Source organism: Andrena cerasifolii, chromosome 8, assembly GCF_050908995.1.
Source record: "Andrena cerasifolii isolate SP2316 chromosome 8, iyAndCera1_principal, whole genome shotgun sequence".
In the NCBI taxonomy this organism is placed as follows: Eukaryota; Metazoa; Arthropoda; class Insecta; order Hymenoptera; family Andrenidae; genus Andrena; species Andrena cerasifolii.
In genome coordinates, this window is record NC_135125.1 from 4,183 (window position 1) to 148,361 (window position 144,179).

A 144,179-nucleotide genomic window follows, 5' to 3' on the forward strand; every position below is an offset into this window, starting at 1 on the left:
ATATTTACCTATTTTCTCTCAATTTATTTACCAATTATTTCTCTATTTACTTACCTATTTTCCCTCTATATATACCTATTTTTTCTGCATTTATTTACATATTTTTTCTCTATTTATTTACGTATTTTTTTCCTATTTATTTACTTTCTTCTCTATTCATTTACCTATTTTTCTCAATTTATTTACCTATTCTTTTCTCTAATTTATGTACACTTTCTTCTGTATTTATTTGCCCCTTATTTGCCCCCTTTCTTCTGTATTTATTTACCTCCTTTCCTCTCTATTTATTTACCTATTTTTCTCCATTTATTTACCTATTTTTTCTCTATTTATTTACCTATTTTTTTCTCTAATTTATGTACATTTTTTCTGTATTTATTTACCTATTTTTCACTATTTATTTACCTATTTTTTCTCTATTTATTTAGCTATTTTGTCTCTATTTATTTACCTATTCTTTTCTCTAATTTATGTACATTTCTTTCTGTATTTATTTACCTCCTTTCTTTTGTATTTATTTACCGCCTTTCTTCTGTATTTATTTACCTCCTTTCTTCTCTATTTATATACCTATTTTTCTCTAATTATTTACCTGCTTTTTCTTTATTTATTTACCTATTTTTTTTCTATTTATTTACCTATTTTTTCTCTAATTTATGTACATTTTTTTCTGTATATATTTACCCCCTTTTTTCTCCATTTATTTACCAATTTTCCCCTTTATATATACCTATTTTTTCTCTATTTATTTACCTATTTTTCTCTATTTATTTACCTATTTTTTCTCTATTTACCACTTTTATTCTCTAATCTATTTACATATTTTTTCTCTATTAACCACTTTTTGCTCAAATTTATTTACCTATTTTTTCTCTATTTATTTACCAATTTTTTCTCTATTTATTTACCTATTTTCCCCTCTATATATACCTATTTTTTCTCCATTTATTTACCTATTTTTTCTCTATTAATTTACCTATTTTTTTCTCTAATTTATGTACATTTTTTCTGTATTTATTTACCTATTTTTCCCTATTTATTTACTTTTTTCTCTAATCTATTTACCTATTTTTTCTCTATTCACCACTTTTTGCTCAAATTTACTTACCTATTTTTCTCTATTTATTTACCTATTTTTTTCTCTACTTATTTACATTTTTTCCCTCTCTAATTAATTTCCCTTTTTTCCCCTCTATATACACCTATTTTTCTCTATATATTTACCTATTTTCTCTCAATTTATTTACCAATTATTTCTCTATTTACTTACCTATTTTCCCCTCTATATATACCTATTTTTTCTGCATTTATTTACATATTTTTTCTCTATTTATTTACCTTTTTCTCTAATTTATGTACATTTCTTTCTGTATTTATTTACCGCCTTTCTTCTGTATTTATTTGCCTCCTTTCTTCAGTATTTATTTACCTCCTTTCCTCTGTATTTATTTACCTATTTTTCTCCATTTATTTACCTATTTTTTCTCTATTAATTTACCTATTTTTTTCTCTAATTTATGTACATTTTTTCTGTATTTATTTACCTATTTTTCACTATTTATTTACCTATTTTTCTCTATATATTTACCTATTTTTTCTCAATTTATTTACCAATTATTTCTCTATTTACTTACCTATTTTCCCCTCTATATATACCTATTTTTTCTCCATTTATTTACCTATTTTTTCTCTATTAATTTACCTATTTTTTTCTCTAATTTATGTACATTTTTTCTGTATTTATTTACCTATTTTTCCCTATTTATTTACTTTTTTCTCTAATCTATTTACCTATTTTTTCTCTATTCACCACTTTTTGCTCAAATTTACTTACCTATTTTTCTCTATTTATTTACCTATTTTTTTCTCTACTTATTTACATTTTTTCCCTCTCTAATTAATTTCCCTTTTTCCCCCTCTATATACACCTATTTTTCTCTATATATTTACCTATTTTCTCTCAATTTATTTACCAATTATTTCTCTATTTACCTACCTATTTTCCCCTCTATATATACCTATTTTTCTGCATTGATTTACATATTTTTTCTCTATTTATTTACGTATTTTTTCCTATTTATTTACTTTCTTCTCTATTCATTTACCTATTTTTCTCAATTTATTTACCTATTCTTTTCTCTAATTTATGTACACTTTCTTCTGTATTTATTTGCCTCCTTTCTTCTGTATTTATTTACCTCCTTTCCTCTCTATTTATTTACCTATTTTTCTCCATTTATTTACCTATTTTTTCTCTATTTATTTACCTATTTTTTTTCTCTAATTTATGTACATTTTTTCTGTATTTATTTACCTATTTTTCACTATTTATTTACCTATTTTTTCTCTATTTATATACCTATTTTCCCTATTTATTTACTTTTTTCTCTAATCTATTTACCTATTTTTTCTCTATTCACCACTTTTTGCTCAAATTTACTTACCTATTTTTCTCAATTTATTTACCTATTCTTTTCTCTAATTTATGTACACTTTCTTCTGTATTTATTTGCCTCCTTTCTTCTGTATTTATTTACCTCCTTTCCTCTCTATTTATTTACCTATTTTTCTCCATTTATTTACCTATTTTTTCTCTATTTATTTACCTATTTTTTTTCTCTAATTTATGTACATTTTTTCTGTATTTATTTACCTATTTTTCACTATTTATTTACCTATTTTTTCTCTATTTATTTAGCTATTTTGTCTCTATTTATTTACCTATTCTTTTCTCTAATTTATGTACATTTCTTTCTGTATTTATTTACCTCCTTTCTTTTGTATTTATTTACCGCCTTTCTTCTGTATTTATTTACCTCCTTTCTTCTCTATTTATATACCTATTTTTCTCTATTTATTTACCTGCTTTTTCTTTATTTATTTACCTATTTTTTCTCTATTTATTTACCTATTTTTTCTCTATTTATATACCTATTTTCTCTATTTATTTACCTATTTTTCCCTATTTATTTACTTTTTTCTCTAATCTATTTACCTATTTTTTCTGTATTTATTTACCTCCTTTCTTCTCTATTTATTTAGCTATTTTGTCTCTATTTATTTACCTATTCTTTTCTCTAATTTATGTACATTTCTTTCTGTATTTATTTACCTCCTTTCTTTTGTATTTATTTACCTCCTTTCTTCTGTATTTATTTACCTCCTTTTTTCTCTATTTATATACCTATTTTCTCTATTTATTTACCTATTTTTCCCTATTTATTTAGTTTTTTCTCTAATCTATTTACCTATTTTTTCTCTATTTACCACTTTTTGCTCAAATTTACTTAACTATTTTTCTCTATTTATTTACCTATTTTTTTCTCTATTTATTTACATTTTTTCTCTCTCTAATTAATTTCCCTTTTTCCCCCTCTATATATACCTATTTTTCTGTATATATTTACCTATTTTTTCTCAATTTATTTACCAATTATTTCTCTATTTACTTACCTATTTTCCCCTCTATATATACCTATTTTTTCTCCATTTATTTACATATTTTTTCTCTATTTATTTACCTTTTTCTCTAATTTATGTACATTTCTTTCTGTATTTATTTACCGCCTTTCTTCTGTATTTATTTACCTCCTTTCTTCTCTATTTATATACCTATTTTTCTCTATTTATTTACCTGCTTTTTCTTTATTTATTTACCTATTTTTTCTCTATTTATTTACCTATTTTTTCTCTAATTTATGTACATTTTTTTCTGTATATATTTACCCCCTTTTTTCTCCATTTATTTACCTATTTTCCCCTTTATATATACCTATTTTTTCTCTATTTATTTACCTATTTTTCTCTACTTATTTACCTATTTTTTCTCTATTTACCACTTTTATTCTCTAATCTATTTACATATTTTTTCTCTATTAACCACTTTTTGCTCAAATTTATTTACCTATTTTTTCTCTATTTATTTACCAATTTTTTCTCTATTTATTTACCTATTTTCCCCTCTATATATTCCTATTTTTCTCCATTTATTTACATATTTTTTCTCTAATCACCCTAATATTTCTAATCTTTGATATCGAAATTATTCTAATCATCCCAATTCTCCCATTAATTAAATACAAAATTATAATATCAACAAAATCAACATTCTACTTATTATTATTAATACTAATCGTTAGTTTATGAATTGAATGAATATTCTCTTATCTAGAGTGAATCAATTAGCATATTAGTTAATTCATAACAATTAAATTGCATTTAATAATTACTTAAACCAGTATATCTTATAAATAATTATATATACACAACAATAGTCCAATTTTTAAGTCGAAATTAAAAGTAAATAATTACTTTATACAGGGTGTCCCACTAAGGAGTGGACAGCGCGATATCTCTTAAAGTATTGTCGATAAAAATATAAAAAAAAAATAGGGAATTGCATGGTTCGAGGGGGCCCATTTATTAGCGCGAACGAATTTTGTTTTCGATTATTATTTTAAAAGATACGATGGTCAAGTTCGGTTTTTCAAATGGAACTATTTTTTTTGATGATAGTTGAGTTGATAGTGCGTTCCAAGACAAATTCAATAAGCTTTAATGTATACACTTTATTTCCAGTGGTTTTTAAGATATTGCGCTTGCAAATTTACTGATTTTCACTGCAAGAAACCCCTCTGGAATGGCAAAAACCGGGGGCGGTCTTAGTGGCGCCACGGGTGGCACTGCCTGTTGAAATGGATACTTACCTGCCAAAGGTCTACGCCAGAAATGGCAGGCCCAAAGGCTGGACAATTCTTTTCCGTCAGAAATGCTACTTAGGTAGGTACATCTGCGGTATCGAGAAGCGCATCGTTACTTTTATTTCGCACTTGCTTCTACGCTCGGATGGCTGGTTCTTTTGGGAGGGATGCAAGTTGGATTGGTTAGGTTAGGAGGAGTGAAAGTTGCTAGACTAAATTTCAACCATAGGGAGCAGATTGTATCAGAACCAATCGGATTTGCATCCCTCACAAAAGAACCGGCCATCCGAGCGTAGAAGCAAGTGCGAAATAAAAGTAACGATGCGCTTCTCGACACCGCAGATGTACCTACCTAAGTAGCATTTCTGACGGAAAAGAATTGTCCAGCCTTTGGGCCTGCCATTTCTGGCGTAGACCTTTGGCAGGTAAGTATCCATTTCAACAGGCAGTGCCACCCGTGGCGCCAGTAAGACGCCCCCGGTTTTTGCCATTCCAGAGGGGTTTCTTGCAGTGAAAATCAGTAAATTTGCAAGCGCAATATCTTAAAAACCAGTGGAAATAAAGTGTATACATTAAAGCTTATTGAATTTGTCTTGGAACGCACTATCAACTCAGGTCTTCAAAAAAAATAGTTCCATTTGAAAAACCGAACTTGACCATCGTATCTTTTAAAATAATAATCGAAAACAAAATTCGTTCGCGCTAATAAATGGGCCCCCTCGAACCATGCAATTCCCTATTTTTTTTATATTTTTATCGACAATACTTTAAGAGATATCGTGCTGTCCACTCCTTAGTGGGACACCCTGTATATAAATAATAAAATTAACTTAAATAAAATTTTTATTTATAAGGTCTATACACTTCCTTTAAGAATACTTTCAACAATTACAATTGTAAATCTTCTATATTGTTTACTCTTAACAATTAAAATATGTTCTTCTAAATATTGCCCTCTTCGAAAGATTAATTAATTATGAAAAAATCTAAATTTATTAGAATAATAAAAAATAATCCAATACTAAAAATTTCAAATAATTCTCTAATTAACATCTAATTACCATCACCTATAAACATCAATTCATGATGAAATTTTGGATCAATTTTAGGAGTATATTTATTAGTACAAATTATTTCTGGAATTTTTCTATCACTACACTACTGCCCAAACATTAATCTAGCCTTCGAAAGAGTCATTCATATTATAAAAGATGTAAATCTAGGCTGATTAATTCGTTTAATTCATATAAATGGAGCATCATTATACTTTATCACTATATATTTACATGTTGGTCGAGGAATTTACTATCATTCATTTAAATCAACTCCAGTATGAATTATAGGAGTAATTATTATATTAATATCAATAGCAACAGCATTCTTAGGTGATGTTTTACCATGAGGACAAATATCTTTTTGAGGAGGACAAATATTAGTAGAATGAATTTGAGGAGGATTCTCAATTGACAATGCCACTTTAAACCGATTTTATTCGTTCCATTTTATTCTTCCATTAATTATTTTAATCTTAGTCGTTATTCATTTATTTTTTTTACACTTAAAAGGTTCAAATAATCCTCTAGGTACAAGAAGAAATAAATACAAAATTCCATTTCATTTATATTCTACAATTAAAGATATATAGGATTTACATTAATTTTTTTTATTCACTTTTTAATTATTATACAATATCCATATATTTTAGGAGACCCTGATAATTTCATTTACGCTAATTCAATATCTACCCCTGTTCACATTAAACCTGAATGATATTTTCTATTTGCATATTCAATTTTACGAGCCATCCCAAATAAATTAGGAGGTGTAATCGGACTAATTATATCAATTTTAATCTTAATAATCTTACCATTTACTAAAATATATAATGTAATATCAAGAAAATGTTATCCTACAAATCAATTTTTATTCTGAAGATTTGTGTCACTTTTTATTTTATTAACATGATCAGGAGGTAAACAAATTGAATATCCTTACAAAGAACTAAGTCAAATTTTTACAACATTATATTTCTCTTACTTTATTATTAATCCTAATTTAAATAATTATTAAGATTCACTAATCTACCAAATTTAAGTTAATGAGTCTGATTAGACATATATTTTGAAAATATAGAATAGAAATAATATTTTCTATTAACTTTAAATAAAGATCTGAATAAACAACTTAATTCCAAATACGAAAAATAAATAAATTAATACACAAGAAAGAAACTTCTTTCAACATATATATATTAATTTATCATACCGTATACGTGGTATAACTCCACGAATTCAAATAATAAAAAAAATATGAAACATTCAAACTAATATAAATCTTAGTCTAAGTAAACTAAACCCTATAAATATTAATGAAATCAAAAATCTTATAAAAATAATTTTTAAATATTCAGCTATAAAAATTAAAGTAAATCTTCCTCTAAAATATTCAGTATTAAATCCAGACACTAATTCAGATTCGCCCTCAACTAAGTCAAAAGGAGTTCGATTTAATTCAATCAATAATCTAACCAAAAATATTAAATAAATAGGAAATAAAATAAATACAAACTTTACATAAAATTGAAATTTATACAAATCTTCAAATGAATAACTTTCAATTAACAAAATTACAGTAAATATTATAAGAAATAATCTAACTTCATAAGATACAGATTGCGCAATAGATCGAATTGCACCCAACATTGAATAATTAGAATTAGAAGCTCATCCACCAATTATTACAGGATATATACCTATTCTTAACACTCTTATTAAATATAAGCTACTAAATTTTATACCATAAGTATTTAAAAAAAAGGATAAATTAATCAAGCTGCTAAAGACAATAATAAAATTAAAATCACTCTAAAATAATACAAATATAAATTAATCTTATCAATATAAAAAAACTCCTTATTTAATAACTTAATTACATCACTAAAAGGCTGTAATAATCCACAAAATTCTACTTCATTAGGTCCCTTACGATCTTGAATATAACCTAAAAATTTTCGTTCAAATAAAGTTAAAAAAGCTATACCAATTATTATTAACAAAAGTAAAACAATTAAATATAAAAAATTCATCAACAAATAAATAACTAATAAATAAATTACTACCTATAATTATTTATATATATTTTAAATTCTAAATTTAACGCACTATTCTGCCAAGGAAGTTATTTATTTTAATCTTAATATTTATAAAAAAATAATCCATAAATTAAGTCGTTTCGTACAAAAATTTATCAAATAAATATAGATAGAAACCAATCTGGCTCACGCCGATTTGAACTCAAATCATGTAAGATTTTAAAAGTCGAACAGACTTAAAATTTAAACTTCTGCATTCAAATTATATCTTAATTCAACATCGAGGTCGCAATCATCTTTATTAATATGATCTCTCCAAAGATATTACGCTGTTATCCCTAAGGTAATTTAATCTAATAATTTTTAATAAACTATCTTCTTAATAAAAAATAATTGGTTAAAATTTTTAAAGTTTCATAAATTTAAACATCCTCCCAACAAAATAATTTATATTTATATAAATATTATAATTAAACATAAATTATAAAATTCTATAGGGTCTTCTCGTCCCATACAAAAATCTTAGCATTTTTACTTAGAATTTAAATTAACAATTTAAATTAGAGACAGTAAATATTTCATCAACTCGTTCATACAAGCCTTCAATAAAAAGACAAATTATTATGCTACCTTTGTACAGTCAAAATACTGCAGCTATTTAAATAATTCATTGAGCAGAGCAGACTTTAAATCATTAAAACAAAAAGACATGTTAAAAACATCAAAAGATAAACAGGTGAATATTTTAAAATTGCCGAGTTCCTTTAATTTATTATTCAACTCAAAATAAATTTACTAGAATTACTACTAATTACATCATTATATCTTCATATTAATCATTGATACAAATTTTATTTTAAAAAATTATATTAAATTAAAATTTTTTATTAATTACAATGAATTATTAAATTATCTATAATGAAATTAAATTTTAAAACCACATCACTTAATCAAATCAAATAAATAATAACATAAATTTATAGCTTATCCCATAATTTTTTTATATTTAACAAAAATAAAAACTAATTTTATTAATAAATTAAATGTATGAATTAAATTCATTTAAAAAAAACTAGATATCATTAAAAACGAATAACATTTAATTCCTAATTACAAATTTATATTCATTATTCAACATAAAAAATAATTTATAATTAGCTCCTTTAATTTCGAGATCCATAACAATTTATACAAAATATTTAATGAACCCTGATACAAAAGGTAAAAAATTATTCTTCTTCTTTACACTTAAAATTAAACTTTTACAATACAAACTTTATATATTTAAAAATTAATTCAAACTAATTACTTAAACAAACTTAAATTAAATAACTTTTATTAAAATAATTTAATCAACAAACATAAAAACATAAATATTAAATTAAAATTTTAAAAGATAATTTTAATTATTTCAGTGTAAAAGAAAGGTTTTTACTTAAACTAAAATTTTCTACTAAATACACTTTCCAGTACATTTACTATGTTACGACTTTCCTCACTTATAATGAGAATGACGGGCAATTTGTACACTAAATAAAATTATCTTCAATTAATTTAATTTAATAAATTTACTTTTAAATCCAGTTTCAAAATTATAATTAAAATAATTTATCCAAAAATTTAATTCAATGTAATTCATAAAACCTATAATAATCTACATTTTGACTTGAATTATTATTTCAATAGAATATTGTAAAAATAATATATTAATAAATTCTTCAAACAGCAATACATAAAATTTAAAATAGTTACTCCTAGCGTGGACCATCGATTAATTCACAAATTCCTCTAAACAAATTATAAAGCCGCCACATTTGTTAATTTTAATGATCAACATTTATTAGTCAATTCAATTTAAATTATTTTTATAATAGCGTATCTAATCCTAGTTTTTAACAAAATTTAATAAACATTAGTTAAATAAAAATTAATATAATAATTAAAAATATTTCACCATACTTTAATCAAATTAATTAAAAATATTTATTATAAATTCACCAATTCAAAAATTAAACAGATTAATTTACAAATTTAGTTTAACCGCTGTTGCTGGCACTAAAATTACCTTTATTAAAATTAATAACTAATTCAAACTTTCATTCATTATTAAATCTAATCTCTACACACCAAAATAATAATTGCTATTTAAGCAACTCAAATTTAAAATCTACATTTATAGATCAATTAATTCAACTAATCAATTAACTGAAATTAAATTACTAAATTTGACCACCCCCACTTTAGAGAATAAACTAAATTTTAGAAAGTCTAGGAATTCAATACCCTCCAGAAATCGGATTCCAGATTTTCAAATTTCAGTTAAACCAAAGCTTCAAATACAAAAAACTAAACTAAATCAATTAAATTACTAAATTTGACCACCCCCACTTTAGAGAATAAACTAAATTTTAGAAAGTCTAGGAATTCAATACCCTCCTGAAATCGGATTAATGATTTTCAAATTTCAGATAAACCAAAGCTTCAAATACAAAAAAATAAACTAAATCAATTAAATTACTAAATTTGACCACCCCCACTTTAGAGAATAAACTAAATTTTAGAAAGTCTAGGAATCCAATACCCTCCAGAAATCGGATTCCAGATTTTCAAATTTCAGATAAACCAAAGCTTCAAATACAAAAAAATAAACTAAATCAATTAAATTACTAAATTTGACCACCCCCACTTTAGAGAATAAACTAAATTTTAGAAAGTCTAGGAATCCAATACCCTCCAGAAATCGGATTCCAGATTTTCAAATTTCAGTTAAACCAAAGCTTCAAATACAAAAAACTAAACTAAATCAATTAAATTACTAAATTTGACCACCCCCACTTTAGAGAATAAACTAAATTTTAGAAAGTCTAGGAATTCAATACCCTCCAGAAATCGGATTCCAGATTTTCAATTTTCAGTTAAACCAAAGCTTCAAATACAAAAAACTAAACTAAATCAATTAAATTACTAAATTTGACCACCCCCACTTTAGAGAATAAACTAAATTTTAGAAAGTCTAGGAATCCAATACCCTCCAGAAATCAGATTCCAGATTTTCAAATTTCAGTTAAACCAAAGCTTCAAATACAAAAAACTAAACTAAATCAATTAAATTACTAAATTTGACCACCCCCACTTTAGAGAATAAACTAAATTTTAGAAAGTCTAGGAATCCAATACCCTCCAGAAATCAGATTCCAGATTTTCAAATTTCAGTTAAACCAAAGCTTCAAATACAAAAAACTAAACTAAATCAATTAAATTACTAAATTTGACCACCCCCACTTTAGAGAATAAACTAAATTTTAGAAAGTCTAGGAATCCAATACCCTCCAGAAATCAGATTCCAGATTTTCAAATTTCAGTTAAACCAAAGCTTCAAATACAAAAAACTAAACTAAATCAATTAAATTACTAAATTTGACCACCCCCACTTTAGAGAATAAACTAAATTTTAGAAAGTCTAGGAATCCAATACCCTCCAGAAATCGGATTCCAGATTTTAAATTTTTTAAATTTTATTATTAATTTTTAATGCATGCTTATAATTAGAGTACATTTTATATTGTATCAAAACACTAAGAAAACCTATTCATTTGTATTAAATCTATTTAACATTATTTTTATATATTAATGAAGGTTTTTTTTTATTGTAATAATAATTAGAATTATGTAACTAATATAATTAATTACTATAATAAATTAGTTATATTCATATATTCATATATATATATATATATATATATATATATATATATATATATATATGTATAATACTATATAGATAATCTATAGGTATATAAATAATTTATATACCTATATATATTTGTATCACACTATATAGATAATCTATATGAACATAAATTATTTATATATCTATACTATATATATTATACTGTATAGATAATTTACATTAATACAAATAATTTATATACCTATATATATTGAACTATTTAAATTATATATATATATATATATATATAACATTTAACTAAGATCAACCCATACAATTATAATTCATTTGAATGAACTATAATTGTACTCTAATTATAAGAAAATTTAATAAAAATATAGAAAAATGTAAAAAATTCATTAATTACAATCTAGATCCTCCACCTAGATTTTAGTAAATTAAGAAGTACCTAAATCTAGAACCTCCACCTAGATTTTAGTAAATTAAGAAGTACCTAAATCTGAACCCCCACTAGATTTTAGTACAGATTAAGAAGTACCTAAATCTAGAACCTCCACCTAGATTTTAGTACAGATTAGAAATACATAAATCTAGAACCTCCACTAGATTTTAGTACAGATTAAGAAGTACATAAATCTAGAACCTCCACTAGATTTTAGTACAGATTAGAAATACCTAAATCTAGAACCTCCACTAGATTTTAGTACAGATTAGAAATACCTAAATCTAGAACCTTCAATTAATACACCATCAAAGTAATATGCCTGATAAAAGGAATATTTTGATGAAATACTAATGTAATATATTTTACTATTACTATTTTTTTTAAAATCTTTAATTATATAGGTAAGCTAATTTAAGCTTTTAGGCTCATACCCTAACTATAAAAATTCAACTTTTTTCTATATAATTAATAGAATCTAAAATATTATTAAAAAATATTCATATTAAAATCACAATTATTAATGATATTATATTTATTAATATTCTTAATACTCTAAAATTCAAAATTTTATATGCCTTTACATTAAAATATATAAATATAATTTAATAAATTTAACTAATAAAATCACCCTACAAATCATTATTATTATTATCATAGTAACTATAAATTGTATTCTAACTAATAAAATCCTCATATGAATATCCCTAGAAATCACAACAATATCATTTATTAGAATAACAATTTTATCAAAAAACTACAACGCCAGAATCGTCTACTTCATCATCTCATTTATTAGAAGAACAATTATATTTCTAGGAATCATTATATATCCATCAATTAACCCAAACATAATAATCATTTTAAGAGTCATAATTAAAATTGCTATATTTCCATTTAATCTATGATTTAACTCAATAAGAAAATCACTAAGATATATAAATTTAGGAATACTAATAACACTTATAAAATTTATCCCATTAAACATTATACATTTAACAATTGAAATAAATCAATTTATTATACCATTTATTTTAGCAAGAATAATTATTTCACCAATTACAGCAATCAATAAATATTCACTAAAATTAATCTTGTCATATTCATCTATTCATCAAACTAGATTAATAATAATAATTATATACATAAATTTTTATATATTCATAGGATACTTCATACTATACTCAATCATTACATTAAATTTATTATCATTATTAAATAGAATAAGAAGTAAACTAAAATACGAATTCATTATAAACAAAAAACAAAAATTATATTTTTTCTATTTATAATTTCATACTCTTACTTCCCACCAATAATAACATTCATTATAAAATGATCATTAATTGAAAATTTATTAATAATAAATAATCAATTAAAACTAGTATCAATTATCGTAATAATTTCCAGATGCCTCATAATCTGAAGATACATAAATTTTATAAATAACAATATTTATAAATACAGCAATTTTAATAAAATATTTACATACAAAATGAATCAAAATCCACAAAAAAACCTGATCCTAGTCTACATATTAATACTAACAGCATTTATATACACATACATCAATTTCTAAATCATTAATCTTATCTTTAAACTTGCAATTTAATATTTTTTTTAAACTATAGAAATTCATAGTTCCAGAAAAATTAATTTCATAAATAAATTTACAATTTACTCCTTTTATCAGGCATAGAACTAAACAAGATTTTAAGTTAAAAGTAAACTCTTAATCTTCAAAATTAACAATATATTAAATATTAATATAAATTTTAATATATTACAAAACATGACTATACTCAACCAACCATAAAAACATCGGAATACTATATTTTATTTTCGCAATATGAGCAGGTATAATTGGCGCATCACTAAGATTTATTATCCGTATAGAATTAAGAAATCCAGGTAGATGAATCAATAATGATCAAATTTATAATACTATTGTAACTTCTCATGCCGTTATTATAATCTTCTTCATAGTAATGCCATTCATAATCGGAGGTTTCGGAAACTGACTCACACCGTTATTATTAGGAGCGCCCGACATGGCTTTTCCGCGAATAAATAATATAAGATTCTGATTGTTACCTCCATCGATTCTAGTTATCTTAATAAGAATAATTTTAAATTCAGGATCAGGAACAGGATGAACAGTGTATCCACCATTATCATCATATTCATATCATCCATCATCATCCGTAGATTTAACAATTTTTTCACTTCACATTGCAGGAATTTCCTCAATCATAGGAGCAATTAACTTCATTGTAACAATTCTAAACATAAAAAATATTTCATTAAACTACGATCAATTACCATTATTCCCATGATCAGTATTCATTACTACAATTCTTCTTCTAATCTCACTTCCAGTCCTAGCTGGAGCCATTACAATACTACTTTCAGATCGAAACTTAAACTCATCATTTTTTGACCCAATAGGAGGTGGTGACCCAATTCTTTACCAACATCTATTCTGATTTTTTGGTCATCCCGAAGTGTATATTTTAATTCTTCCTGGATTTGGTTTAATTGCACATATTATTTATAATGAAAGAGGAAAAAAAGAAACATTCGGAAATATTGGAATAATTTACGCAATACTAGGTATTGGATTTCTTGGATTTATTGTATGAGCCCATCATATATTCACTGTTGGGTTAGACGTAGATACACGAGCATACTTTACCTCAGCTACAATAATTATTGCAATTCCTACGGGAATTAAAGTATTTAGATGATTAGCAACATATCATGGTGCAAAGATAAATATAAATCCACAAATCTTATGATCACTAGGATTCATTTTCCTATTTACCATAGGAGGATTAACCGGAATTATATTATCAAACTCATCAATTGATATTATTTTACATGATACATACTATGTAGTTGGCCACTTCCATTATGTGTTATCAATAGGAGCAGTATTCTCAATTATTGCCAGAATTGTACATTGATTTCCAGCAGTGACTGGATTTTCAATAAACAATAAATGATTAAAAATTCAATTCTTTATAATATTTATTGGTGTAAACTTAACATTTTTCCCACAACATTTTTTAGGATTAATAGGAATACCACGACGATATTCAGAATATCCAGATGTATATTACTGTTGAAATTTATTATCCTCTATAGGAGCAATTATTTCACTAAACAGAACAATTTTATTTATTTTCATTATACTTGAAACATTTATATCAAAACGAATTATTATATTTAAATTTAATCAAAGATCACTAGAATGATCACAAAATTATCCACCATTCAATCATTCATTCAACGAAATTCTAATTGTTACAAAATTTTAATATGGCAGAATAGTGCAATGGATTTAAGCCCCATACATAAAATAAAATTTTTTATTAAAAATAGCTACATGAAACATAATATCATTTCAAGATCCAAATTCACCATTCGCTGATAATTTAAATGCATTTCACAATCTAACCATAATCATATTAATCATAATTATTTCATCCACAATAATTACTATAATTAACATAATTAAAAACAAATTTACTAACCGATTCCTTTTAAATAACCACTCAATTGAAATTATCTGAACAATTACACCAATAATTATATTAATAACAATTGCAGTACCATCTATAAAAACTCTATATTTTATTGATGAATTATGAAATCCATTCTTTACAATTAAATCAATTGGTCATCAATGATATTGAAGTTATGAATATCCAGATTTTAACAATATTGAATTCAACTCATATATAATTAATGAAATTGAAAACTTAAACACATTTCGTCTTCTAGATGTAGATAATCGTATAATTGTTCCTTACAAAATCCCTATTCGATTAATTACTACATCTACAGATGTAATTCACTCATGAACAATTCCTTCTATAGGTATAAAAATAGATGCAACTCCCGGACGAATCAATCAAATAACTCTATACTCTAATCGAGCAGGATTATTCTATGGACAATGTTCAGAAATCTGTGGTTCAAATCATAGATTTATGCCAATTGTAATAGAAAGAACATCAATTAAAAACTTTAAAAACTGACTAAATTCATTTTAAAACAATTAAAGAATTAGTTAAAAAATAACATTAAATTGTCAATTTAAAATTATTAATAAATAATATTTTTTCATTAGATGTCTGAAATGCAAGAATTGGTCTCTTAAACCATATTATAGTACAAGCGAATACTTCTAATGAATATTAATAATCTTTTATTACTCAAATAAAACCTATAATTTGATTAATAATAATATCCATAACCTTAATAATAATTATAACAACAATCATTATAAATTTCTTTACAAATACAACATTATCAACTCAACAAAAAAAAAATAAAAAAGTTAACTCAATTAAATGAAAATGATAACAAATCTATTCTCAATCTTTGATCCATCAAACAGAACAATATTATCCCTAAATTGAATCAGATTAGCAATCCCATTATTAATTTTATCCAATAACTACTGATTTTTACCATCACGAATTAATATAATATGAATACTACTAAATAATTTCATATTTAAAGAATTCAAATTATTAACAAATAAAAAAATATTTATTAACTTAATTATCTTCATTAGTTTAATAAAAATAATTCTACTATTTAACTTATTTGGACTATTCCCCTACATTTTCACACCCACAAGTCATCTAAATATTAATTTAGCCTTATCACTAAGACTATGAATAAGATTTATAATTTATGGATGATGAAAAAATACAAACAAAATATTTATTCACCTAGTTCCAATAAATACACCAACAGTTCTAATAAATTTTATAGTTATCATCGAATCAATTAGAAACATCATTCGACCATGAACATTAGCAATTCGATTAACTGCTAATATACTAGCAGGTCATCTATTACTATCACTTTTAGGTAATTCACTAAATAATTTCCTAATAATTATACCAATTATAATTATTGTACAAAATATACTATTTATTCTAGAAATCTCAGTTGCAATAATTCAATCTTATGTATTCTCAATTCTAAGAACCTTATACTTCAATGAATCAAACTATGACAATATCTAATCACCCATTTCATATAGTTACAGTAAGACCATGACCTATATTAACATCAATTAATATTATAAACACTTTTATAAGAATAATTTTACTATTTCATCTAAAAATAAAATTATTAATATTTTTAAGAATAATCACTCTAATTATATGTATAATTCAATGATGACGAGATGTTATTCGAGAAAGAACATTTCAAGGATTTCATTCACTAACAGTAACTAAATTAATCAAAATAAGAATAATCATATTCATTATTTCAGAACTTCTATTTTTTGTAGCATTCTTCTGAGCATACTTTCATAGATCAATTACACCAAGAATTGAAATTGGTATAAACTGACCACCAACTTCAATTGAACAATTCAACCCATACAATATTCCTTTATTAAATTCAATTATTTTAATTTCATCAGGAATTACAATTACATGAAGACACTACGCTATACTAAATAATAACTTTAAAGAAACAAAAATTAGATTATTATTAACAATTATTTTAGGAATATACTTCACTACATTACAAATTTATGAATATACGGAAGCACCTTTCTGTTTCAACGATAGAATTTATGGTTCAATTTTCTTCATAACAACTGGATTCCACGGTTCACACATAAATATTGGATTAATTTTCCTATCAACTTGTTTTATCCGATTAAATATAAATCATTTTTCAAAAATACATCACCTAAATTTCGAAACCGCATCATGATATTGACATTTTGTAGACATCATCTGATTATTTCTATATATTACAATCTATTGATGAAACTTCTAATATATTTATATATATAGCATAATAAATTACAGTTAACTTCCAATTAAAAGATTTTAATAAAATATATATAATCATCTCTATAATAATAATTCTTATTGTATTCTCTATTATCCCAATATTAATAATTATTCTAAACATAGTATTTACAAAAGTAATCAACAAAAACCGGAAAAAAATAACCCCATTTGAATGTGGATTCAACCCAATAACAAGACCACGATTACCATTTTCAATCCAATTTTTCCTAATCACCCTAATATTTCTAATCTTTGATATCGAAATTATTCTAATCATCCCAATTCTCCCATTAATTAAATACAAAATTATAATATCAACAAAATCAACATTCTACTTATTATTATTAATACTAATCGTTAGTTTATGAATTGAATGAATATTCTCTTATCTAGAGTGAATCAATTAGGATATTAGTTAATTCATAACAATTAAATTGCATTTAATAATTACTTAAACCAGTATATCTTATAAATAATTATATATACACAACAATAGTCAAATTTTTAAGTCGAAATTAAAAGTAAATAATTACTTTATATATTAATTGAAACCAAAATAGAGGTAAATTATTGTTAATAATTTAAATGATCGTAAATCCAATTAAACAGAAATAAAATATAGAACTTCTAATTCTAATCAAAATGTTTAATCATTTATATTTCTAATTTATATAGTTAAAAAAAAACATTATATTTTCAATATAAAATTAATTTAAAATTTATAAATTATACTTAAAAATAAAAATTATTACCTTAATATTTTCAATATTATGCTCTCTTTAAGCTATTTAAATTAATAGATAATTATAATTAGTAGATACATATAAATATAAATTTTTACGATTAGAATTAGATCAAATCGTTTCACATCTAGCAAGTTAATCAAATATATCATTTTGTAAATTCTCAATCCTCTAAGAGACTCGTATCAGCCCTTCTCAAATCAACTCTCATATCTATAAAAATTAAAAATAAGTCACTTATAAGAGAATTTAAAGAAAATATTTAAAAAATATATAGAAGCAAAAAAGTAAATAATACTCAAGAAACTAGTTATTCCACTTAAATAAAATAGATAACCCAAAAATATACCATATATATATATATATATATATATATATATATATATATATATATATATATATATATATGTATATATATATATATATTTAAAATCAGAATCTTATCAAAATTCATCAATATAAAAAAAATTTCCTGTAAATTAACTTCATAAAAACCCTTCCACAAAAAATAGACATAATCATTAAAAATATCATTCTAACTCTAATCAACTTTCTTTCTCTAAGATTTGAAAAAGGGAAAAAATTATAGCAATCCAAAAATAATCAAATCACTAATCGAACAGAATAACTAACAGTAAAAATTATAGATAAATAAAATATTAATATTAATAATAAATTTATTGATCTAACCAAAAAATACTCAAAAATTAAATCCTTTGAATAAAAACCAGATAAAAAAGGAATTCCACATAAACAAAACAAAGAAATAATTATAACTACACTCTTCAAAGGATAAATATAAAACATACCACCATAATTACGAATATCTTGATTATCATTTATTGAATGAATAAATCCACCCACACATAAAAATATTAAAGATTTAAACATTGCATGAATTACCAAATGAAAAAAAGCTAAATCACTCAAACCAAAAAACATAATACTCATCATAAATCCCAACTGACTCAAAGTAGACAATGCAATAATCTTTTTTAAATCAAACTTAAAATTAGCAATTAAACCTGACATCATCATCGTAAAAACAGACACAAAAATTAAAATTCCCAAATCAAAACAAAATAAAACCTCATTATAACGAATTATTAAATAAACACCAGCCGTAACTAAAGTAGAAGAATGAACCAAAGAAGATACAGGTGTAGGAGCAGTTATAGCTGCAGGTAACCAAGAAGAAAAAGGTATTTGAGCTCTTTTAATAAATATAGCAATAAAAATAAAAACCATTATATATCTATCAAAAGGGTACAACATCAAATTTCACGAACCAATAAAAGAACCAAATCTAATTAGTATTAACAAACCAATGTCACCTAACCGATTACATAAAATAGTCAATATACCAGATCTATATGCAATATCTCTCTGATAATATACAACAAAACAATAAGAAATTAGGCCCAACCCATCCCAGCCTAATAAAATACTCAAAATATTAGGTCTTAAAATCATTAAACATATAGACAAAACAAATAAAAAAATAAGATAATTCAACCGATCAATAGTCTTATCACCAGATATATAATCCATTCTATACAAAAGAACCAATGAAGAAATAATTAAAACTACACCTAAAAAAATTATACCAACATAAATAGTTATACTAAAAGTTATAGAACCAACCTCATAAATAGTTCAGTCAAATACGCATAAAAATAAATTCATATACATATAGACTCCAAATACAATATAAGCAATTCCACAGAAAAATATAAATACAACAAAAATAATAATTCTGAAGATTATTTAAAGCAAAAACTACATCTTTGACACCACAAATCAAAAATTTTAATTAAACTATTTAAATAATAAAATATAACTAAATTCAAAAACAAAAAATTTAAAGGAATTCAATGAATAAGCAAAACAAAATAATTTACTACAATACCTCTACTTATTTTAAGTCACAAATTAGAATTTCCATGACAAATATATCTATATATATACAATGAATAAACGAACCTAAAAAATGAATATAAAACCAGACCCAAAAAAATAAACTTTATTCATACAATAAGACTAATTATTAATATAATCTCACCAACCAAATTTAAAGAAACAGGTGAAGCCATATTAGAAGAACATAACATAAATCAAAATATTGCCATTGATGGTATACAAATTAATAAACCCTTATTAATAATTATTAAACGACTATTTGTCTCTCTATAAAATACATTAACTAAATAAAATAAACCAGATGAACATAAACCATGAGAAATTATTAAGACATATGAATCAACTATTCCCAACTTAAGTAAAGTAAATATACCCCCCAATAATAAACTCATATGAACAACTGATGAATAAGCAACCAAAACCTTTAAATCAACCTGACGCAAACAGACACATCTAAGAAAAACACCACCTATAATTCTAAAAATTAACATATATTTAGATAAGTAAACTGAGTTTAAATAAAAAATTATCAAAAATCGAAGTATTCCATAAGTACCCAATTTCAATAAAATTGATGCCAAAACCATAGAACCAAAAACAGGAGCCTCCACATGAGCCTTTAAAAGCCACCCATGAAATATATATATAGGAATCTTCAACAAAAATCCTATACATATATATATATATATATATATATATATATATATATATATATAAATATATTTATTAATAATTATATTAGAAAGCTCTAAAGTAACTATTATTGATCTATTATAAATATATATAGAATAAAGAATAAAAATAAGCAATGGTAAAGAAAAAAATAATGTATAAAATATAAAATAATAACCCGAAACCAAACGTATTAAACCTATCCCCCACTTTAAAATAATAACATAAACCACAATTAAACTAATCTCAACAAAAAAAAGTAAAACATTAAAAATCTTATTGAACTAAAAGCTAAAAACAAAATAACAGCCAAAAACAAATTTAAACCAACACAAAGAATATCAGATTCATCAATAGAATATAAAGTAACACCTATTATAAAAAAACCAATATAATAAGATAATAAGAATATATACTCAAACTAAGATTATAACCAATAAAAAATCAATCCAATAAAAATCCACAATGAACCATAGTATACAGGGGGGCCAAGCTTCCCTCTTACGAAAGTTGAAGCAGAGTTTGTAGTGCCTCCTACCAATGAGGTGCGTACTAAACTGTGAATGTGTGAATTGGGACGTATGTGTATGTGTATACGTGTAATGCACCGTTTACTTTAAAACCTGTCCACGGATCGTCGCGCCAGCGACACGTATGCAGCAGATAGAAGGATAAACATTGAAATTGAATATTTCTTCTTTTCTTAGGAAAAGAAAATATATTCAATTTCTTTGTATATCCTTCTATCTGCTGCATACGCGTCACTGACGCGACAATCCATGGTCAGGCGGCATTAGAAAGGGTAAACCAGGGAAAGTGAGGACACTTCCTCGTGTCTGCGCCAAACATTTCTAAATGACGACGGTCGTCATGGTAACATTTCACCAACGTCGAAAGGTTGTGTGTCGTGCTCACTGATACACGTAGGTATGTGTGTGTGATATACCTAGCGCCTCCTACCAATAAGGTGCTAACTAAACGGGAAAACTTCAGCCAAACAAAGACGGCTTGGCCCCCCTGATAGTATATAAAACCAAACAAAAAAAAAATTTCTTAAAAAAACACTTATAAAAAAAATTCTTCAAAAAAAAGATCAATCCAACTAAACCTATAAACATTACTATCATATCAACCTAACTATCCTAACACTTTGATTATTTATTTAAAAAATTATATTAATCATAATAGATAAACCTAAAACTCCATCACAAACAGAAAAAATCAAATAATATAAAAAAAACCCATTCATTAAAATTGTTAACCTCAAAAAAAAAACCAGCCTGAGAACTGTTAAAACTATAAAGTCTATACTAATTAAAATCATTAAAACTCTATCCTTACATGCATAAATCAAAATAAAAATTAATAAAATCAGTAATCTAAAAAAATTAAATATATCTAAATAAATAAAATTACCAATAATAATCTGTATAGTTTAAATTAAAAACTTTAATCTTGTAAATTAAATATAGATACAAAATTCTTACAGGCAAAATTCAAAAAAATCTTATAAAGATATCATTAATACCCAAAATTAAAGTTTTAGTTTAAACTACTTTTTGTTTATGACAACATCTATCAGCCTAAAAATATTATGTCTCATCATAGCTCTTTCAATAATAATAATTATTATTATATCAATTTTAATAAATTTTATTCACCCATTAATAATAATCCTACTTCTAGTTTTATACTCAGTTATAAATATAACATTCTTATTTATTACTACAGGATTATCAATCTATTTATATATAATTTTTATCTCTATTATTGGAGGAATAATAATTATATTTCTCTATTTCACTAGAATAATTAATAATCATCCATCAAAAATTAAAATAAATGAACTTATAATAGTTATATACTTACTCATTGGAATATCAATAGCTATATTAATTACATATCTTTATTATCCAGAACAGGCAAATTTCTATATAAATAATAAAATTAACTTAAATAAAATTTTTATTTATAAGGTCTATACATTTCCTTTAAGAATACTTTCAACAATTACAATTGTAAATCTTCTATATTGTTTACTCTTAACAATTAAAATATGTTCTTCTAAATATTGCCCTCTTCGAAAGATTAATTAATTATGAAAAAATCTAAATTTATTAGAATAATAAAAAATAATCCAATACTAAAAATTTCAAATAATTCTCTAATCAACATCTAATTACCATCACCTATAAACATCAATTCATGATGAAATTTTTTATCAATTTTAGGAGTATATTTATTAGTACAAATTATTTCTGGAATTTTTCTATCGCTACACTACTGCCCAAACATTAATCTAGCCTTCGAAAGAGTCATTCATATTATAAAAGATGTAAATCTAGGCTGATTAATTCGTTTAATTCATATAAATGGAGCATCATTATACTTTATCACTATATATTTACATGTTGGTCGAGGAATTTACTATCATTCATTTAAATCAACTCCAGTATGAATTATAGGAGTAATTATTATATTAATATCAATAGCAACAGCATTCTTAGTTTATGTTTTACCATGAGGACAAGTATCTTTTTGAGGAGCAACAGTAATTACAAATTTATTATCAGCAATCCCTTATATTGGACAAATATTAGTAGAATGAATTTGAGGAGGATTCTCAATTGACAATGCCACTTTAAACCGATTTTATTCGTTCCATTTTATTCTTCCATTAATTATTTTAATCTTAGTTGTTATTCATTTATTTTTTTTACACTTAAAAGATTCAAATAATCCTCTAGGTACAAGAAGAAATAAATACAAAATTCCATTTCATTTATATTTTACAATTAAAGATATATTAGGATTAACATTAATTTTTTTTATTCACTTTTTAATTATTATACAATATCCATATATTTTAGGAGACTCTGATAATTTCATTTACGCTAATTCAATATCTACCCCTGTTCACATTAAACCTGAATGATATTTTCTATTTGCATATTCAATTTTACGGGCCATCCCAAATAAATTAGGAGGTGTAATCGGACTAATTATATCAATTTTAATCTTAATAATCTTACCATTTACTAAAATATATAATGTAATATCAAGAAAATTTTATCCTACAAATCAATTTTTATTCTGAAGATTTGTGTCACTTTTTATTTTATTAACATGATCGGGAGGTAAACAAATTGAATATCCTTACAAAGAACTAAGTCAAATTTTTACAACATTATATTTCTCTTACTTTATTATTAATCCTAATTTAAATAATTATTAAGATTCACTAATCTACAAAATTTAAGTTAATGAGTCTGATTAGACATATATTTTGAAAATATAGAATAGAAATAATATTTTCTATTAACTTTAAATAAAGATCTGAATAAACAACTTAATTCCAAATACGAAAAATAAATAAATTAATACACAAGAAAGAAACTTCTTTCAACATATATATATTAATTTATCATACCCTGATAGCCATCTGCCTGCAGTCTGCCGGCAGATTGACAGCAGGGTCTGCCAGGAGAGCGCAGGATCTGCCGGCAGCTGCGATGCAGCCTACGTCCGCATTCAGCTACGGTTCTGCCGGCAGGGTTTGCTTGTCAGGGTCTGCCGGCAGATCGACGGCAGATCGACGGCAGGTCCTGCTGCTCGCCTGACACATCCAACAGCGCCATCTGAAGGCCACAATTGCCAAAGAATTTCCTACGCGTGACGTCACATGGACCAACGTGCATCCCTACCCCACATGACCAACAAGCAGATTCTACAGTTTATTAAATAATTAATTCTACTTATTTCAAAAAGTATTTATTCTTTCTTTAATAATATACAGGATCAGTGATTACAATTGTTACAAAATAATATAAGCGCATATAAATCCAAAGAGGGACTTTCAACATTTACATTTACAAATCCACGTCCCGTAATCACTGGTACCTAGTAGGGGCGATATCAGGAAATTTCATTCAGTATTTTCGACTTCTTTTTTGTGTAGAATCATCATGTTCCGCGTTGTGTTAGCGCTGAAAACAAATACAATATTAGCATAAAATTAAACGTAACGTATGAATAAACAGAATACATGCGATACTTACTTCAGCTCCATCTCCACACAGTACACAGTCTAGGCGATCATACATGCTCCTGCGAACATTAAAATTTATAAGAAAATATGTCTTAAATTATTATCTACTAAACAAGACGCTGAACATTCGCACTTCGCGCATAACCCTACTTTTCTGTCTTCTAGATAATGCGAATCTCGATGTCCGCGACGTAGATAATTAAAAATTATTCAATTCCATAATTACGTTTGCCTTCTGGATACGCCGAGATGATTTGTTTGAATATTGATGGATGAGATTACTTAGAATATTCTTTGAGCGTACGTCTTCAAGCACAACGGGCAACGGGTGCCGCTTCCAGTTTTCGAGGTCTGAGGTGGCAGTCACTGGCGGTGGCAGTCAGTGCCGGCAAAATCGAAGAATATTCCAAGTAATTTCATCCATCAATATCCAGACAAAGCATCTCGTCGTATCCAGAAGGTAAACGTAATTATGGAATTGAATAATTTCTAATTATCTACGTCGCGGACATCGAGATTCGCATTATCTAGAAGACAGAAAAGTAGGGTTATGCGCGAAGTGCGAATGTTCAGCGTCTTGTTTAGTAGATAATAATTTAAGACATATTTTCTTATAAATTTTAATGTTCGCAGGAGCATGTATGATCGCCTAGACTGTGTACTGTGTGGAGATGGAGCTGAAGTAAGTATCGCATGTATTCTGTTTATTCATACGTTACGTTTAATTTTATGCTAATATTGTATTTGTTTTCAGCGCTAACACAACGCGGAACATGATGATTCTACACAAAGAAGAAGTCGAAAATACTGAATGAAATTTCCTGATATCGCCCCTACTAGGTACCAGTGGTTACGGGACGTGGATTTGTAAATGTAAATGTTGAAAGTCCCTCTTTGGATTTATATGCGCTTGTATTATTTTGTAACAATTGTAATCACTGATCCTGTATATTATTAAAGAAAGAATAAATACTTTTTGAAATAAGTAGAATTAATTATTTAATAAACTGTAGAATCTGCTTGTTGGTCATGTGGGGTAGGGATGCACGTTGGTCCATGTGACGTCACGCGTAGGAAATTCTTTGGCAATTGTGGCCTTCAGATGGCGCTGTTGGATGTGTCAGGCGAGCAGCAGGACCTGCCGTCGATCTGCCGTCGATCTGCCGGCAGACCCTGACAAGCAGACCCTGCCGGCAGAACCGTAGCTGAATGCGGACGTAGGCTGCATCGCAGCTGCCGGCAGATTCTGCTGCCCAGATCTGGCTATCAGGGTATATATATATATGGTATATTTTTGGGTTATCTATTTTATTTAAGTGGAATAACTAGTTTCTTGAGTATTATTTACTTTTTTGCTTCTATATATTTTTTAAATATTTTCTTTAAATTCTCTTATAAGTGACTTATTTTTAATTTTTATAGATATGAGAGTTGATTTGAGAAGGGCTGATACGAGTCTCTTAGAGGATTGAGAATTTACAAAATGATATATTTGATTAACTTGCTAGATGTGAAACGATTTGATCTAATTCTAATCGTAAAAATTTATATTTATATGTATCTACTAATTATAATTATCTATTAATTTAAATAGCTTAAAGAGAGCATAATATTGAAAATATTAAGGTAATAATTTTTATTTTTAAGTATAATTTATAAATTTTAAATTAATTTTATATTGAAAATATAATGTTTTTTTTTAACTATATAAATTAGAAATATAAATGATTAAACATTTTGATTAGAATTAGAAGTTCTATATTTTATTTCTGTTTAATTGGATTTACGATCATTTAAATTATTAACAATAATTTACCTCTATTTTGGTTTCAATTAATATATAAAGTAATTATTTACTTTTAATTTCGACTTAAAAATTTGACTATTGTTGTGTATATATAATTATTTATAAGATATACTGGTTTAAGTAATTATTAAATGCAATTTAATTGTTATGAATTAACTAATATCCTAATTGATTCACTCTAGATAAGAGAATATTCATTCAATTCATAAACTAACGATTAGTATTAATAATAATAAGTAGAATGTTGATTTTGTTGATATTATAATTTTGTATTTAATTAATGGGAGAATTGGGATGATTAGAATAATTTCGATATCAAAGATTAGAAATATTAGGGTGATTAGGAAAAATTGGATTGAAAATGGTAATCGTGGTCTTGTTATTGGGTTGAATCCACATTCAAATGGGGTTATTTTTTTCCGGTTTTTGTTGATTACTTTTGTAAATACTATGTTTAGAATAATTATTAATATTGGGATAATAGAGAATACAATAAGAATTATTATTATAGAGATGATTATATATATTTTATTAAAATCTTTTAATTGGAAGTTAACTGTAATTTATTATGCTATATATATAAATATATTAGAAGTTTCATCAATAGATTGTAATATATAGAAATAATCAGATGATGTCTACAAAATGTCAATATCATGATGCGGTTTCGAAATTTAGGTGATGTATTTTTGAAAAATGATTTATATTTAATCGGATAAAACAAGTTGATAGGAAAATTAATCCAATATTTATGTGTGAACCGTGGAATCCAGTTGTTATGAAGAAAATTGAACCATAAATTCTATCGTTGAAACAGAAAGGTGCTTCCGTATATTCATAAATTTGTAATGTAGTGAAGTATATTCCTAAAATAATTGTTAATAATAATCTAATTTTTGTTTCTTTTAAGTTGTTGTTTAGTATAGCGTAGTGTCTTCATGTAATTGTAATTCCTGATGAAATTAAAATAATTGAGTTTAGTAAAGGAATATTATATGGATTGAATTGATCAATTGACGTTGGTGGTCAGTTTATACCAATTTCAATTCTTGGTGTAATTGATCTATGAAAGTAAGCTCAGAAGAATGCTACGAAGAATAGAAGTTCTGAAATGATAAATATAATTATTCTTATTTTGATTAATTTAGTTACTGTTAGTGAGTGAAATCCTTGAAATGTTCTTTCTCGAATAACATCTCGTCATCATTGAATTATACATATGATTAGAGTAATTATTCTTAAAAATAGTAATAATTTTATTTTCAGATGAAACAGTAAAATTATTCTTATAAAAGTGTTTATAATATTAATTGATGTTAATATAGGTCATGGTCTTACTGTAACTATATGAAATGGGTGATTAGATATTGTCATAGTTTGATTCATTGAAGTATAAGGTTCTTAGAATTGAGAATACATAAGATTGAATTATTGCAACTGAGATTTCTAGAATAAATAGTATATTTTGTACAATAATTATAATTGGTATAATTATTAGGAAATTATTTAGTGAATTACCTAAAAGTGATAGTAATAGATGACCTGCTAGTATATTAGCAGTTAATCGAATTGCTAATGTTCATGGTCGAATGATGTTTCTAATTGATTCGATGATAACTATAAAATTTATTAGAACTGTTGGTGTATTTATTGGAACTAGGTGAATAAATATTTTGTTTGTATTTTTTCATCATCCATAAATTATAAATCTTATTCATAGTCTTAGTGATAAGGCTAAATTAATATTTAGATGACTTGTGGGTGTGAAAATGTAGGGGAATAGTCCAAATAAGTTAAATAGTAGAATTATTTTTATTAAACTAATGAAGATAATTAAATTAATAAATATTTTTTTATTTGTTAATAATTTGAATTCTTTAAATATGAAATTATTTAGTAGTATTCATATTATATTAATTCGTGATGGTAAAAATCAGTAGTTATTGGATAAAATTAATAATGGGATTGCTAATCTGATTCAATTTAGGGATAATATTGTTCTGTTTGATGGATCAAAGATTGAGAATAGATTTGTTATCATTTTCATTTAATTGAGTTAACTTTTTTATTTTTTTTTTGTTGAGTTGATAATGTTGTATTTGTAAAGAAATTTATAATGATTGTTGTTATAATTATTATTAAGGTTATGGATATTATTATTAATCAAATTATAGGTTTTATTTGAGGAATAAAAGATTATTAATATTCATTAGAAGTATTCGCTTGTACTATAATATGGTTTAAGAGACCAATTCTTGCATTTCAGACATCTAATGAAAAAATATTATTTATTAATAATTTTAAATTGACAATTTAATGTTATTTTTTAACTAATTCTTTAATTGTTTTAAAATGAATTTAGTCAGTTTTTAAAGTTTTTAATTGATGTTCTTTCTATTACAATTGGCATAAATCTATGATTTGAACCACAGATTTCTGAACATTGTCCATAGAATAATCCTGCTCGATTAGAGTATAGAGTTATTTGATTGATTCGTCGGGGAGTTGCATCTATTTTTATACCTATAGAAGGAATTGTTCATGAGTGAATTACATCTGTAGATGTAGTAATTAATCGAATAGGGATTTTGTAAGGAACAATTATACGATTATCTACATCTAGAAGACGAAATGTGTTTAAGTTTTCAATTTCATTAATTATATATGAGTTGAATTCAATATTGTTAAAATCTGGATATTCATAACTTCAATATCATTGATGACCAATTGATTTAATTGTAAAGAATGGATTTCATAATTCATCAATAAAATATAGAGTTTTTATAGATGGTACTGCAATTGTTATTAATATAATTATTGGTGTAATTGTTCAGATAATTTCAATTGAGTGGTTATTTAAAAGGAATCGGTTAGTAAATTTGTTTTTAATTATGTTAATTATAGTAATTATTGTGGATGAAATAATTATGATTAATATGATTATGGTTAGATTGTGAAATGCATTTAAATTATCAGCGAATGGTGAATTTGGATCTTGAAATGATATTATGTTTCATGTAGCTATTTTTAATAAAAAATTTTATTTTATGTATGGGGCTTAAATCCATTGCACTATTCTGCCATATTAAAATTTTGTAACAATTAGAATTTCGTTGAATGAATGATTGAATGGTGGATAATTTTGTGATCATTCTAGTGATCTTTGATTAAATTTAAATATAATAATTCGTTTTGATATAAATGTTTCAAGTATAATGAAAATAAATAAAATTGTTCTGTTTAGTGAAATAATTGCTCCTATAGAGGATAATAAATTTCAACAGTAATATACATCTGGATATTCTGAATATCGTCGTGGTATTCCTATTAATCCTAAAAAATGTTGTGGGAAAAATGTTAAGTTTACACCAATAAATATTATAAAGAATTGAATTTTTAATCATTTATTGTTTATTGAAAATCCAGTCACTGCTGGAAATCAATGTACAATTCTGGCAATAATTGAGAATACTGCTCCTATTGATAACACATAATGGAAGTGGCCAACTACATAGTATGTATCATGTAAAATAATATCAATTGATGAGTTTGATAATATAATTCCGGTTAATCCTCCTATGGTAAATAGGAAAATGAATCCTAGTGATCATAAGATTTGTGGATTTATATTTATCTTTGCACCATGATATGTTGCTAATCATCTAAATACTTTAATTCCCGTAGGAATTGCAATAATTATTGTAGCTGAGGTAAAGTATGCTCGTGTATCTACGTCTAACCCAACAGTGAATATATGATGGGCTCATACAATAAATCCAAGAAATCCAATACCTAGTATTGCGTAAATTATTCCAATATTTCCGAATGTTTCTTTTTTTCCTCTTTCATTATAAATAATATGTGAAATTAAACCAAATCCAGGAAGAATTAAAATATACACTTCGGGATGACCAAAAAATCAGAATAGATGTTGGTAAAGAATTGGGTCACCACCTCCTATTGGGTCAAAAAATGATGAGTTTAAGTTTCGATCTGAAAGTAGTATTGTAATGGCTCCAGCTAGGACTGGAAGTGAGATTAGAAGAAGAATTGTAGTAATGAATACTGATCATGGGAATAATGGTAATTGATCGTAGTTTAATGAAATATTTTTTATGTTTAGAATTGTTACAATGAAGTTAATTGCTCCTATGATTGAGGAAATTCCTGCAATGTGAAGTGAAAAAATTGTTAAATCTACGGATGATGATGGATGATATGAATATGATGATAATGGTGGATACACTGTTCATCCTGTTCCTGATCCTGAATTTAAAATTATTCTTATTAAGATAACTAGAATCGATGGAGGTAACAATCAGAATCTTATATTATTTATTCGCGGAAAAGCCATGTCGGGCGCTCCTAATAATAACGGTGTGAGTCAGTTTCCGAAACCTCCGATTATGAATGGCATTACTATGAAGAAGATTATAATAACGGCATGAGAAGTTACAATAGTATTATAAATTTGATCATTATTGATTCATCTACCTAGATTTTTTAATTCTATACGGATAATAAATCTTAGTGATGCGCCAATTATACCTGCTCATATTGCGAAAATAAAATATAGTATTCCGATGTTTTTATGGTTGGTTGAGTATAGTCATGTTTTGTAATATATTAAAATTTATATTAATATTTAATATATTGTTAATTTTGAAGATTAAGAGTTTACTTTTAACTTAAAATTTTGTTTAGTTCTATGCCTGATAAAAGGAGTAAATTGTAAATTTATTTATGAAATTAATTTTTCTGGAACTATGAATTTCTATAGTTTAAAAAAAATATTAAATTGCAAGTTTAAAGATAAGATTAATGATTTAGAAATTGATGTATGTGTATATAAATGCTGTTAGTATTAATATGTAGACTAGGATCAGGTTTTTTTGTGGATTTTGATTCATTTTGTATGTAAATATTTTATTAAAATTGCTGTATTTATAAATATTGTTATTTATAAAATTTATGTATCTTCAGATTATGAGGCATCTGGAAATTATTACGATAATTGATACTAGTTTTAATTGATTATTTATTATTAATAAATTTTCAATTAATGATCATTTTATAATGAATGTTATTATTGGTGGGAAGTAAGAGTATGAAATTATAAATAGAAAAAATATAATTTTTGTTTTTTGTTTATAATGAATTCGTATTTTAGTTTACTTCTTATTCTATTTAATAATGATAATAAATTTAATGTAATGATTGAGTATAGTATGAAGTATCCTATGAATATATAAAAATTTATGTATATAATTATTATTATTAATCTAGTTTGATGAATAGATGAATATGACAAGATTAATTTTAGTGAATATTTATTGATTGCTGTAATTGGTGAAATAATTATTCTTGCTAAAATAAATGGTATAATAAATTGATTTATTTCAATTGTTAAATGTATAATGTTTAATGGGATAAATTTTATAAGTGTTATTAGTATTCCTAAATTTATATATCTTAGTGATTTTCTTATTGAGTTAAATCATAGATTAAATGGAAATATAGCAATTTTAATTATGACTCTTAAAATGATTATTATGTTTGGGTTAATTGATGGATATATAATGATTCCTAGAAATATAATTGTTCTTCTAATAAATGAGATGATGAAGTAGACGATTCTGGCGTTGTAGTTTTTTGATAAAATTGTTATTCTAATAAATGATATTGTTGTGATTTCTAGGGATATTCATATGAGGATTTTATTAGTTAGAATACAATTTATAGTTACTATGATAATAATAATAATGATTTGTAGGGTGATTTTATTAGTTAAATTTATTAAATTATATTTATATATTTTAATGTAAAGGCATATAAAATTTTGAATTTTAGAGTATTAAGAATATTAATAAATATAATATCATTAATAATTGTGATTTTAATATGAATATTTTTTAATAATATTTTAGATTCTATTAATTATATAGAAAAAAGTTGAATTTTTATAGTTAGGGTATGAGCCTAAAAGCTTAAATTAGCTTACCTATATAATTAAAGATTTTAAAAAAAATAGTAATAGTAAAATATATTACATTAGTATTTCATCAAAATATTCCTTTTATCAGGCATATTACTTTGATGGTGTATTAATTGAAGGTTCTAGATTTAGGTATTTCTAATCTGTACTAAAATCTAGTGGAGGTTCTAGATTTAGGTATTTCTAATCTGTACTAAAATCTAGTGGAGGTTCTAGATTTATGTACTTCTTAATCTGTACTAAAATCTAGTGGAGGTTCTAGATTTATGTATTTCTAATCTGTACTAAAATCTAGGTGGAGGTTCTAGATTTAGGTACTTCTTAATCTGTACTAAAATCTAGTGGGGGTTCAGATTTAGGTACTTCTTAATTTACTAAAATCTAGGTGGAGGTTCTAGATTTAGGTACTTCTTAATTTACTAAAATCTAGGTGGAGGATCTAGATTGTAATTAATGAATTTTTTACATTTTTCTATATTTTTATTAAATTTTCTTATAATTAGAGTACAATTATAGTTCATTCAAATGAATTATAATTGTATGGGTTGATCTTAGTTAAATGTTATATATATATATATATATATATAATTTAAATAGTTCAATATATATAGGTATATAAATTATTTGTATTAATGTAAATTATCTATACAGTATAATATATATAGTATAGATATATAAATAATTTATGTTCATATAGATTATCTATATAGTGTGATACAAATATATATAGGTATATAAATTATTTATATACCTATAGATTATCTATATAGTATTATACATATATATATATATATATATATATATATATATATATATATATGAATATATGAATATAACTAATTTATTATAGTAATTAATTATATTAGTTACATAATTCTAATTATTATTACAATAAAAAAAAACCTTCATTAATATATAAAAATAATGTTAAATAGATTTAATACAAATGAATAGGTTTTCTTAGTGTTTTGATACAATATAAAATGTACTCTAATTATAAGCATGCATTAAAAATTAATAATAAAATTTAAAAAATTTAAAATCTGGAATCCGATTTCTGGAGGGTATTGGATTCCTAGACTTTCTAAAATTTAGTTTATTCTCTAAAGTGGGGGTGGTCAAATTTAGTAATTTAATTGATTTAGTTTAGTTTTTTGTATTTGAAGCTTTGGTTTAACTGAAATTTGAAAATCTGGAATCTGATTTCTGGAGGGTATTGGATTCCTAGACTTTCTAAAATTTAGTTTATTCTCTAAAGTGGGGGTGGTCAAATTTAGTAATTTAATTGATTTAGTTTAGTTTTTTGTATTTGAAGCTTTGGTTTAACTGAAATTTGAAAATCTGGAATCTGATTTCTGGAGGGTATTGGATTCCTAGACTTTCTAAAATTTAGTTTATTCTCTAAAGTGGGGGTGGTCAAATTTAGTAATTTAATTGATTTAGTTTAGTTTTTTGTATTTGAAGCTTTGGTTTAACTGAAATTTGAAAATCTGGAATCTGATTTCTGGAGGGTATTGGATTCCTAGACTTTCTAAAATTTAGTTTATTCTCTAAAGTGGGGGTGGTCAAATTTAGTAATTTAATTGATTTAGTTTAGTTTTTTGTATTTGAAGCTTTGGTTTAACTGAAAATTGAAAATCTGGAATCCGATTTCTGGAGGGTATTGAATTCCTAGACTTTCTAAAATTTAGTTTATTCTCTAAAGTGGGGGTGGTCAAATTTAGTAATTTAATTGATTTAGTTTAGTTTTTTGTATTTGAAGCTTTGGTTTAACTGAAATTTGAAAATCTGGAATCCGATTTCTGGAGGGTATTGGATTCCTAGACTTTCTAAAATTTAGTTTATTCTCTAAAGTGGGGGTGGTCAAATTTAGTAATTTAATTGATTTAGTTTATTTTTTTGTATTTGAAGCTTTGGTTTATCTGAAATTTGAAAATCTGGAATCCGATTTCTGGAGGGTATTGGATTCCTAGACTTTCTAAAATTTAGTTTATTCTCTAAAGTGGGGGTGGTCAAATTTAGTAATTTAATTGATTTAGTTTATTTTTTTGTATTTGAAGCTTTGGTTTATCTGAAATTTGAAAATCATTAATCCGATTTCAGGAGGGTATTGAATTCCTAGACTTTCTAAAATTTAGTTTATTCTCTAAAGTGGGGGTGGTCAAATTTAGTAATTTAATTGATTTAGTTTAGTTTTTTGTATTTGAAGCTTTGGTTTAACTGAAATTTGAAAATCTGGAATCCGATTTCTGGAGGGTATTGAATTCCTAGACTTTCTAAAATTTAGTTTATTCTCTAAAGTGGGGGTGGTCAAATTTAGTAATTTAATTTCAGTTAATTGATTAGTTGAATTAATTGATCTATAAATGTAGATTTTAAATTTGAGTTGCTTAAATAGCAATTATTATTTTGGTGTGTAGAGATTAGATTTAATAATGAATGAAAGTTTGAATTAGTTATTAATTTTAATAAAGGTAATTTTAGTGCCAGCAACAGCGGTTAAACTAAATTTGTAAATTAATCTGTTTAATTTTTGAATTGGTGAATTTATAATAAATATTTTTAATTAATTTGATTAAAGTATGGTGAAATATTTTTAATTATTATATTAATTTTTATTTAACTAATGTTTATTAAATTTTGTTAAAAACTAGGATTAGATACGCTATTATAAAAATGATTTAAATTGAATTGACTAATAAATGTTGATCATTAAAATTAACAAATGTGGCGGCTTTATAATTTGTTTAGAGGAATTTGTGAATTAATCGATGGTCCACGCTAGGAGTAACTATTTTAAATTTTATGTATTGCTGTTTGAAGAATTTATTAATATATTATTTTTACAATATTCTATTGAAATAATAATTCAAGTCAAAATGTAGATTATTATAGGTTTTATGAATTACATTGAATTAAATTTTTGGATAAATTATTTTAATTATAATTTTGAAACTGGATTTAAAAGTAAATTTATTAAATTAAATTAATTGAAGATAATTTTATTTAGTGTAAAAATTGCCCGTCATTCTCATTATAAGTGAGGAAAGTCGTAACATAGTAAATGTACTGGAAAGTGTATTTAGTAGAAAATTTTAGTTTAAGTAAAAACCTTTCTTTTACACTGAAATAATTAAAATTATCTTTTAAAATTTTAATTTAATATTTATGTTTTTATGTTTGTTGATTAAATTATTTTAATAAAAGTTATTTAATTTAAGTTTGTTTAAGTAATTAGTTTGAATTAATTTTTAAATATATAAAGTTTGTATTGTAAAAGTTTAATTTTAAGTGTAAAGAAGAAGAATAATTTTTTACCTTTGGTATCAGGGTTCATTAAATATTTTGTATAAATTGTTATACATCTCGAAATTAAAGGAGCTAATTATAAATTATTTTGTCTGTTGAATAATGAATATAAATTTGTAATTAGGAATGAAATGTTATTCGTTTTTAATGATATCTAGTTTTTTTTAAATGAATTTAATTCATATATTTAATTTATTAATAAAATTAGTTTTTATTTTTGTTAAATATAAAAAATGTACATATGTCACTCCCGTTCCCATGATCGTGATCCAGATGGTCGAGAGCATGGCCCCCCGTTAGTGGTGTATGATAAATTAAAAGATTTTAGGGCGTTTTCCCTTCGCAGACGCGAGCTCGAAAAACGGTTGAGAGCGGCGTATGGAAAAATTTTACATACGTAACAAGGCAAAGGCGTCAGTGTTCAAAATTATGAACGACTGCGAATACCTAGTGGCACACAACACCTCTGCCTCTAGTAGTGGGAAATAATAATATTCCCAAAGTCCACGCAAATCACGCCGAGGATTGGTCACCGCCAGGGCTAGTATGGAATTCCTTATGTGAATCCTACTCGTAGTGGAGGTGGAACGCATAATGACCGCTACTACTGTAGGTGTTCCCGCTCCACTACGAGTAGGAATCACTTTAGGAATTCCATACCAGCCGTGGACACCGTGGGGTTTTTGTCGGTAAATATTCGACACTACCTCGATCTCCCACCCCAGGAGGCCGAGGTGTCTATGAAGATTTCTCCACGCTAAAAAAAAAATCAGCGTGTCTGTGCAGAAAAGCAACGAGTGAAACAGAGTGCGAGGGAGGGAGCGGGAAAGGAAGAGAACCGGTAGCAAACGAGAACGCGTGCGAGTGTGACAACGTAAACAAGGACCGAGTGCGGTAGGGTAATTGGCAAAAGGAGAAAGAGAGAGCAGGTCAAAAAGAGCGGCAGAGGGAGGATCGAATGTATCATAGCGAAGAGAGGAATGTACGGGAGATTATGCAGCAAGCGATGCGATAGCGTACAACGCCTGTGTAAAATTGGTAGTCGGGGCGTGATTATTAAGGAACCAGGTGTACTTTGTATTAATTACTACAGTAAAAATATACAACAGCTGTAATAAAATTAGTTCACAAAAAAATAAAATATGTGTGTGGCTATAGACTGATTTCCGATAGCTGACACCTTCTGAGGCGGGTTCCTCGGCCGCATGCAATCCGTAGCGTACCATTGGTTCCTCCATAACCACGCTCCGTCCGAGGGACCCGCCTCAGGTCTCAACTCTCGATAATCAGACTATACTTGCCTTAATGTCAGGGGCAACATTTCTCCTGGTGAAATTGGATATTTCAGTCTCTTACACCAGTGTTTTTTTTTTAAATCTTTCCCAACAAGATTTAAAACCAAATGAACCTGTTCTATACTTAACCTAAAGAATTGTCTATACATTTCGTCGTTATCCAATAAATGATTTCTTATTAATATAATATAATACCCCTCGGTGATTCGATTCTTATACATCATGTTTCCACACATACATACATATACATACATACGTGTATATTATTTCCTCTGATTAATTCGCATTTCTGAAATGGAAAAGCAAGTACTTATGGACTGCTGTACGTACTCCAAGCCTCGATATACCAAAATAGCTTATATACCTAGAGCAGTGGTGAGCAAAATTCGTTCCAATATCTTTTACAGTTAAAAAAATATATGCAAATGCTCAGGCGGGCCAAATGCGGCCCGCGGGGCGCGGGTTGCTCATTACTGACCTAGAGGATGTCATAAATGCAGTTACTTTATTGCCTTTGGGTTAGGACCTCTCCCAACCTTTGCTAGAACGACACTCGTTACTGTGACTTCGAGGTGGAAACATCGCGAGAGAACAAAATCGTAGCGTGCTGATAATTTGTGCTGTGAAATGAACCGAAAATTACGAGGAAAAGGAAGAGGAAAAGGAAGGAAGTGAAGACTATGTACAAGGCTCGCCACACCGAGGGCTATTCCAGCATATTAATAGGGAAGCATCTATTGGAAGATGACCAAGCCTTTAGGCAATTCTTTAGGCTAAACAAAGTGCAGGTCTAGTACTAAATATGGTTGGGAACGATCTAACGAAACAACCGTGTAGGAGAGCGACATCTCCAATTTCCCCCCAGGAAAAATTGATCCTCACATTAAGGTAATTTAATTTTTCCAAAAAGTATTTTATTGTTTCGAAGCGTAATTTTATTATAGTACCTGTTGTATATTTTAACTGTAGTTTTTCACGTGTACGCTCTCGCTTCGCCATCTGCATACTCCACATTTGGTGGGGCCCCGGGGACATCACAGTCATAGATCATTAATCAATTTAAGCAAAGAAGCGTTTGCTTTCACTTTTAAAAAAAAATCGAAGTAGAGTCACAATCTTCTTCCATTGATTTGCTTATACTGCCCATTAGTTTTTATCTTTGAACAGCTCTTGTTTCCAAAACATCTAGTCCAGTGCTGGAATTATTTCTGTGCCTTTTGGACACTGAACTGCTTGATCTTCTTCCCCTTGAAACAGGAATATTGTTCTCTGACTGTGTTTTTATAACACTTCCACACCTTGCAGGAGTTTTTAGAATATCCATTGATGCTTCTGGAATGTCGCTCTCCGTACTGCTTCTAATCTGTTGAACTTCTTCGCTTTCTTCTATATTACTGTGGGTACTATAATAAAATAAATAAATTAAATTTTTTAAATTTATTATACTTTATAACACATAGTGTGTTTAAAACAAACTTGCCTCCTCCCAAACAAGAGGCATTCTCCAAAAAATTAGCTGCTCCAACAACGGGCATCTTGTTTCTGTTATTGGGGCCGACCCTGTATCGTATTTGTTGCCCCCCTTCATTTTCATGAATGAATCATGTATATTTCTTATTTTTTTCCAATCACCCGCCGAAATAATTAGCTAACAATATATTTTTTACAGGTTCCTCGCTACTGGGGAATCATTCCAATCCCTGTCATTCTCATTCAGAATTTCACCAGGGTATATCGGCAGAATTGTAAAAGATGCTCTTAAACATCTAAGCCGCAGATTAGTACCAACATTTCTGCCGCAGCCCAGTGCTTCGGATTTCAGAAAAATTGCATAGCAATTCTCTGCAAAATGGAATTTTCCAAATTGCATCGGAGCAATCGATGGGAAACACGTTAGGGTAGTGTGTCCCAAAAATAGCGGATCGTTGTATTTCAGCTATAAAAATTATTTCTCGATCGTGCTATTAGCATTAGTCGATGCCGACTATAAATTTATTGTAATTGACGTCGGGTCCTATGGAAAAGAAGGGGACAGTGGGATATTAGAAAAATTGGTGTTTTGTCGACAGATTTGAACGGGAACATTCAATTTTCCCACTGAGAAGGCAATGCCAGGATCTACCATAGTGTTGCCACATGTCATCGTGGGTGACGAAGCCTTAGACTGACAAAGCACATGATGAAGTCATATCCGAAGAATCAAGCTGCAAGATGAGATAAAAAAGATTTTTAATTATCGTTTGTGCAGAGCACGAAAGGTCTCGGAAAATGCATTCGGACTGTTGTCACAGTGTTTCCGCATATTCCATTCTCCCATCGCGGTAATGCCGGACACGACGGATTCCATCGTCACAGTAACTTGCTGCCTGCACAATATGTTGCGTGACGAATACATCCAGAATAATAGTGCAAATCACCAAAATTCCGAAGCGCAGTTTCCAACGGGCAATATGTTGCCGTTGGGTAGAGCAGGAGGCTTTGGAAATTTGGAAGGCTTCGACATACGGACCAAATTTCGACAATATTTCAACGCACCAGAAGGATCTGTAGCGTGGCAACAAAACTGTCTCTAAAGGGGCGTAACATTATAAATAAACCCATAGCTATATGCTTTATTTAGAGAACGTTTAGCAGTAACGTTTAGGTAATTTTTCATTTTTAAATTAAAACTACATACCCATCGTTTGCGTAAATTAATTCATTTAATTGTGTATACAGGGTCTCCAAAAAATGCTAGAGTCCCTTAAGAGATGTGACTCGTGGGGTGATTTGAAACAACTTTTTCCTTAGCGAAAATGTTCTTTGAGGTTTTATTAACGAGATATTAACACAAAAACCCAATCAATCAGAGTGCGATCCTGCCAGCCGATCGGCCGCGGTAGTGGTCTACGCGCTGGGCGTGTACTACGAACAAGGGAGTCGATATGCATCAAAGGAAATTGCGAAAAATAGCAAATGAAAAAGACGTAGAAATTCACCTGCAGGAGCTTGAAAATTGTGTCACTAGATCACTGTACCGAGCCTAGACATTATCGGACGCGCGTAGTGCACAGCTAGTCCCAAGTATATGACCTAGCCCAAGCGTAGCAGGTATATTAACGTCACAACCAAATTCTATATTGAGGATTAATATTGGAATTTGCATTCGTAATTATTCAATTGCTAAGTTACTATTCGTTTTTATTTTTAATTAGTTTCTCCTTAATAATTTTTTAGATTTTTGGCCACTGTAATGTCTTTTCGAGAATTGGACACTACAAAATTTTGTGCTTTGTGAAGATAGCAGCAACAACAATGGCATATATACGCAAAATATTTCAACATGTGTGAGTCGATGCTTATTTCCCGACTAATTGTAAGAATCAAGATGGGGTCTTAAGCAAGTGCTTAAGATGAACTTAAGAATAAGTAACGACTGAAAATACCGCCCTTAGACGTCTTAAGATCATCTTATTGCATCGTATACGGCCATTACCCGCCATTACTTACGTAAAGGAAGCAAGTAGTGAGCGAAATCAAAGTGCAAATAGTGAAAAATGGATTTATTGAATATAGACATTGACATTGACATTGGCATTGACATTGAAAATATCGATATTAGCAATATTGATGATGGCGATGATGATAGTATAGCGGACAATAGGCTAAATAAAAAATTTATTCGTGGCGGGCAAAATCATTTTGAGTTGAACAAGAGGAATTCAAAAGGCGATTTCGTTTTTTCAAGGACTCGGACTTATAAAATATAACCATGGCTTGCCCATTTCAACGCAATTGTAACTACTGATGTGTTTACGGTATTATGCAACTGCAAGTTTTCAGGTACTTTACAAATATAATAATAATTCTATTGTTAACATCTGAAATATTGATAATTAAAAAGTGTGCATGAGGAAAATTATTTAAAATATATTTGTACCAACTGTTCGGTGATACGATGCACATCTCCCAACCGACAGTATCGAGAATTGTTTTCCATATAAGTTACCTACTTGCGAGTTTAATTTTCAGATTTTATAAAAATGCCAAGAGATTTCGATGCACGCATGGAGAATGGACGATTATTCATTGACCTTGGGAAAAGAAATGGAGCAATCGGTCTACCGGGGTATCGATGGAGCTATTGACTGCATACATATCAGGCTATCGTCTACAAGATTCTACAATATTGCTGAGATTTTCCAGAACCGCAAAGGATATTTCTCACTCAACGCACAAGTAGGTTTTATTATTATTATGGTTCATCAATTATGTGATTGAATATCACTCCATTTTTTAGTCCCAAAGTTTTTCTCTTTATTTTTATTAATTATCATCTTTGTTGCAGGCTGTCCAAGGATGGAATTTTTAGACATTGTACCAGAATAGCTGGGTAGCACACACAACAGCTGTATATTCCAAAAAACCGACATCTCCTTTTAATTTCATCTTCATCTTAATATGCAAAAGGATCTCGCACGTCACGAATATATCCTCCAATAACAACTATTCTCGCGACATCATTAGCATCATCAATGTCGCTAATATTAATATTAATATCAATGTATATCAAGTGTATCTAATTATGTACAAAATAAATTATAATTAAATGAAGTCTCTACTACCTGAGGTGTTTTTATTTTTACATTACATGAGTTTAGTGGTTGTGGAAAAAAATTTTTTTTACAAGTCATTGATAAATAACCTCAACGCACACACGCGTTATTCACACATGTTCGAACTTCCTATTCCGTCGCCCATCGAGGAACGAACAGAATATCCTTCTATCATTGGTTGTTCTAACAGAATTATTCCGAAAGTTTCCGAAAATAGATATAAGATATAAGCAATCGCTTATACTAAGCAAATGCTTAAGATCATCTTAAGCAACGTCTATGAATTCCTGATGTCTTACATGAAATAAGATCGTCTTCCAAATGATGATCTTAAGCATTTGCTTAAGGAACGTTTATGAATACCGCCCTTATATTGCCCAACGAGCGATATATCACTATAGCCTTTATTCTCCCCCCTTCCATCCTCTCTTATAATATCTTAAACTGTATCTCATTCTCACCCCATACTCTATTCTGCTCTCTCTTTGGACTTTGCTTAAGCTCAATACATATGATCTACGCTTCGAGCACTGCTTTACAGTGCGACCAATCAGGTACTGTTACAGCATCACAGCCATCTATGACTGAGGTCTCCGTCTTACCTCCACCCCCGTCCTCATCATCGATTTTCAGGTTTTTACGCTTTTTAATATTGATATGTTGCGATGCTCGCTGATGTAAATATGTGTGATTGGGTGAAATTAGCTATAAGACATAGAGATATCGACGTTAGATGTAGAGCGTAATTCGATATCCTTTGTAAACGGAAAGATTTATTGTAGGCATGCGGGTTTGAAACGAACAACACATCTGGAAGATTTTAAGCGAGATTGGAACGGAGACGAGGAAGGGTTTATTGCCAGGACTCGTAAACACGTAGAGCGCGTTGTGCTTCTCAAGGGTTTTTCCATACCAGTTTTTCGAACGTGCTCATACAATATTAGTAGCTGATACCTGAACTCAGAAGGCGTACGAGAACCTGGGATAACATTCAGTAATTTTCAAAACTACAGTTAGGCCAAGCGAGGATAATAAATAGCTTAACTTTTCCTTCCACATCTGCGTGCCAATTTTCGACGAGCGGACAGCTGCTCGTCTCGTAAAATGACTTAAAATTCTGTTCTCGGTTTCAATAATTGCCGATGTCCTGTTAGGATAAAAACTCAGTTCGGGAAAGGCTGAAAGTTACAAAGTCATAAACTTTGCGCCGGCGACGTCGTCTTGACCCTGAGGGTTGCGCTTACCTACCTGTTAAAAATGTATGTACTGTACGCAGTCTATGTAAACTATATGTAATCAGAAAGCGTGCCTCGACCACCAGCTGAGAGTCGAGGGAAGCGCGAAGGAAGGGCCAAGGACGGAGAGATGGTTAGAGGACAACCCACTGACGAAACTTAAGGGATTTCACCGCCTTGATTGGACGAAGGAATTCGAAGAGGGAGTCGGAGGAACACGCCGAAATTGGAGGAGTAGGGCACTCGGAGCTACTTATTAAAAATTCAAACATAGAATTTATTCAAAAGAGTTTCACTTTATTTCCATTCCATCGTTGAAATTCCCGCGCAACTCGTGAGCTGAGTGTTTCAGCGCTCCACGGGCACGGACCCGCCATCTATTTAGAAATCTCCACGGAACACGGAACCGCGCAACAGATAACAATCTCGAATGATAGTGAGAATCAGCCTTAATGTGCCTAGAATGATTTAGTTTCTAGAGAGTTCAGATTGAGTTTAAAACTGAAGTGATTTTCGTGAGCAATTTCAAGAGACTATTTGAGTTTACTGAAAACTTCATATATGGGCAACAGAGTTTTGGAATTTTGTCATTTTTTTCGTCAGGTACAGTCATGTTATTAACGAGGTACTACATGATTATTCTTATTAATATTATAATAAGTACTTTTTCGAAACGATTTAATTCTGTTCTTTTATTTTTATATATTTATCTTTATTAATTAAATTTATTGCATAACCTTGACGCTCGATATTCTTAAACATTATTTCAACACAAAAATACATATATTTATATATTTTTACAGAATGTACATGCAATATTTATTTCGACCTGTTTGAACATGTATTATATTCAATTGTATGCACTGCTACACTTGCAGACTTAATAACATTTGCCAATTATCCAATAAATCATGGCTTTGCGTCGTGTAAAAGGAAATTTGAAGCTACGTGTTTCTGAAGAGACACCTATGTCTGTGTATGTCCTATATTGTACTAAAGTATTAAGAATATACTTTTTTCTATTATTTATAAATTATTAATGATTAAAATAACATATATATTTATTATATTTATGTGAGTTTAAATATGCACAAACACCATTCTGTGCATAAATGTAAACTATAGGTAGTACATAATTAAGTATTTTTAATTTTTAATACATGTATGTTTTATGAAATTAATGCCAATGTTTTATAGTACTCCACCAAGAAATTTGGATAAAAGAACTACAATAACAATTGGAGAGAAAACATTTGTAGTAGAAGCGGATGATCTGGAAACTATCTGTATCCTTGGTCGGGGAGCATACGGAATTGTAGACAAAGTACGACACAAACAAAGTGGTACAATTATGGCAGTTAAGGTATTATATTTACTTATACGTCAATAACAAGTGTTCATGCACTTTTAACATATATATTATATGAACTTTTATTCATTTCATAGAGAATAACTGCAACAGTCAATACACAAGAACAGAAACGATTAGTTATGGATTTAGATATTTCTATGCGTAGTTCAGCATGTCAGTATACAGTACAGTTTTATGGAGCATTGTTTAGAGAAGGAGATGTTTGGATATGTATGGAAGTCATGGATATGAGTTTGGATAAATTTTATACAAAGATATACAAACATGAACGTGCCATTCCTGAAGATATTTTAGGAAAAATTGCTTTTGCAGTAAGGAAAAATTAAATAGTTATGACAAACTCTAACATTCTCTATTATAACTTTATCATTTATGTTTTAACTAATGTTTACAGGTCGTAAGCGCATTACATTATTTGCATTCACAGTTGCATGTGATTCACAGGGACGTAAAACCTAGTAATATCTTAATTAATCGAAAAGGAGAAGTAAAAATCTGTGACTTTGGCATATCAGGTTATCTCGTTGATTCTGTTGCCAAAACAATTGATGCTGGTTGTAAACCATATATGGCTGTACGTAACTTCTTAATGTGTGTGACAGGAACTATCCAGTCTTATTTATTCAATAAATTCTCCATCATAACCTTTTTTTCAGCCAGAGAGGATAGACCCATCAGGTAACCCTTCGCAGTATGACATAAGATCTGATATTTGGTCATTAGGCATATCTCTCGTTGAATTAGCAACGGGAAAATTTCCTTATGAATCCTGGGGTACACCATTTGAGCAATTAAAGCAAGTTGTGAAAGATGATGCACCAAAGCTACCAGCTGGTAAATTTTCCGCTAACTTTGAAGAGTTTATCACTAAATGGTAAGCAAATTTTGTTTTAATGGAATCTCCTGTATCATATACAATTCATATATTTATTCTATTTCCAGTTTGATGAAAGATTACACAGCCCGTCCAAATTACAATCAATTGTTGGAGCATAATTTTATCACAGAACATGCCAACGAAGATACAAATGTCGCTGAATTCGTGGAAAAAATTTTAGATCTTGTGGAAGTTGATCAGTCAACGTAGTATACAAACATCTTTGAAATATTACATAATTGTTAATGTAACTTACTATTACCTATCACAGTTATTTAATCGATTATCTATATCCACTTTTGCCAATCTTGAGCATAATATGAACGAATTCAAGTTTAGTGTAAAAGAAAATACGTAGAATAATTGCTTAAGAAATAATTTCATCCGAAGTTCATCTTTTTTTCATTTGTTCACTGTGAAATGTCTGTATAATTGCCTTTAATATTCTTTTTGAACTAATAGATACTCTTCAAAAGAGTAAAACCATGTAAATAATATATAAATATTTTCTATGCGATATAATGGTTTATCATTGTAGTAATATGATAAATAAAATCCAAATTATAAAAAGTTTATTTGATCAGTGCTTATTTTCATATAACTCTCTCTCTATATAGAGGGTGCCCCAGAATTGAGGGACAATCCGAAACATGCAATATCCTGATGCAAGAAGACATCGAAAAGTCCTTTACGGTTTTGGGATCCGAGGCTTCGTTTTCGAGATATTGACACTTGAATATTAGCGATGGAACTTCCGGGACTCGAGGTTTTAAGCCGAGTCAGTTAACCATCTATATAGTTCAAATTGTGAAAATCGGTTAGCGCTGCTAACCTATTTCTAGCTGTTCTACTGTGTGTGGGTCTGTATATACGCGTACCCCTACGTCTGCGTGTTAGGGAATCACTGGCAGTGACTCACTGCCAGGGATGCCCGATACAGTCAAAAGTATCGATTTCTTTAGTACCCTGATAGCCAGATCTGGGCAGCAGAATCTGACATCAGAACCGTAGTCGTCTGTCTCCGCAGATGGCTGCGTTCTGAGGTGCAGAGCCTGATGTCAGATCGGCAGCAGATCCACAGCAGATTCTGCCGTAGATTCTGCCGTCTGCTACGGTTCTGACGTCCGACTCTGCACTCTCATGCCAGAGCCAGACCCTGCTACCAATCTGATGTCAGACTGGAGACAGATGGTTATCAGGGCATTGATACATTCAATATACCGGACAGAAAGTACGAATGTTAATGCGTATCGATACGGTATTGATAATAAAAACAAAAAAATCAGTCAGAAAATCACTGTTTTTTAATTATGTAAAATCAGGTAGAACATACGTTGATGCATTATATTTTTTTATACACTACGGTTGTGTTTGTGTGTGTGTGTGTGTGTGTGGGGGGGGGGGGGGGGGTAAAACACGTAATGAACGACACATTATTTTGAAATATAATAATTTATTTTAAGTACAAAATATCTTTTGTTCAAAATACTAGAATTATGCTGCATGTTCAATTTTTAAAAAATGACAAATTATTTAATATTAATTATTAAAGAGCCAATCTTCTTTTGGCAAAGAAGATAAAAATAAAAGTTGCTGTAAGTGTGTCCTTTTAAGGCGACTTCTGCCTCTGGTAAGAATTCTTCCAGCTTTGGAGTCTACATATCTTTTATGGATTATCGAAAATGTTAAAGTGCAATCTCACCTTGTTTATAAAGTACAACTGAAGCAGTTTCTGAAATTAATATTTTTTATGAGGTTTTGAAAATTATTTTGCGAGATTTGTTTGGTCTCACCCCCAGAATTGTGGCACTTGTTGGGAAAATGATCTGGAATAAATTTCAAGTCGATTCGACCACGGGAAAACGAAGCGCATCGAATTTGAAATTTTTTAATTTTTTAAAACTTGGCATAAATATATTTGGAGGTCGTTGGGTGTAGTAGGTAAGGTAGAGGATCGGAAAAGAGAGACTCCTCAGTAAGACTACTGTAGGGAAATAGAGGGATGCTGCCAAGCAAGGTCCCTTCTTACCGGCCCCACTACCGGAATCTCCAAGGTGGAAATGACTTCCTTAGACAATATTCGGATCAAGGTTTTTATTGCAAATATGCCAGCCACACAATCCCGGACTGCTGACATCCAAACGTTAATTGCTAGCGACTAGACTCGACATAGATAGGTCTCTTAATCTTGCGATACAGAACCAATCGCCTGAGTCACGCACTGACTAGATTGCGTAGTCGCAACACGATCCGTAATTTACTGTTCAATATAACCAAAGAAATGTAATGGCGACGCTCAACTCACTCCGTCGATCCCCACTCCCGAGCAGATCTCGGAGAGGGGAATACCGCAATCGCCACACTACTGTGGGGAGCGGTTGTTCTCCCACTCCGCGCACCGTGCGGTAGTGCGGATACTGCGCGAGCCGGCGTGCGTTGCCATGCAATGTGCAAGGCACTTCTCTCGATGACTCTTTAGAGTCAAGTCATATAGAGTCTTCTCGACTTCTATCGAACCTCGTGTCCAAATCTGGTACCTCGTGGTCTATTATATTCGCGTATGTGAATATCACGTTCTGCGCTTGTGCGCTCTCATTAACGTATTTCAACGTTTCGTTACGTATGCCTTGATTTCGCCTCCGGCGATCCAGGTGTTCTCTGTAAATATATACATACTCAGTCAATTGTATACAAGTAATTATGCAGCACCTTCCCATCACCTGCCACAGTAGGGACGCAAGAGGGAAGGAAACAATACGTCATTTATATACTAACCCCTACACTACTGTAGGGATCCCGTAGCGGTTACCGACACTCCAACAGAGGGCTACGCGGCGCGAGATCTTCTCGCTAGTATTCGCTAACCCTCCCGTTAGTGTATATAAGAGTAGTGTTACGTATTTTAGCGGTAAATTTGGGATCAGAACGCGGGTTTGTGCCCGTGGAGCGCTGAACCGCTCTGCTCGTCGGAGTGCGGGAGGTTTTTAAAATAAAACAACGTACACAGAAGCTATTTTAAAAAGTACTTCAAAGTATATTTCGAAGTGCAAAGAAAGCTAGTTAGCGACAGAATGAAACAAGCGTCCAAGAAGCAGCACCGAGCTCGTCGACGAAGTCGACGATAAGATCCTCCTGGTCCTCCCGTAGATCCTTGTTGTCCAATCAGAACGATGACATCCCTCAAGCTTCGTCAGAGGGTTGTCGTCTAGCCACCTCTCCGTCCTTGGCCCTTCCTTCGCGCTTCCCTCCACTCTCGGCTGGTGGTCGAGGCACGCTTTCCGATTACATAGTTTACATAGGCTGCGTACAGTACATACATATCTAACAAGTAGGTAAGCGCAACCCTCAGGGTCAAGAAGATGCCGCCCGGACAAAGTTTATAACTTTATGACTTATGGTCTTTCCCGAACTGAGTTTTTACCTTTACAGGACATAGGTAATTATTAAAAGCGAGAACAGAATTTTAAGTTGTTTTATGAGACAAGCCGCTGCCCGCTCGACGACACTTGGCACGCAGATGTGCAAGGAAAAGTTAAGCTATTTACTATTCTCGCCTAACCTAACTGTGATTTAAAAGCTATTGAATACAATCCCAGGCTTTCGTACGCCTTCCGAGTTCAAGCATCAGCTGCTAGCATTGTGAGGGCACGTTTAAAACTACCGAGGAAAAACCCTCGGGAAACACGACGCGCTCTACGTGTTTTATGCGTCTTGGTAATAAACTCATCTTCGTCCTCCGTTTCAAATCTCGCTCCTATGTACTCATACGTACTTTGCATATCGATTACATACGATTTCTTAGCCACGTTCAAGCGGTAGCGTAACAGTAGTAAGACTATGGGGATTCTAACGCAGGTTTTCTGAGAGGAGCGTTGGGAGCGGGGGAAAGCGTTGGTGCGCGAGGGAGTGCGGTGGTAGGAACTCTAGGCGCGAGGGCAGCAGGGTGTGAGAGATTGGCTGCGCGCGCTCGAGCTGTGGAGTGGGGGAAGCTGTAATCGTGGAGGAGATCAGTCCTGGTCGAGCCACCGCGGAGACCTCTCCAGGCCTAATCTGCCGTCTGAAATTTTTTCAGAGAGAGGGAATGATCCATCCCCGAAAATGTTTCGGATCCAATCCGTCACCAGAAAATTTTCCAAACCAATATGTAACATCAGCAGACATTTTCCCCTCTCCCCCACATCGATCTGACGAAACATGTGCTAAGTAATTTTATTTCCATACCAATATGCGAAGGAAATTTTTTCCAAACCAATATCACGCGTAATTTAAGCCCCCTGAGACAGCCGCGCGAGACGATATCATTTTCACGACGCGAAGAACACACAAACGAAATATGCATTTTATACGGCGCAAACGGTGTTGCCATTCGAGAACTGCAGAAAATTTTCTTTCGAGTCATTGTTTTGATAATTTGCACATGTGTATCGATGCAATGTCCTGTTGAAACACCCAATTCCTGAATTTTATTTAAATTAAAAGAGTATATAAAAAATAGAATAATATAAGAATAATAATATATAAGAATATATAAAATAGAATATAAATATAAAATAGAAAATAATAATAAAATAGAAAATGATAATAAAATAGAAAATAATAATAAAGTAGAAAATAATAATAAAATAGAAAATAATAATAAAATAGAAAATAATAATAAAAATAGAAAAAAGAAAAAAGAAAAAATAAAATATGTTATTGAGGCGATAGGGACGATGGGGGCGGTGACGGCGTCGACGGCGGCGTTAACAACCCCGCGAGGCACTCGGGTGGCGGCGATGTCAGCATCCCCATGGACCACTCGAGGGGCGGCGGTGGCGGTGACGGCGGCGACAGCGGCGACGACTGCGACGGCTGCGGTCTACTCACATCTATTCACGGCGACGCCTGTGGAGAGGCGGCCGCGGCCGTCGCAGGGGCCCCAATCGCCTATACGGCACCCATGGGCGCCGCAACCGCGCGGCAATCACGGGGCCGATAACTGGCCCCGACCGCCGCGTACGCACCTCAAGGGGTGCAGCCTGGGGCGCGTTCTCCGCCAGGAGCAGCGCCAACAGGGCCATTATGATTATTGGCATCATCGGCTCCTAGAATATATACACAAACGGCGATATAATATTAGCGCATCAAATGCAATGCAATGAAAAGTATTACATACCTGTGGAGGTGGCGGCGAACGCGGCGGCGACGCCCAATTGGGTGGCGAGGGGGGCGACGGTGGTGGCGAGTCCTAGAACATAGAGACCTACAGTATTGCACTATGAACATTTAAACAACGATCAAAGGAAAAAGAACAAAGAAGAAAAATGTCTAAAGAAAAAAGTTCAGTGGCTAGCACGGTTGCCTGATTTGAGCTCACTCCATTTCAATGGTTAAACACGATAAATGCCACAATATTGTAAGTACATGCCTCAGGGTTGCCCCGACATTTCTCGGGATCTTGAATGGGGGCGATTCTCCACTGCCCCATTTTTGCGCACTTCAAAGTTTTCGTTTCAAAAAGTTAAGAGTGACAGCGACAGTTGTCTGCCTGTCAGGATTTGAAGACAACTGGTCTCGCTGCATCTCCAGGCTCTTGGATGTAAACCCTTATGTTGAAACCGAGAAGTGCGTAGCTTTGCAAAGTACAATGCTGTTGTTCTTCACCTTCATTTTCGCTGACCATTCTCTCCTTCTTTGCACGCATCTTCTTCCCCTTCTTCTTTGGACACATCATTCGACTAGACCATGTCACTTGAATGTGTATCGAACGCCTACCGAACCACTTTGAGCATGCATCGAATGTGTATTGAACCACTTCCACATAATTGTAACCATCGTCTTAATCTAGCATACATCACATGTAGGAGGATGGGTTGGGGAGAGTGAAGAAAAAAACATTTGTATATGCATTAAAAAATTGATTATATTTATTTACGTATTTCTCTCCGGCGCTTAGACCACCAGTTGAATATTTTAAATACATTTCGTAAAGCACAGTGCATTGCATGTCTGTCACATCGCAGAGTATTAACTACATTTAGCTTATTTAGAGATTTGATATCCTCGTAGTCAATGTCCAGTGTCTGAATGATCACATCAGCTCTCGTATTTTCATCGAGGAAATCCACAAGCCAATCGCGTTTCTGCAGCCCTTTAACGTATACGATATGGGGTGCGTCATCTTCTTCATCGGTCGCACCGGCAACAGCTTTCGTAATTAGCTGTTTAGCCATACTGTACGGAACGTCTCCATCTTCCCACCGTAGTCCATGGTGTTTTGCCATCAACCATCGCATGCTTGGTTTGTTGGATTTCGTAAAAAGATATTGCGGCATCGAACTCCCAAAAATATAGTGCAAAAGAATTGTTCCCTTTCGCAGAACTGCCACTTCCATCACGATAAATCTTCCATCAACGATGAATGCTTGCAGGTCAACAAATGTTGGTATGCACATTATCTGTACAATTTAGAGATCTGCTCGCTTCCAAGACAGACAGAAGAATGCGATCTTTCTCTTAAAACATCTCGATTTTCACGATGAAATTTTGTATGAATTTGGCACATGAGAGGGCGGGCAAGTAGCGTGGCAATTTAATTGATTTTGCGTACCACGTTTGTCAGCGGATCGTATTCAACCACCCGATCGTGCAGAATGAGACAGTAGGCTGTAGTATTTGCAGGCACATTCTCTTTACAATCGAATTCTATGCGCACGTCCACGGTGCTATTCTTGATCGATTCATTTTGTCGCGAACAATTAATCACCACGAGGGGGCCAAATTGTAAAAATTGGGCCACGGTGAATAATACCTCGATGTAACTATGCCCATAATACGATTTACGAAAATGCGTATACATGTTAAAAATGATGGCGTGCCTATTCTTGCCAAAGTCCAAGTTCATGTCATCGTACGGGTAAAATTCCGAGTTAAGAAAAAGTTTTACATTGCTCAATTTACAGTGGTCGAACCGAGTAATATTTTCGGTCATCACATTCTTTCGAGCAGTCTGTAGAGCAAAGATAATGTATCGCGGATTCTCCAGGTGCGCAGCTCTTTTGACCGCCCACGAATGCTTGGTCGTGGTGTGTAAGAGAGGATACTCATACAGATCTCACGAACGAAAACTAATGATCAGGTTTTGCCCACTTTCCAAGGCATGTAGCAGCGATAGCTTATTAACATCGTTCAGCGTCACATGAGACACCCGCCATTGCACTTAAAGTAGTTAAATTTCTGGTTCCAACGTCGGCGATCCTATTAGAGAATTGTTATCGTTGCGCGATCGTATTAAAATCAATTCGTGACGCGCATTAATAACCATGCGTTTGTAGTCCTCGCATAATCCAAGCAAATATTTGAGCGGGATGCACAAATTTAAATGATTTTTCACTATTAGCTCATTGTGTCGGTTCAAGCCCCATTCAGCATTCTCCATATTTTTGTCTTCGTTAGAAGATGTCAGCGATACATAGTTTTTAAGCGTGTTAGTTATTCCAACGTTTCTGTTGTGATCAATCTACACGCCATTCCGCTCATATCGAATCTCATCAAATATGAACGCCATGCAATTATTTCCCAACATCACCGCCGATGCATCGTTTGGCTTATTTATCGTCAATTTCCCCTCCACGTAGAGGAAACTTTCACACGGCAATGTGTATAAATCCTGCTGCTGTATAGGTATTCTTATCTCGTCGCTGTGTCCAAACATCGTGTTGACGTATGGGTTGTATGTATGAATCTCAAACTTGACGATGCGATCATCAAACGTTGGCTTCTCTCCAATGCTTAGAATGCCAGCCATTTTTTAACTTAATTGTGCACAGTCAATCCCAATGATTTAAAAAATGCAATGTTCATAACACCGAGTCTCTTTTTTTTAGCGTAATCAGAGCTGTTGTTGTTGCAGACAATTTCGTTTGGAAGAAACGTGTTTTTGGAGTCATTCAACACAAGCATCTCTTTCGTTCACACCACACATATTATCGTCGTCGTACGTGCAATTTGATCGTAATCTCTTCACCTCGAAAATCGAGCAACCGTCTGTCTTAATCCACAACACATATCGTTAGATCCGTAATGACTCATGCAGTGATTGAAAGGTAAATGATCTGCGCGGGCGTTCCCGATATTTTATATCCTGGTCGGACTCTCTGAGAAAATTCATGTATCGTATGTACACACCTCCCATTGTTGTATGCGCCAGCTGTCACACTACATTCTACGCGAATAATGTTTACGTTCATGATATTAATTTGATCAGCCGATTCGTGCCACCGTCTAGGTTCTAATACTCGATTCGTCGAGAATCCCAGTAGCGAACCAATGTTATTTGATTTTGTAAAGTCTATGACAAACGAGAAGTACAGCTCGCTCTTCATGGCGTTGTTTTTGGCACGCAACATTATAGGATATAAATCATTGTCACCGTTGTCAATGCCGTCGAGATTTTGAAGATACCGTTCGGGTAATCGCTGCTTCAGGTACTTGGCGATGGCGTCTAGTTCGTAGGAGCCGTGGGGAATCGTAATGTATTCATGCCCGGTGTAACGTTCTAGAACGGGTTGTGCCGTTTGTCACAGGAGATTCCACGAATAGAGCGGTTACTCGTGGAATTGTGGGATTGGTTCGGGTGGCGTGAGATAAAGAAATGAATTTCAAGAAACGAGAGTCCTTCTTTACCATAAAATAACAAAAGTAATTTATTCAAAATAAAGGGTTCGACGCTTGGTCGGAACTGAACATATATTACGACACGGTGTCGTGGGAATTTGATTATAAATTGATCGAGCAATTGAGAATTGCGTAATGACGTATCGGTCAGTATTAAAGTAACGAAAAATTACGCTTGGTCGATAAGAAATAGATTTAGACGCTTCGGTTGGTATTAAAGTAACAAAAATTACGCTTGATCGATAAGAAATAGATTTACACGCTTCGGTCGGTATTAAAGTAACGAAAATTACGCTTGGTCGATAAGAAATAGAATTTGGCCCTTTGGTCGGTAGGGCTGAACGCAGATTCGTTTTTAGACGATTTCGGTATATAATGGTTAATTAGTTAAATAGTACGATGCTAGATCACTAATTGAACAAGAGTCTCGACGCTAAGTCGGTAATATAAATGTAATACAAGGAATGACGCTAGGTCGTTTGAATAGGGTATTCGAGAAGATTCCTTCTCCCGATTTCGTACTGGCTTCCTGTTGCCTATCAGCTTGCCCACGCTTTGGAGTATGGAAGCTGAGGGGGCTAATTAAAGCGACCTCGGATTTGAAGGATGTATTGGGACGTCGATTTAAGATAAACTGAGCGGCTACTGTTTGGTTCGTTGGCAAAACCAAGTCTGATTTTAGGCTGCTGGCGCGCCTGTATTTATACGGTTTGGCGAGACTTTGATCTCGCCAATCACTTGCTTCGCGAACTCGCGCACCAATTAGAATTAGCATCCGGTTTCTGCCGGTCGCGCACTACACTTGAGTTATTTGGCGTCCGGTTGAACGCGCGGTCTACGCAAGCGCGTTTGGATCGTTCGCGGCACTGAGTTCGTCGTTTGAAATGGGGCGGTAATGCGCGTGCGTTGCGCGTTCGGTAGTACCCTGTTTCTTGTTGCGCTAGCAAATCCTTAGTACTAATATTACAAAACAATGATTAATATGAAATATTAATGAAAAAAATTATGGCGGTAGGTGGCGCACAGTGGTCTGGAATTAAGAATTTGGTGACATTTGTCTATAGCTTTTGACCTATATAAGTTATCGAAACGAAATTTGCGTCAAAAAATAGGAAAAAATCGTCCCGTTCTAATGATGTATAACTTAATAATTTTTACATTTATTTATTTATTCTTTTTTCAATTTTTTTAAGTTAACTGTTATAAAAAAAAATTAATAGCTATTTAATTAGTACTTTATTTAATACTCTTTTCAGTGGTTTAAGTCGCATGTTGAAAAAACTTTTCGTTTCCAAGTTATAAGGAATGTCGAATAGTAGAGGAAAGTAGTGAAAATTGCTTGCTTTTAAATTAAAGAGCAGTCTTGTGCGATAAAATGGCATCTTTTATTAGTAATTAATGTAAATAATCCATTAAAAACATAATGCTGAATGCAGTATGGTAAATTTTCGAGATTCTTTACTTTAAGGGAGGATATCATTAAAGTCCCAAAAAGTCCCACATTCTACCAAATTGAAATATTTTCAGCATATCTTCCTCTATGTAATCACGTAAGAATCATTTCCAACTTCGTCCAACTTTTCAAATTATTACAGTTTAAAGCCGTCAGTGTTACGTCGCGTCGTGTCGCGTTTTACGTATCACGTCCGCATCGTCCCAAATTCGTAAGGAGGTATGGCGTTTCTCCGAAGAAACTTTTTAGACCATAGATACTTGATGTATTTATGCTATGGTGTAGATAAGCCTTCGAATAAGATTTCGACTTTCTGTCTGCATTCAGTTGCACAGAACCATTCGAGCCTGCATCCGCATAGTAAGACGTTCCAAGCATTTCGTACGTATTTAAAAGTTACTGTTTAGTTTTTGTTTTGTTTTGTTCGTGTTAAGTTTTGTTTTGTTAAATTTTTGTTAATTAAGTGTAAGTTATATTTGTGTTTTACGTGTACATCATATTTCATTATACTTCTATTTGGTAAGTACAAAGTCAATTAAAGATTACAAATTACACATTACGCATCACATGAGTTATTTTGCACATTCAACATTTTCTTCTTTGCTATCCAGATATTATTTATTTAGTGAAAATGGAAACTTTTAGAAAAAATAAAGATTTATACCTTGCTTTAAAAAGTTCCACAAGAGATATGGGTGATTACTTATTTTTGCACACAAAAATATGTGAACATATTTTTACCTCTTCTAAAAACTTGGAAGCATTAAAAATATGTTGCAAAAAATTTTGTTTTAAGTTGAAACAAAAGTGGGTTAAATCCCATTACACCGAAAAACACTTTGTTAAAACAAACAATGCATGGTTACAACAAGATTTTTCGTATCCAAATGCAATTTTAGAGGATATGCCATCAACAAGTACTGCAGCAAATCCGTCAGCCCTTGTATCGGTTCACAAAGGAAGGAAATTATTTTCGCAATGCAGTGCGAGGGAAAAAATTCGAAGAGCTCGGTCTTTGAACAACAATTTTTCGTTAAAGGAGTTATTAAATGCAACGAAAATGAGCTTTAAAAGATGTGGTATGCATCAAAAGGCACGATTACTGAAATATTTGGAGACGACCGAATAAAACAAGAGCGTGCAACGTATTTTTAAAGAAGGATGCATACCAAAACAGAAAGTATTTTCTACGGAAAAAGCTTTATCTATATTTGTTATGGCAGAACTGTCAAAATTCCAGTACATAACCATAAGTAACGAAGCATTAAAATGCAGGAATAAACAATGGCCTTCTTACTTCAAATTATTGACAGAGAAAAAGAATTGTTATCCGCCAAAAGATAAAACAGAAATTACGGAAATATATGCGAAAGTGGATTTACAGGGTTTATTGGACCACACAATTTCCAGAATTCTGAAAGGTTTAAATAAATTAATAGAAAACACAAAATTGGTACTTATATGCAAATGGAGTTGGGATGGAGCATTAGGACAACCGCGTTACAAACAAATAAGACATACAAATTGTGATGCAGATGATAATGCGGTGTTTGTGTCGAGTTTAGTTCCCTTAAGATTAGAAAATAAATTAAATTCTGAAATAGTATGGGAAAATCCAACGCCCTCATCGCCTTGGTTTTGTCGACCAATCAAATTTCAGTTTATAAAGGAAAGTGACGACCATAATGAAGAAATCAACCGCATCAACGAAGAGATTAAATGTTTAGAACCACTAAAGATAAGAAATGTTCAAATAGAATATGCCATGCAATTAACCATGGTTGATAATAAAGTATGTAACGTCATTACGGGCACTTCTTCGGCTATGAGGTGTTACATTTGTAATGCAACACCAATTCAAATGAACAATTTAGAACTAATAAATTCCAAACTATGCACTAGTGCAAAATATTCCTTTGGAATGTCATCACTACACGCCTGGATTAGGTGTCTGGAGTGTATATTACATGTAGCATATAATTTGCCCTTCAAAAAATGGACAGCGAATACAGATGAGATGAAAGAAATGAAAAATAAAAGGAAAGCAGAAATACGGAAACAATTTAAAGAAAAATCGGGCTTATATGTTGATTATGTAAAACAAGGATGGGGATCAAGCAATGACGGAAACACGGCACGGCGATTTTTTGGAAAGGCAGAACTTGCTTCGGAAATTACTGGAATTGATGTAATGTTAATTAAGAAATTCCATACAATATTACAGGTAATGTTTTCTCCACATTGAATACACGTTATAAAATTTTAGCAGTATATATGCAAAATATAAAAAAATATTTTGAATTGTCATTATGATTATATGCCATCTTCTATAATGAATATTGCTCCCTGTACCAAATAAATTTTGAAAAATTGTAATTAATTCAACAATTTCGTACTATATTACAGGTAATTTCCTCTACACATCGAATAGATGTTGAAAAATTTCGGGTATATACGCAAGATACCGCAAAGCATTTTGTGGCACACTATGGCTGGTATTACATGCCAGCTTCTGTTCACAAAATATTAATGCATGGTGCAGAAATTATAGAACACGGATTACTTCCAATTGGCCAACTCTCTGAAGAGGCACTGGAAACACGTCACAAAGATTTTAAAAAATTTAGAAATAGGAATACGAGAAAAATGTCAAGAAAATCAACGAATGAAGATATATTTCACAAACTTCTGTTAACATCCGACCCATATATATCAGCAATCCGAATAAAATCATGTAATAAAAAGAAAAAAATCTAGATCCTGTAGCTGAAGAATTAATATGTAAATAACAGGAAAGATAAATGGTATTCTACAAATGCATGAATTGTCACTAAATTTTTCGACCTGGACCACTTTGTTTTCCCGACTACTTTCCTTATACCTTGGAAACGAAAAGTTTTCTCAACATGCGACTTAAACCACTGAAAAGAGTATTAAATAAAGTACTAATTAAACAGCTATTCATTTTTTTTATAACAGTTAACTTAAAAAAATTGAAAAAAGAATAAATAAATAAATGTAAAAATTATTAAGTTATACATCAAATTTCGTTTCGATAACTTATATAGGTCAAAAGCTATAGATAAATGTCACCAAATTCATAATTCCAGACCACTGTGTGGCGGTACGTTACACCGGTCTCAACGCCGTTGTTGTTGATGTCATAGTTTGTGGTGAAGTAGTATTTATCATTGCTCGAGTCGATGTTCGGTATTGTATGATACGTTTCAAAAGTTGTTAGACCAAGCTCATAATCATCATCGCTCAAATCTACAGGGTGTCCCACCTAAGACTGGACAGCGCGATATCTCCTAAAGTATTGGAGATAAAACATTTTAAAAAATATGTAATTGAATGGTTCGAGAGGGTCAATTTATTAGTCGAGATGATTTTTTTTATTATTATTTTAAAAGATACGATGGTCAAGTTCGGTTTTTCAAGTGGCACTATTTTTTTTAACACCTGAGTTGATAGTGCGTTCCAAGACAAATTGAATAAGCTTTAATGTATACACTTTATTTCCACTGGTTTTTAAGATATTGCGCTTACAAAATTACTGATTTTCACTGGAAGAAAACCGTCTGGAATAGCAAGGACCGGGTCTTACTGGCGCCACGGGTGGCATTGCCTGTTGAAGCTGATACCTACCTACCAAAGGTCTACGACAGGGTTCGCAGGCCCAAAAGTAAGATGTAAGTTGGATTGGTTAGGTTAGGAGGAGTGAAAGTTGCTAGACTAAATTTCAACCATAGGGAGCAGATTGTATCAGAACCAATCGGGTTTGCATCCCTCACAAACGGCTGCTCTCTTGAAGAGGCCCGCTTCACAACAATACCTCCTCCCCAATGCCCACCTTCTCTCGCACGGAATATGTCAACGCATGCTTTTGTTTTGATATCGAAGCTCGTGTTTATATCCCTCTTCTTCCTGTGTCTCTCCACGTGGAGTATTGCCGGTGGATTGTAAGAGTTGTTGAATTCAGGAGACGATAGAAACACTTTATTACAAAACACACATGTACTGTAATTAAAGTGAATCGTATTCCTCTCGGGCAGGAGTTGCCCGACGCTCGTCAAGGAGATGCGGCTTGGTACCCCGTGTCGAGGGCTGCCCTTTGCAGTGCCTCACTCGATTTTTATGGTTTTCGACCCGCGAAGGGTTTCGAGTGCCTATTAAGAACTGAGCAATCTTCGACACGCGCATTTCTTATCAGATCTTTGCGAAAACGACACACATCGATTCCTTATGTTTCGCCGATGGAACTGACACCAAGAACGACGTAATTCGGATGATAATGAAGGAAATTACATGAAAAATTGATTTGCATAATTTCAAACTGACTTCGTTAAAAATAGTCCGATTTACATGAAATTTGGTATGATTTTCATCGGAAAAACATAAGGAATCCTTCGGTATCACTTTCATACCCACACGATAAAGAATAAAGAATTTCTTAATACGCTGAAATGAATATTTCACATTTTCACCCTCAACGGCGGGGGGTCCCACGATTTGCCGGGGTTGGCTGAAGATTCATATCTTTTCCAGAAATAAATTAATTCTTTATTCTTTATCGTATCGATATGGAAGTGACACCGATGGATTCCTTATGTTTTTCTGATGAAAATCATACCAAATGTCATACAAATCAGACTATTTTTAACGAAGTCAGCTTGATATGATATAAATCGATTTTCTTTCATTATGGTCCGAATTACGTCGTTCTTGGTGTTAGTTTCATCGCCGAAACATAAGGAATCGATTGGTGTCGTTTGCACAAAGATCTGATGAGAAATACGGAAATCCTGGACATTTCTAATTCGGACCATAATGAAGGAACTTCCATGAAAAATCGATTGATATCATTTCAAGCTGACTAGACTTGATTAAAAATACTGTCCCCATCGACACGATGAAGAAAATAATTTCTTAATACGCTGTGATGGATATTTCACCCTCGACTGCGAGGGCCCGACACCAATTCGTTACGTTCGGCCCAGGATTCTTACCTTTTTCCGGAATAAGCCATAAAAATCGGGTGAGACACTGCGAAGGGAAGCCCTCGCCACGGGGTACCAAGCCGCATCTCCTTGACGAGCGTCGGGCAACTCCTGCCCGAGAGGAATACGATTTACTTTAATTACAGTACATGTGTGTTTTGAAATAAAATGTTTCTATCGTCTCCTGAATTCAACAACTGGCATCCAGACATCTACGCTCCTACTATCCACCGGCAATACTCCTCGTAGAGAGACACAGGAAGAAAGGGGGTATAAACACGAGCTTCGATATCAAAACAAAAGCATGCGTTGACGTATACCGTGCGAGAGAAAGTGGGCATTGGGGAGGAGGTATTGTTGTGAAGCGGGCCTCTTCAAGAGAGCAGCCGTTTGTGAGGGATGCAAACCCGATTGGTTCTGATACAATCTGCTCCCTATGGTTGAAATTTAGTCTAGCAACTTTCACTCCTTCTAACCTAACCAATCCAACTTACATCTTACTTTTGGGCCTGCGAACCCTGTCGTAGACCTTTGGCAGGTAGGTATCAGCTTCAACAGGCAATGCCACCCGTGGCGCCAGTAAGACCCGGTCCTTGCTATTCCAGACAGTTTTCTTCCAGTGAAAATCAATAATTTTGTAAGCGCAATATCTTAAAAACCAGTGGAAATAAAGTGTATACATTAAAGCTTATTCAATTTGTCTTGGAACGCACTATCAACTCAGGTGTTAAAAAAATAGTGCCACTTGAAAAACCGAACTTGACCATCGTATCTTTTAAAATAATAATAAAAAAAATCATCTCGGCTAATAAATTGACCCTCTCGAACCATTCAATTACATATTTTTTAAAATTTTTTATCTCCAATAGTTTAGGAGACATCGCGCTGTCCAATCTTAGGTGGGACACCCTGTATGGGTGGAAAGTAGCTTAGCGCGAGGGTGCTACTCTTTCCGGTTAGAGTGAATCTTATCGGCATATTCCGAGAAACTACTCGACTAGTACTGAATCAGAGTGATGGGAAGTCAATCCTTAAATTTGGTGCCGATCGTTTGTAGAAAGCGTAAACATAGTTGTCTACAGTTGCTTCGATCGTACTCCTGAAAAGACGTTCAATTATAATCAATTTTCACGATATCTTTATCCAGATATTGTACCAATTCGTTAGGCAGTCGAAGATTGCTAAAGCTGTCGAAATATACAGCTCGACGACCTTTCTCCGCACACGCCACCCATTGAGTCCCCGGTACTTCGACATTGTCCAAATTTACGATATCGCTCTCGTTTCGACGTACTCCTCCGAACGGTAGCGCGTTACGCATAAAAACACCTCTAAAGAATGGAATACGCATATGTTTTGCGAAATCCATCAATTCTGCATCAGTAGTTACGCCCACAGGCATTTTTATTGTCTTTTCGGCATTTTTTCTTTCGTTTCGATATTCCCTGTCCGCGTTTGTATGGTGTGGGATAAAGTCAGCGACCTTCCATGGTGCGATTATGACGCTGCATTTCCTGCAGCTGATGTTGCGCCGCCTTATTATCGTTTACCGCCTTGGCGATCCCTGCCGCTCCGCCAGCTAATGAGCTGAGAACATCTAGTAGCGGGGGAAGTGGTAATATACCACCCCGTTTTATCACCGGAAGAATCCGCTTTTGCGGTGCTTTCTTTGCAGTTCTCTTGCTGGGTTTTGTTTTCATCCCCATTCCGATTTTCATCTTGACCTTCATATCTGTCCAAACAGCTGTAGCAGCGCCTCTTTCACCCAGAGTCGAGTCTCGCGCAACGATATGTTTTCGCGCTTTGTCAGCGAGTATGTTATCTGCCACATGCCTTTCACCAAGATCGTTACTGCGCGAATACGCAATATCGTGTGCGCGACACGCTGCGTCCAACGGATTGATGCCTTGATCACCTCTAGCCAATCGTTTTGCCAGACGAGTTCCTGGACCACAAAACTGGTATCCCGGGATATATAATTCGATAAGTAGCGCGTTTATCGCCCGATTTAATCCGCCGGCAGTCGCGCCTAAAAGTTTTACACGAGCGGGCGCGTCGTGTACTCCGTACACGGAGGTTTGATTTGGCTGAAAAACTGTTTTACCGTAATTTATTCTACCCAGCATCCCTATGAATTCTTTCAGTGGACATGTTTGCATCATGCTACGTACTTGTCAGGTTCAAATTCAGATTGGAAGTGTCTCTGGTTGAAAGAAAACGAAAGTATACCGCATATCTTGCTGGTGACCGCGCCCGTCTACTTCACAATTTTTCATTGTTCGCCTCCGATTGTTCTGGTTTTTTTATATGTTTTAGAGGACCGAAATATAAGAAACTGGTGAGTAGTATAGCTAGGCGGGTTCTAATTCAAATTTGAGTTTCAAGATCATGATAAGGATTTCCCACGACCTCGAAATCCAAATTTGAGTTTGAAAATTTTCAAAATTTGTTTTTTGCCGGCGGCGGCGGATGACGTCATAGAGATGGCGGAGTGGTGGGGGGTATAGCGTGAGAACTGATATCGAATCAATCGATACTGAATCGCTATCGAACCGATACCGAAGTGCGTGGAGGGGGAAACCCGCGGGTGAAGTCGGTAAGGAGGGAAATATCAATTTTAAGATATTAATATATAACGAAAAACAGAAACTCGGGGCGACGGGGCTCGAACCCAAGACCTCCGGCATTACTGGTCAGCCGCCTAACCAACTCCCCCAAACGCCGGCTCTCTGGCATTAGTCTTTCCCGAATGGTACATATACCGAAACCAACGGAGCGTCACATATGTGACATACGCACGAACACCATGAGCCGTTGCCAAACGTCAACGCGTACGCATGAATCGTGGAAAGAATTATGATGCCGGGAAGAGAAAGAGGAAGACGGGTAAATAAATAGAGAAATAATATGTTGTACGAAATTATTATTATTATTATTAAATTAACGGGAGAACAATTTAGATACAAAGTATACAGGGTGTCCCAAAAATGTCGGAGTTCCTTGAAAGGGGTGACTCAGGGGGTGATTTGAAACAACTTTTTCCTTAGCGAAAATATTGTCCGAAGCTTCGTTAACGAGATATTAACAAAAACCCCCGACCAATCAGAGCGCGCGCCTTCCGCCCGAGTTCCCGTTGTAGCGTTGGCTACGCGGTAGGCGGCTGCGCTTGTACTAGGCAGGTACGAACAAGCAAGTCGGCATGCATCGAAGGAAACCGCGTTATACAGTTTTTTTTTTTTAAGCAAAATCTTAAATAATAATTGTTTGAAGTGAGAGAACAAGAAATACGTAAATTTCGTTTTCAAATAAGGCATAAACGAAAAGGTAATGTAACAGAAAATGTACGACAAGTGATCGTAATTCGTTATTGAGGTAAAAATCCGTAGTTTAATTACGGCCAACATAACTAAATTTAAAAAATAATATTAGGTGTATGAATAAATTCTTTCAGATTGGATTTACATAATCGGTATAAAGCAACCGAATTTCTATCGCAGTGATATTCGTAAGCTACCAGAAAAATGGCAAAAGGTAATTAACAATAATGGAAATTATTTCGATGATTGAGTTGTTTTCATATTTTTTAAATCAAACTGTTATTGTACCCTAAAATCGAACAGAATTTATTTCTACACCTAATAATCACTAATAAATTAAATTACACTCACCCCTACGGGCATTCCTTTCCTTCCTTTCCTTCTTTTTCGGAAACCTGTGTCACTAAGTAGGTCACTGTGCCGATCCTGGTCATCGGTGGACGAAAAGAGTTATGGTACGGTTGCGCCCAGTGCACAGCTGATCTCAGGTACACGACACCATCCAAAGTTAAGGGTCGCAACATCAAGTGCGTCCGGGTTAATGTACCGAATATTCACTTCACTGCACTCCTACTAACACTGATCACTTAATTTATTTTTCATGGAACGTGTTGTTCCTACGTTATAAAAATTTGTGGAAATGAATGAGAACTTGGCGTTCGGAGCCGTGGGTATTCCTGCGCAAATTCTCACACTGCAGCACTTGCGTCCCCGTTGTTCGGGGGGTACACTCAGAACCTCGAGTAATACTCTTGAGCAGAGAACATTTCTGGGACGAGATTGCTAGCTGATTGACAGGATTTTTTCCAAGCAACTTCCTCTACCCCCAAGTAGTTTCTCTCGTTCCATTATGAGTTAACTCCCACCAGAACAAGAGGCTTTAGGTAAAAAGAAGCCAGCACATTTTCGAAACACACGTGCTTTGCAGAAGTGCAACGAACGACCCATCCTACACTTTCACATAAGTCCGCGCTCCGTCCTTTTACTGCCAATGTACCCGTCGCTTCGAGATAGACAGCAGACACCACGTGTTTCGGTTGGACAGGGCCCGAAAAGAATAGAAACAGAAAGTCTTCGAGTTGCTATACAGAAGAAAAGGCATACCAATCCTGTTTCCGTTTTCCAATACCCTGAGTTGACGTCAGCTACAAGGCGGAACGAACTAAGCCATAAATTACCCAAAACTGTAGGAAACCGTTGTCCACCGCCGACTCGCAGGACAATACGGTAATAAACCGCGACCCTGGCGAAATGCTTTGGGCGACCAGCCTGATTAATTTTTGGGAACTATCAATTAAAAAGTAATATCCAACATCAATACGCCTCGCGGAGAGATACGGGAAGAAAGGGGGTAACTCGTTTACTGCGCGTAGTCCCGCCTGCTTCGTGTTTCCTTCAAATTAAAGACAGATCCCTTATCTCTCGAGTATAAGCACGCGCTAGAATTGCCAAACAAAAGCACGCGTTGACGTATTCCGTGCGAGAAAAGGTGGGCTTCGGGGAGGAGATATTGCTGTGAAGAGGGCCTCTTCAAGACAGTGGCCGCTTCAGAGAGATGCAGGGCAGATTGGTTAGGTTCCGACCAATCGGACTTCATGCCCACCTTTTCTCGCACGGAATACGTCAATGCGTGCTTTTGTTTTGAAATTCGAGCGCGTCCTTATACTTGAGAGATAAGGGACCTGCCTTTAATTGGAAGGAAGGACGAAGCAGGTGGGACTACGCGCAGTCAGCGAGTTAACCCCTTTCTTCCTGTGTCTCTCCGCGAGACGTATTTAAAATTAATCAGGCTGATGGGCCTGCATTAAGCATATCGCCAGGGTCGCGGTTTATGACCGTAGTGTCCTGCGAGTCGGCGGTAGAGAACGATTTGTTTTGTGTAATTTATGGCTTAGCTGGTTCCGTCTCGTAGCAGACGTGAACTCAGGGTATCGGAAAACGGAAACAGGAACGGTATGCCTTTTCTTCTTTATAGCAACTCGAAGACTTTCTGTTTCTATTCTTTTCGGGCCCTGTCGAACCGAAACACGTGGTGTCTGCTGTCTATCTCGAAGCGACGGGTGCATTGGCAGTAAAAGGACGGAGCGCGGACTTATGTGAAAGTGTAGGATGGGTCCTTCGTTGCACTTCTGCAAAGCACGTGTGTTTCGAAAATGTGCTGGCTTCTTTTTACCTAAAGCCTCTTGTCCTGGTGGGAGTTAACTCATAATGGAACGAGAGAAACTACTTGGGGGTAGAGGAAGTTGCTTGGAAAAAATCCTGTCAGTCAGCTAGCAATCTCGTCCCAGAAATGTTCACCGCTCAAGAATATTACGCGATGTTCTGGGTATACGCCGGGAACAACGGGAACGCAAGTGCTACTGTGCTAGCGTTTGCACGGGAATACCCGCACATCCAAACCCCCAGCAAGGGTACGATTCGACGTTTGGCGTCAAGATTATTCTCAACGGAGTCAATGATGCCGCAAGGCGTGCATAAACGCTGAGGGTGGTCACATCGAGCAACTGCTCAACTAACAGTAATCGGCCCCTTTCGGGATCACCAATTTTATAACGTAGGAACAACACGTTCCATGAAAAGTAAATTAAGTGATGAGTGTTAGTGGCCGTGCAGTGAAGTGAATATTCGGTACATTAACCCGAACGCACTTGACGTTGCGATCCTTACCTTTGGGTGGTGTCGTATACCTGCGATCAGCTGAGCAGTGGGCGCAACCCTACCATAAATCTTTTCGTCCACCGATAACCAGGATCGGCACAGTGACCTACTTACTTAGTGACACAGGATTCCGAAAAGGAAGGAAAGGAAGGAAAGGAATGCTCGTAGGCGTGAGTGTTATTTAATTTATTAGTGATTATTAGGTGTAGAAATAAATTCTGTTCGATTTTAGGGTTCAATAACAGTTTGATTTAAAAAATATGAAAACAACTCAATCATCGAAATAATTTCCATTATTGTTAATTACCTTTTGCCATTTTTCTGGTAGCTTACGAATATCACTGCGATAGAAATTTGGTTGCTTTATACTGATTATGTAAATCCAAACGGAAAGACTTTATTCATACACCTAATATTATTTTTTAAATTTAGTTATGTTGGCCGTAATTAAACTACGGATTTTTACCTCAATAACGAATTACGATCACTTGTCGTACATTTTCTGTTACAATACCTTTTCGTTTATGCCTTATTTGAAAACGAAATTTACGTATTTCTTGTTCTCTCACTTCAAACAATTATTATTTAAGATTTTGCTTAAAAAAAAAAACTGTATAACGCGGTTTCCTTCGATGCATGCCGACTTGCTTGTTCGTACCTGCCTAGTACAAGCGCAGCCGCCTACCGCGTAGCCAACGCTACAACGGGAACTCGGGCGGAAGGCGCGCGCTCTGATTGGTCGGGGGTTTTTGTTAATATCTCGTTAACGAAGCTTCGGTCAATATTTTCGCTAAGGAAAAAGTTGTTTCAAATCACCCCCTGAGTCACTCCTTTCAAGGAACTCCGACATTTTTGGGACACCCTGTAGAGCACATTAGTACAAAGATAAAGTAAATATAACAAAAACATAAAATAACATAAAATAAAATGTAAAACAATAAATAAAAACAAACAAACCAGTCTGAGCCCTAAGACCTACTCACAGCACCAAAGGTGCTTAAATTAATTTAAATTAAATTAAATTAAATTACAGAGGTAACAGTCTCCTAAGCAATTGGTTCCTGAACGAAGCGAAGCAGACAGCGAACAAGTCTATGTCAGCGGGGCACTGGTTCATCTCATCCATAGCACGATTTAAGGGATCGACTGTATAGTGATAATATTCAGGGACAACCGATACATAAAGAGGTCTCGGACGCAATGACCGTTGTGGGGCTCGCAGACGAATCAGTGCGACTAAATCCTGGCAGTTAATCTGGCCATGGATTACTTTGTACAAAAATAATAGGTCAGAACAGATACGGCGGTCACTGAGTTTAGAAAGCCTCATCATTCGCAAAGCTGGACTGTAATCATGGTCATCAAACCGCATAGGGCTACCAGTAGCTCTCATAGCAAATCTAAGAAACTTATGCTGGACCCTTTCAATTAAACAGACATAATGCTTATGTTTTGGGCTTCAGATAACCTTACCAAAGCAACGTACAACAATTTCAGCGTCCTGATCTGTCTGAAGTGTTTGGCAAACCTGGCGATAAACCCGAGGGTTTTCATCGCCCTACACGTGATGCTGCGATAATGGTTGCGGAAGTCCAAACCAGAAGTAAATGTAACCCCAAGGTCAGAGACTTCCGTCACCACAGCCAACGGAGTGTCACCAAGCTTATACGACGATGGAATGCAAATAGTAGTCCTAGGGGTCCTTAATAACATACATTTTCCGGTATTTAGATGCATCTTGTTGGCGATACACCACTGCTCAAACCTAAAAAGATCGGTCTGCAACAAGTCAACGTCAAAAGCCCCACTAATAGTTGGGAAAATTTTTAGATCGTCAGCGTACATAAGGAACTTACTGTGCAGGAAAACTTCGTTGATATCATTAACAAAAATAAGGAACAGGAGGGGACCAAGGTGCGATCTCTGGGGGACCCCCGACGTCACCCTAACTTGATCAGAAAACTGTTCCTGCAACCTTATAACTTGCACACGGCCTTCGAGATAGCTGACGATCCAAGCAAGGAGAGGCCCGTTGATACCAATTGAGATTAATTTATTATACAGGATATAATGATCAACAGAGTCGAATGCCTTCCTGAAGTCTGTGTATACGGTGTCGACTTGCAGCCCCGCATCCAATGCAGCAGAAACAGAGCTGTGGTATACCGCCAGATTGCTTGTCGTTGACCTACTAGGAACAAATCCGTGTTGTTCCTCGGAGATGACACTTGCGAGACAGGGCGTTAAGTACTCCGTTACAATTTCCTCGAAGATCTTAGGTATGACAGATGATTTGCAAATCGGTCGATAGTTTCTTACATCTGCGCGGTCGCCTGCCTTAAATACCGGGGTAACCAAAGTAGTCTTCCAAACTGCTGGGAAAGTGCCCCTTGAAAGTGAGGAGTTAAAAATATGCCAGAGAGGCCTTGCAAGAATGAAGCGACACTCCTTTAAAAACAAAGGCGGAATTCCATCATATCCCGGACCTTTAGCAGTATTTAGTAATTCAAGCTTGGAATATATTTGACCAATAGAAATAGATATAGAGTGAATATTTATTTCATTGCCAGATGAAGGCCCGGGATTCAAGGCAGGCGTTGCTCCGGATTGAGGATTATAAACAAAGCCAAAAAACTCAGCAAATAGGTTAGCAACTGCCAAGTGCGTAGAAGCAGAAGTACGGTCAAGATGCACCTTATCAGGAATTCCTTGCCCACATCGCTTAGAATTTACAAATTTCCAAAAACTAGATACATTACCTAAAACCTCGCTCTCAACACCATCAATGTAAATACGGTGATCACGCAAAAGGGCAACTTTGCATTTATATCTAAGGCTGGAAAAGTTCAGATAATCAGAAAGAGCACCCGTTAGCTTAAAGTTTCTATGCGCTATTTTGTTATGTCGGATTAGGGACCTCAAACCAGGGGAAAACCAGTGTGGAAACGTGGATCGTACTACAGACCGAATTGGAATAAAGGCATCAATTGCTCGATTAATATGACCATATAGACGATCCAGGGCAACGTCTGGCTCAATGTCACCGATCTCCTTATCCCAATCCACTGAATTAAAATAATCTAATACACCAGGGAAATCCCCATGTTTGAAGTCCCTGAAATCGATATTTCCAGCCCCAAGGTTCTGACTTGTGACCAAGTCACCGAAAAGCACATACAGAGGCGGGTGGTAGGCGCCAGGTCCAATAAGGGCATCAATGACTCGGTCAACCGTGACCTTAGGACAGTTAACAAAGATAAGGTCTAACATGGCATCGTATTCATTGAAAACTGTATTCACTTGGGTAAGGTTACGGTAACCTGCACAACCCAGAAGGAGATCGATTGCAGCAGACTCGTTCGACGATACACCCAACTTCCTAAAGCACGTCTGACCCGAGTCAATGTACCACAACGCATGAGGGAGATTGTAGTCACCGAACAAGGAGAAGGAATCCTCACTATAATTATGGAATAATTCTGTGACGGTGTCAACATGACTCGTATAAAGTGAAGCTCAGGAGATGAGATCGCAGAAGTGAGCCAGGTCTCAACTAAAATAATAATATCGTAAGACACTGCAGAAGAAACTACCTTCGGAACACCTTGAATATAGCGAATGGTCATATGGGTCTCGCCAAGCTCATGAAGGTTACGCAGCTTCGTCCTGAGCTGTTAGAGAGTCTCGCGTTGTTGCCTGGTCTTATGATCCGAGATTTTTGCTGGGCCTTTGTAGCGGTGCTTGTTTTGCAAAATCGATTTAATCGTAGCTGCAGAGTCGAGCCAAACACACAGAGGTCTGCAAGGTGTTGTGCCTAGTTTTCCAAGACGATAAGTGGTCTGAGTCTGGGTAACCAGAGGACAGATCTTCCTCAGAATAGAACGTGCTCCTTCAGCATCCGCAGATCTAGCGAGCTCCAAAGAGGTTTCCTTCGGTTCCGGCATATTAAAGATTAGGACGTTTCTGGATCTCTGCTCCCTGTCGTTTAATTCCTCGATGACGTCATCCGCGGAAGATGAAGGCTGTTGCTCAGAGGGGATGGAAGATTTGTCTTCCAGTGCCTTAACACGATCAGACAGCAACTTAATCTCCGACTTCATGTCCGATAATTCCGTTTTTAAGACAGATAACATTTCTGATCGAAAGGCCGCAAGCTGTGTCTTAAGCTGCTCCTTAATAGTGTCCTTGATAGCATCAATTGTGGGCAATGAAGAATGCGACTGGAGCGTGGCCGTTGGTATGGTAGAGAGTGTTTGTGTTTGTGTTTGTACCAGTGATGCGATGGACTGGTTAACGGCGGTTATTGGCCTTGGGGATCCAGAACGACAATTTAAAAGACTGCCGTCGTACCATGGATGCCCCGAACGGCTTAAACAGGTAGATCCGGGGTGACAAAACATTCTACAGCCAGGACAAGTGACCGGATTAGCCACTTGGACACCGCAGCCCTTACATTTCTTTGGTCCCACCGGCATTTCAGATGACAAGAAACAATACTAACAGTAACTCAGACACTCAGAGGCCACAGAACACAAACAGCACCAATGATATTACACGGCTTTAGACATAAGAGCTAAGATCCATTATAAAATAATGTCCAGAAAATATGTACGGACGAAAAAGCCACAAGAATCACGAAACAGTACGATCTTGTTTGTTTATTAAGAGAACAGTGTTCGATATCCTTAACTTGGCCCCATTAACACGGAGATTGATTTTTCCCACTTGCGTCGGCACACAGAAAATGAGGATAATTTAATTATCAGCGATACACCAGGATGCCATCGAGGATATTGCGGCGTTCTGTGGATCGACGATTATCTAGATCCGGGCGCGCCGAGTGTCTGATCTCAACTCTATATATTATATATTGTTACATTAATAAGAATATAATAATAATATATAATAATAACAATATATATATAATATATAAAAGGAAAAAAAGGAAAAAGGAAAAAATTAAGAATAGAAGAAAAATAATGATAATATAAAAACTAATAATAATAATATATAATATATATATGAAAAAAAGAAAAAAATAACAATAAAAGAAAAATAATGAAAATATAAAAACTAATAGCGTGGGGGTGATGGGGGTGATGGTGGTGACAGTTGTGGTGATGCGAATATCTGCACCATCGGCCGCCGTGGTCGCTGTAGGATCCACAACACTACATATGGCCGCTGTCACAGGGGCCGCAACACCCGCTGCAGCGGCGCGGGGTGCAGCAAGTCCTAGAACACACAATCAACCATATAATATTGACACATTAAACATATTAAACATCAAACACACAAAGCATTGCAAAGTATTACGTATCTGCGGAGGCGGTGGCGATGGAAATCGCGACGGCGACCGCGACGGCGGCGAAGAAGGCGAAGGTGACGGCGGCGGCGAGTCCCAATCGCTTTGACCAGGCGGGTGACGGCGGTAGCGAGTTCTACAACATAATCGGTAATATAATACTGATGAATACTGCGATATAAGTTATTATTATTATAAGCATTTAAATATGTTTAAACAACGATCAAAGGAAAATGTTTAAAGAAAAAGTTCAGTGGCTAACATAGTCACTTGATTCGATCTCACTCGGTTTTCGAAGGTTAAATGTAATAAATGTCAAAATATTGCGAAGTACATACCTCGGGATTCTCCCGGCTCTGCGCGGGATCGCACTAGGGGGCTATTCTCCATAATCTCATTTTCGCAAGAAATTATTGCACAAAAAATCCGATTGTACGTCTTCAACGTTTGATGGACAACTGGTCTCGCTGCATCTCCTGGCTCTTGCATGTCAAAACCACCTCCTATGATGAAATCGAGAAATGTGTAGCTTTGCAAAGTAGGATGCCTTTGTTCTTCACCATCTTCATCACAGGCCACCTGCATTTTCGCTGACCATCCTCCTCCATGTACTTATCTTCTTCTTCTTCTTCTTCACTGATCGTCCTCTCCTTATTCACACACATCTTCTTTCCCTTCTTCTTTGGACACATCATTCGACTAGACCATACCACTCTGATCACGTATTGAACATGTATCGAACTCTGATCGCATATTGAACACCTATCATACCACTCTGAACGTGCATCGAACGTGTATTGAACATGTATCAAACGTGAATAGCACCACTTTGATCGCATATCAACCGTGTATCGAACATGTATTGAACTACTTTGAACATGTATCGAACGTGAATCGTACCACTCTGAACGTGTATCGAACGTCTATCGAACCACTTTGAACATGTATGGAACATCTATCGAACGTCTATCGTACCACTTTGAACATCTATCGAACGTCTATCGTACCACTCTGAACATCTATCGAACGTCTATCGGACCACTTTGAACATCTAACGAACGTCTATCATACCACTTTGATCATGAATCGTACTACTTCTACATAATAATTACAATTATCGATTAAGATCTAGCGTACATGCAGGAGGTTGGTGGTTGAGGAGGGTGAAGAAAAACAGTTATTGCATTAAAAATTGATTATATTTTATTTGTGTATTTCCCTCTGGCGTTTAGACCACCAGTTGAATATTTTAAATACATTTTGCATAGCACAGTGCTTTGCGTGTCTGCCACATCGCAGAGTATTAACTACATTTAGCTTATTTAGGGATTTGATATTCTCGTAGTTAATGTCCAGCGTCTCGATGATCACATCCGCTCTCGTATTTTCGTCGAGGAAATCCACGAGCCAATCGCGTTTCTGCAGCCCTTTAACGGATACGACATGGGATGTTTCATCTTCCTCGTCGATCGCATCGGCTACAGCTTTCATAATTAGCTGTTTAGCCATACTGTACGGAACTTCTCCATCTTCCCAACGTAGTCCATGATGTTTTGCCACCAACCACCGGATGCTCGATTTGTCGGATTTTGTAAGAAGATATTGGGGCATCGAACTCCCAAAAATATAGTGCGAGAGAATTGTTCCCTTTCGTAGGATAGCCAGTTCCTTCGCGACAAATCTTCCATCGACGATGAACCCTTGCAGGTCAACGAATGTTGGTACGGCCATTATCGATACAATTTAGAGGTCCGTTCGCTTCCAAGACAGACTGGAGAATGCGGTCTTTCTTGTAAAGCATCTCGATTTTCACGATGAAATTATGTATGAATTTGGTACAGGAGAGGGCGGACAAGTAGCGCAGTAATTTAATTGATTTTGCGCACCACATTTGTCAGCGGATTGTATTCAACCACCCGATCGTGCAGAATGAGACAGTAGGCTGTAGCATTTGCAGGCACATTCTCTTTACAATCGAATTCTATGCGCACGTCCACGGTGCTATTCTTGATCGATTCATTTTGTCGCGAACAATTAATCACCACGAGGGGGCCAAATTGCAAAAATTGGGACACGGTGAATAATGCCTCGTTGCAACTATGCCCATAATACGATTTACGAAAATGCGTATACATGTTAAAAATGATGGCGTGCCTATTCTTGCCAAAGTCGAAGTTCATGTCATCGTACGGGTAAAATTCCGAGTTAAGAAAAAGTTTTACATTGCTCAATTTACAGTGGTCGAACCGAGTAATATTTTCGGTCATCACATTCTTTCGAGCAGTCTGTAGAGCAAAGATAATGTATCGCGGCTTCTCCAACTGTGCAGCTGCCTTCACGGCCCACGAATGCTTGGTCGTGCTCTGTAAGAGAGGATACTCGTACAGATCCCACGAGCGAAAACTAATGCTCAGGTTTTGTCCACTTTCCAAAGCATGTAGCAACGACAGCTTATTAACGTCGTGCAGTGTCACATGGGGCATCCGCCATTGCACTTTAAGTAATTCAATTTCTGATTCCACCGTCGGCGATCCTATTAGAGAATTGTTATCGTTGCGCGATCGTATTAAAATCAATTCGTGACGCGCATTAATAACCATGCGTTTGTAGTCCTCGCAAAATCCCAACAAATATTTGAGCGGGATGCACAAATTTAAATGATTTTTCACTATTAGCTCATCGTGCCGTTCCAAGCCCCATCCCGCATTCTCCATATTTTTGTCTTCGACAGGTGTCAGCGATACATAGTTTTTAAGCGTGCTAGTTATTCCAACGTTTCTGTTGCGATCAATCTCCACGCCATTCAGCTCGTATCGAATCTCATCGAATATGAATGCTATGCAATTATTTCCCAACGTAACCGTTAATGCATCATTCGGCTTATTTATCGTCAATTTCCCCTTCAGGTAGAGGAAACTCTCACACGGCAATGTGTATAAATCCTGCTGCTGTATAGGTATTCTTATCTCATCGCTGTGTCCAAACGTTGTGTTGAGATATGGGTTGTATGTGTGAGTCTCGAGCTTGACGATGCGATCATCAAACGTCGGCTTCCCTCCAATGCTTAGAATGTCGGTCAGTTTTCAACTTAAATGCGTACAATGAATCCCAGCGATTTAAAAAATGCAATCTTCGCAGCACTGAGCCTCTTCTTATTAGAGTTATCAAAGCTGTTGCAGTTGTTGTTGTGGTAAACAATTTCACTCGGAAGAAACGGATTTCTGGAGTCGTTCAATACAAGCATCTCTTTCGTTCGCACCACGCGTATTATCGTCGTCGTCGTCGTCGTACGTGCAGTCTGATGGTAATCTCTTCACCTCGAAAATCAAGCAACAGTCCGTCTTGATACACAACACGTATCGTTAGATCCGAAATGACCTGTGCTGTGATTGGAAGGTAAATGATCTGCGCGGGCGTTCCCGATATCTTATATCCTGGTGGGACTCCCGGAGAAAATTCATGTATCGTGTGTACACGTGTCCCATTGTTGTACGCACCAGCGGTCACGCTACATTCCACGCGAATAATGTTCACGTTCATGATATTGTTATAGTTTCGGTTCGGCATAGTAGACATTTAATACAAAGGTACAATAGAAGTAATAGAATATTAACAGAAACAGGGTAACAGATAAACCGAATGTAATCACAAATACGCAAGAAATATGTATATGTCGATGCGTCTGCTTGTAATGGCGTCTGGCTATCGAATGACAGCTTGACAGGCGATCGATCCGATCGCCTTCTTCTCGCTGTCCTCTTGTTCTTGTCACGAGCACCAGCAGGCCTTGGATTCCAACCAAAGGGTGCTCGCAACACTGCCTCCCCCTCTGAAAGAGTGGTCGTCCCGACCGCTGCAGCCTCTTCGTTGCTGGCAGCCGTACCCTGGTCCGAAAGAGTGGAAAAACGCTGCGTGGCCTCTTCCGTCCGGCGCCTCGGCATTCGCCATCACGCCCAAGGGGAAAACCACCCAAAAACCCTGGGCAAGGCGTGGGTACGGCGGATTCCCCCGAAGAACTTTCCCGTCCTTACCCTCCACTTGCGTATTCTTTCTTGGGCGCTTCTCTCTTGAAAAAGGCTTCTCTTCTTCGGCGACGCGTCCTCTTCTTGGGCACAAACGGGTGGGGGAGTCCTGTCGTCCGGCGGTCGGTACTGTCATTCTTTTTCCTTGTCTCTTCTCTCTTCCGTTTTTTTCTTTCGTCTCCTGCTCCTGGGTCCCTTGTGTGTGAAAGTTTGTAAACCGTCCCCTCTCCAGCGCATGGTTGCTGGAACTGCTCCAGCTCGCAGTCGTGCCTCCGACTGACGCGTTGTCCTGTGCTCCCTCGGATGACGTTACTCTAAATTCCTTCCGGTATTACTCCAGGTGGCTATCTGCAGGGTTGCCTAATAAATGAGCGACAACACTTTAGCCGATCCATTTTGATATTGAAAGACGTTGGAGTCGAGAGAACCTGGAGACGGAAAGGCGAACCGAGCACGAAAGCAGAGGCTCACACCTAAACAATGAGCTTGCTATCGGCCCGTTCCCCGATCAATCCGCCCGGTACTCCCAGCTCGTGGAGTCTTCTCTCTTCTTTCTTCAATACTCCTCCAGTACTCCATTCCTTGGCATCCTGATGGCCCCATTCCTCTTCTAGGCCTCTGGTGCTGTCCCAGGGGACCGTCCTGTGCGTCCGGTTAGCGCTCCCGTCTCCGCGACATCCCCTCCAGCCGGTCCAAGCACCGCTTGTCCGCCTGGTGATTGGGGATGCCATTTCCCGTCTGCTGTCCACCCTTCTCCTACTTTTCCTGGGTACCTCACGAGATCCTCCATCCCGGCCGTCCCGGGGGCTCGTGAGGTCTCCTCCAGGGGGCTAGCGGGGCGCTTTCACGTATGTCCGCGCCCCCGCTGCGGACCGCCACGCTATTATGGCACATTCGGGGAATTCGGGAGCGCATATCCCAGCCGCGGTGGCAGTCCCCCGACACCTTGTCCCTCGTCGTGGGGTATCGAGAACCTGTAACAAAATAAGAGAGCGGGGGGCTGGACTGCGTACGCAGCCCAGTCCACCAGATTAGGTTCAAATCTTCTCTCTTGATTCTTTTTCTATCTTGAGTCCTTTTGTTCGGCAGATTCTTCAATAGGCTGCGAAACGTCCTTCGTATTTCGCAAGGCGGCGCACGTGGACCACCTGGCATTTCTTCCTAGGCGAACGTTGTATCCTATAGACGAGGTCGTTGATCCGATCCACTACTTCGTATGGGCCTTCCCAGTCAGCTTGTAGTTTCGGGCATTTCCCTTTCGTTCTTCTTGGTTGAAACAACCACACTCGTTCTCCTGGCTGGAACTCCACTGCGTGTACGTGCCTGTCGTACCACGTCTTCATCTTGGAGCTGTAGATATCCAAACGGCGGCGAACAAATTCGTGGATCTTCTTCATTTTCCCTCGGATCCATTCGGAATATCCCTGTTCAATGTCCTCGTCTTCCTCTATTTCTGGAGGTAATCCTCTCCATAACTGTAGGGGTAAACGAAGTTCCTGGCCATACAGGATCATCGCTGGGGTCAGTTGCGTAGCCTCGTGACGTGCTGATCTATAAGCGAGGAGGAACATGGGGATCCACTCGTCCCAATCCCGCTGGTGTTCTGAAACAAACGTTGCGAGGTATTGAAGCAAGGTCCTGTTCAAACGTTCTACCAGCCCGTCGGATTGAGGATGCAGGGGAGTTGTTCGTGTCTTTCTGATTCCAAGCAGCTTCAGCAGTTCCCTGAAGACGGAGGATTCGAAGTTCCTTCCTTGGTCCGTGTGTATCTCTAACGGTACACCATGACGACAAACTACGTTATGCAAAAGAGCTCTTGCCACTGTGACAGCTCGCTGGTCTGGCATCGCGATGACCTCCGGCCATCTGGTGAAATAGTCTGCCACAACTAGCATAAACCTGTTCCCGGCTTGGGACCTCGGGAGCGGACCCACAACGTCCAGGGCAAGTCTCTCGAACGGAGCTCCCACGTTGTACACTTTCAGGTTCCCTGCTCCCCTCTGGCGTGGTCCCTTCTTCGCCGCACAGGTGTCATACCGCCGGCACCACTCTTCAACGTCCTGTCGAAACGTGGGCCAGAAGAACTGTTGGCGAATCCTCGCCAAGGTCTTGTTTACTCCGAAGTGTCCAGCTGCTGGAGCATCATGAAACTCCTGCAGTACCTCTGCAACCCTTTCGTGTGGCACCACCAAAAGCCACGATGTCGTTGCACCATCGTGGGACTCCCATTTCCTGCAAAGTAAACCTTCGTGAACTTCCAGCGAGTCCCAGATTGTCCAGTAATACTTCAGCTGCGGGGAGAAACGAGCGACGTCTTGCCAGACGGGCTTCTCCCCTTCCCCTTTCTTTTTAAGGATGAACCCTATTTCTTCATCCTTTTCTTGACTTCTTTTCCACTTAGTCCTCTCATCTTCGTAGAATATCCCGTGAATCTTCGTCGTAAAACCTCTTTCCGCTTCCGCTTCCTTTTTCTCTAGTCGATCACAGTTCTTACAGTCTTCTTTGGAGCAAGGTCTTCTGGATAGTCCATCGGCGTTCCTATGGGCTTTCCCTTCCCGGTGACGAATCTCGAAGTCGTACTCCTGTAGTCGTTCAATCCAACGTGCGACTTGTCCTTCGGGGGTCTTGAAGGTCAGTAGCCAACGTAGCGCTGCATGGTCCGTCCTTACGATAAATCTTCGTCCGTAAAGGTAGTGATGGAAGTGTTCGATGGATTTCACCACTGCCAGAAGCTCTCTCCGGGTGACGTAGTAGTTCTTCTCAGCTTTCCCCAAAGTCTTGGAGAAATAGGCGACAACCTTTTCTTGTCCTTCATGTTCCTGTGAGAGGACGCCGCCTATGGCGAAACCGGAGGCGTCCGTGTCCAAAATGAAGTCCTTTCCTGCCACTGGGTATGCTAGTGTAGCGGACTGTAGGCCGGGAGAAAGTTTTATTTATTTCTTAGGCCTAAAACGGTCGGTTGCTCGAGTGCCTACTGCGGGTGGTCGAGCTCGAGGGCTAGGGCAATAAAATGATGGTTGCCAGAGCCCTGGCGAAGTGTTAAGGACAGCGTGTCCTCTTCCACAACCTTGGGGCGCGTGGGAAATTTGTTTTCCCCGTCCGGGAATTTTCGGGCGTTCGTTAAAACGCCAAGGAGAAGACACAGAACCTCACGGGACTCCGTACCGAACGCTTCGTGTCCGTTAAACTTCTTATTCTGTATTCACTTTGGTTAATTGTTGAATATACGTTGTTATTGTTATGTATATATGTTGACTCGTTTTTTACATTCACACCCCGGTATCCAAAGTGGTGACCCCGACGTGATTGGTGTTAAACGCGATACCGCGGGTTGTGCGTGATAAGTACAGTGGGTGAAAATGGTGAACGAAACTGATAGTGCGACTGTCCCGACTGCTACGGAACATCAAGATTCCGAGCATGTCAAGGTTGTTACGGCTGCTCCCATTCGGGTTCCTACCTTTTGGCCCCAGAAAGTGTCGCTATGGTTTCGTCAATTGGAGGCGCAATTCGTCATTGCGCGGATAACCAAGGACGAGACGAAATTTGGGTACGTGGTGGCACAACTCGACGGGAAGTATGCCGAAGAAGTCGAGGACATAATTTGTAATCCACCCGACACTAAGAAATACGAAGCCATCAAAACCGAACTGATAAAACGCTTGTCAGATTCGGATACAACACGCGTCAGGAAATTATTGGAGACGGAGGAGATCGGCGATCGGACGCCCACTCAATTTTGGCGTCACCTGAAGGAGTTAGCAGGCTCGGCAGTAAAGGAAGACTTTTTGACCGAGATGTGGAAGAGTCGTCTCCCAAGTAAGACTCAGCTCGTTTTGGCGGCGACGTCCGATAAGGACGGGGCGAAATTAGCCGAAATAGCTGACCGGATTCATGAGATACCGGGTGAAAGAGGAAAGATCGCTTCCACCTCGCATACCTCGGAGATGGACCTGCTTCGTGAAGAACTGCGGCAAATGCGGTTGCAGTTAAATGCAGTTGTAAATGGGCAAAGGAGACCGCGAGGGCGATTGCAGTCCAAGAACCGACGGGGGAAGAGATCTCCTAGCAATAATCGCCAACAACAGGACAACATGCCGCGGGATTTATGTTGGTACCACTACAATTTCGCCGACAAAGCGGCGAAGTGCGTTTCCCCTTGCAAGTGGACCGGACCCAAGCCGGAAAACCAATAGGACCGTCGTACGTTAACGCGGCTGAGTTTGACGGTCCCAAAATCGGTCGCATTTTCCTTACGGATCATTATTCCAAGACACAGTTTCTTGTGGATACAGGTGCCGATCTGTGTGTGTTCCCCCGATCGCGAGTGCGTGGTCGCTTGTACAAAGACGATTACGTGCTTTACGCGGCGAACGGCACTCATATTGCAACTTACGGCACCATAAATTTAAGACTAAATCTTTTATTGCGTCGAGAGTTTGTGTGGAGTTTTGTTGTGGCCGACGTAGGAGGACCAATCATTGGCGTGGATTTTTTAAGCCATTATAACTTATTGGTGGATTCGCGGAATAAACGTTTAATCGACGCGACGACGAACTTATTCGCGGTTGGACAGTCCGCCGGCGGTACCATCGCGTCTATAAAAACAGTTGTGGGTGATTCAGTGTATCACAGTCTTCTCGCCGAGTATCCTGACCTTACGAGACCAGCCGTTTTTAACAGAGAGACGGTGAAGCACAACATTGAGCATCACATTGTGACGACACCGGGACCACCTGTTTTTAATAAGCCACGACGTCTTGCCCCGGATCGACTGCAAGCAGCGAAGGCCGAAATCGACTTGATGCTGCGACAAGGGATCATGCGACCATCCAAGAGTTCCTGGTCTTCACCGTTACACCTGGTGGTGAAGAAGAAGCCGAAGAATGGGGTGAAGGAAGAAAGAGCCATACGACCATGCGGTGATTTTCGTGGAGTCAATGCTCGCACTGTTCCCGATAGGTATTCGCCCCCGCACATAGAGGATTGCGCGCAAGGTTTGCATGGAAAGAACATTTTTTCAAAGATAGATTTAGTCCGCGCATATAATCAAATTCCGGTTGCGCCGGAAGATTGTGAGAAAACGGCTATTACAACTCCGTTCGGATTATTTGAATCAGTTTTTATGCCGTTTGGTCTGCGAAACGCTGCACAGACATGTCAACGTTTTGTAGACCAGGTAATTCGCGGACTAGACTTTGTATACGCTTATATTGATGATTTCCTTATTGCGTCGGAAAATGAAACCGAACATAAGGAACATCTTAGAATCCTTTTCGAGCGTTTGAAAGAGTATGGTATTGTAATAAACCCTGCAAAATGCATTTTCGGCGTTAAAGAAATTAACTTCTTGGGGTATACCATTAACCGGGACGGTATGAAACCTTCGGCGGAACGCGTCGAAGTGATAGTAAATTTCACGAAGCCCACGACAATAAAATTGCTTCGAAAATTTTTAGGTATGGTTAATTTTTATCGACGGTTCATACCTGGCGCCGCAAATTTGATGCAGCCCTTGAATGACCTGCTCAAGGGATCTAAAAAGGGTAATACACTCGTGCCGTGGTCAGAAGCAGCAGAGAAAGCTTTCGAAGATGTAAAGGAGGGTCTTGCCAATTCTACGATACTGGTGCATCCGGTACCTGGCGCATCAATTAATATTACGGTAGATGCATCAGATTATGCCATTGGAGCTGTTTTACAGCAGTTCGTGAATAACATGTGGCAACCCCTCTCCTTTTATACGAAGGCTCTTTCTTCTGCCCAGCGGAAATATAGCGCCTATGATCGCGAACTACTAGCGATTTATAAAGCAGTTAAGCGATTTAGACATTCGATCGAAGGCCGCGATTTTTCGATTTATACGGACCATAAACCGCTGGTATTCGCTTTTAAGCAAAAGCTCGACAAATGCTCGCCGCGCCAGTTCCGTTATTTAGATTTCATTGGTCAATTTACAACGGATATTAGGCATATTAAAGGCGTCGAGAACACCGTAGCAGATGTATTGTCGCGAGTGGAGGCTATAACACCAGCCCCAGATTATAAGGCACTCGAGCAGGTACAAGAGCAAGATTTAGAGCTTAAGGAAATTTTAAAATCTGAGTCGTCGGCACTTCGGCTTAGGAAAGTCCATTTTCCTGCGTTTGGGGTTTCTTTATATTGCGATACGGCTAACGAAACAATTAGACCCTTTGTCCCAAAATCATTACGCCGGGCGTTTTTTGATTCCCTTCACGGGCTTTCGCATCCAGGCATACGGGCGTCACAAAGGTTAATAACAGAACGCTTTGTATGGCCTGCAATAAATAAAGATTGCCGGGAATGGGCAAAACATTGTATTCCTTGCCAGCGAGCGAAGATTACACGACATATTACAACTCCTGTAGTAGACTTTAAAGATTCTGGCAGGTTCGAACACGTGCATATTGACATTGTAGGGCCGTTGCCAATGTCTAAGGGTTGTAGATATTGTTTAACGTGTGTAGATCGTTTCTCTCGCTGGCCAGAAGTTATACCAATCGCAGAAATTGACGCGGAAACCGTTGCAAAAGCGTTTCTTAATATCTGGATTGCTCGTTTTGGCGTGCCGTTGAGGATTACAACAGATCAAGGACGCCAGTTCGAATCTCATTTATTTAAAGAGCTATCACAGTTAATTGGCGCGACACATTTAAGGACTACCGCGTACCATCCACAAGCAAATGGTATGGTGGAAAGGTTTCACCGTCAGCTCAAGGCGGCTATAAAATGTCACGCGACCGAAAATTGGGTAGAAATTTTACCTGTAGTCCTGTTAGGTATTCGGTCGGCATTTAAGGAGGATTTGAAGGCTACAGCGGCAGAAATGATTTATGGTGCAGGCATGCGATTGCCTGGCGAGTTTTTCATGTCAAATGGTGTTGAGGGATCTTCCGATTTTGTTACTCAGTTACGGAACCGCATGAAACAACTTAGACCCTCACCCGTTAGGCGACATGGCACAAGAAAAACTTTTATTTTTAAAGAGCTCGCCACGTCATCGCACGTATTTGTGCGTCATGATGCTGTCAAAGGCCCTTTACAATCCCCTTATGACGGACCATTTGAGGTGTTACAGCGCGGTGATAAGAATTGCGTTATTGATATTAGAGGGAAACGGATTAGGGTTTCCAACGATAGGTTGAAACCAGCTTTCATTTTCGCTGACGATGATAATTATCAACCGTCAAATACACCCCAAACTGACAACAACGACTTACACGACGACGTACAAACGACACGACCGGACAAAAACGATTTACGAATACCAGATGACGGTTCTAAAACACGATCTGGTAGACGTGTACGATTTCCCGAGCGGTTACAAGTTGGGATCTGATTGAATCGTGTCGTATCGCATTATATTGTAGTGTAAGTGTATTATATTTTGTATTGTAAGAATATGCTATAGTAAGTATTATAAGGATATTATATTAGTGTAATGTAGGCTATTCATCCACATTATTTAGTATTATGATTTTACTTTGCTTTACGACTGACTTCTATGTATGATGTAGTGTGAATCTTATGAACGATTCGTACGTATACAATTATAAGTCAATGTTGTTTCTTACCCCTGTAGCGTTATCACTGGTAAGGGGGTAGTGTAGCGGACTGTAGGCCGGGAGAAAGTTTTATTTATTTCTTAGGCCTAAAACGGTCGGTTGCTCGAGTGCCTACTGCGGGTGGTCGAGCTCGAGGGCTAGGGCAATAAAATGATGGTTGCCAGAGCCCTGGCGAAGTGTTAAGGACAGCGTGTCCTCTTCCACAACCTTGGGGCGCGTGGGAAATTTGTTTTCCCCGTCCGGGAATTTTCGGGCGTTCGTTAAAACGCCAAGGAGAAGACACAGAACCTCACGGAACTCCGTACCGAACGCTTCGTGTCCGTTAAACTTCTTATTCTGTATTCACTTTGGTTAATTGTTGAATATACGTTGTTATTGTTATGTATATATGTTGACTCGTTTTTTACATTCACACCCCGGTATCCAAACTAGTACCGGGGCTCCGGTGAGTCTCTTCTTCAGCTCCTGGAAAACATCTTGGCATTCTTCGGTCCAACGGTAATCCTGCTTGGTCTCAGTGAGGCGATGCAGGGGCTTGGCGATCCTGGAGAAATACTTCACAAATTTTCGGTAAAACGTACACAATCCGAGGAAACTTCTTAATTCCGTGATATTCTTCGGTTGTGGCCAATCCGATATTGCTCTGATCTTCTCTGGATCCGTCTTGACTCCGCTCTCGGTGACGATGTGGCCCAGATACTTCACTTCTCGGCAGAAGAAGGAGCATTTCTTGGGGCTCATCAATAGTCCGGCTCGACGTAGGCGCGAAAACACTGCTCGAAGGCGTTCGAGCTCCTGCTCGAAGTCACTCCCGTAGATAATGATGTCGTCTAAGTAAACTAAGCAGATCTTCCAGGTCAGATCTTGTAGTACGTCTTCCATCAGGCGTTCGAACGTTGCGGGGGCATTGCACAATCCGAAGGGCATCACCTTGAACTGCCACAATCCTGTTCCTACAGAAAAAGCAGTTTTCTCTCGATCCTTTTTGTCCATAGAGATCTGCCAGTATCCGCTCTGCAAGTCCACAGTCGAGAACCACGAAGATCCGGCGAGTGCGTCCAGGGTATCCTCGATCCGGGGAAGAGGATACGAGTCCTTCTTCGTAATTTCGTTCAGGCGTCGGAAATCTACGCAGAATCTTAAGGTCCCGTCCTTCTTCTTTACGAGGACGATCGGAGAGGACCAGGGACTCCGTGACTCTTCGATCACGCCCTTGGCCTTCATCTTCCGGAGCAGTTCTTCCACCTCTGCTCGACGATGTAGAGGCAGCCTCCGCGGCGCCTGTTTTATGGGTGGGTAGTCTCCAGTGTTAACGGTGTGTTTCACCCGATCACAGTTCCCGATCTGGTTCGAATCCGTGGCGAAAACATCCTGAAATTCATAGAGCAGGTCAGCAAACAGCTTCTTCTGGCTTTCTGACAAACCTGACGAGCAACGTGTGTACAGCTCCTCCAAATGCTGTGGGACGACCGTTTCCTTCTCTTCTTCCTGCCGCTTCTTCTCGGCGGTCGGCTCGCCCAGGCGTATCTCCGGTTTGCCGGGAAGGCACATCACACTCCGGGACAGGTCGATGCTGCAACCGTGTTTTTTTAGGAACGCTGCTCCCAGGATGCACTTCTCCACCATGTCTACGATGTAGAAGTCTTCTACGCTCGAAAGTCCTCCGATGTTGACTTCCAAGCTCTTCTTACCGAAGACTTTAATTTTCTCACCCGTAGTGGAACAAATGTCGAGTCTCGTCCGGACGATGCCCTTCGACGGACACAACTCCTTGTCCAGAAGGTTAACGGGGGAACCCGTGTCTAAGATAATTCTACAGGGTTTCCCCGCAATTTTTCCACATACGCATGTTTCCTCGTACGGAATTTCTGGATCTCCAGTCGCCTCCCGCATCGCTACACTCTTGACGATCGGGGGACTGCTCCTCAAGGTCCGGCGTCTCCCCCTTACACCGTCCGCTTCCCGTTTCCCGAGTTGGGTCTCCTGGGGGCGCCGTTGGTCCGGCCGTTCTTGGCCTTGAAGCAATCCCTTTGAACGTGGCCCGTTTTGCCACAGAGCCAGCAGGTAATCCTTGATGTGTCGTCGTTCTGGTGCTCGGGCTTGTCGGTCCTCCTCCTCTTTTCCGGGAACCTTGTAAATTCGGAGGGTTTAGCCTTCCGTTTCTCCGAGTATCTTTCTCGTGACTCGACTGAGGGGCCGCGAGACATCGCTTCCACGACCTCAATTTCTAGTGCTCTAGTCACCGCGGCTCTTAGGGACGTGAACCCGCCGAGCCGCAGCTCCCGTTGCATGGCAGAGCTTGACAATGCCGTCACAAATTGAGACGCGGCGAGCTTGTCACGGGTTTCCACCGGGCAGTCGGCGAACGCGGACTACGCTAAACGTTCGATTTTGGTGGCGAGCGAGGAGATGCTTTCATCTCTCCGCTGCCTATGGCTCTGGAAGAGTACGTAGTTCAAATTGGACAGATTTTTCGCCCCGTAGCGGAATTCGAGTGCCGAAACCAATTCTGCGAAACTTTCACATTGGGCAGCGGAGAGCGTCGTGAGGACGCTCCTCGCAGAGCCCTCGAGAGAAGCGATCAAGGCTGTAGCCTTCTTTTGGTCATTCCAACCATTCGCGCGCGCGATCGTCTCAAATTGCACCTTATACTCCTCCCACGAATTTTTCCCATCAAATATTGTCGGTTTCACAGAGTATCCCAAACTGAGAACGTGCGGTTCCGACAAAGAAGCAGCGGCGGGCACACTGACGGGTGCGGGGACATGCGCCGGTGGAACACAATTTACAACACTATTTACAACAGGCACATTCTCCCCACCCTGAGGGTTCGCGCCGCTACCAACCGAACTACAGCTGTTTTGTAACGAAGCGGTTACGACCTGAATTCGCTCCTCCATATTCGCCATGCGTGCCTCGAAAGCCGCTTGTGTCTGTCGGTCAGCGGCTTCCCTCTCTTCTCTGCGACGGTCTTCTCTCTGCCAGCGGGCCTCGTCATCCCTCCGCTGTTCCCGCATCTGTCCCACGATGCTTAACTGGAGGGAGGTGAGAAGTTCCTGTATGGAGGGATCCCCCGTCGCTGAAGGAGAAATGTTTGAAGAGGCCGCGGATGCGCGAGTGGACATCCCACTCCGAGTGGGCATCCCACTTCTGACACCATTGTTATAGTTTCGGTTCGGCATAGTAGACATTTAATACAAAGGTACAATAGAAGTAATAGAATATTAACAGAAACAGGGTAACAGATAAACCGAATGTAATCACAAATACGCAAGAAATATGTATATGTCGATGCGTCTGCTTGTAATGGCGTCTGGCTATCGAATGACAGCTTGACAGGCGATCGATCCGATCGTCTTCTTCTCGCTGTCCTCTTGTTCTTGTCACGAGCACCAGCAGGCCTTGGATTCCAACCAAAGGGTGCTCGCAACAATATTAATCGGACCGTCCGATTCGTGCCACTGTCCCGGTTCTAATATGCGATTCTTCGAGAATCCCAGTAACGATCCAATGTTATTGGGTTTTGTAAAGTCTACGGCGAACCGACAGTACAGCTCGCTTTTCATGGTGTTGTTGTTAGTGCGCAACACTATAGGATACATATCGTTGTCACCGTCGTCATTGTTGTCCTCGGTGCCACCGAGATTTTGAGGATACAGTTCGAGTAATCGAATAATCAACGCTGCTGTTGACATCATAGTTTACGGCGATGTAAAATTTATCGTTGCTCGAGTCCATGTTCGGTATTGTATGATAAGTTTCAAAGGTTGTTAGACCAAGCTCGTAATCATCGTCGCTAAAATCTATGGGCGGAAAGTAGCTCACCGCGAGGGTGCTACTCTTGCCGGTTAGAGTGAATGTTAACGACATATTCCGGGAAACTGCTCGACTAGTACTAAATCAAAGTGGTGAGAAGTCAATCCTTAAATTTGCGGCCAATCGTTTGTAGAAAGCGTAGACATAGTTGGCCACAATTGCTCTGATTGTACTCCTGATAAAGCGCGTGATTGTATTCGATTTTCACGACATCTTTATCCAGATATTGTACCAATTCCTTAGGCGGTCGAAGATTGCCAAAGCTGTCGAAGTATACAGCTCGACGCCCCCTCTTCGCATACGCCACCCAATGAGTCCCCGGTTCCTCGACATTGTCCAAATTTACGATACCGCTCTCGTTTCGACGCACTCCTTCAGCAGGTAGTGCATTGCGCATAAAAACACCTCTAAAGAATGGAATACGCATACGTTTTGCCAACTCCTCCAATTGTGCATCAGTAGTTACACCCACAGGCATTTTTATTGTCTTTTCTGCGTTTTTTTTTCGTTTCGATATTCCCTGTCCCCGCTTGTATGGTGCGAGATAAAGTCAGCGACCTTCCATTGAGCGATTATGATGTTGCAGTTCCTGCAGCTGATGTTGCGCCGCCTGATTATCGTTTACCGCCTTGGCGATTCCCGCCGCTCCGCCGGCGAACGGTCCTGGAACCCCTAGCAGCGGGAGAAGTGGTAATATGCCACCTCGTTTTGCCACCGAAAGAATCCTCTTTTTCGATGCTTTCTTTGGAGTCCTTTTGCGGGTTTTTGTTTTCATCCCCATTCCGATTTTCGTCTTAGCCTTCATAGCTGCCCAAACAGCTGTAGCAGCACCTCTTTCACCCAGTGTCGAGTCTCGCGCAACGATGCGTTTTCGCGCTTTCTCAGCGAGAACCTTATCTGCGGCGTGCCTTTTACCGAGGTCGTTGCTACGCGAATATGCAATATCGTGTTCGCAACACGCTGCATCCAACGGATTGATGCCTTGATCACCTCTAGCCAATCGTTTTGCCAGATGAGTTCCTGGACCGCAAAACTGATATCCCGGAATATGTAATTCGATAGGTACCGCGTTTATCGCCCGATTTAACAGACCACAACCTTTCTTTACTCTCTTCGGCGACATTCACTGCAGTTTTTAATCAATGGTGCTGGACCGTCGATATGCGTTCGCTGCCAAGGGCGATTATAATGTTCCAGACACCGACGATACTGCTGAACCTCGGAATCGGCTTTTATATGCCCGGGGTCTGTCCCACAACTGACCGATGTGTCTGCCAAACTCTCGCAGTAGAATAATCTTTGGTATATATTTCAACTGCTCAGCAGTTAGGTCTCGAATATCACAATTATCCGACAGGATCAGAAGCATTTTGAATAATGAGCTGCTTTGCTTCGGCGCGAGCCTATAAATAGAGCGGATCGCCGCTTCGACGTATCAAAATCATTTTTCACTGTTCACAGCGAGGATGCGTTTCGTGCGACAACCTGTGACGATACGCGTGACTAATTTGGACGATAAATCGCAAATGATGTCTCCGAAAAAAACGAGATGCAGACACGGTAGCATGCTGCCAAACACTATCCGCTGTATTATTTGTGGTCCATCAAATTGTGTAAAGACCAACGAGCTGGTCAGCTTGTTGGAAAGTCCACTCGGCATCCGCTTCGAGAACGTGTACGTGTATTCCAAGTCGATGCAACAGCCGAAATATAAGTATTTGGAGAATTTATTGACTCCGATAGATGAAATTGGCTACTTTACATTTTCGAATAACAGTGATGTCATCCCGCCGAGCGATTCGCTTCCGAATTCCATTTTTATCTTTGATGGCGTGGCATGCGACAAGCAAGATACGATAAGGGAATACTTTGCAATGGAGCGCCACTCGAACGTTGACTGCTTCTATCTCTGTCAGACGTATGCAAAGATTCCCAAACATCTTATACGCGATGTTAGATACCTAGCTTCGCGACTTTCTCTTTTAAGCACATCTGGTCATTGTCACTCTCTTAAGACCCTTAGTCCGTTTCGAGCGTCCGTAACTTAACGGTAAACAGGCGGAATAGGCCGTAGGCCCCAAGGCCCTTCTTTTTCAAACCGTTACAACCGAACTTTCTCCAGACTACCACTTCTACCCTTTCCAGTTCCATTTCCCACACCCTCGCAATAGAACAACCAATAGGATTCTCCAACTTGTCGACGTTCATCCCTGAGTACGTCTCTAGATTGAGAAAGCTTTGACTCTTGGTACTGTGAAGTCATACTCCAACATACTGTATAATAAAGACGTGTTTCGTTTTATGCAAGTATTCGAATTTGTTCTACCCCGGGTTCATGACACAAATTTGGCGCAGTCGGTAGGACCTGTCGACGGTGAACGAGTAGTAAAACTTTATTTAAAGTGTTCTTCGCCTGTGGATTTTTTATCCTTTGTGACGGGAGATAATCGTGTCAACAACGGATCCAGATACCCAATACAGCAGAGGAAGTCAACTATTGGCACGCCCAAGGACTCCTTCACTGATAGAGGTTTGTGCAGTACATTTTCGAATTTTGTTGTGTGGTAATTGCTTGAAGTCCTCAATATCCCATCATCATGGCTCTCACAAATACACCCGATCAATCAACTATTCTCAATAATCCTACATCTATAGAGTCCGAGACTCTCACTAATTCAACTCCCTTAGAATTTGACATGAAATTCTTATGTGATCTAATTCCTAAAGAATTTACTGGCAATAGATATGAGCTTGGTCAATTCATCGCAAATTGCAATAATGCTGATGAACTCGCATCATTGAGACAAAAAATTCCTTTACTATATTTTATATTATCAAAAATATCGGGTCATGCAAAAGAACAATTAGCATTTTCACAAATTCAATAATTGGAGTGAATTAAAGGAAAGATTAAAAATTCTATATCAAGACAAAAAACATTATTGTCAAATCATGGAGGATTTAAATAATTGCAAACAAACATATTCAGAAGATATTAATAGCTTTCATCAAAGATTAATTAAGTTATCCTCAAGAGCTTTAAGTGCAATTCAACAATATTCTAGCGATCCTTCTGAAATACCGGGGAAAAGGAAAGCCGTAGAGGAGGTAACTCTAAATAGATTCGTCTATCATTCTTCTCCCCAAATTTCACAAATGTTGCGCTGGAAGGATTTTGATAATTTAAATTCAGCATATTCTGCTGCTGTTTCTGAAGAACGCGCTTTAAATATGCACCATCATAAAAGACGGCAAGCTTGTACTATTTGTGGAAAAATGAATCATGATACATCACAATGTAGGTTTAAATCATCCAGTGGCGAACGTAATAAAACTGTTAATACCGTGCAATCTTCAGTTCCAAATCAAAATCGTTATCAAAATAATCAACAACGGTATTCATCTCCTAATGAAACAAATCGACAGTATTCACAACCTCGATTTCCGGGTCAAGGGAACTCTAATTCGTCTGGTCAAACTAAATTTTGCAATTATTGTAAAAATCAAGGTCATTTAATATCCGAGTGTAGGAAAAAAGCATTCAACGATAATCAACGGAAACAATCAGCTAATCAGCCAAGTAGTTCTAGCCAATCTGATAACAGAGCAGTTCATTTAAACTGTCAGGAATCCCCTGTGACGAACACTGCACGGGAGGATCAGATTTCCAATCTTCAGGTGTTCGAGAATTAAATATGTGTATTTGTAAAAATACTCTAGATTTCGTTGAAGTATCATCTCTAGATTCTAAAGACATCAATGGCAATCTTAAGTTTTTAATAGACACTGGTGCAAATGTTTCTCTTATTAAAGCATGCAAATTGAGGCCAGAAACTAGATTTAATTCACAGGATAAACTTGTTTTGCATGGTCTTAGCCCAAATAATTCCGTAGAGACAGTGGGTAGTTGCTGTATTCCGTTAAAGATTCGTGAACGTACTATACTTGCAAAATTCTATATTCTTAATCAAGCTACAAACGTCCCTTTCGACGGCTTGATCGGAAAAGATATTTTGGAAAGAGAATCCGCTACGATAGATTACGAATCGCGAAGTATTACTTTTAAAACGATATCAACTACAATTCCATTAGTTTCTCAAAATTCTGATGATGCAAAAGTGCACTTAATTAATCTCAAGGCACGTACGGAGACATTAATAGAAATCGAGATAAAAAACCCTGAAATTCAAGAGGGTATCATACCAGAAGTGAAGTTGCGAAAAGGGTTATATCTATGTAAGGCCATCACTAAAGTTAATGAAAATAATAGAGCTTATGCCACCATTCTTAATACGCGAGTCATAGATCAACAGATAGAAACGATTTCTGTATGTTTGGAGCAGCTTCCGAAAAATTCTACAATTTTATCATTAAATTCTGGTAACCCCACGTCAAGTCGAGTAAAATTATTACAGGAGAGCCTTAGATTAGGACATTTAAATTCCGATGAACGGAAGTCAGTTTTAGATATTTGTACTCGGTATCAAGAGATATTCTATTTTCCCGATGATAAGTTGTCAGCTACAAATGCCATTGAACATGAGATTCATGTCACTGATCCAACCCCCATATACACGAAATCTTACAGATATCCTGAAGTTCATAAATCTGAAGTTCAGAAACAAATAGAAAGAATGTTAAATCAAGGTATAATTCAACCATCCATATCCCCGTGGTCGTCTCCTTTATGGATCGTCCCCAAGAAAATGGATGCCTCCGGTAAAAAAAAGTGGAGAATTGTAATTGATTTTAGGCAGTTAAATAACGTTACAGTAGGCGACGCTTATCCAATTCCTAATATAGACGAAATCCTAGATCAATTGAGACACTCGAAGTATTTCACGACACTCGACCTTGCATCTGGTTTCCATCAGATACCGATGGGGGAACAGGACAGGCGAAAAACGGCTTTTACAACCCCTTTGGGTCATTACGAGTTTACTAGAATGCCGTTCGGACTTAAGAACGCGCCCGCGTTCTGTCAGGCTTGCAGGGTCTCCAATGTTTCGTATACCTGGACGATATCGTCATTTATGCCTCTTCTATCGCAGAACACTCCGAAAAATTAAAAGCTATTTTTGAACGTCTTGCAGTAAATAATTTGAAGTTACAGCCTGATAAATGCGAATTCATGCGTCATGAGGTAGCATATTTAGGGCATGTTATATCTGAAAAAGGAGTACAACCCAATCCAGATAAAATTAATGCAATTGCTAATTACCCGTCTCTTAGAAATCAAAAAGATATCAAAGTCTTCCTGGGACTTATTGGATATTATCGCAAGTTTATACAGGATTTTGCAAAGCTAGCTAAGCCTTTAACAATTTTATTAAAAAAAGATACACCTTTCGAGTGGGGCACTGAACAGCAAGAATCATATGATAAATTTAAGCAAATATTAACTCATCAACCGATCCTTCAATATCCGGATTTTAATCGAGAATTTATCCTTACAACTGATGCCTCAAATTATGCAATAGGCTCTGTCTTAAGTCAAGGCTCTATTGGATCGGATCTCCCAATAGCATATGCTTCACGAACATTGAATGGAAGTGAACAAAATTATAATACTACTGAGAAGGAATTGCTTGCAATAGTTTGGAGTATAAACCATTTTAGACCTTATTTATACGGTAGGCCATTCACCGTCGTTACTGACCACGAACCATTGACGTGGTTATTTAATTGTAAAGATCCGGGAAGTCGTTTAATACGCTGGCGATTGAAACTTGAAGAATATAATTATAAAATAATACATAAGGAGGGAAAGCTCAATTCTAACGCTGACGCTTTATCTCGTCCTCCAATAATATGTATAGTCCAAGACATTGATTCATTCGAAAATTTAATTCAATATCATTACAAAACTTTAGAAATTCCGAAGGTAGAATCAATTCCATGTCATAGCTTAATTCATTTTCCAAATGTAATGTTCTATTCAAAAGATTTAGACGAAAATAATTTGTATTCCGTGGCATTACGCACTAAGTATGAAATGTCTAATATCAAGGAACCTGATGAATTATACTCTTCTATTAAACTGAATAATAATTCTCAAGTAACTTACCTCTGTATATCCAAACCATTCCATTTTGATAAGTTGGATTACAAGAGCATATTCCATTCTTTACGAAATTTAAAAGATCATCTCATAACAGAAAACTATTCAGGTAATCTATATGTTCACGATGTAACCATCAATAACCAGAATATAAAGAAAGAAATGTTCTGTGAAATAATACAGTATCTCTTCAAGGATACAAATATCAAACCTATTGTTTTGGATCGAAAACGAATTACTCTAAAGACACCGGAAGAAATCTTAAAGATCTTACAAGAAAATCATGATTCGAAATTGGCAGGACATTCGGGATTTTTACGCACTTATAAAAGGATTAAGGAATTTTATAAATGGGAATCAATGAAAAAGGATATAAAAAGATATATTAAGAAGTGTCCTTTGTCAGGTTAATAAAACAAATTTTAAACCTTCAAAGGCACCAATGGAAATTACCACCACTTCAGATAAACCTTTTGAAAGACTTGCGATAGATATAGTCGGACCTTTGCCACAAACTTTAAATAATAATCGGTTTATATTAACGATGCAGGATGATCTGACAAAGTATTCATACGCCGTTCCTATACCAAATCACGTGTCACAAACCGTAGCTACTGAACTTTCCAGATTTATTACACTCTTTGGAATCCCTAAAACAATTTTATCCGATCAGGGAACTGATTTCACGTCTCATTTAATCAAGGATTTAACGAAATTATTTAACACAAAACACATATTATCTTCACCTTACCATCCACAAACGAACGGTGCATTAGAAAGATCTCATTTGACTTTAAAAGATTATTTAAAACATTATATCAATGATAGACAGTCCGATTGGGATGAATTCATTATGTTTGCTATGTTTGCTTATAACACACATTCTCATAAATCGACCGGGCATACTCCGTATGAAACCCTCTTTGGTCATAAACCATTTTTATCTAGTAGTATTACACAAGTACCGACATTGAACTATTCCTATGACGATTACATAGTTAATTTGAAGCAAAGATTAAATTATACTCAAAAAGTAGCCAGAGATAATTCAATTACGTCAAAAGTAAAGTCCAAAATATACTATGATAATAAAATCAAACAACACAAGTACAGGGTAGATGATTTAGTTTATGTACAGAATAAACAGGTAACTCAAGGATTAAATAAAAAACTATCACCAAATTACATAGGTCCTTTTAAGATAATACAAATTTATGACAATAGTACAGTTCAAGTACAACAGAACAAGAAGTTAGTAGTTTACCACACTAACATGCTGAAACCTTTTGTTTCAGGTGACAGCAGAGATGATTAACAATCATAGTTTCCTTCTCAAATCACTTCCTATGTTATTAATACTAATATTTCAAGTACCTATTCCTAATCATGCTAACCGAAATAACAATCCTTATTATAAGATATTTCATTTAAACAATCACGCGGGTTTGTACTACAATCCATTGGGTGATGTTAGATTATCAAATTCTAAGTATTCCCTACTGATGTATCATGATCTCAACGTCTTTGACCAACGATATGATCAGCTAGCTCAATTCTATACGGAATCTGCAAAAATGTGCGATGAATATTCTATTCATGATATCAGTGTAACTTCATGCCGGAATTCTCTCCAAATAATAAACTCACGTATCGCGGTAATTAAAGATAAATTAGAAACCATAAATCATATGGCTGGTAATAAAGCATTTGCCGATAGTAAAGTCGTTAAAAGAGGTTTATTTGACGGTGCATCCTATATCTCGAAATGGTTATTTGGCACTCCAGACGCCGAAGACTCTAAGAACTATGAAGAAGCTATAGAATCATTAATTAACGGAAATAAAAACGTTAATATATTAATGAAACAACAGATATCAGTTATAACTAATACTATTCAGGACTTTAATGCTTGTATCAATAACCTCAAGCTTGATGAAAATACGCTCAATGAGAATACCAAATTACTCAATGATTTTTCTAACTCCACTGCCAATATTCTAAGCAATATTTATAGACAACATTTGATTTTGGAACAATTGAATTTGTTATCACAAATTTCTACTGAATTAGATGAGTATTGTAATTTATTTATCTCCTCCATTTCTATGGCGCGTCGTAACATATTACATCCACAAATAATAACTCCACAAAGTCTTTTCGATGAATTGAACAAGATTAATCTTCCAAATGGGCAAAATTGGCCAATAACATTGACTCTTTCAAATATGTATAGATACAACGAACTTTGCAAAGTAGGCGTAATTATAAAAAATAAAAATTTAATTTTTACCATTGCCATCCCGTTGATTGAAGAATTGTCGTATAGTCTTTACGAATTAATACCACTTCCGATTTCTCATAATCAAACCAACATTTACTCCTATATACAAACAGATTTCACCTATCTCCTCATAAGTACGAATCAGGCATATTACACACAGCTGCAAAATCTCGAGAATTGCGTGCAAATGGATGTCAAGGAATATGTTTGCCATATCAAACATGTGAGCAGAACAGTTGCGGATCCGATATGTGAAACAATTTTGTTCACATCCACCATCAAAACTTTACCAACGTCGTGCAAGACCCAGACCATCCAAGCCAATCTTGAAATTTGGCATTACATCGCGAATAATGAATGGATTTTCATAACCAGCCAAATTTTGGAGTTAACATTGACATGTTCTAGCACACATCTTGAGGATGTGGAACTGAAATTTACTGGAATCATCCGTCTGGAACCAGAGTGTAAAGGATACACTCAATCAACAATTTTGGAACCGACACAAGAAATCACCACGAATCGCAGCCACAAAATAAATATGTATAATATTGCAGAAGACTCTTGCTGCTTCAGAAAACAAAGTAATCTAACCATCAATCCGGTAAGATTATCACCAATCAAGATTACGAATCTTAGGACTGGTGAATTCAAATACTTGAATCACAAATTGATGCAACTGGACAAGTTATTACAAGAACCAGCGAAATCACCGATCCCACAACGCAGTCCTTGTCTGAAACAATAAATGATAATTGCTGTTTAAAAATTATCAACACCAATATTAACGCAACTCCAGTAACGAGGATGCAGTTATCACAGATCTTGGAGGAAGAAGATCAATCCAGAGAGGAAGAGAGGGACTTCAATTTGCGTTCAATTAGCATCACTGGAGAACGCAGTCAAAGCAGTACGCCCACCCAGCCTAGTGATTCGCAGGGACGCAGAAGATCAGCGTCGTGTGCACCTTCAGTTAATATGGACTAATATAAAATTTTACGTTACCCTGACACGGAAATACTTTTATAGCTTGTAAAATATTTATAGTTTTATATTTGTAAAAGGAAAACCAAAGCATTTAATCTTAATCATAAGGACATTTTAAACAAGTTTAACATTATTCATTGTTATAGATAGCATTATTAATTTAGTCGATAATTTCACTTGGATATGTGATTATTTATTAGAATTTAATTATGCGTAGGTATACATAAATACATAAAATTATATTAATCATAACGATAAATATTTTATTATTATAAGAAATTATTATTACACTACCATAGATTTTTATTAAGATTATACCGAACAATATTGTGACTAGTATTACCTCAAATTGTACGATCCATTATAATATGGAATCTAATTAATTTACTTTTTTTAAAAAAAAATTATAAATTAATCTTAAGGGGGGAAATGTTAGATACCTAGCTTCGCGACTTTCTCTTTTAAGCACATCTGGTCATTGTCACTCTCTTAAGACCCTTAGTCCGTTTCGAGCGTCCGTAACTTAACGGTAAACAGGCGGAATAGGCCGTAGGCCCCAAGGCCCTTCTTTTTCAAACCGTTACAACCGAACTTTCTCCAGACTACCACTTCTACCCTTTCCAGTTCCATTTCCCACACCCTCGCAATAGAACAACCAATAGGATTCTCCAACTTGTCGACGTTCATCCCTGAGTACGTCTCTAGATTGAGAAAGCTTTGACTCTTGGTACTGTGAAGTCATACTCCAACATACTGTATAATAAAGACGTGTTTCGTTTTATGCAAGTATTCGAATTTGTTCTACCCCGGGTTCATGACAGCGACAATGCGAATCTGCTGATTCTGTTTAAGGAGGATGGTACCAACTTAAAACATGTGTACAGCGATCACGTAAACACTGACATGTCTTACGTGGATTTCTGCGCTTTGTGTCGTAATTGTTGGCAACGGGAGTATGGTTTCGTGGTAATAGACAAGGATAGCGCGATGTCTAATGGTCGTTATAAAAAGGGATTTAAAGAGTTTGCGGTACCGTGAGATGTTCATTTGTCGTCAACACATCGGTGGGAAAGCAACGCCCCGCGGTGCAACGATGATCGATATCGATAGTCTGGAGATTAAGGATCGCGAGAGAATAGCGAAGGAAATTGCAAAAACCAGCGAATCCATTCGCAAGAAACATCAGGCTTTGAAGACCGGCAAGATGGAGGAAGATATCGCGTTGCAGAGATACTTTAAACCTATCGTAGAACCCTTAAAACATATTGTGGAAAATACCGCAGCGACAGAAGCTAACACATCACCGCTGATGAGTACAGACGTAGAGGGGAATGAAACATTAACGCCTAAAACAAAAATACAGCCTAAAGGAAACATATCGCGCAAGACAAAGAGGAAACGACGCTTGTCATCGGAATATTCACCCATAACCTCCACACCAGTTCAATCGAAGCGGAAACGACAGAATGTCGCATCAAACGACCCCCCGGTTCCTCCCAAGCCAATAAATACATTTCCCAGCGTGCAATTGGTCTCGACCAACGATGATGGTGATGACGTTTTCGAAACTACTCCAGATGAGTCGTTTGTAACATCTATTAGACATCAACTCCAAACATCCGAGGGACAAGAAACGTTTCGCAATCATTTCGGTCCGCTGGGACAATCATACATGAGCGCAATTCTAAGTGGCGATAGGGATACAGCAATGGACTATGTGTATGGCGTATACTTTGGCGATAGTGGAACGATGCTTGGGGATAAGGCTTTTGATATAGACAAGGATGATAATATAATCATAGATGGTGTAAGGTACGGAGGAACGTCCGGTCTTTACGAACTGATTTTCAAGAGAATTCCCGATGATGTCCTGTACACCGATGCCGATAAACAAAAATACCAAAGTATACTGCTGGCGACAAATGCCCACAGACGCGATAATGACGCTCAAAATCCCGTATTGGGCAATAAGGGATACAAATACAAACATGTTATTGCACCGCTACTCGCCCGCGTATCGGCTAGTAGGACAGAGAAAGGTCTAAGGACAGGGAAAGGTCTAAGGACACCGCGAGCCATGGTGGTAAACGATTACAAGATCAATTATGTGCACTGGGATGATCCCAACGAGCTGGTGGATCGATTGCGTTTGCTGGAAGCGTCACGTCAGGCTGGTAACAACTCTCACGATCCTGAAAGTCTATCGATTATTGAGGAACTCCGCGAGGTAGGCCTCGTTGTAAATTAAACTGCACGCCGATGATGTGCTTTGTATGCGTCGAGATGCCGATCAACAAATGTGGGGTATCGCTCGAGAAGAGTGGATCAGCTACTATGCACTGTTACAAATGGAGCGGTATGCTTCGAAATTACATGCGAGATAACGCTCTTTGCGTGAGCCGACTTTGATGCAAAATCGCGCAAGATACGACGCGTAGCTCAGCCGGTGGTCGACACAGATGCCGTCAATAAACTATACGTGGAAAAGAGCATTAAACTTTTGAGAGAGCAGCGGGAAGAATTCGAGAGGAAGCTGGTCGCGTTTCAGAGAGATATGCTGACGTTGCAAAACAGTGTTCATAAGATATCGCAAGCATTGAATTCTATCCCGCAGCAGCGCTGCCAAGGAGAATCATGCGGGACGATTGAACTTGACCAGAATTTCCTCGGACCGATGGGGGACATAATGCACGTACGTGATAATTATCACATCATTCGCGTCAAAGACACCTCTGCGATCAAACATGCAGTCATTATCGGAATCGAAGAGTAAAGAAGGAATCCACGGTCGCAAGAAGCTACAACCCGTTGAGGAACTGCACGCTCCAGCTCGAAGACATTTCCCTCGGAGGCGCGTCATAGTGCATGGATATGACGATCTGTGGCAAGCTGACGTTGTAGAAATGCGTCCATACTCGCGATTCAACCAGGGTCACCACTACATACTCACCGTCATCGATGTGTTGAGCAAGTATGCATGGGCGTTGCCGCTCAGACTAAAAGTGGCGCTGAGGTGACTAAAGCGTTTGCAAAGATATTTAGAGATCGATATCCGAAAAATTTGCAAACAGGTCAAGGAAAAGAATTTTACAACACTGATGTGCATAAACTCTTGAAAAAGCACGATATTAATCATTATTCGACGTATTCGGTGATGAAGGCCTCCGTCGTAGAACGTTTCAATCGAACTTTGAAGAACAATATGTGGAAACTGTTTACGCTCAATGGAACCTATAGATGGATCGATGCGCTACCGCGTCTACTTGCAGAGTATAACACGCGAAAACATAGAACCATCGGAATGCGTCCTTGCGATGTTACCCCGGCGATTGCCGACAAGCTGCTGGCTACCGTGTACAGCAAGTTTCGAGTTTGGCGAGTTTGTGCGTGTGAGCAAATTTAAAACCATCTTCGACAAAGGCTATACCCCGAATTGGACAACGGAGGTGTTCGAGATAGCCAAAGTACATACAACTAATCCCGCGACGTATGTGCTTGTCGATTCCTGTGGAAAACCCGTTGCCGGAGGATTCTATGAACACGAGCTGCAACGCGTCACCGATCCTGATGTGTATCTAGTGGAAAAAGTGTTGCGTAGGAAGGGGGATAAGGAAGGTATATGTCAAGTGGTTGGGGTTTGATAAATCACACAATTCATGTATAAATAAAAATAATGTATTGTAAAATACAATGATAAATGATTCAATAAAATACAATGATGCATATACATGTGTGAACAATTTTTATTTTACATAATTCCACTATTTATAAGGATGAGTTTGTATGTTCTATGCATGTGTGTAATTTTATTTTAGATAATAATTTGGATTTGCAGCGATACTTTATAATGTCCCCAGGGCAGAGTGTCGGTCGAATCGGGTACGATATACAGCTTGTTGTCATATGGAGTTAGAGCGATTTTGGATTCGGAAATGGTGTACACATTATGCAATTTAAACCGTATGCATGATTGTCTGCGAACCACTTCAATCTCCTTTTGCAAACACTGCGCGTAGTCGTCGAAAGTTATCGTCCTGGCTATGACGTTGGTCTTGACGCCTTTCGCCTTTTTCGTATCTTTTTTGCCGTCTACGCGAAGTGCATACATTTTCGCTCTAAGACCTACGAAATCGGTCATTATCACACCGTTATTTTCGTCCTTCATCAGCCGCGGGACCTTCTTATTTAAGCGCGGCATATCATATGCATTCTCGATGGGATAATCACTTGTGTCGAATCTATCGATATTATGTTTCATGGACTCGTAGGTATCATCGCATCGAATATGATAAATGAGACTGTCTGTGTCTGTATATAGTTTTTTACATTTTTGACCATGCAGTGGAGACATGTACTCGTGATGAAATTCGTACAAACAAATTTTTGATATGTCCAGAATGCACATACCCACGTATATCGATTTGTTGAATTTCACCTCGAGTTTTCGCATTTCAACGGTGATTAAATTTTCAGAAAAAAACACTTTTGCTGTGGAAATTCGGTTTCGCGATCATTGCCTCCGCGCCATATCGCCCATCTCAGTGTGTTAAAAGTTTTACATCTATGTGATTTCGCACATTTCCCATAGTTTTACTGAATACCGCGTTGTTCATCAATTTGTACAAATTTTTTTCAAAGTCGTTTGTCGCGCTTGTTCTAAACCGTGTATTGAGTTCGATGTAATCGCGGAGCCAGGGAGATTGAACGAATTGAAGCACGCGGTGTATCTTTAACGCTGCTTATCGTATACCGTCGCGAGTAGCTTGTCCTGTCTTTTGCCAGGTGGTTTGGCACGCGTCGGGCAGAACAGTAGATCGGCGTGAGCGTCGTGCAGATGTTGCGGATATTCCAGATCTACCTCGAGAATGTATCCCGTGGGCGAATCGACAGCGATCGAAGACACGTCAAAATTTGCGACATCTTCGACCCATTGAAATTTGGCGTATGGTAAGGGCTGGCACATTGCCCATCCGTACAAATTGTTCACGTCAAAGTACATCAAGTACGATGACTGTTCCGATGCGTCGTAAGATTGCATGTACTTGTTATTGGCTTGTGCGTATCTTCCGGAACATTGGCTTAAACCGCCACGTATACCGCGTTCGATAAACATGACCATATCAACGTGTGTGAATAATTCGAACGTAATTTTGGTATGTTTTAGCATGGCATCCCATGTATAGCCAGGTAAAGTATAATAATGCGCGGAATCTAATCCGTAACTCTTGATACATCTTTCGCTAAAAATTTCAAAAATATCTGGCAATAACAAGACATCTGTTTTCAAATACAAATCGCTGTATTCGCCCAAGTTTCTAATCCCGAAACGCTGCCAGACAGTCTCGGCGTGCGCGTAATCGCTCTCGGATACAGTCTCACCCGTTAACGAACTGTAGAATGACTCGCGCGGTGGTAAGCATGGATCCTGCAGTTTGTTCGCGCAATCAAGGTATTCGTACGGAAGTACACCCTTTCGCGTCAATAAATTGAAATCTTCGATGGATATTGTTTCAAATTGGGATCGTAATATTTTTAATTTATTTGCGCTAAGAAAAGATGCTAATTTGTCGAGACTGGTATTTAGAAATTTGTATGAATCGATGAATCGCAATTTAAGACAATTTCACGAGTCTGATTCTTCAGCCGTATCTTCGACATTTTTCGTGAATGAAATATATTTTTCTTTAGTTATGAGTAATACGTCAACGCTGCCTTCGAAAGCGGTAGCTATTTCCTCGATAATAAAATGCGAATCATAGCCGGATAAATTATGGAAAACTATGGGGATGTAAAAGGGATTTTTATAATTTCAATTACACTTCGAATGTGCGGGGCCTCTAAACCGCCCGGATAGATGGCAATGATCACGCACTCGTTTATCATCAGTCTCGAATGGCTTTTCACAAATGTGGCAATACTTCGCGCTGTGAAATGCCCTCCACTGGTCTTTCGTCAACTTTTCCATGGGAACATTATTGGCCAGGATGGGTTTAGCAACATCCGTAAAATTTTCAGCTCTTTCACGAACCAAGAAACGCAATCCACATCGCGAAGATATCGATATGCTGATAACGATGCATCGTACGAGCAATGCATATAATAGCCAATACTATGCACCTTATGTTTCTGGTACGTGCACAATTTGTGCTCCCCCGCATCCTTCTGCACTTCCTCCGTTTTCTCTAGGATGCACTCTAGATCGGCGTACACCACGAAGGGGAGTCGTTCCTTCCTGCCGTGGCCATCGAAACTGAGCAAATTGTTGTCCTGGCTAGGCCGCAGAATGGTGCAGTCGTTCATCTCTCGGCAATCCACTGTGTGGGCCTCCAACTTCTCAGCGGATCCAAAGTAGTGCAGGCACCTATAAAATCAAATTTTTATTTAATTTTTTCATGGGGACATTTCAATATTTCATAATTTTATATACGCACCAATCACAGATGAATTTCTTTGCTTTGTACTTGCTCAACTGCATGCTCACCAGTCGGGACAAGTTCTTGATCAGCACAAAGTGTCCCACATTGCTGTCCCCCTGTTCTGGCATGTAGAGCAGGTTTGCGTGCCGATCTCTCTTGTGGCTGGTGAGATGCAGTGGAAAGATTGTCAACCCTTTTTCCGCCTTCTTCTTCTCCTCGAAGCTATAGACGCTATAACCCTTTAAACTTTACAATTTGCTTTGTGGACATTGGAAACTCTATGCCTTGGAGATTTAGCACCAATGTATAATGTGGATATGAACTTGGCCGATGAGGGTTTCTTTCGGCGGGATGGAGAGCTGCGACCACTGCCCATGCGAAACAGGCGTTATCCTCAGATCGCACGCTAATTGTCGCTTTCTTCATCAATATTTCCCGCGGCAACTTGAAGTGGCACCCTGCGCGCAGCGGATTGTACTTATTCACGTTGACGATCAAATTGAGGATTTGTGATAGTGCTCATCCGCTGTCGCGTTCCTGGAACTCTTCCAACGATGCCAGGGTGGGTTCGACGACACATCGTTGGTACCACTCCTGCAGATCGGATGTACCGAAGAGTTCGCAGTTTCGGGTATTGATGCTTTTACAAGCATGCTTGTTCCCCGCCACAAATTCGCCGTTGGACACAGTGTTCACTTTGAGGTTCTGATGTTTCCTCAAGGCGCCTCATACATGTTCCAACACAATGGTCTCCGCATCCTGGAAGAAGTTGCGCGGCTCGATATAATTCGAATTTAACACTGCACCAGTTAATACGCGGGTATCGAACGCAGTGCCTATTTCGCGCCACAAAAGTCCTGTGCTCGAATGCCCGGCACCTTCATGCACGAAACGTCCGCGCAACGAATATTTTAGTCCTGCGAGCTGCGCGATTCGAGCAACCAGCGATTGCTGAACACCGATCGATAATCGAGGACGTTTCACTCGGCTGTGTTCTTCCAACGATTCGATACACTCGTTGCACCGTTCTTCCCACGCGAGGTATTCTTCCTGTGAAATCAATCGCACAGATTGATCCAACAATTGACATTCTACTGGCGCGAATTCTTTCATGGCTGTAAATCGAATATGTCTTTTCCTCGCAACACGTTGCAGCGATTTGAGACTTTGTGCAGTTTAGAGTGCGCTTTTAAGACTGGTACCATGGGTTTGGTATCTCTGTTTATCTCTTTCTGCGTGTCTCCTTCCTCCAATAAATTGCACGTAAAAAGCCGATCCTTCCTTCCCGATATCATCCGAGACAGTTTACGCTGACACTGCATAATTCTTTTCATGATTCTCACGTATGACGTTTCCAAAAGTATTATATTACATTCGCATCGTAAAAATGATGTCATCTCGCGCAGCTGCTTTATCCTTGAGGGTGGGTTCAAATTACACGTGATCGCGCGATACGTTGCGACGTGAAGATTGAAAAATACTTTGAAAAAATTTTAGCTTTAGAATAAATGTAATTGTACCACTATGTAGTGCTGTCTCTTTCCCTCCCCGAATTTAGCTTTAAAATAACCGTGATTGTACCACTAAGTAATGCTCTCTCTTTCCCCATACCCCCGTCCCCCGAATACGTGGTATGTAAAACGCCGATCTTTCCCGACAACATCCGACACCATCCGATACAATAAATTATTATACGCTGACGTTTGGCAACGGCTCATGGTGTTTGCGTGTGTCACATATGTGACGCTCCGTTGGTTTTAGTATATGTACCATTCGGGAAAGACTAATGCCAGAGAGCCGGCTGACCAGTAACGCGGAGGTCTTGGGTTCGAGCCCCGTCGCCCCGAGTTTCTGTTTTCGTTATATATTTGTCGGAGAATAAAAAAATAATGAATAAATTTAATTGAGATGTATTGTTTATTTCGTCACAATGCTTATACAGGGTTGAGCAAATAGATAATCGAACTTTACAATCTATTACTAATGCTATTACTAATGACGACATGAAGTCATGAATGATTGAATTGCGAAATTATTTTGGCGCCAATCGAAAACGCAAGCGTCAAACTGTTAGTGGGCGCTTGAATGTAGTCTCGGAAGGGAAACGGAAGTGGTAGTTTAGCAACCGGAAAAGGTTGATAATTTGAATGCGGAATTTAAAAAAGGAAAGAAAAGGATGGCATTCCGAAAGAGATCGTCAACAAGGACAGTTCAGCTTTCCCTTCCCGAGAATTCATTAGTTTTCGTTTTAAATAGTATTATAGTTTATAGTTTAATTAAAAGTAATTTTCTTGAAAGTTCATTGTAACAACATTGTTCAATTCTTGTTGAAATCAAATAAAAATGAGACGCTTTTCGAGGAGAAGGGCCAACGTAAACCCCCAATCGCCCTCGGAGGTTTCATCTTTTCCCCCTTTTCCGACATATTAATATCTTAAAATTGATATTTCCCTCCTTACCGACTTCACCCGCGGGTTTCCCCCTCCATGCACTTCGGTATCGGTTCGATATCGATTGATTCGATATCAGTTCTCACGCTATACCCCCCACCACTGTCGTGTCATCCGCCGCCGCCTGCCGCCGCCCGCCGGCAAAAAACAAATTTTGAAAATTTTCAAACTCAAATTTGGATTTCGAGGTCGGGGGAAATCCTTATCATGACCTTGAAACTCAAATTTGAATTAGAACCCGCCTATCTATACTACTCACCACCATCTGTATCACAAAATCCGGATGGTTGTATCGCAGATGTCGGGGAATCCTCCAACTTGCAAATGAATGATTTCGGATATTTCACATAATGAAATGTGTAAATGTGTAAATGTCCGAAAAGTTGGCCAAACCATTTGACCCAAAGCAACTACCGATCACAGTTTTTTTTGCAAATATCTCTAAAACTAAAGTCGAGCGACGGCAACATGTAGGCGGAGAGTTGTGCAGTACCGACCGCTCTAAGTTTTTTTGTCATATCTTGGGGTAGAGTCGATAAAAATCAGAAATTCAAAAACGTGTTTGGAGTATAGATAGAACTTAGTAAGAGGGGGGAAATTATTTTTGTGAAATTTATTAATAATAATTGATAATTCACAAATGTAAAAAAGTTGGAATTTCTAGGAAACGAAATAATAAATGTGACTAAAGTAAAAGATGGTCATTTTCCTTACCTTCAAATAATCATTATGTAGAACTTTATATAGAGCATCACAGGTTTCAGGTACAATATACGAAAGAGCCTGAGGTAAGACTATTGTAGTAAATTTAAGATCTTCGTAACTTCTTCCACTTGCAAGAAATCTCAATGTAGCAGTTAATCTCTCGTACGGTGAGATGGCGTCTCTCATATTTGTATCTTGCTATTGAATGAAGGGAGTGACCAAAGAAAGGAGCCTTAAATATGTTTCTTCATTCATCCTTAAATAATTGTGCCAATCTTTAGGCGCAAAATGCAATTCCTTTAATAAATTTACGTGTGAATAACGTCCCCTTTTTTTTAACCACTCTTTGCACCACACACTTCGCTCTATTTTCCGTTTGGAACAATTTCTTGTAGCTAATAATAAGCCTACTGCAGCTAAAACGTCGTCTGTCGATGTCATGGTCGGCTGACAAAACTGTGAATACTATAGGGGTGTTCCAGTGCCCGGAAAAAGCGAGCCGAGCCGAGTATCCGTAAAAACCGATCGGTCCGAAAGAACCAAGTAGCTCGAATTTTTCCGAGCGGTCCGAAAAAATTGAGCGTGCCGAATAGGGTAAGCAGACCAGTAGATGGACAGTTTAGCTGATTCCGAAGTTTACATCAAGGTGTTTCTTAGAAATATCTGTTGTATTAAAAAAAAATCAAAAGCTTTACACGTAAAAATGTACAAATTTAAAGAAAAAAATAACTGCAAGTAAAAAATTAATGTATTTAAGGATAAAGTGATGAAAATTCTACTCATTGCCCGTATCACCAGTAGATAGACGATAGGGCTAGCAGATGGACAGTACAAAATAGATGGACGGGTGTCTGGCTAGACGAATAGAAGACTTATTAGGTATAGTAGGTACCTAGATTAAGTTATTTTTAGTTAAAATATAGTTTATTTCATCAAAACTAAAAACGTATGGAGTCTCCATTGGCAGAAAACGGTGCAACAGATTATAGGCCCAGGCCGCAAATAAAGTGAGGTTATCTCTAGCCTAATGTGGCTAGACGTTTCACGCATGCAGTGACTCGCGCATGGTGGCGTAAAATCATACATGCAAATACCTTTTTCGCATACAAAATTTTATTTTAGATAAATATGTTAATGTTTTTTAAAGCAACAAACGTTTTTCTACAAAATAAAAAAACAATAATATAGATTAAAACTCTAGTTCTTTCAATATTAACGATTAACCAATCGTTCGTCCATCTGCTGGACCCTGTCCAGCTACTGGCCTGCTTACCCTATGTCGAGTAGTTTGAAGCTTGGGCGTTTCGGGCAATGAAAATGTTTCGAATATTTTAGGAAACGCGTATCTACTGAAATGTGAATAATGGTTGTTAATAATGTGAATAATTATAAAGTAAACTGAAAATGGAAATGCATTGGTGGACATAATTAAAGGAACACTATAATTTGCCGAAAAATTTGGTCATTTTGAAATGGCTGTATCTCCGCGAAAAATAGTCGCAAAAATATTTTAAAAAAGCATTTTAACGCTTCAAGTTTCTAGTTTTTGATTTAAGGACACAAATTTTTTCCAGCCATTATGATACTGTTTTATCAAGATGAAGCGCAGAAAACAAAATTTTAAAAATTTAAAATACCGTCAGGCCGGCCGGAGCGTGTGGATGCACCATCCGGTCAGCCTGTCAGGCCGGACGGAGCGTGTGGAGGCAGTACGGGCGTCAGGCCGACTTGCACAGGCCTGCCTGCGCAGGCCAACCTGACAGGCCGACTGCACCGTGTGTGACTACCTTAACCAATCGGGCCTGCTTATCTCTTAAGTATAAACACGCGCTCGAATTTCAAAACAAAAGCACGCGTCGACGTATTCCGTGCGAAAGGAGGTGGGCCTTGTAGAGGCGATATTGCTGTGAAGAGGGCCTTTTCAGGACAGTGGCCGCTTGGGAGGGATGCAAGGCAGATTGGTTAGTTTGGAGCCAATCGGACTTCAAGCCCACCGTCTTTCGCACGGAATACGTCGACGCGTGCTCTTCTTTTGAAATTCGAGCGCGTGTTTATACTCGAGAGATAAGGGATCCGTTTTTAATTTGAAGGTAGGACGAAGCAGGCAGGACTACGCGCAGTCAGCAAACTATATGCTTTCTTTCTTCCTGTGTCACTTCGCGAGCCGCATTGATGTTGAATAATACTTTCTAATTGGTAGTTGCCAAAAATTAATCAGGCTGATCGGCCAGAGCATTTCGCTAGGATCGTGGTTTATGACCGTATTGTCCCGCTAGTCGACGGTAGACAACGGTTTCCTACAGTTTTGGGTAATTTATGGCTTAGTTCGTTCCGCCTCGTAGCAGACGTGAACTCAGGGTATCGGAAAAGGGAAACAGGAAACAGGATTTTCTTCTTTATAGCAACTCGAACACTGTCTGTTTCTCTTCTCTTCGGACCCTTTCGAACCGAAACTCGTGGTGTCTGCTGCCTACCTCGAAGCAATGGCTACATTGGCAGTAAAAGAACGGAACGCCGACTTTTGTAAAAGTGCACGATAGTCCGTTCGTTGCACTTCTGCGAAGTACGTGTGTTTCGAAAATGTGCTGGCTTCTTTTTACCTGATGCCTCTTGGGCTGGTGGGGGGTCAACTCATAATGGAACGAGAGAAACTATTTGGGGGTAGAAGAAGTCGCTTGGAAAAAAAATCTTGTCAGTCAGCAAGCAATCGCGTCGCAGAAATGTTCTCTGCTCAAGAGTATTACTCGAGGTTCTGAGTGTATCCCCCGAACAACGGGGACGCAAGTGCTGCAGTGTGAGAATTTGCGCAGGAATACCCACGGCTCCGAACGCCAAGTTCTCATTCATTTCCACAAATTTTTATAACGTAAGAACAACACGTTCTATGAAAAATAAATTAAGTGATCAGTGTTAGTAGGCGTGCAGTGAAGTGAATATTCGGTACATTAACCCCGACGCACTTGACGTTGCAACCCTTAACTTTGGATGGTGTCGTGTACTTGAGATCAGCTGTGCACTCGGCGCGTCTGTCGATGACCAGGATCGGTTCAGTGACCTAGTGACTCAGGTTTTCAAGCTGTAGGTGAATTTCCGAAAGGTTGAGTTTTAGTTACATTATTGGCAACTATTATTTTTTAAATTTAACGCAGGCTATGGCTTATTTCCGGCGATAATTCTCTAAATTTCCGTACGTAAATTTTTCTTCGCAGTTTTTAAACGGACTTATTCATTATCAACAACAGTGTTGGCCTTTATTGAACTACGGATTTTTATCATAATAACCAACTACGATCACTTTTCGTTCGTTCCCTGTTGCATACCTTTTCGTTTGTACGTTACTAAAAAAGGAAATTTACGTGTTCCTTATCCTCTCACTCCAAATAATTATTATTTTCGATTCTTCTAAAAAAAAAAAACAACTGTGTATTTGTTACAAGTGTTCTGTCGGAAGAGTGCAAGGGATTTGCTGTCGCGAAGAAAAGAGGAGGCGCTCTCGAATTGGTTTTAAAAGCGAGGTGCTAGCTGTGTTCCTAAGTATCTACGATCGCTTATTCAACTTAATTTACAGAGAATTATCTTATTAGCACACAGAAAACGTTTATTGATGTCTTAACAAGCACAGATTTAAGCGAGAATTATGAGAAGAACGAAGACTATGATTAACACCTTATAAGAGAGTCACAAATATCGTTATAATTTGAATATGTACAATGTCAACAAGAATAAATTACATATATTTTACACGCACTTTACCGTTACTAATTACGAGCACTATTGATTAAGCAAATCCCAAAAGCGATTTATAAAGCGAAGCAAATTCGAGTTAAGCGTTTCAATGCAAGTTCGAAATCGTGCAAGCAATCAGCGTAAGCAAGTAATTACCTTTTAGCAAGTTCCGTTACAGAGTGATCCTTCCAAGAAATCACGGTCAATTTCTTGGAAGGAAGAAGCTTCCCCCTTCCATAGGTCGCGAGTCGATGGAAGGGGTCGTGTTCAGCTCTCCACATGAGCGAGCAGACCGTTGCCACCTGCCTAATTATCAAGGCGATTTAATAGATGGCGTGACAAGGCTAATTTTCGCGTACAGTATTCGTCTTTTTACGTTACACATGATTTTCATCTATTTATCCTTTATTCATTATTCACTTTAAATGGGAAACAAACCATGGCAAAAGGTAAGATTTTTTTGTTACGTCTTTTCCAATTGTCATTCTACGCAATTTCCTTGGGTGCATGCCGCCTTGCTTGTTCGTAGTCGCAGCGCGGCCACGCTAGCGCGGGAGCCCCAGCGGAAGGCTCGCGCTCTGATTAGTCGGGCTTTTTTCTTAATATCTCGAAAACGAAACCCCAGATCCCAAAACGGTTAAGGACTTTTTGATGTTTTTGCATCAGGATATTGCATGTTCCAGGATGTCCCTCAATTTTGGGACACCCTGTATATACTTACTGCGATGTGGATGCCATTTTAGTAGTTGATTCTTATTTCACTGCAGAGTTGTATATAAACCACACTATATAACTATATACACTATACAGTATGTATTAGGTACTATGTGCACATATATGTGTTAATATTCGCGATATGGCGATACTTGCTGATTAGCGAATCCACGGATTATACAGCATAAACGCTAAACGGTAAATCACGAACTTGACGGCACGGTACCTCAGAGGGTTAGTATAAGAGTGAGAAACGGCGTCACCTTTGGACGGCTGTTTATACAGCCCTCGCAGAAGTACACGTCCCTTAAGGGGGCCGTCTCCGCGGGCCTTTGAATGTGTGAGTACACTCACACAAGCTAGGAAAAGCGTGCACGTATACGCGATGTAGTAAGCAAACCGTAAATTACAACTTTCGTCCTGGAATCGGCACGGTGGACGTTTTTGCGGGTTTAGTTGCCTTCAGTAGACTTTCGTGCAGGGTGGTCTGGTCCGTTTGAACGCTAATAAGCACCGTACGTTGAAATAATAATGAATTTATGAATCGTGTACTCAGGACAGCCCGAAAAATGACAGAATGAAGCTTCAAGGCTTCTCCGTCACCGGCGTTGATGGTATATTCGTGCCTTGTACCATCAAAACCGGTGGAAGTCCAATCTAGCCGATAAATGTAGGAAAGACATAGTTGCCGAGACGTATCGAGAGTCGAATCGCGCTGTTGCCGCATTTCCCCTATCAATATTTTTCCATCAAGGAGGCTTGAATGAATCACGGCGAAGCAGTTGGAGAACAGAGATGGGCAAAGATAATATCTGGATAAAGTCAAATAAAAGATACTACAGTATTGTCTCATGAAACGAGAGCGAGCAAGAGGCACTGAAAGCGAGCGAGGGTGGTGCGAGATAGACGACGAGATGTTGTTTGTCTCGCTCCGTCTTTCGGACGCCTGACACTCCGTCCTCTCCGTGCGCGATCGTCGCGCAGGCAAAGCGTTCCATCTCGCTCCCCCTATCAGCTAAAAAGAAGCGAGAAACGAACACTGAGAATTAGGGCTCTGCTCGCGATACGAGCTAAACGCCGCGCCGGTCCCGACCAGCGAGGATTTGGGCTGTTCGGCGGCGCACAGTGGGGCATTTGGGGTCGAAACACGGCACTAAGTCCTTTTACAAAAATATCGCTAAACTGCAAATTTTCTTTTACAGGTAGTTGATTGCAGGTATTGGATTGATTTATTGTAATCACTATAACTTGATTAGAAACAAAAAATATATAAAAAAATGTTCTGTTAAACGATTTCGTCAAAAAGGCACTAACAACTAAAAAATACTTCTAGTGTTGTGCTACAATTTCGATGGTGTTTTTCAACTTTAAATAAAAACGTGGTTCAGGATATTTCATAACAGAATATGAATCAATTTAGTATAGCCTCAAGTGTCGAAATGAATTTGTTGCGAGATATCCTGCTCCACGATTTTATGTGAAAATACACCATCGAAATTGTAGTATAAGAAAATAATTATTTTTTAGTTTTTAATGCATTTTTCATAAAATCGTTTATTATAAATTTTTTAATATACTTTTTCTAGTTTTTAGTGTTTGTGGATTTACATTACTCTTATTGCTGTACGCAGTTTAACAGTTTGCTTGAAGAATGGTTGATTTATTGTTATGGGTTATTATTTCTTGGTGACTAGGTAATTTTTTCACCCACTCGGAGTTTTTTCATAATTTTGTATTATCAACCAAACTACGCACCTCTGCAAAGTTTCGAGGGAATTGGATGGTTGGAAGTGGTTTAAAATTGAGTTTCCAGATTTGAATCAAACAAACAAACAAACAGAGGATCGTAGCTAAATAAAATCGTTTAATGGGACATTCCCAAATATCAGTATTGTTAGTACTGAACTCTGGTTTATATTGATAAATTTTTACAACCGTGGAATAACAATTCCGAAGAAAACCATGTACAAAACTATTATTGAAACAGACAATTCTTGTTGATATAAAAGATAATTTGATGTATAGTTAGATGAAAAAAAAGCGGCATATGTTTTTAGAAGAATTACAGCATTCATAAATTTCATTACGATCGGCATGTTACACTTCGGTGATGTACCTTATTCAAATTTTATGCTTTGAATTTGCACATTGATTATACAAAGTATTGCATCGTTCTATGTATAAATAAATACTAAATTAGTATTGTTTCATTGACATGTTTCCTAACTTCACTACTCAACCTCTCTATCTTTCAATAGTGCTATCCTCCTTTACGTTCAGCAAGGCTCTGATGCTAGACGCAGGAATTGGCGGGCTCCAGCTACAGCTGATGCACGAGGAAACACCTACAGCGGTGGTTATGTGTGCGTGACTGACGCACCGCAGTTCCTCACACATAACCACCGCTCCTGTCGATGTTCCCCCCTCCATCAGCGGTACATGGAGCCCGGCGATCGCTGCCTAGACGCAGCTCTCGTGCCGTATTCCTCCAAGCTTCTCAATAGAAGGAGCTGTGGAAACAGCGCGGCAGAGACGGAGACAACAGAACATGCGGCAACTATGCTGTCAAAAATTCGTCTACGTAGAGTACCGGTAGATGTCACCATTGTACAACTTCTTTTTACCGACCGCAGTAGTTTCATTAGGGTCCGTCTGTTTACAAGGGCACTTCGATCGATTCGGACCATAACAAAAAGGAGACGGCCCCCTTAAGCGACGCCAAAAAACGTGCGGAAAAAATCGGCGCGAAAATGCGTGGGAAGCGGAAGGTATCCACTTCCGCACGCCGGAAAATACTGACCTGGGCAAGTCTGGCTGACAGATGGGTCACACGACCATAGCCAGATTCACCCAGGCCCATGGGGAAAAACCCGAGAGTACCTACGCCTAACGGTGAGTCCTATCTGGAGGCATGCTGGTGACGAAGCCGTTACAACTATAGCTCAAAATTGAATATAAAGTTGAGTGTTTAGAGCAGGCCTGTCCAGGGATTTGCTCGCACGAGCAACAGCGAGTTCCTCTTCGAAGGCAAGAACACAAGTTGGACGGGCCTGGTATAGAGTCGTAAGTTCGAATACCTTCCAAGGTTGAATGTTTTCGCTAGCGAAATTCGTAGAGTTCAGCTTATATAATATTTGCATAGGCAGTGCCGGTGACTAATCACCGAACGCAAACGTTTCTATTGGTGCGGGCGTTGCTTCGATTCTCGGCTATCTAGTCGAACATCGTTGGAGAGTCCGCGGTCCAAAAAATCGGGAAAGCCGGACCTAACGGTGCCTGTCCAGCGGCTCACGGTTTTTCTGGAGTAAATTGTTGAAATAGTACTATACAGATAATAAAGAAATATTTTTCCCCAAAGGCGAGCGCGTGTCCCCGACATCCCTTCTTTGGATCCGCGGCTGGAGCAGGTAGAATGGGCTTATCCTGATGCGGGGGTAGAAGACCGTCTGCCCGCCTGAGCCCGGGATGCTATAGCACCAATAAAATAATAAAACACTGTCTCTAACCCAGGACAGAAAATAAAAATTTCCTACATTCGGTGTGCTAGTCTGGTAGTCGTCGTTATGGAATTGCATCTACGTATACTAACATTTATTCTACAAAAACCTTGAAATAGTTGTCACTTTGGTAGATTAGTAACACTGAAGCTTGTTACTCCAAAATAGAGCAAGGCATTATTTGAAATGTTTTGAATATTTGTCTAAGATATTCATCTAAATAAATTCTTATTAGTTGAATATTTTCACCGAATACTAATTATACGTTACTTGTGGTAAATTATTCTGACAATTTATTCCAATAACTCGTCATTATTTATACTTGTAATAAATTCGATCAGTCATTACTCGGATAACATTAGGAACAATAAACATCGAGTATTATTCCAATCACTTACTTGAAGTAAATATTTATTTTCGGTCAACAGTTGAATCAGTTGAAAGTTATAAGATTTTCAGGTGTTGCCAAAATCCACAGCGATCGAAGACGGGCACCACCTATTCTCATGAAATTTGAAGTGGTTTCACCCCCTAAACATGCAAACAGGTAAAAATAAAAAGACACCTGTTTCTTATTTTACGGCCCTCTAAAACATATCCAACAAAAAAGAACAATCGGAGGCGAACACCTGAAAACCTTTGAGGGGTGGTCACTCCCTTGTTACGAGCCGGGGCTGCGGCAACGCGAGAGGCCGGCGAGAAGGGTATTTCCCAAGGAATACGGTTTATGAATTTGTTAGTTAGGTGCGCGGACGAACCTGATGCGAAATCAGGGAGCCTCTAGGAATGGAGTCAAGCGCGGACGAACCTGATTCGAAATCAGGGAGCCGCAGGAGGGTGAAACGTCGTGAACGAATCCGATGCGAAATCGGGGTGTCACTAGGATGATGTTCACAGACGAACTCGACGCGAAGTCGAGGAGCTGTTAGGAGGTTGGATTATTCACAGACGAACCTGGTGCGAAACCAGGGAGTTGTTCGGAGGTTGGTAGACTTACAGACGAACCTGGTGCGAAACCAGGGAGCTGTAGGACTCGGACGAACCTGATGCGAAATCAGGGAGCCGTAGGAGGGTTAAACGTGGACGAACCCGATGCGAAATCGGGGAGCCACTATGTTGGTAAAGATTCCTTGTTTTGGATGAAAGGTTGCGAACGAACCTGATGCTAGATCAGGGAGTCGCGGGAAATGTTAGTAATGCCTCGTAACTCTTAATTTATGTTTGAGACAACTCGAGCGGTAAAGTTGTATCGATGGGTGAGTGCTACTAATATTATAAGGATCGCTGGGTAAAAGATGGGTTTTAACGAATCTACTCGATTTAGACGTGAACACCATTCGTGTATTCAATAATCAATTATAGTACAAATGTAAGTGTCGCGATTAAATAGTGTAGTAAATGTGTATAGATTACCACTAATTTGCTCGGTGTTGACGCACTGGCGATGCGGGGCGTACGAGTGGCTATTTCAAAGCGCCCAATAGAATATAAACCGAACTCGCGGATTCTATGAGATCAACTATGATTCTAACGGAGACTTTAGCTCCATCTTACTGAATTCAACCGACTCGGTACGGGCGTGACACGACGTTACTCTACGCGTGACTGTACTGCTTTTAACCGCAGAGGGTAGAAACCAAAGGGTTTATATAGTGCAACATCTATTAGACAGCACCTTTAAACATCCGAGGGACAAAACACGTTTCGCAACCATTTCGGTCCGCTGGGGCAAAAATACATGAGTGCAGTCGTAAGTGGTGACTAGGATACAAAAATGGACTGTGTGTACGGCGTATACTTTAGCAATAGTCGAACGATGCTTAGGGATAAGGCTTTCGATATAGACGAGAATGATAATATAATCATAGATGGTGTAAGATACGGAGGAACGTCCGGCCTTTACGAACTGATTTTCAAGAGAATTCCCGACGGTGATATATACACTGATGTCGATAAACAAAAATACAAAAGTAATATATTTAAAAACCCATATTGGGCAACAAGTGATACAAGTATAAATATGTAATTGCACCACTACTCCCCCGTGTATCAACCAGTAAGGCGGGGAAAGGTCTAATGACACCGTGAGTCATGGTGGTAAACGATAACAAGATCAATTACGTACACTAGGACGATCTCAACGACCTGGTGGATCGATTCCGGTTTGCTGGAGGCATCGCGCCAGGCGAGTAACAACTCACATGACAAGAAAATTCTATCGATTATCGACGAACTCCGCGAGGTAGGCCTCATTATAAATTAAACCGCGCGCCGATGATGTCCACTGTATGCGTTGAGATGCCAATCAACAAATTTGGAGTATAGTTCGAGAAGAGTGGAGCAGCTAGAATGGACTATTACCAATGGAGCGGATTGCTTCGAAACTATATGCGAGATAACGCTCTTTGCGTGAGCCGACTTTGATGCAAAATCGCGCAAGATACGACGCGTAGCTCAGCCGGTGGTCGACACAGATGCCGTCAATAAACTATACGTGGAAAAGATCATTAAACTTTTGATAGAGCAGCAGGAAGAATTAGAGAGGACGCTGGCCGTGTTTCACAGAGATATGCTGACGTTGTGAAACAGCGTTCAAAATATATCACAGGCATTGAATCTACAGCAACAATGTGAAGAAGATTCATGCGAGACGGTAGAACTTGTGCAGAATTTCCTCGGGCCGATGGGGAGCACATAATGCATGTACATGATAATTATTGCATCATTCGTGTCGAAGACACATCTGCGATCAAACATGAAACCATTATCGAAATCCAAGAGCAAAGATAACCATGGCCACAAGAATCTACAACTGTTGAGGAATTGCATGCTCCAGCTCGAAGACATTTCCCGCGGAGGCGCGTCATAATGCACGGATACGATGATCCGTGGCAAGCTGACGTGGTAGAAATGCAATCTTACCAAGGTCACCATTATATAGTCACCGTCATTGATGTGTTGAGCAAGTATGCATGGGTGGTGCCGCTCAAGACTAAAAGTGGTGCTGAGGTAACTAAAGCGTTTGCAAAGATATTTAGAGATCGATATCCGAAAAATTTACAAACCGATCAAGGAAAACAATTTTAAAACGTCGATGTGCAGAAACTCTTGACAAAGCATGATATTAATCATTATTCGAGGTATTCGGTGATGAAGGCCTCGTAGAATCGGATCGTAGAACGTTTCAATCGAATTTTGAAGAACAGTATGTGGAAACTGTTTACGCTAAGTGAAACCTATAGATGGACCGATACGCTACCGCGTCTACTTGCAGAGTATATCGCACGAAAACATAGAACCATCAGAATGCGTCCTTGCGATGTTACCCCAGCGATCGCTGATAAGCTGCTAGCCACCGTATACAGCAACGTAAAGATCGCTGCTCCAGTGAGATTCAAGTTGGGCGAGTTTGTGTGCGTGAGCAAATTAAAAGCCATCTTCGATGAAGGCTATACGTCAAATTGGACAACGGAAGTGTTCAAGATAGCCAAAGTACAAGCAACTAATCCCGCAACGTACCTGCTCCTCGATTCCTGTAGAAAACCAGTTGCTGGAGGATTCTATGAACATGAGCTGCAGCGCGTCACCGATCCTGATGTGTAGCTAGTCGAAAAAGTGTTGCGTAGGAACGGGGATAAGGTATACGTCAGGTGCTTAGGGTTTGATAAATCACACAATTCTTGGCTAAATAAAAATAATGTATTGTAAAAATAAATACATGGTTCAATAATTACAATGATGCATATACATGTGTGAACAATTTTTATTTTACATAATTCCACTATTTATAAGGATGAGTTTGTATGTTCTATGCATGTGTGTAATTTTATTTTAGATAATAATTTGGATTTGCAGCGATATTTTATAATGTCCCCAGGGCAGAGTGTCGGTCGAATCGGGTACGATATACCACTTGTTGTCATATGGACTTAGAGCGATTTTAAATTCCGGAATGGTGTATACTTTGTGCAATTTCGACCGTATGCATGATTGTCTGCGAGCCATTTCGATCTCCTTTTGAAAACACTGCACGTAGTCATCGAAAGTTATCGCTCTGGCTATGACGTTGGTCTTGACGCCTTTCGCCTTTTTCGTATCTTTTTTACCGTCTACCCGAAGTGCATACATTTTCGCTCTAAGACCTACGAATTCGGACATTATCGCACCGTTAATTTCGTCCTTCATCACCCCCGGAACTTTCTTATTTAAGCGCGGCATATTATATGGATTGTCGATAGTATCTTTTAAAATAATAATAAATAAAAAATCATACGGCTAATAAATTGGCCCTCTCAAACCATTCAATTTCATATTTTTTTTTAAATTTTTTATCTCCAATACTTTAGGAGATATTGCGCTGTCCAGTCTTAGATGGGACACCCTGTATGTTTCCTACATATTGGTTCGCTAGATCGTTGATTTAAAAATTATTATTTCTCTGCGTTGGCGGGAAATAAATCTCTGTTTGCTGCATATTGGTTCGCTAGATCAGTGCGGGGGTGGGGAAAAATTTCTGCTGTCGTCACATATTGGTTTGGAAAAATTTCCGGTGGCGGACCAGGTCTGAAATTTTTTTCAGGGGAAAGCTCAAGGTCATTCCCTCCCTCTGAAAAAGTTCCAGCGGCAGACAAGTTCTGCAGAGGTCTCCGCGGTGGCTCGGTTAGGACTGATCGCCTCCACTATTACAGCTTCCCCCACTCCGTGGCTGGCGCGCACGCAGCCAAGTTCCCACTCCCCACTCCACCGGCTCGCTGGGTCTCCCCACTACTGAACAGTCCACGGAGTGGGGGAACTAACGCTCCCTACACACTCCCCCCCCCCCCGAGTGCGAGTGCACACACGCACGAAATTAGTCTAGATCAGGCATGCACAGGACCCCCAATTCCGGGCGCGAGCACACATTCGAGCTCGAGCTCTTAGCTCGTTCAAGGAGAAGCGAGTCCGCCAACGAAGTGGGGAGTGGCTGGAGTAGTGGGAGCGGAGCGTTTAGGTGTGTAATACAAAGGTTTTCGCAGAGGTCTCCAGAGTTTGAAACTCCGAAAATAAGGCACATTTTGGGGAATTTGTGAAAGAAAAGTATTGAGTATTATAATCCCAAACTTTGTACTTTCATTAATTGAAATTTGGAAAATGTGTTCAAATTTTTTATGCAATAATAGTAATTTGGGTCAAAGTTATAATGGTAGTAGTAAGAGGGGTTTGAAAAAAAAGTTTATTGCTGGCGAACATGATTTTGGCCGTGACCGTGGGGGTCACGCAATGTGGGCCTCCTCTTCACCGCCGCGGCCGATCCACCTGTCCTGAAAGGTTTCACCTAAATAAGCGCGGACATTCAAGGCGTAATGTGGCCCAGCTACGTCATGCTGGTAGTACATGTTCTGTCGGATCTCATATGGAATATCGGCCATAAGATCCGGCAGAACATGTTCTAACAAATTTTTATACGTTGAGCTGTCCAGCCTGTCTGGCAGAATGTACGGCCCAACGATAAAGTCGCCACAAATGCCGGCCCATAGGTTGATCGATCAACGGACATGTGATGCACGTAGACGAAGCGCTAGGGCAGGGGTGCACATTAAGTCTGCCCTAGGGCAGTCGATGCACCCTCGAGCACTCCCCACTCCTCGGTATAAGATCTCGTGGTGGAGAACTGTATGACTGCAGAGGCCGTATGCCCATTTTGTTTTCTTTATGGAAAATATGATATTGTATCGAGCTTCCCATTGTTGCTCCAACGTAGTCACCGGAAAGGTCCTGTTTGTTTTTATGACACCCCCAACAGCGAAATGATGGCTTGGCCGCAACTAACATGCACAGATCCGCCACTGTGTGCGTTAGCGATTTCAAGCGGTAGGTCAAAATTGATTCAGGCACAGGCACAGGGTTAATCGAGATTTGAAAAATATGTTTAAATTTCTGTATGCAATAATACTAATTTTGTTCAAAGTAAGAGGGGTTGTAGCAGTAAGAGGGGTTTTAAAAAAAAAGTTTGATCCTGGCGGACATGATTCTGACTGTCGTAGTCATCGGAAACAAAACACGTACAATTTTTCTTAATCTATATGAGTGTGGTTATCGTAGCATATTTGGAACACTCTGTATGTCGATTTTCATAATATTTCATCACGCCTGCAATATTTTCTAAATTTAAAGGCATTTTTCTCATGTAAACCGCATATAAGCTTTCGAAAAAGACCAAATTCAATAAAATCGGTCCACGCATGACAGAGATATCGTAATATCGTATCATGGATCTGTCAGAAACGGTAAGATTTTTCTTGAAACAAAATTTTTGTCAACTTTCGTCAATTGTCAACATAATACGTATACGCGTTCCACGCGCACCTTCACTAACACATGTTTCGTTCGTCGACTCTCGGGAATATTCGGCAGGGATCGTCGTCGGTCATTGTACATACGGCTCAAACGAATGTGGCCGATCCAGATTCGATTGTGGAATAGCTTACCATGGTTGGCCTTTTTTCTTCGTTAACATTCTACAGTATTTCATGATTATGGCTTAGGGCACTGTCAAGCTACAGGTTCCCGTATAGAACTCTTCTATTTCGTGAGGGAAACATCACTGCGACGACATCTAATATGAGACACGTTCACGCAGGGTTTGAAAACTGTTATAATATCGATTTCGGTTCTCCAAACGGTTATGAAGAACCTTTATTCTGAATAACTGTTATGAAGAACCGAAAGGGTATAGCCGGTTAAGATGGTCAAATGTGCCCTTGAACCGAAATCGACTCACGATGAATCATTCCAAAGCTTATTAAAACAGAAACATTTGTGGCAATTTTCAACTTCGTATCTCCACCCGGAGGGTAGTAAAGGGCAAAAATAGGAAATCAGGTTTTTGCCGAATTTCTCCTATACTAGGGGAGGAAAAATTTTGAAAAAAATCAGAGGCATTTCTGTTATCGGGACACATATTAGAGAATTGTTTCAGATTTTTAAATTGAAAAACCAAGCTGTGAAAAATAAAAAACGCCAAAAAATGCTGAAAAATGCCGATTGTGTATCGAAGCAGTCTTGGCACTATAATTATATTTTTACTGTAAGTACGTATCATTGTTACTATTGCCCTGAATTTTTTTTCAGATTTTTCAATTTGGTGCGCTGCAGTTAAAAAAATTAAAAACCGATTTTTTCGTTGTTTCTTCCGTGTCAGAGTAACTTATACGTCGAATTGCTTCATGAAATAAGTGTTTTATGCGATCTTCAATGTTTATACGTACAGCAAAACATCATAGGAATTAAAGAAACTGAAAAAACTGAATCATTTGAAACTGTTATGCGCCTTACATTGTAAAGTATCTACCGTATTTTTCAACGGCGTCGGTGGCGCAGCGGTAGTCTGTTGAACTGCTATATCGCTGCAAACTTTTTAAACGTAGGTTCGAGCCTCGAACTTCCAAGTTCCTTAGGCTAAGTTTTTTTTTCGTTAATTACATATATTTCCTAACTTTACGACACAACGATCAATGTTTATTTTCAAATGTTTTAAGAATATTTAAAAAACATATTAACCTGCATATTCTTTATAAAATCCTTATAGAAAAAGAAGAAGCATTTATACATATCATGTATAATAAAGTGTTGAAATACATAAATCAGCTAGGTATTTTTTACATTCACACACTATATCATTCAGACTAGGATGTTAAAAGTTTCTCATGTTTCTATAAGGATTATGTAAAAAAGATAAACATCTACAGCAATCTACAGCTACGATAATGAATGATATCATTTAGGGAAAAGTCGATATATGTATTGATAGCAAAGTTTCGGATCACGCGCGTCGCAGGATCGGGATACTCGCGTTGGAGGCTGTCTTTGATTTAAGCCCTTTAGTTTAACACTAAATTTAATCTTACATGTAAGTCTATTTACAGTTATGGTACAATAAAGAGTTTATGGAGCACAATTATTAACACAGTTATTAATTCTAATTTAATAGCAGCGGTATTGGCTTCCCGGCACGGTTAGCGAGTTTAATCTTAAGCAGCGCGAAGCACGTGGAATCGGCACGATTCTTGAAGCAAGCAAAGCGCGTTTCAAGCAAGGCAAGCAATTAGCAGGCGAAAGCGTTTAAACAAGTTGTTAGTGGTTAAAATAGTTATTAGTTTAGTTTAACTCTTTATAAGGTAGCTTTAAGTAGGTTAAGGTAATTGTAGCTAGGTTTATTTTAGAGTAAGTAGAATTCTAGATTTTTCACCAGCGCGAGTATCACGACCGGTATTTTGTTTATTAACTGAGAGTTTGATAATAAACCTGCGCACTGCACTTTTACTTGTAAGCTATACTGAACAGCACAAAGAAACCGTGTCTCAACCTTTAGAGAATAAAATCAGTGGTTTGGGTTTGAGGTAGAAAAGTTGCAAAGTGAACGACTCCAGGAGACCGACTGACTCGAGTATTCGCGATCGCAATCGGCGCTCGCGAGAGAGAGAGAGAGAGAGAGAGTGGGGAGAAAGCAATTGTTGCCGCGACAATCGACGAGATGGTGACACTGTTAACTTTTCACCTCAAACCAGGAAGAGCGCGTGCAGTTTCGAGCAAGTTAATCTATTCTTAGCAACTAAAACAATGTAGAACTTAGATCTAATATTTACAATATATACAGTCCTAAACACAAGTGTTATCTCTAGGGTGGCTCGTCGACAAGTAGATCGAGGAAATCTTGCTCGATTTCCTCGAATCCGCGTGCTCTCCCCCTTCCACCGATCGCCGATCGATGGAAGGGAGATAAGATCGATGATCCACATGAACAAGGGGGGGATAGTATTTTGCGTCACCACGCCTGAGTTAACTCGGGCTCGGGATATGGCGCAATAAGTACTATTTCTCGAACATGTATAATTTGTTAATATGTATTAATCGTGGATTCATTTTTCTTCAATTTGAAACCTTGAGTATTCCGTCATGAATGAAATACTTTCCTTCAATGGAAGGAAATCTAGAAATTCTTCCGTAACTACTAAATTTTCATCTACCCCGCGGATAAAAATGGCAAGTTGTGGCGTATCAGAGATGTCCGTGCTCTCATCCAGAGCTAAGGAATACGAAACAAAATTACTTGCGACGTTTCTTAATCGGTCCGCCACACTGTTTGCCATTTCCTCTGCCCGGCGCAGTATCATCATACGTGAAAGATTAATAGATTTATATTTATTTACCTGTATTGAGCTTACCTAGTGCACCACCACCTTCAGTAGCAGTTCCTTGAAAAATGGGCCTGATGTAAATGGTTAGCATGTCTTTGCAAGCTCTAATGCCACGATGTAACTTGAACGCAAGGCAGCATCGTTGATAGGTCTCTCTTCCTAAGAACAAATTAAACAATGGTTTAGCATGCCACTTCATGTTCTTCAAAAACTGACAATCATACAGTATTCTTAGAAAGATAACTTACTTCGTTCTGTGATTCTTCATCTGCTACTATTAATGCTGCCTTCAGCGTTTCAATTTCCTCAAGTCTCTCCTCCGGTGACAGATGAACATAATTCTTGGAATGAGTGTTTCATTGCTTTGTGACACACTAAACACACTGCGGCACCTTTATGTTCCGCGAAAAAAAGGCTTCTTCCCACAATGGGTTGAAGGAGGTGCTACACCCCGTACTTTTCTTCGCGTTGGAACTTCCGGCCATGATTAATTTTCGAAGTGATGTTACTCGGTTCACTAATGAATACGAACTGACAAGCCTGCTCAAATTGTTTCACCTCGAAACTGTTGACCTGCTAATTTGTCCGCTGCGTGGGGGTAGGGTGGAAAAATCCCTAGCCCTGGATCCCTGCAAGCTCATTTAGCAGGTCAAATACAATTAATTTCGCGGTGCCTAAAAGAAATTGGAGCGCAGCGAAGTATACTCGACAAGTACACACACCATCATTGTAATTTTCATTTTGGAATGCGGATTGAGGTACATCCATAGCGTAATATTATTACAAACACAAAATTATTTAGTTTTTTGGTGTCAGGCTACTACAACGGACCCTAAACTGCGCGTAGCTGAACAACTTTGTCGCTTCGAAACTCTTGCGCTATTTGCAATTGCCGCGTTTTTTTATATAAAAAAATCTTTATTCCCTTCTGGAAATACATAATAATATAGCCTGAAAGTTTTAAAAAGACTGTATGTATAGTCTCCTTTCAAAAACTTTTCCAAAAGAACCTTGAACTTTGCCGATTACTATTTAGAGAAATGTATTTTGTAGAAAGAACACAGGAAAATACGATAACCTTCTCCTGGATTTTTAAAATCACGACCTTGAGCGAAAATATTTCACTGCGACAACAGCTTCTTTTCTTTGGTACCAAATGTAATTAAATACGGCGATCTTTCTCAGTTATAGGGACAAAAATCAATACTATTAGTAGGGTAGGCCAAGGTGAATCGGATCACTTTGTGTCTGATGGTAAAAAAATAGTAGTCAAACATTAAAAATCTAATTTTTTATTATAATATATTCGTGAGCAGTACACCTTTGGCTCGAACATTAATTAATTATAATAAGTATATAAAAATTGAAATTTTTACGAATTTTAACAGTTAGATATATGATTATATAAATGTTTATTATAAAATAGTGTCCCTTTTTATGTTATGACATTTAAGTCATTTACAACTGGGATTGGGACTTCGGTAGCACGAATTATGTTACATGTATGACTTGCTAGCTTGAGACCAAACTGTCGACTGCCTGCCCGCGCCGAAACAACTCATATTTTAAATGCTGGGTAGAGAGGTTTCACCCTCTACCTTCGAATGGCCAAGATGGAGGACAGGCCTAAACATTCCCACGATCCAACGTACAACGCTGACGAAATCCAGACATTGGCATCGGCGGAAAAACATTGCAACGTAGGCCTTGAAAATCCTTGGGCATCACGATTCCGAGGACCGCTCTTGTGCCTAAGGGTTACTGCCTTGTCCCTCACCAGATGACCGCGCCGAGGTCGAGAGAGGTCTCCGCCTTAATTGTCTTCCTATAATGCCCGGCAAACACTCGGGACTGCATCCGGATTTTGTCACCAAAACTTTTCCTGACCTGGCCATTCGTTACGCAGGTAACACCTTCCCTCTTAGACCAAATACATTAGATTGAAAAGCTCATGTGTTTGATAGATAAGAAGTGGCTTACAGAAACGGCATCAATACTGAATATACTAAAATAAGTAATATGCTAAAACACAAATATCAGCAACACACAAAACACAGTATTCTTAAGTAAGGAATCACACTGAAAAGTAAATATAAGAAAACATACTCAACGTATACGTATAAGAAAGCATACTAGACGTAAATATATAAGAAAACGTACTAAACGTACAAATACGTCAATAATCGCTTAATGCACTCATTAAAACATAACATCTTATTATCCTTAATATTCATACAATAATTAAACCCATACTTCACACATAGAAACATACACCACACATATACGCATTACACATATATGCGCGTATATGATATACTAAATGAACAGAAATATACTTAAGAAATTTCCCTCTATTCCTCGGAAACAAGTTTTCAAAGAAAGAGAGTAAATATACACTCGTATAAATATTGTACGAATTTAAGTATCCCCAAAACTTATGGAACATGGGCTAATTTCAATTTATTCGCATGTACTACGCGAGGTTTCCCATTAACAAAAATTTTAATATTATGGTTTCCTAAAACTTCGCTTATTTTGTAGGGCCCGGAATAGTTCTCGGATAATTTTCCCCTCTTAGGTTCCTTTAATAGAAATACTGAGTCATTTACCTGAAAATATTGAGGATTGATTCTGGGATCATAATATGATTTGGACCTTTCCTTAGCCTTAATTAAGTTTTGCGCGCTAAAAGTCGTACGTCATGCATTGTGTGAATCAATTCAACTAAATAATCCCCATAAGTTCGCATGTTACTTTCGTTATAAGGTTCACTGGACGGTTCTCTCGAAATTCTTCCAAACACCTATTCATACGGAGTGAAACCAGTACCCTCGTGTACACTAGTATTATATGAAAATGTCGCTAACTCAGGAAATTCGTCCCACTCATGTCGACTGTCCACATATTGCTTGATATATTCAACAAGAACCGCATGAGAGCTTTCCACCCGGAATCCAATGGTTCGCTTGAGCGATCGCAGTTGTTAAATATCGAGTAATGCGGAAATACTTGGATAAATTTTTTAACAATAAGCTCGTAAAATGTGTACCTCTGTCTGACAATATAGTCTTGGGTGGTCCGAATATACTAAAGAAATTCTTGACGAGGGCCCTAGTTATACTCACCGCAGTCGCTGATTTCATTGGTATAGCGAGGGAAAACTTGGTCAACTTGTCCTGCAGGATGAGCAGGTACTCGTTCCCGTTTGTCGTCCTTGGTAAGGGGCCCACCATATCCATGGACACCTTCTCGAAAGCCGCGTCCGGTGTATCCGTGATGACCATCGGCTGCTTAGTTTTATTGCGGGTCACCTTCTTTAATTGGCACCTAATGCAGTTACGTACAAATGTTTGCACATTAGCCCTGAGATTTTCCCAGTAGAACCTATGCCGAATTCGACTGTAGGTCTTGGTGATCCCCTTATGTCCACCCACGGCAGAGCAATGTGCCTCTTCAATGATGTTCGTCCGCCGATGATCCTCCGGTTCCTCTACCGTCCCATGGCAAACGATTATTTTAATGCGCTTCTGTGTGATGGAATTACGCAATAACATTATTATTTCCTGCCAAGTTATCCCATCAATCTCATTAAATTTTGCAATTCCTATTGTTTCACATGGATGAACACTTAGTTGTTTATTTAAATCGGAGAAAACTCTTACTAATACTTCCTTAGTTAGCTTTTCTTCATTCGGCGACTTACAAATTATCGCTACATGGTACTTCTTTCCCTTTTTAATAAAAATAGCATCTCCAATTTGTGGACTGTCCAACCTAGGTATTTCCTTCGGTATTGCGAATTGTTGCGCTCCGTCATCAATTGGGTCGCCTTTGACAGATAGAAAATATATTGAGTTGTCCTTTCTCATAAAAACCTTATCCCGTTGATTTACAATAATATTGCGGATTGATCTTGTTTCTCTTATATCTGCAAATTCTTGGTCCTTGATTTGTTTATCAAAATCAACACTCTCGGCTCCACTTTCACTGCTGCTATCGGATTCGTCTTCTTCAGATTCAAAATTATCCTCCAATATCATGTTGTTATCTATTTCCGGAGATATGGCCCTTCCAGTTGGCCTATTTGTAGATGTTGATATTAACGGTGGTTTGCCAATAGAAATGATTTGATCCCTGTTAAGTTCCAATGCCGATGTTGAATTCTCAACCACTTCCGTTGTCGATCGTCGCATTTCCAGACGTAATGCCAAAGGAATATCCTCAAAACTAGGTGTCACAGTCCCTTCGGCGGCCGGAGAACCTTAACTCGGTGAAGGGTCTCTATGAACCTGTGCCTCGACCACATGGTGTTCAAAAGGTCGTTGCCGTAGCTCTTTTTCCGTGAAAGGCACAGGCCCATCAGGGTCCTGATTCCGTTGATTCCGTGTACTCAAATTCGGTTGTGCAACAATCGGTTCTTTTTTCCCCATCATCTGTGCAGTCTGCGGTGGCGGTGTCCTTAACGTTGCTGGATTCCTATTTCTTCGTTCTATTTCCTCATCCTTGGATTCAGAAACTATATCATCCCATTCACCCACCTTAATTGAATATAGCGTCCCTTGCACGAATTCCTTTGGTGGGTTCCGCGATAACGCATCTGCATTCACGTTTGTTTTCCCAGCCTTATATAAGATGTCATACTCATATTCGACAAATTTTAACCTCCACCTCATCAATCTTGAAGTTGGGTCTTTCACGGAATGCAGCCAGGTTAGTGGCTTATGGTCAGTTACAAACGTAAATTTTCTACTATACAGATATGGCCGAAAATGTTGCACACAATATACCATTGCTAACAACTCCTTTTGTATCGTAGGATAATTTAACTCTGCGCTATTTAATACTCGTGATGCATATGCTATTGGTTTATCTTTTCCAATCGGACCTTGACTCAAAATACCCCCTATTGCAAAATCCGAAGCATCAGTTGTCAGTGCGAAAGGTTGGTCGAAATCAGGATATTGCAAAACGGGCTCTTCGCATAATTTATCGCGTAAAATTTCAAAAGCTTCACACTGTCTTTCAGTCCATCGGAACGGTTCATCTATTTTTAGCAAATTAGTTAATGGCTTGAAACATTGGAAAAAATTTTAATGAATCGACGATAATAACCCGCCAATCCAAGAAATTGTTTTAGATTTTTCGCATTTTCTGGTATTGGAAAATTTCTTACTGCATTTACTTTCGCCGGGTCAGGTCGACCACCATCCGCGCTAATTATGTGTCCTAAATAACAAACTTCTGTTCGCAAAAACTCACATTTGTCCGGTTGTAATTTTAAATTCGCCTCACGTAACCTTTCCATCAATTTCCGAAACTTTATTTCATGCTCGCGTAAAGAACTCGAATATATGACAATGTCATCTAAATAGACAAACATTTCATTACCCTGCAAACCAGTTAAGACCCTATCCATTAATCTTTGAAAAGTTGCCGGTGCATTTTTTAGACCGAACGGCATTCTTACAAACTCATAATGACCATGAGGTGTTGTAAAAGCGGTCTTATGATTGTCCTCAGGGTGCATGCGGATCTGATGGAAACCCGACGCCAAATCAAAAACTGAAAAATATTTAGCGCTACCCAATTGGTCAAGAATTTCCACTATGTGGGGTATAGGATAGGCATCACTTATAGTTTTCTCGTTTACATCCCGAAAATCTAAAACCATTCTCCAAAGTTTGTTGCCCTTGTATCCGGTTTCTTCGGAACAACGCAGACAGGAATATTATAAGCAGATTCCGACGATTTTATCATTCCAGTTTCCAACAATGTATTTACTTGACGTTTAATTTCGTCCTTGTGCACAGGGGAAAATCGGTATTGTCGTCTGTTTATGGGTTGATCGCCAGCTGTCGGTATCCGATGTTCGGTCACTGTCGTAAAACCCAAAGACTCGCCAGGTATGTGGAAACAGTCAGAATACTCCCGAATTAACTGATCTACAGTTCCCCGTTCCTCCGAATTTAAATGGTTTAACCGCAATAAACTCTGAATTCTATCTGCACGCTCAATATTTCCTGACTTATTCACTGGAAAACAATGGTATTTGTCACTTTGTGTTTTGGTATCCAAAATCTTAACTGGATCAGAAAAGTGACCTACTTCATTCTCTTCTCTTAATTCGCGATAAAATGAATTAATTTCCAAATTTAGGTTCTCATGAAATTTTTTAACTTGATCCATCCTATCTTGATGGGACAGAGATTTGAGTTCCTACATCTGCGATAGCTGTCTTCGATTCCACCGTTAATGTAGAATCATTTCTCGTCGATGGATACGAATTAGAAATTTGCACAGTTGAAATTCTTGATTCCTTATGTAAGGCTTCCCCTTTCGTAACACATTTCTAAGTATCTTTTCCCTTTTCAAGATTAATTGGCAAGAGAGAATTAGTAACAGTTTCCTCTCCTATATTAAATTTAGAAATTTTATTTGCCTCACTTCTGTACGAGACTTCCTGAATTTTAACTTTGGGTACAATTATTTCAATATCTCGATCATTTGTATTAATTACATCGAGATAGGCGTTTCCATTAGTTACCGTAACGAAAGCGTCACCAAGGTACACACCACCAATCCCTTGCACCCTTAAACGCGGCACATATCCTTGCCCAATTTCTGGATTTGCTGCTATAACATAAGCTTGTGTCCGTGATCTCGCTGTAATTACAATGTGTTCTCTTGTTTCAAAAGGAAACGATTTTCCATTGCATTCCAAACACTCTCTTTCGTAATTTATATGAGCCTTTTGCTGCATAAGAAAATCTGATCCGATAATTCCTTCCTGTGATATAGGAAAATCGTTGTCTACTAAATGGAAAAGTACACGTTGCCCTAAAATTTCTAAAGCTACCAGTCCTCTTGTGAACACATGCTGAGGAGTAATTCCAGTGAGACGAAGAATTCCCTTTACATTTACTGATACGGAAGACTGCACCGGACGTTTCAACAGATTTGGACCAGATCCGCTATCCACCATAAAATTTGAGGGAGAAATCAAGTCAGGACCGTCAATTCGGACAACAGGTACATAACCGGCCTGCGTAAGGTTTAAGGTCTGCGCACACATATCCGTTCCGTCTCCGTTCCGTCTCCGTATGGTGTCCGTTCCTTCTCCCTGCGGTGTCCCTAATTTCACTAACAACTGTGTAGGGGGCCTGCTCTGGCCCGGTAAGTCCCAATTCAGCCATTTCTGCAAGCCTGCTGTACAATTCTTTCAGTCAGTAGCGTGATACCTGTCGAATTGGAAACACCACTTTGTGTCGGTAGTGCATAAAAGTTATGGCGCGGAACGATACGGAAGAATTAGCAATACTTGCGCTAATTTTAGATGAAGACGAAAAAAATGTGCAAAGACTAAAAAGTGTAGAAAAGAGGAGAAGGCTGTGGGTCCACCAAGCGTGGACGAGAAGGGACAGTGAAGGAGAATTTGCTACATTGAATAAAGAATTACAAGACGACGCCAGTAAATTTTATGAATATTTTCGAATGACTTCTTATACGTTTAATGAATTATTGAAGAAATGACAATTTTCAATGTACGGTTGTAAAATTTTATAATCGTTTCCTGAGTCATAAACCATTTTTATAATTTGTACCACAGTAGTAAGGTAAGGGGGATTCTAGACCAGGTCCTCCGAGGGGAGCGCGGCGGAGAGAAACATGGGCGCGGGGCCTGCGGGGAGAGGAAGACCGGGTGCGCGCGCACGAGCCGCGGAGTGGGGGAAGCCGTAATCGTGGAGGGGATCAGTCCGGGCCGAGCCGCCGCGGAGGCCTCTCGAGACCTGGCCCACTGTCGGAAATTTTTCAGAGGGAGGCATTGACCCCAGAAAAAATTTCTTTCAGAACTTGGTCCAACCGAAAAATTTTTCAGACCTAACCCAGGGTGGGGACTGCCCTAGAAATTTTTTTTCCAAACCAATATGCATCAGAAATTGTTTCAGACGATGTCGGGAAAGATCGGCGTTTTTTTCGACACCGCGTCTTCGAGGGAAAGAGACAGAGCATTACTTTAAAGTTAAAATTCTAGGAGGGAAAGAGACACCACTACATAGGGGATAGAATCGCATGCATTTTAAAGCGAACAGTATTTCAAAGCGTTCCGATTTAACGTCGCTGCGTATCGCGCGATCTCGCGTAATCCGACTCCTCTGGAGCAGCCGTGCAGGGTGATGTCACTTGGCAGCGCGAATCATAGAAAGAATTATGCAGCGTCAGCAAATCTTAAAGTTAGGTGACGAGGAGGACGATGGGTGAATGAAATGGAGAAATAATATACGTTTAAGATATATACAGGGTGTCCCAAAAATGTCGGAGTTCCTTGAAAGGGGTGACTCAGGGGGTGATTTGAAACAACTTTTTCCTTAGCGAAAATATTGTCCGAAGCTTCGTTAACGAGATATTAACAAAAACCCCCGACCAATCAGGGCGCGCGCCTTCCGCCCGAGCTCCCGCGGTAGCGTTGGCTACGCGGTAGGTGGCTCCGCTTGTACTACGAAAGTACGAACAAGCAAGTCGGCATGCATCGAAGGAAACCGCATTACACAGTTTTTTTTTTTAAAGCAGAATCTTAAATAATAATTGTTTGAAGCGAGAGGACAAGAAATACGCAAATTTCGTTTTCAAATAAGGCATAAACGAAAAGGTAATGTAACAAAAAATGTATGACAAGTGATCGTAATTCGTTATTGAGGTAAAAATCCGTAGTTTAATTACGGCCAACATAACTAAATTTAAAAAATAATATTAGGTGTATGAATAAATTCTTTCAGACTGGATTTACATAATCAGTATAAAGCAACCGAATTTCTATCGCAGTGATATTCGTAAGCTACCAGAAAAATGGCAAAAAATAATTAACAATAATGGAAATTATTTCGATGATTGAGTTGTTTTCATATTTTTTAAATCATACTGTTATTGAACCCTAAAATCGAACAGAATTTATTTCTACACCTAATAATCACCAATAAATTAAATAAAACTCACCCTTCCGGACATTCCTTTCCTTCTTTTCCTTCCTTTTCGGAAACCTGTGTCACTAAGTAGGTCACTGTACTGATCCTGGTCATCGGTGGACGAAAATATTTATGGTAGGGTAGCGCCCAATGCTCAGTTGATCGCAGGTATACGACACCACCCCAAAGTAAGGGTCGCAACGTCAACTGCGTCCGGGTTAATGTACCGATTATTCACTTCACTGCACGGCTACTAACACTGATCACTTAATTTATTTTTCATGGAACATGTTGTTCCTACGTTATAAAAATTGGTGGCCCCGAAAGGGGCCGATTACTGTTAACTGAGCAGTTGCTATATGTGGCCACCCTCGGCGTCTATGCACGCCTCAGCGCGTACAATCACTTGCCTTTGGACGGCCTGCAATGTTTGTGGCGTAATATTTGCTACTGCAGCGTGAATTCTTACAACTATGTCTTCCAGTGTATCCAGTGGCTGACGGTACACCTCATCCTGAAATGATTGTTCTACAACAAATACAAAACGTAAGTAAAAAAAGAATACTTATAAGAAAAAGTAACAGCAATAATGAAATTACCTTCAGGTAGCCCCAGAAGAAAAAATCCAACGGGGTCATATCCGGTGACCGTGGGGGCCACGCAACAGGACCGCCGCGGCCGATCCACTTGTCCTGGAAGGTTTGATTTAGGTAGTCGCGGGATGCGTCGTGGCAGGTCGCGACGTGCGGCGGCGGCGTAGAGATCTGGGGGTCCTCGTTTCTGAGGGCCCCCTCGGGGGGTAGCCGAACATCCGCTACCCCCCCGGGAGCCGCGCTATAAGCGCTCTTTTTTAACGCGCTCCCGTCGTAGGCGATCGAACAGATAGGGTGAGTTCGGCGGTCAACGGGACCGTCATTGCACTCTGCCCCTGCCCCGGGGTGTCCGCTTGCGGCTCTCCCGGGTGCGGCGGCGGAAGAACGGTCCCTTGGATCATTTGACCAGGTGCCGTCTCCCCGCCCGGCCACTGTCCGGGTTACTGTTCGATCGCGGGGGTCGCGGGGTGAGGGTGCCGGGGGGCACACTCACCCCTCCGCAACACCATGCGACCCCCAGAAGTGGCGACGCGGACGAGTGGTCCGTCGCGCGTCGCCGGAGTTTCGGGAAGGCCCCGCCGTCATCGCGCGGGGTTGTTGAGCGCGGAGTTCGCCTTTGCGCTGAGGGGGGGGCAAGCGGATGTATCGCTAGTTTGCTCCCGCGTAAAGTCCCTCCCCTCGTGCGCGCGACTCCGCGCCCGAGGAAGACCACCGTGGAGTTTTAGTGGGTGCAAGCCCCACATAACCCCGTCCCTCCCCCGGGGGCCGGGGTATCCGTTAGGGATTTCTCCACGTCAAAAAAAAAAAAAAAAAGGTAGTCGCGGGACACCCTGGCCAGATGCCGGGAGTGGATCGACGATCGCCGTGTCCTCGAGTTGCAGCTGGGCCCGGATCTCTCGCTGCCGACGGTCGTGCGTCGCATGGCGGGGGACCGGGCGTGTTGGGTTGCCGTCTCCGAGTATGCGGAGGCGGTCATGGGAGAGAAGGAGGAGGCAGAACGCGAGCGGGAAATAACGGGTCACCCGTCCCGTCTCGCGGCCCCCAGACGCCGAGGCCGGCGAAGATGACCTGGAGCCGGGGGAGGTCGGGTGGTGACGTAGTTCAGTGCGTCACCCCGCTCCCCGACGGCGAATCACCGGGTCTGGGGGGCCCCCCTTTTCGGGGCCATCTTGGGAGGTGGTGGCAGTGCCACGGGGTTGCCGACGGCGTCGCGTCGTGGCAGGTCGCGACGTGCGGCGGCGGCGTAAAGATATGGGGGTCCTCGTTTCAGAGGGCCCCCTCGGGGGGTAGCCGAACATCCGCTACCCCCCGGGAGCCGCGCTATAAGCGCTCTTTTTAGCGCGCTCCCGTCGTAGGCGATCGAACAGATAGGGTGAGTTCGGCGGTCAACGGGACCGTCATTGCACTCTGCCCCTGCCCCGGGGTGTCCGCTTGCGGCTCTCCCGGGTGCGGCGGCGGAAGAACGGTCCCTTGGATCATTTGACCAGGTGCCGTCTCCCCGCCCGGCCACTGTCCGGGTTACTGTTCGATCGCAGGGGTCGCGGGGTGAGGGTGCCGGGGGGCACACTCACCCCTCCGCAACACCATGCGACCCCCAGAAGTGGCGACGCGGACGAGTGGTCCGTCGCGCGTCGCCGGAGTTTCGGGAAGGCCCCGCCATCATCGCGCGGGGTTGTTGAGCGCGGAGTTCGCCTTTGCGCTGAGGGGGGGGGGGGCAAGCGGATGTATCGCTAGTTTGCTCCCGCGTAAAGTCCCTCCCCTCGTGCGCGCGACTCCGCGCCCGAGGAAGACCACCGTGGAGTTTTAGTGGGTGCAAGCCCCACATAACCCCGTCCCTCCCCCGGGGGCGGGGTATCCGTTAGGGATTTCTCCACGTCAAAAAAAAAAAAAAAAAAGGTAGTCGCGGGCAATTGTGGCGTAGTGAGGTCCAGCCCCGTCTTGCTGATAGAACATGTTCCGTCGGATCTCATTTGGAATATGGTTCATGAGATCCGGCAGAACATGCTCTAAAAACACTTTATACGCTGGGCCGTCCATCCTGTCTGGCAGCATGTACGGCCCAACGATGTACTCACCACAAATGCCGGCCCATACATTAATCGACCAACGGACTTGTGCTGCGCGTGTCCGAAGCGCTAGTGGATTCTCGTCGTTCCACAAATGCCGATTGTGGGAATTGAAGCACCCTTCCCTATTGAAGAGTGCTTCGTCCGTCCACAATATGTATTTGCGGAACGACGGATTCCGCTGCACTTCTCCCAACAGCCACACTGAATACTCAACCCGCTGGTCGCCATCCCCGGGGTGTAACTGTTGCACCCGTACATGGCTGTACGGATGCAACATGTTTTCCCTCAGAGTTCGGTGTACCGTCATTCTGCTGGCACTAGAAGAAAATGCAGAAACATCCATTATTAGATAACATTCGTTTTCCTCAATTAATAATTGCTACAGTTATCTTGTACTGTGACTTACTCTAGGCGGCGGCTCAAGTCGCGCAGGCTGAGGGTCGGATCTTCGTTTATGGCGTCCAACACATCCTCTTCTACCGCAAGGTTCCGCGCGGCTCTGGGTCTACCCACGTTACTGCCTCGCGGCATCATCGACCCCGTCGAGTATAATCTTGACGCCAAACGCCGAATTGTACCCTCGCTGGGGGTTTGGATGTGCGGGTATTCCCGTGCAAACGCACGCACGGTAGAACTTGCGTCCCCGTTGTTCCGGGCGTACACCCAGAACATCGCGTAATATTCTTGAGCGGAGAACATTTCTAGGACGAGATTGCTAGCTGACTGAGCACGCGTTGATGTATTCCGTGCGAAAAAAGGTGGGCATGAAGTCCGATTGGTCGTAACCTAAAAAAATCTCTCTTGCATTCCTCCCAAACGGCCACTGTTTTGAAGAGGCCTTCTTCACAGCCATGTCTCCTCCACAAGGCCCACTAGTATAAACACGCGCTCGAATTATAAAACAAAAGTACGCGTCCGATTCTAAACAATCTGCCCTGCAGATTGACGTCAACGAGTGCTTTTGTTTTGAAATTCGAGCGCGTGCTTATACTCGGGAGATAAGGGATCTGTCTTTAATTTGAAGGAAGGACGAAGCAGGCGGGACTGCGCGCAGTCAGCGCGTTACCCCCTTTCTTCCTGTGCCACTCCGCGAGGCGTATTTAAAATTAATCAGGCTGATCGGCCAGAGAATTTCGCCAGGGTCGCGGTTTATGACCGTAGTCAGCTAGCAATCTCGTCCTAGAAATGTTCTCCGCTCAAGAATATTACGCGATGTTCTGGGTGTACGCCCGGAACAACGGGGACGCAAGTGCTACCGTGCGTGCGTTTGCACGGGAATACCCGCACATCCAAACCCCCAGCGAGGGTACAATTCGGCGTTTGGCGTCAAGATTATACTCGACGGGGTCGATGATGCCGCGAGGCAGTAACGTGGGTAGACCCAGAGCCGCGCGGAACCTTGCGGTAGAAGAGGATGTGTTGGACGCCATAAACGAAGATCCGACCCTCAGCCTGCGCGACTTGAGCCGCCGCCTAGAGTAAGTGACAGTACAAGATAACTGTAGCAATTATTAATTGAGGAAAACGAATGTTATCTAATAATGGATGTTTCTGCATTTTCTTCTAGTGCCAGCAGAATGACGGTACACCGAACTCTGAGGGAAAACATGTTGCATCCGTACAGCCATGTATGGGTGCAACAGTTGCACCCCGGGGATGGCGACCAGCGGGTTGAGTATTCAGTGTGGCTGTTGGGAGAAGTACAGCGGAATCCGTCGTTCCGCAAATACATATTGTGGACGGACGAAGCACTCTTCAATAGGGAAGGGTGCTTCAATTCCCACAATCGGCATTTGTGGAACGACGAGAATCCACTAGCGCTTCGGACACGCGCAGCACAAGTCCGTTGGTCGATTAATGTATGGGCCGGCATTTGTGGTGAGTACATCGTTGGGCCGTACATGCTGCCAGACAGGATGGACGGCCCAGCGTATAAAGTGTTTTTAGAGCATGTTCTGCCGGATCTCATGAACCATATTCCAAATGAGATCCGACGGAACATGTTCTATCAGCAAGACGGGGCTGGACCTCACTACGCCACAATTGCCCGCGACTACCTTTTTTTTTTTTTTGACGTGGAGAAATCCCTAACGGATACCCCGCCCCCCGGGGGAGGGACGGGGTTATGTGGGGCTTGCACCCACTAAAACTCCACGGTGGTCTTCCTCGGGCGCGGAGTCGCGCGCACGAGGGGAGGGACTTTACGCGGGAGCAAACTAGCGATACATCCGCTTGCCCCCCCCCTCAGCGCAAAGGCGAACTCCGCGCTCAACAACCCCGCGCGATGATGGCGGGGCCTTCCCGAAACTCCGGCGACGCGCGACGGACCACTCGTCCGCGTCGCCACTTCTGGGGGTCGCATGGTGTTGCGGAGGGGTGAGTGTGCCCCCCGGCACCCTCACCCCGCGACCCCTGCGATCGAACAGTAACCCGGACAGTGGCCGGGCGGGGAGACGGCACCTGGTCAAATGATCCAAGGGACCGTTCTTCCGCCGCCGCACCCGGGAGAGCCGCAAGCGGACACCCCGGGGCAGCCCGCGACTACCTTTTTTTTTTTTTTTTTTTTTTTTTTGACGTGGAGAAATCCCTAACGGATACCCCTAACCCTCGGGGGAGGGTCAGGGGTTATGTGGGGCTTGCACCCACTAAAACTCCACGGTGGTCGTCCTCGGGTGCGGAGTAGCGCGCCTGAGGAGGAGGACTTGATGCGGGGGCAAACTAGCGATTCGTCCGCTTGCCCCCCCCTCACGCGCATGATGTTGATGCATACTCCGCACCGATTCCCCGAGGACTCGGGGACTTCCCTGGGGAGCCCGCGACTACCTAAATCAAACCTTCCAGGACAAGTGGATCGGCCGCGGCGGTCCTGTTGCGTGGCCCCCACGGTCACCGGATATGACCCCGCTGGATTTTTTCTTCTGGGGCTACCTGAAGGTAATTTCATTATTGCTGTTACTTTTTCTTATAAGTATTCTTTTTTTACTTACGTTTTGTATTTGTTGTAGAACAATCATTTCAGGATGAGGTGTACCGTCAGCCACTGGATACACTGGAAGACATAGTTGTACGAATTCACGCTGCAGTAGCAAATATTACGCCACAAACATTGCAGGCCGTCCAAAGGCAAGTGATTGTACGCGCTGAGGCGTGCATAGACGCCGAGGGTGGCCACATATAGCAACTGCTCAGTTAACAGTAATCGGCCCCTTTCGGGGCCACCGATTTTTATAACGTAGGAACAACATGTTCCATGAAAAATAAATTAAGTGATCAGTGTTAGTAGCCGTGCAGTGAAGTGAATAATCGGTACATTAACCCGGACGCAGTTGACGTTGCGACCCTTACTTTGGGGTGGTGTCGTATACCTGCGATCAACTGAGCATTGGGCGCTACCCTACCATAAATATTTTCGTCCACCGATGACCAGGATCAGTACAGTGACCTACTTAGTGACACAGGTTTCCGAAAAGGAAGGAAAAGAAGGAAAGGAATGTCCGGAAGGGTGAGTTTTATTTAATTTATTGGTGATTATTAGGTGTAGAAATAAATTCTGTTCGATTTTAGGGTTCAATAACAGTTTGATTTAAAAAATATGAAAACAACTCAATCATCGAAATAATTTCCATTATTGTTAATTATTTTTTGCCATTTTTCTGGTAGCTTACGAATATCACTGCGATAGAAATTCGGTTGCTTTATACTGATTATGTAAATCCAGTCTGAAAGAATTTATTCATACACCTAATATTATTTTTTAAATTTAGTTATGTTGGCCGTAATTAAACTACGGATTTTTACCTCAATAACGAATTACGATCACTTGTCATACATTTTTTGTTACATTACCTTTTCGTTTATGCCTTATTTGAAAACGAAATTTGCGTATTTCTTGTCCTCTCGCTTCAAACAATTATTATTTAACCCTCCGGTGGGCGCGCCCGCGGCAATTTGCCGCAAATTTTATATTTCGTATTCTACCACATGTTGTGTTCAAACTGGATCCATGTCCAGTTCAGGATTCTTCCAGCGGACATTTTTGCATCATGCTACGTACTTGTCCGGTTCAAATTCAGTTTGGAAGTGTCTCTAATTGAACGAAAACGAAAGTATACCGCGTATCCGGCCGGTAATCGCCCGTGTACTTACAAGTTTTCCAGGTCTCCACCGCCGATTGCTTTGATTTTTGGATATGTGCTAGACGACAGAAAAATAAGATATAGGTGTTTTTTTATTTTGGCCTGTTTGCATGTCTAGGGGGTGAAACCACCCCTAAAAGGTTTTCAGGAGTTCGTCTCCGATTGTTCTGGTTTTTGGATATGTTTTAGAGAACAGAAAAATAAGGTATGCGTGTTTTTTTATTTTGGCCTGTTTGCATGTCTAGGGGGTGAAACCACCCCTAAAAGGTTTTCAGGAGTTCGTCTCCGATTGTTCTGGTTTTTGGATATGTTTTAGAGAACAGAAAAATAAGATATGCGTGTTTTTTTATTTTGGCCTGTTTGCATGTTTAGGGGGTGAAACCACCCCTAAAAGGTTTTCAGGAGTTCGTCTCCGATTGTTCTGGTTTTTGGATATGTTTTAGAGAACAGAAAAATAAGATATGCGTGTTTTTTTATTTTGGCCTGTTTGCATGTCTAGGGGGTGAAACCACCCCTAAAAGGTTTTCAGGAGTTCGTCTCCGATTGTTCTGGTTTTTGGATATGTTTTACAGAACAGAAAAATAAGGTATGCGTGTTTTTTTATTTTGGCCTGTTTGCATGTCTAGGGGGTGAAACCACCCCTAAAAGGTTTTCAGGTCTTCGTTTCCGATTCCTTTTTATTAGTTTCGTCGCTGTTGCATTAGGTAATTAGGACCTTATGTGTTGGAGAATAATATTACTTTCCACGCTTTTATTTAACTTTGTCTATGCTTTCCTGTGTCTTTCCATTCTCCCCTTCGTCTTTGAGGTATCGAAATACCGAGAATCAATTAATTTTCTTCGACTACGCGGCAGAATGGGTACAGTACCCACTCGTTATAGCCCCGTTTCTACCATGCGTTGAGCCCCGGCGACTATCCCCAACGAGTGCGTATTGTATCGCATATCAAAGAAAAGACCGAAAAAGCCGAACGCCGAATGAAAAAACAACTGCGCACTGTCTCATACCACTTGACCGCTCGAGGAGGAATCAAAGCAAGCCGAATAGGCTACTCATTTGTCAAATTGCGTGCGCCCGGTCCCGAAGCTCGCGACTATAGATAGAGAGACAGAACTGTACGTCTGAACAAGGGAGTGCCATATTTGTCGTGTGCTTGCTGTTATACGCCTTATGATGTAAGTATATTTTTTATGAATTCTGGATTCCTTCTTAGATAGTTTTTTATTTTTTAGTATCTTATAAACATTGTAACGTAACCAAGTTACGTTTTTCTATGTTCTTTTGGGATTTTTGTTTAGGTCTCGTAAAATTGTGCGTCCTGCGGACGTTGGGAGAGCGTTACAAGAAGTGTCAGAAGAAGAAACTGAATCAGGTGTTAGCGTAACAGAAAGTGAAGAGGAGATTATTGATATAGAAAACCATAGCAGTGCCTCTGAACAATCAGCAGACGAACTAGGTCGCTTTTCTATACCAACCCGAGATGAAGAGAGGCGTCAACATCGAGGTGATTACCATTTTTACATTGGAAAGGATGAGGAAACGATTTGGATAAGTGAACCACCAACTTCTGCCAAAACAAAGGCGAAAAACATTATAAAAGTTTTATCAGGACCAAAAATGGCTGCCACGGATGTTCAGACAGAAGTAGAAGCGTTTTACTTATTTATCACTCAACGAATGATCAACGACATTGTGACTAATACCAACAAATATATCCACAAGAAAAGAACTGAAGTCAACTATTCAAGAGACAGGGATTGTAGAGATACAACAAATGTAGAAATTAAGGCTCTTCTAGGTGCACTGTATTTGATAAGTATAAAAAAGGGTGGTCACACAAACTGCTATGAGCTGTGGAATTCAGATGGCACAGGAATGATTGTTTTACGAGGACTCTTCAGTTATAAGCGCTTCAGATTCTTGCTTCGAGCTCTTAGATTTGACAACTTAGATACACGAAATGCGCGCAAACAAATTGACAAACTTGCACCTATTCGAGATTTCCATCAAGAATTTGTCACTAACTGTATCGCCCACTACAACGTAACTGAGTTTGTGACCATTGATGAGATGCTTCATCCTTTTAGAGGGCGTTGTGGGTTTGTACAATATATCCATAACAAGCCTGCAAAATATGGCATCAAAATATATGCACTCTGTGATGCCCAAACTTTTTATACTCTAAACTTTGAAGTTTATTGCGGAAAGCAGATGCCAGGACCCTATCTAAAATCAAACAAGCCTGATGATGTTGTAAAGAGATTGGTCAAACCGATTGAGAAAACAAACAGGAATCTTACCACTGATAACTACTACAGTAGCTACCCTCTGGCCGAGTATCTCTTAGGAAAGGGATTGACATTTCTGGGAACCATGAAAAAGAATAAAAGAGAAATTCCTCCTGAATTTCAAGCAAACAAGACCAGAGAGGTCAAATCATGTATTTTTGGTTTTCAAGATGACTTTTGCATGGTTTCAGCAGTTCCAAAAATGAACAAAGCAGTGATTTTCCTTTCAACAATGCATGACACAGTTGAAATAGATCAGGAAACTAACAAGTCTCGGATCAACCTAGACTATAATGCTACTAAGGGAGGTGTAGACACTGTAGACCAGATGTGTTCATCTTACAGCACTTCCAGAATCACAAGACGATGGCCCCTTGCCCTTTTTTACCGACATCTTGACATTGCCGGAATAAATGCAAATATTATCTACAAATTTATCAATCCTGAAAATAACGACAGACGACGAGTTTTTTTGAAACATCTTGCTTTTAGCCTGATGGAAGAACACTTGAAGGAACGAGCATTACTTGAAACACTTCCCACGGAAACTCGCGTATTTTTGGCCAAGTATAGGAACGACAAAGATCAGGTCCAGGTACCAGAAAAGCCTGGGATTTGTTATGTTTGTGGCAGTCACAAAAATAACAGAACAAAAAAAATGTGTCAAAAATGTTGTAGAAATGTGTGCACGAAGCACAGTCACGTAATTACAAACTGTGTAAACTGTGAAAGCGAGCAGCAGATGGATGTGGACTAATTATCTGTTTGTTATCTTCATCGCCATTAATATTTGCTGTTCATTGAATAAAATATTATTAAGCAACAAATGTAATTTCGATTTTCTTCTGTGAGACCTAAAATTGTCTAAATTTAGAGGTAGAACAACGAGAACTGCGATTGCGGTGTAAATGCCGCAGCGCGCCCACTCATGCAAGTCTGAAGAGCGCGCCCACCGAAGGGTTAAGATTCTGCTTTAAAAAAAAAAAACTGTGTAATGCGGTTTCCTTCGATGCATGCCGACTTGCTTGTTCGTACGTTCGTAGTACAAGCGGAGCCACCTACCGCGTAGCCAACGCTACCGCGGGAGCTCGGGCGGAAGGCGCGCGCCCTGATTGGTCGGGGTTTTTTGTTAATATCTCGTTAACGAAGCTTCGGACAATATTTTCGCTAAGGAAAAAGTTGTTTCAAATCACCCCCTGAGTCACCCCTTTCAAGGAACTCCGACATTTTTGGGACACCCTGTATATACAGGGTGTCCCACTAAGGAGTGGACAGCGCGATATCTCTTAAAGTATTGTCGATAAAAATATAAAAAAAATAGGGAATTGCATGGTTCGAGGGGGCCCATTTATTAGCGCGAACGAATTTTGTTTTCGATTATTATTTTAAAAGATACGATGGTCAAGTTCGGTTTTTCAAATGGAACTATTTTTTTTGAAGACCTGAGTTGATAGTGCGTTCCAAGACAAATTCAATAAGCTTTAATGTATACACTTTATTTCCACTGGTTTTTAAGATATTGCGCTTGCAAATTTACTGATTTTCACTGCAAGAAACCCCTCTGGAATGGCAAAAACCGGGGGCGGTCTTACTGACGCCACGGGTGGCACTGCCTGTTGAAATGGATACTTACCTGCCAAAGGTCTACGCCAGAAATGGCAGGCCCAAAGGCTGGACAATTCTTTTCCGTCAGAAATGCTACTTAGGTAGGTATCGTTACTTTTATTTCGCACTTGCTTCTACGCTCGGATGGCCGGTTCTTTTGGGAGGGATGCAAGTTGGATTGGTTCTGATACAATCTGCTCCCTATGGTTGAAATTTAGTCTAGCAACTTTCACTCCTCCTAACCTAACCAATCCAACTTGCATCCCTCCCAAAAGAACCGGCCATCCGAGCGTAGAAGCAAGTGCGAAATAAAAGTAACGATGCGCTTCTCGATACCGCAGATGTACCTACCTAAGTAGCATTTCTGACGGAAAAGAATTGTCCAGCCTTTGGGCCTGCCATTTCTGGCGTAGACCTTTGGCAGGTAAGTATCCATTTCAACAGGCAGTGCCACCCGTGGCGTCAGTAAGACCGCCCCCGGTTTTTGTCATTCCAGAGGGGTTTCTTGCAGTGAAAATCAGTAAATTTGCAAGCGCAATATCTTAAAAACCAGTGGAAATAAAGTGTATACATTAAAGCTTATTGAATTTGTCTTGGAACGCACTATCAACTCAGGTCTTCAAAAAAAAATAGTTCCATTTGAAAAACCGAACTTGACCATCGTATCTTTTAAAATAATAATCGAAAACAAAATTCGTTCGCGCTAATAAATGGGTCCCCTCGAACCATGCAACTCCCTATTTTTTTATATTTTTATCGACAATACTTTAAGAGATATCGCGCTGTCCACTTCTTAGTGGGACACCCTGTATATATATATATATATTGTTACAAATCATAAAATTAAAAGAATATAATTTAACATTTTTTACTACGAGCATCATCCACAATATGATTGATTGCACATGCTAACAACTCACAATCGATCAATGAATGCTGTTCGAAGTGTTCGCTTTCAGAAATTAATTTTACATAATCTGTTGGCGCGGTAGCGCTAGGTAGAGCGTCTACGAAAGTGGCATATTTACTGCTTACAGAGTACATATTTTCAGTTAGCCACGTGTACATATGTTCAA

The 144,179-nt window shown here is 38.0% G+C and overlaps 7 protein-coding genes, 2 long non-coding RNA genes and 5 pseudogenes across 10 annotated transcripts; 7 read left to right on the plus strand and 7 right to left on the minus strand.

Moving 5' to 3' along the window:
* Nucleotides 1–5,596: 5,596 nt before the first annotated feature.
* LOC143371919 (cytochrome b pseudogene) lies at nt 5,597–6,794 on the plus strand (annotated as a pseudogene).
* Nucleotides 6,795–15,177: 8,383 nt separating this feature from the next.
* On the plus strand, nt 15,178–16,956 carry LOC143372412 (cytochrome c oxidase subunit 2 pseudogene; annotated as a pseudogene).
* A 1,752-nt stretch (nt 16,957–18,708) lies between these two features.
* On the minus strand, nt 18,709–20,105 carry LOC143372413 (NADH-ubiquinone oxidoreductase chain 5-like). The gene is given in 2 exon segments (XM_076818559.1): nt 18,709–18,714; nt 19,042–20,105. Coding segments are annotated over 2 exon segments (741 nt in total). The 5' UTR covers nt 19,777–20,105.
* A 159-nt stretch (nt 20,106–20,264) lies between these two features.
* LOC143372414 (NADH-ubiquinone oxidoreductase chain 4 pseudogene) lies at nt 20,265–22,220 on the minus strand (annotated as a pseudogene).
* A 956-nt stretch (nt 22,221–23,176) lies between these two features.
* LOC143372694 (cytochrome b pseudogene) lies at nt 23,177–24,352 on the plus strand (annotated as a pseudogene).
* Nucleotides 24,353–25,413: 1,061 nt separating this feature from the next.
* LOC143372695 (uncharacterized) lies at nt 25,414–26,126 on the plus strand. Its single transcript, XR_013086333.1, has 3 exons — nt 25,414–25,601; nt 25,775–25,823; nt 25,896–26,126. It is a non-coding gene; the product is annotated as an uncharacterized LOC143372695 (long non-coding RNA).
* Nucleotides 26,127–28,321: 2,195 nt separating this feature from the next.
* Nucleotides 28,322–30,100, minus strand: LOC143372415 (cytochrome c oxidase subunit 2 pseudogene; annotated as a pseudogene).
* A 7,672-nt stretch (nt 30,101–37,772) lies between these two features.
* Nucleotides 37,773–40,770, minus strand: LOC143372696 (uncharacterized). The gene is made up of 3 exons (XR_013086334.1): nt 40,526–40,770; nt 39,028–40,451; nt 37,773–38,950 (listed from the first exon to the last, which is right to left on the minus strand). It is a non-coding gene; the product is annotated as an uncharacterized LOC143372696 (long non-coding RNA).
* Nucleotides 40,771–43,820: 3,050 nt separating this feature from the next.
* Lic (dual specificity mitogen-activated protein kinase kinase lic) lies at nt 43,821–46,201 on the plus strand. 2 transcript variants are annotated; one of them, XM_076818105.1, is made up of 7 exons: nt 43,821–43,980; nt 44,181–44,353; nt 44,575–44,740; nt 44,824–45,060; nt 45,144–45,323; nt 45,406–45,623; nt 45,692–46,201. In XM_076818105.1, the coding sequence occupies exons 2-7, from the start codon at nt 44,289–44,291 to the stop codon at nt 45,834–45,836; spliced, it is 1,011 nt and encodes a 336-aa protein (XP_076674220.1). In that variant the 5' UTR covers nt 43,821–43,980; nt 44,181–44,288; the 3' UTR covers nt 45,837–46,201. The 2 variants fall into 2 exon arrangements, with proteins under 2 accessions (XP_076674220.1, XP_076674219.1); XM_076818104.1 differs by having other exon boundaries at nt 43,832–44,002.
* A 16,693-nt stretch (nt 46,202–62,894) lies between these two features.
* On the plus strand, nt 62,895–80,381 carry LOC143372416 (uncharacterized). Its single transcript, XM_076818561.1, has 3 exons — nt 62,895–62,901; nt 63,067–63,079; nt 79,416–80,381. Exons 1-3 carry the CDS (start codon nt 62,895–62,897, stop codon nt 80,230–80,232), a joined length of 837 nt encoding a protein of 278 aa, XP_076674676.1. The 3' UTR covers nt 80,233–80,381.
* On the minus strand, nt 70,323–71,184 carry LOC143372037 (uncharacterized). The gene has a single exon (XM_076817841.1). It carries the CDS (start codon nt 71,182–71,184, stop codon nt 70,384–70,386), a length of 801 nt encoding a protein of 266 aa, XP_076673956.1. The 3' UTR covers nt 70,323–70,383.
* A 9,152-nt stretch (nt 80,382–89,533) lies between the features above and the next one.
* Nucleotides 89,534–96,528, plus strand: LOC143372418 (uncharacterized). The gene is made up of 2 exons (XM_076818562.1): nt 89,534–89,968; nt 94,795–96,528. The coding sequence occupies exon 2, from the start codon at nt 94,807–94,809 to the stop codon at nt 96,526–96,528; it is 1,722 nt and encodes a 573-aa protein (XP_076674677.1). The 5' UTR covers nt 89,534–89,968; nt 94,795–94,806.
* Nucleotides 96,529–100,578: 4,050 nt separating this feature from the next.
* Nucleotides 100,579–101,342, minus strand: LOC143372419 (uncharacterized). The gene has a single exon (XM_076818563.1). It carries the CDS (start codon nt 101,215–101,217, stop codon nt 100,579–100,581), a length of 639 nt encoding a protein of 212 aa, XP_076674678.1. The 5' UTR covers nt 101,218–101,342.
* A 1,377-nt stretch (nt 101,343–102,719) lies between these two features.
* LOC143372420 (uncharacterized) lies at nt 102,720–103,429 on the minus strand. The gene is made up of 2 exons (XM_076818565.1): nt 103,199–103,429; nt 102,720–103,128 (listed from the first exon to the last, which is right to left on the minus strand). Exons 1-2 carry the CDS (start codon nt 103,309–103,311, stop codon nt 102,720–102,722), a joined length of 522 nt encoding a protein of 173 aa, XP_076674680.1. The 5' UTR covers nt 103,312–103,429.
* Between the last annotated feature and the right edge of the window lie 40,750 nt (nt 103,430–144,179).

Coding starts and splice junctions, on each gene's coding strand:
- Lic (XM_076818105.1), top strand. CDS start 44,289: ATGGCTTTGCGTCGTGTAAAAGGAAATTTGAAGCTACGTGTTTCTGAA. Junction 44,354..44,574: donor GAAGAGACACCTATGTCTGT/GTATGTCCTATA, acceptor AATGTTTTATAG/TACTCCACCAAGAAATTTGG. Junction 45,061..45,143: donor TAGGAAAAATTGCTTTTGCA/GTAAGGAAAAAT, acceptor TAATGTTTACAG/GTCGTAAGCGCATTACATTA.
- LOC143372037 (XM_076817841.1), bottom strand. CDS start 71,184: ATGCCGGTGGGACCAAAGAAATGTAAGGGCTGCGGTGTCCAAGTGGCT.
- LOC143372418 (XM_076818562.1), top strand. CDS start 94,807: ATGATTAACAATCATAGTTTCCTTCTCAAATCACTTCCTATGTTATTA.
- LOC143372419 (XM_076818563.1), bottom strand. CDS start 101,217: ATGCGAAAACTCGAGGTGAAATTCAACAAATCGATATACGTGGGTATG.
- LOC143372420 (XM_076818565.1), bottom strand. CDS start 103,311: ATGCCAGAACAGGGGGACAGCAATGTGGGACACTTTGTGCTGATCAAG. Junction 103,129..103,198: donor AAGAAATTCATCTGTGATTG/GTGCGTATATAA, acceptor TTGATTTTATAG/GTGCCTGCACTACTTTGGAT.